At 40.6% G+C, this 144,179-nt stretch overlaps 1 protein-coding gene across 2 annotated transcripts; it reads right to left on the bottom strand.

The window, feature by feature from the left end:
- Window positions 1-748: 748 nt before the first annotated feature.
- Window positions 749-103,420, bottom strand: HTR1F (5-hydroxytryptamine receptor 1F). Of its 2 annotated transcripts, XM_066571916.1 has the most exons (3): window positions 103,278-103,420; window positions 55,158-55,258; window positions 749-4,748 (listed from the first exon to the last, which is right to left on the bottom strand). In XM_066571916.1, the coding sequence occupies exon 3, from the start codon at window positions 4,708-4,710 to the stop codon at window positions 3,607-3,609; it is 1,104 nt and encodes a 367-aa protein (XP_066428013.1). In that variant the 5' UTR covers window positions 4,711-4,748; window positions 55,158-55,258; window positions 103,278-103,420; the 3' UTR covers window positions 749-3,606. The 2 variants fall into 2 exon arrangements, with proteins under 2 accessions (XP_066428013.1, XP_066428014.1); XM_066571917.1 differs by lacking the exons at window positions 55,158-55,258; window positions 103,278-103,420 and adding an exon at window positions 8,872-9,062.
- Window positions 103,421-144,179: the final 40,759 nt, after the last annotated feature.

A 144,179-nucleotide genomic window follows, 5' to 3' on the forward strand; every position in this document is an offset into this window, starting at 1 on the left:
TTTTTGAGTCCCCAAGCTCTCTGTAGGGGTGTGCCATCCTCAGGAGAAAAGGACACCAATAAAGCATCTGGCAGGGAGGAGAGGTAAAGAAATGAGTACAGCACAACGAGGTGTATCTGACTCCTTGTTGTTCGTAAAAACCATCCACCTGAGCTGGATATCATGTTCACAGCTGCTTCAGGAACAATTCTTTGTGAAAGCTGAAGTGGGAGTGGGTCAGCTGCTCCAAATCCAGTTCTCTGGGTATTGGAAGAAATCTAAACTGATGGGTGGGCAGCAAACAGCAATGGGGAGGCAGCTGCAGGAGTGATAGGGACTCAGGAAGCTTTGTGCAAACTCTGGAGTACATGTTAAACCCTTTCCCTGAAATACACACACACAGTCTTCTGGTGGAGGTGGGAAACCAGACACTTTTTTTTTTTTCTCTTTGCTGAGACTGAACTCTCACAGGGCACAGAGCTACTTGCAAAAAATCTTAGCTCCAGTGCATAAAGTTGTGCTCCTTCAGCCTGGTGCTAAGGTCCAGTGGAAGCCTCTGTGCTTCAAGGGGAGGGAAAGCAGCATCCTGCAGACATCTTAATGTCTATCCATTTTGAAAGGGGAATTCATGTATTTTTTTCTGGATACATCACATGCATGGGTAAATGCTAGAGATGAAATGATACTGTGTGGTGCTGTGTGGGGAAGTGTTTGGCACAGTGGGCTCTGTAAGGGAACGAGTGATGAGTCGCAGTCAGACACCAAGAAATGATGGTCCACAAGCCGCAAGTGCTTTTAATGGAATAACTTCCCACTTGTTTGATCAGATTTCTTGTAGTTGCCTCTCCCACCACTGTGCTGAAGGGTGAGCAGATACAGCTCAGTGAAAACAATACAAAAGAAACCACCCTGCATCTTGAGAAATGTTTAGCAGCTTAATTAGTTTCAGAGTATAATACTGTTAACAGTGCATAAATGACAGATATTTTCTGTTTATCTACATATGGTTCCTTCTTTGAGCTTCACCCATTGTTATTTAAATGAGTATTTTAAGTATCTTTTCTCCTGAAAAGCAGCCCCTATTTTTCTGTCCAATTTGATTTCACAAGATATTGTCAAACATCTTACTAGTAAGAGGATAAACAATAAAGTCTGTACTCCAGCAGCCATAAAGGGAGAGGCAGGGGGAGAGGAATGGGTTCCCCCAGGACACCCAGGGTTACAACTCAGGAAATGTGGGAAACAGAGGTCTTCAAGAGTGAATGATTTTGTGGGGTTTTCTGTGCTGCCTCCTGCTAATCTGCTAATCCTTTTGGAAAGCTAAAATTCAAGGCTCTTTCTGGAGACAGCAGAGCACAGCTGATGCTGAGAGCAATTTTTTCTCTCAGCATAATGCAGCCAGTGCTGAGGTCATGCGGGCTGCAGAGGCTGTGCTCTGACTGCAATGGTAATAAAGCATGCTGGGTTGCACTGAGCATGAGCCAATTCCACTCTGTCGCATCCCAGTATCCTCAAAATTTAGCTGTGCCACTGCTGTGCTAGGGCTCCATGGTATGACAAGTGAGCTTTCCATTAGATTCCTGGCTGTGTTAAAATCAACAGCAAATGCACCGTTTCTGCTAATTCTGAATAGCATTTCATTTGGACCTCGATGTGAAAGCAGAATACAGTAAGTTGTAAGTGACAGAAACAAATTAGTTCAGTATCTCAAGTTTCAAACCTCGTCATCTTGCAGGAAATCCTTTTGACAGCTGTTGTGTCAGCTGGTAGCCAGCAGGGAAAATACAAAAATTATTACCAACTCCAGAATTTGTAATACAGAGGAGGGAGAGGGAGAGAGACAAATGGCAGTGTTGACTTTTTTGTGTAATACAAACCACTGAAAGTCTCTTGGAAGAACAATTGCAAGGCCAGTGACACCTTTCCCCAACTAAAGGTGACAATGGTGCTGTTATTTCTCAGTTCCTTTGTGGTGTTCCTAGGCTGGTGGCCCAAGTGCCAAACTGGAGAACCTTTGCAGGAGGTTGCTGCTGCTGCTGACAGTGTGTTTTGTGATCCCCGTAAGGAGCTTCAAGTCTCTGTTCCTGTGAGGCAGCACTGAATGTCTGACAAAGAATTTGAATCTGGGCTCTTAGTGACACAGCCTGAATCTGTTTGTCCTGAAAAGTGCAAGACCTGGGCTTTGGTGTGGCTCTAACAGCTTCATGGCTTGGCATCTAGAGCATGTTGGTCAGGATTGGCCAAGCTGCCATCTTTCAGGCCTTGGAAGGGATTTGTTCATAGAGGTCATCTTTGACTAAGTAAGTTAGGATGGGCTGGAGTTCATGTTTTTGTTAACTCTGCTGGGAATGGGGATATGGATGTATGCTCTGGGGGAAGGAGGGGTTTTAGAGGTGCGCTTCTCAGTGAGCATCCCACAGGATTCCCTGCCCAGGTGTGCAGTGCATACTGAGGTCACTCCCTCTTCCCCTGCTGCAGAAGGTGCTGCACAGCCTTTTCCAGAGACCCATGCTGCCAGCACTGTGGTGCTTTCTCACTTGCTTGGAAAGGCAGCACAACCCTGGTGCTTGGGGCAGTTGAGAAGAGGCTCAGGGGCATCAGGCTTCTGAGGATGGAGGGCTGAACATGCTGAGCTGGAGCTGTCAGCCCCAGTCCTTCAAACCTTACTGAGCCACCCTCTGTCAGCAGTGCTCAGCCCTGGTATGAGCTGTGGCTGGTTTGGTGCTGCAGGTCACAGGCTCTGTGCCTGGCCAGGTATGAGGACATGGAGAAAGGAGTGTCTCCTTGTCTCCAGCTTCTCTCTCTTCTAATATCTGCACAAGGAGAACCAGCTGCTCTTTGAACCTTCCCTTTCCCATGCAAGTGGAGCCTCAGAGCACCAGGCACTCTGTGTACCCTGCTCACTGGAGGCGCTCTAGATGTTTGGCTGTTTCTCCTGGGGTTATGCTTTCATCTGCTGTGGGTGTGCAATGGCAGAGAGCTCCCAACACTGGCTTCCTATGAAACTGGTAAGCCATCAGAGCCCCTTGCCTGCTGCTGGGATGCTGTGTAACACAGGGAAGTCCACCTATGGGGCAAAGCAGGGCTGCAGCTCGCTCTGCAGCTCACTGACTTAGCACGATGGTAGATATATTTAAAGCTACTACCCTTGGCTGTGAATGGCTTGGCTCTATGCTGTAGGCCTGTGCCAGACTGTTAAAATCATGTTGTCATTCCATGGTGTATTTTCTATCTTATATCAGTAGGGTTTAAAATGTGTGTGTTGTTTTACTTAACATTTCATCGATGACTGAGGGTTACTTTTAAAAAAGTTTTGTTTCTTCTACTTCAAGTGCATTTTTCCTTCATATTTAAGGTAATACCTTATGCTTCAAGCTAGGCAGCTGTGAAAATCCAACTGGATCAGAGCTACCTCTTTTTCTAGAGCAAAAACCAATCCCAGATAATCCATCTCTTTAAAACTTGGGCAATTAATGCTCCCAATATTACCTCTACAAAAAAAGTCATTATAATGTAAATGCAGAGTCCTGGTGCTTTGCCTTAAATACAACAAATGCCATCTCAGTTATATAAATTTATACAGGTTAAAAAACAATGAATGTGTTCTCCTTATATGAACAAAAACTCTTAAAGGTATTGCCCGCACCGTACAAGTTTCTGGAAGGCTTTCTTGAAATCCTCATTAAAGATTGTGTAGATTAAAGGGTTAATAAGGGAGTTTATATATCCCAGCCATGCTAGGAAATTAGACATGTCCTCTGAGATGTGACATGTTTCACAGGTATTAACAACTACTTCTTTTACAAAAAATGGGAGCCAGCAGATCACAAATGCCCCCAAGATCAAACCCAGTGTTGTTGCTGCCTTTCTCTCTCTTGTGCTGGAGATTCTCTGTTTTTTCCAGGACTTCTCGTGCTTGGATTCAGACCTGGGACTTCGTAGGGTGATGTTGATTTTATCAGAGCTCACCAGGGGATCTGAGGTCTTCTCTGTTGTGCTAGGCATTGAGGCTGACTTGGTGCTTCTTTCACCTGCGTCCAAAAGGACTTGTCCGTTCACCCCCTCCTCCCTCACGATCCGGCTGACGCTTCTCCTGTGAAATGTCTTTGCTGCTTTGTAGATCTTGTAGTAAAGGATCAGGATCAAGGCCAGTGGGATGTAGAAGGCGCCAAACGTGGAGTAAATGGTGAAAACAATGTGGTCGTGTTTGATGATGCATTCGTCCTCCCTGCTGGTTGTCTGGTGCCTCCAAAACAAAGGTGGCATGGAGATAAAAATGGATATGATCCATACAACTGCTATCATGATGCCAGCGTGCTTAGGTGTCCTTTTCCGGGCATACTCCACGGCATCTGTGATCGCTCGGTACCGGTCCAAAGCAATGGCGGAGAGGTGCAGGATGGAACAAGTGCAGCACGTGATGTCCACGCTCAGCCAAATGTCACACACCACCTGCCCCATGATCCAGGTCTCCTTCACGATGTAGACAATGCTGAAGGGCATCACCAGGACTGCCACAAGGAAGTCAGTCACTGCAAGAGAGCAGATTAGATAGTTGGCGGGGTGGTGGAGCTTTCTTGTCACAATTATTGCAGTCATCACGAGAGAATTGATGGCCGTTGTCATTAGAGCCAGCACAGACAGGGTAATGGAAATGAGAATCTTGGATGTCGCCCATTTGAAAGGTTCTTCTGATGTACTGTTTTGTTCAGTTGAGTTTATTAAATCCATGTTCCCTTTTAAAGATGATCTTTACCCGTAGCAGTTACCTGTTGGAAAAGTAAAAACATTCAGATGACGAACCCTTGATTTTTTGTTGTCTTAAAAGACTGTGGGCCCTAAGCTTACAAGAAGTTCAGACTTATCATTAGAAATTATTCTGACTCCAGCCTGGTTCCTCGAGTGGCTAAAAATACTTACTTCCCTTCCAGCTAGAAGCACTTATTCTGAATGCTTTGTAGAGGAGTCCTGAAACTGGTTTAATGTGAACAACCTCATCCAAAAGTAAGCACTAATACTACTTTTAGGCTTGTGCTGTCTGCTCCACTAAGCAATGTAATGACTGTTGAAAACATTAATGCAGCAGGCATAATGCTTATTTTACCCATATAAACTCATTTTCCCCATCAATAAGTGACTCATTCCTCATATATTAGCTAAACATGGGATTTCTTAACTGGGACATAGCTTTGAAAAGAAAATAGAAATGTGAAACATTGCCATATGCCCTGGGGTGACACCATACAAACAGGAGAAGGAAAAAATGGTGTGAGGAAAGTGTTGTATTATGTCTTCCTCTTATACATCTCTAAAATGAAGCATCTTAATAGGTTTTAAAGCTTCAAATGGTTCACTTATTGGCTAAGTGAAATATTAGATGTACATTAGAGCCCTGAGAACATCTTTACTTTTCCTCAAGTTTTGCTGTTCTCTGATTTCTGCCAAAGAAAACTTGGGTTCTACTTGTTCTGATAATAACTCTTTCTATGGAAATAGCCTAACTCCTATGGCTCTGCAGGAAGAAAAATGCAGAGAAATACTGATGAAATAAGTTCTGGGTTGTGTTCTGGGGATACGTTCTTATCAAGAAGAGTTTCTGAGTACCCTGAAGAGTGCAGCTGAATTGGAGATTCCAGCTTTTACTGTGAGTGACAAGCTCTGCTCTAAAGATCAGGTTTCATCCTCTAGTGAGTGCTGACCTGCAATTTCTTGTGTAAGATCTACTTGATGAACACCTAAGTGGGGTAATCTTTCACAGATTTTTGAGTGTAGTGAGTGAGTTGCACTTGTGTTACATTGGATGCCACAAGTAGGGAAATATGTGAAATTAGTGAATATTTTTTCTTCCAGAAATTTGGTTTCGTTAACATAACTAAAGCTTTTTGATATGATGCTGGAGTGGCTGAAAAAGAATCTTGTTTACTGTTTATAACCTTGGACCCAACTCACTCACTTGCTTTGAGATTTTAACCCAGGCAGTGCTTAATATGCTACTGACTGCTCAGGAATGTTTTTAGCACTGATTGACCAACATTTAATTGAATGGAAGCACAAGGAAAGGAAATATAATTTATGTGGTGATATTTGCACATGCCTAGCAGCTACTTGTCCTGTACATGAGCCGATCACAACATGTGTGTGCTTTCTGTGTTCCTTTCTCTGAACTTGAAATATACTTTACACATGTAAAAACAGATCTTTCATCATGTCAGTATCACCTTAAATCCTTCTGAATCCACGCTAATTTCTGTTTTGCAGATATTTTTGTCTACAGCTAGCTGCCTTCTAGGGAAAGAACAGATACATTTGCTGAATGCTCAACCTCTGCTAAATAAATCTTCCTTTTCAAGCTTGTGCAAATACATAGGGGAAAAAAGTTTATTGGGAAAAACTAAGATATGTGTGATATTCAGCAATTGATCATACTATGGTTAATCACTCATTATGGTTAATCACCTTATAAATTTCTAACTCTTTGGATATTAGTCCTTAATTGCAAGCAAGGAAAAAGCAATTTAGAGCTAATGAAAGCTGATTAATAATTTTTGAAAGATTCTTCAGTTTGAGACTGTGGAGTAAGGAAGACACTCTGGGTAGATGTGCAAAAGTAGCGTGTAGGAATAAGTACTTTCCTTAGTGTTGCTGTGATTTGGAGGCTCTTTATGAGAAGCACAGTGGCAGAAATGTGCCCATTTCTGTGCAGTGATTATGCCTCTCTGTGTGGAGGCAGAGCCATGAGGGCTGTGCTGCTCAGGGCTGCCAGTCACAAAATTTGGTGGCTTTCCTGGTGGAGTGAGGTGGGGATCCATTTCTAACTGGTGCAGCTTTACTGGGTGATCATTAACTAAAAAGATTGGTTTATAAATATGGGGAGTTGAAGTATTTGCAGTATTTAAGGACTGCTGCTTCTTTCTCTTTTGATAATGGCCAGAAGTGACCTAATTCTGGATTTTTTCTTAAGTGGAACTCAGTTCAGTCAGTTGCTATGGCTGGTTTCTGCCCTCAGCAAGCAACCAACCCACTCTCAGGAGTATGAAGGATGATCCTGTAGACAGTGCACTGGATTAGAATGCAGGAGAGCTGGCCTCTGCCCCTCTGCTTTAGCCTTTCCTTGTCAATTTTGAGCAAATTCATTACAGTGCTTCTGCTAATTCACTGTAAAACAAGAGGAATTCCCTGGAACCTTAGTTTGTTTATTTTTATTGCTTTCTCTTAGTAGCATGATTTATCTCTTGTGGAATAAGTTTGGCAGTGACTATTTCAAGCATGCAGCTATTTTCAGAAGAGTTGCTGCAGTCCAGATATTTGTAAGGCTACTTGTGTGGAGTTGGCAGCTCAGTGCCCCTCTTGTAGAGCTTATCACTGATATGTCTCTATCAGCTATCTCTGATATCACTCTATCAGTTTATCACTGATAACTTACATTCCATGGCACCTGCTCTTGCTGCAGATGGAAGTGTTGTTTTTTATTATTACCTTTTCAATACTCAGCTGTTGTTCCAAAACTCTGGAAAGACTTGAAATGTTGATTGCATTACATTGTCCTGAATTTAAGACTGGTGAAAATGGTGTCTTGTACTTTATTCATTATTTATTTATTATTATTTATGATTGTTGAATAAGAGCTCTGTAAACAAAGGAAGCTGCTGTTCACCTAAGATAGCATGCCTCTTATCTTGGACACAGGAATATTATTATTTTGGAGGAATTAGCCACTTCTACAAATCTTTTTTCCATCCCTTCCAGATCTGGCATATTACGGTGACCTGAATGTAAATACTTCCTTGTCTGTAAACACACACATTTATCATATTACTGATCATGTTTAGAAGGCATGGATGAAAATGTCTGTGCAGCCTTATCACAAATGCAAGCATTGAGTTTGTCTAGTGGCCACTCAAGAAAAACGGATGTTGCTGGTATTTCAGCTTTTCTTGAGCATGTGTGTGTGTTATTAAGCCCATAACCCACCATTTGTGGCTAAGATTTACAAAATAACAATGTAATTGATCTTGTTCAACAGCCTTAGTCTGCCCTTCCAGGTTTGGAAAACAGTACTACTCTGCCTTTGAAAGCATGAAAAATAAATAAAAATCCCTAATGCTGGAGAAACCTGACTGGGAATACCTTTGGGAAAGGCACCATCAGTCTGTTATTTGGGGTTCTGAATGTAGATTGAAGGGCTAGAAATGTACAGCCCTTGATTTTTGGGCCTCTTTTTTTCTTTTTTTAATATTACTTTAAGCAGTTGTGGAGAGAAAACTTGCTGATTTAGTGTTTACTGCTTTCGAATACAGGTTTTTTGAGAGTACTGGGAGGGGTGGGAGAAGGTGTTTATTTCTGGGGGGGTTCATTAGCAAAATGTGTCTTAATTAAAAACAGTAACAGTAATCAGACAGCAAAATAAGCCAGGGATTGAATTTAGGGCGTTTAAATTGCTACAGGCAGCAATAGCAGCCTTTGTGCTCTAAGTAAACACAAAGTTGTGCCAGGGCAGGGAAAGCTCCTAATTTTCCACCTTCCACCAGACTTCAGCTGGCTTTGAAACAAAACACTTCACTTGCCAGCAGCAGGTGTCCCTTGCTCTGTTGGCCATTCTGACCTGTAAGCCAATTGGATTTAAATTGTTTTTATGAAGCTTTATAAATTTGTACAAATCCCTCCTAATGTGATTCCTAATGAGTGCCTTTAGAAACTGACCAAGTGATGTACTAATGACAATTAGCTTCATCCATCATATTAAGTGTGAGTAGAGGGAAATATGGCTGCTTTGGATTAAAAAAATCCCATTTTAGAAAGAGGAGCTTGTACTTGGATCTGATAGGGGATGTGTACTTTGAGCTTGAACTCCCATGTCCCAACAGAGGAGGAAGGGCAGAGGGACACTTTCACCTGATTCTTGGTGTCCTTAAATTCTTTCCTGCCAATAACTCTTCCTAAGGCTCCCAAAGCCACAGTGCATCCCTGGGCCAAGGTTTGTAAGGGAAGTTCCTTGCCAGCTGAAGGCTGCTGCAGCAAGCCTGCCTTTCCTGGAATGCAAAGTAGATGTCTGTCAGCAGATTCAAGTGCGAAGCAGAAATTACAAGGTTGCCAACTCTCCTTACCCAGTCTGCATTTCTTCATGCTTAAAACCTTATTTTTTCTTTTTTTTTCCTCCCTATATCTGCCACTTAACTCAGAGGTAGAGTTATTTCCAGTTCTTAATCTGTCAGCAAATATTTGTATATGCATGCTCAAGTAATGCTTAAGATTCCCTGTTTGGGTGATGCTATCCAGTCCATGGGACTGAGAACAGTTTGGACCTCAAATGTATTGGCAACTGGAGCAATATCTTAAAAGCTGTTTAGTTTTTGCTGTATGAGTCTCCAAAAACTGGAGTTATTTATAATTTCCACTTGTAAAAGGTCACAACAGACCTAGAAACACAGACAACAAATCACAGCAAAATTACAGGTAAATCAATTGAACTAATATCAACTAAAGATAATGTGGAATTCTGTCTCCCACGCATGCCTCAGGAGAAGCAGGGGCAAATAAATAGGCTTTGCAGCATGCCCTGAATGCCAATATAACACAGGAAGGAAACAAATCTGAGTCCTGGAGAATAGGTATCTCCATGTCTGAGCACAGGTGCTCTGATTTCTTACAGAATGGCAAAGGAAAGTCCCTTTCTGTGCCTTGAACCTAGATTTGGTGCTTTTCCTAGCTGTGTAACACTTAAAAGTCCTTCTGTTGGCAAAATGATGTGTTGCAGTATGCTTTGTGTCAGGCACAGCAAAGATTGTGCTTGCTTTAGATTTTCTGGATGTCTCTTTAAATTCATTCTGCCAGCAGAAATAATTCCAAATGGCTAAAATGACAAAGTCTGACAGACTTAGCCCGGAAAATTAGCACCCCAAGTGTCTACTTTGTCATGTTATTGCAACAGAGATAGGCAGTGCTTCCACTGAAGCAGCTGAAACGCAAAGTCTGAAGCCTTCCTTGAGCTGCCAGGGAAAGGGAATTTGCCCTCTGCCATTGGATGCTGACAGGAGAGATGGAAGAACCAACTCCAGCAGGACAGGAATGAAGACAGTGCTCTCTGGTAAAAGGGAAGCACTGGAATAGCTCTGTCCCCATCTCCTTGGTGTGATTAACTCACCTTCACAATTCCCACTGTGATTCCTTTGCCAGGTTCTCTGCTTGTGTGTCCAGGACTGCGGTGTAGTCCCAGACTGCCTGTCAAGCCTGCCTGGAGGATCCCTCCCCTGCTTGTTGTTATCTTATCTGTAGCAACCGCTGCATCTGCTTATGTTGAGGAATGTGATGTTCAGAGGGTAATTATGCATTCCTTGCTGCTGCTAACGTTGAAGTTAAGGGTTTGGCTTTCTGTCTCCTTTTGGAAAATTAGTCACTTGCCTGTGTTTGGTCTTTATTTCATGTCCCTCTGCCATCTGTTTTAATCTAGCTGAGGGGTGTGGGGGGGAGGGAAGGAGGAGCAGCAAGAACACAGGATGATGGACTTGCTTATATAACACATGACTCCCAAATCCAGCTTCATTTACTTGGGTGGTCACAGAGTGAACCTGTTATGATTTGATCATTTTTGGCTGGAGAAAGAGAAGATTTCATTCTTCTATTCATAGTTCTCCAGAAGAGATGACAGTGATTTGTTTCTTTGTTAGATGAAGGGATTTGGTTTCCTCCCTTATTTGAGGCTGATCTGAACCCCTAGTCCAGATCTCTCAGGATAAAGGCCTGGCTAGTTGTCTGTTGTGTTGTATATGTTGTGGAAGAGTCCCAGAGGATCAGGTCCTGGACAATAGTTCCCATGGGAGCTTCCTGCCATCTTCTCTGCTGCTGATGCTCAAAGCTTGTTAAATAAATATATGTGAGAAATGGTGTTTGAGCACCCCATCCCCCAGTGTGAGCTCAACACTGAGCAGAATAGCACATCCATGATGATCCCATGTAACCCTGCGGCCACCACCCTGTCCTTAGAGGAGGTTGGGATCTGAACTTGATGCCTCCATAACATCAGTTAAGGGGCCACTCCCTTCCCATCCCTACTCTTTGGCATTCCTCCTTTGTTTAATTTGGATCTAACGTGCCTGAAATGCCCCATTCAACCAAAAAATTTCTGTATTAGAAAAAGTTTAAAATTTTTACTTTAGTCCTGGTGAAGAAAAAGCAAGGTTCCTGTTTGTTTTTACTTGAAGTTTTTTTGAAGTTTTTTTTTTCTTTTTTTGATTGGTAGTGAATCAAAGAAGTGACTAATCACCCATTTTTTATCTGATTTGTACAACTAGTTTCTTACTAGGCAGGAGTGGCTTGTTTTCATTATCAACTAAATTTGTACAGGGGGCTGAAAATGCAGAATGGCTTTGCTTGTGTTCCAAAAAAACTGCCTTTTCAGGTAAGGGCTTGAACCCTGTAGGAATCACAAGGCAGTGCTGGAGCAAGGAGGTTGAGAGGCAGTTTTAGTTTGCTTGAACAGTCATAAAATGCAGCCTTGTTTCTCCCACTTCCCACTCATCCTTATGCTTTGAGGCCATGTGTTCTTTGACAGCCCTCTGAAAACACTTGTGTGTGCAGCTGCAAGTCCCAAACCTCCTTCACTGACAGACCTCCCTCTGAAACTCTTTTACAAGAAGGAGGTTCAGTAACAAAACAATCAATATTTTCAAATGTGTTCCTAGAAAAGATCTTCATTTCAAGTTATAACATAAGAAAACATAATTTTCAGACTGTACCCTGGTCCAACAGTTGGGGAATTATTTTTCTGCTGTGTGATCACCAGGACAGCTTTGAGGGAGAATTGGTCTCAGAAGAGTTTGCTGGAAGAGGAGTGATGGCGACACATCCCTGTGCTCCTCATCTGCAGCAGGATTCTGTGTGACACAAGAACAGCACAAGTCTGTGGCTGATCACTTACAGTTAGGAGAGATGGCAAAATTCACTTAATCTTTTATCTCATCTCTGACCAGTTTTTGGAGACTGATGCTGTTTTAGATAGTATTTGTCTCACTGCGTATTTCCCAGTGTCTTTCTCTGTACTTCTTCTCACTGTGTCATTTGTCTTTGTTCTAGTCCTCATCTGATCATCTTGGAGACTGAAGGTCGTTTCCCCTTGATCTTATTATCCATATGGCATGGCATAATCCTATCAGATGCAAACTCTGCACTGGGTTTGCCCTAAACAGCACTTCTCTAACATTTCCTTTATCAGGACTAACTGAGACAATTCAGGCTATTTCCCCTAAATGACCTACTACCTGAAGTACTTCTTGGCCATGTAGTCCTGGCCAAGAAGTACTTCAAGCAAAACAAACAAAACAGTCCTTAAAGCCAATGATTTTGGAATAGGGAAGGATATTAAGAGAATCAACCTTTTATAGGAAGTAGAATTCAAGATTTTTATTTTTGTCCTGTCTCCATGGGAAAGACAGGGAGGAAAGCTGCCAGAAAAGCAGGAAGAATTTGTGGAAAGCTTTCTTAAAATGATGCATCCATGGCACAGGATTTTGTTGTGGAGGAATGTTTGGTTTTTTTTCTTTCAGACAATGCTTTTCTGCCAGAGGATGCCAGGCTGCCTTACCCCTTGATTACTTGCACAATTAGGTTGGGGCTGTCTTTCTAAAATTCAGATCCTGTGCCTTCAAACTTAGATATATACTAACCAGGACATGATTTTTGCTATACTCTGCATGGGGTGCCACAGTGGTGGTGATACAATACAGAGAACTGTTCTTGTACCTGCTTTCTCCTGCATGGACAGAGAGCATTAATGTGGGCAGGTAACTGATCAGACTTTCCACGAGCACCACAGGATAACCAGAAAGTCCTCATTTGCTTTTTCATGTGCTTTTCCTGTTGTGTGGAGTTTTTGTTGTTGTTTTTTTTTTTTCTGTTTGTTTGTTTGGTTTTAATTATATTTTTTTAGGGATTTAAATCCTAGCATTGACACAACTGAAAATTTTAGCCAGAAGAATTATGTTCACACAGTGAACTGGCATAAATGCTAATGGCAGAAACCCCATTAGTTCCAGGGCTATTTAAACCATCTGTGTCTTGAGATCTGGGATGCAGCTATGCTGGCAAAACTTCTCTAGTGCAGATTGGGCTTTAGCTTTCCTCCTTTTCACATTTACAACTACTCTGCAGCTCTTGAGCATGCCTTTCTCTTTACTGCAGTTTCTTACTGCACTGCAATGTGATTCTCTTTAAAAGCAGCAGCATTTAGGCAGAATAAGTGCCAGGACAGCCTGCATGAAATCAAGTGTGTGGTGAGGAGAGCTGTGGAGACAGGGGAGAGTACATCGCATGCAAGAGTTGTGAGGAGCACTTGAGGAAGTGGAACGGCTGGGAAGGAGGGTGCTGGAGAAACCAACCCCTGCTTAGTGTTTGCCTGTGGCTCTATCCCCCACTGGTGCTGAACTGCATGGAAATGATAAAATACAGCAACTTCCTTGCAGAGCTAAGATGTATCAAACAGCACTTCCACACGGTGCTGTGGAGGTCAGCGTTTGGGTTTTCTGAGATTTCTGGCGGGTTTCCTTGGCTCAGTGTGTGTCTGCAGCAGCAAGGATGAGAGGAAAGCAAACTGGAGCAGCTGCCACCAGCCCAGACTGGCAGCTGATCTGGAAATGACTTGTGTGTGGTCAGGACTGGGAGCCCAGCAAAATCTCCCAAGATCCTATTTTGGCAGAGAATGGCTCTCTCTGAGGTCAGCTGCCATCAAAGCTTGCTGAAGAATTCCTGGAAACATTCAGCCTTGGGTGTATTTTTAGGGGTACAACACTGTCCAGCAGGACAGTCTCAAACTGTCCAAACACAGAAACAAGGATTTATCTTCCTTAGGAAGCTCCCTGGATGTGCCAGGTCTCTTGTAGTAGATGTTGTGAATACTAAATCAGCGCTTAAGCTCTCTAATGCTTTGTGAACTCATTTTCATTTCTGATAGGAAAATAACAGACTGTCACACACAACTTTTTTCCTTTGCATAATTCAGATGTAGTTGTGACACTTGACACACAGCACAGATGACAGTGAATGGCTCCTTAAAATTTAAACAGATGATTCAGAATTAATTATGAAAACTAACCTTATAGTTGTCCCAGGAAATCAATACAGATGATCATTGTCTAAGAAGATCACACAGCTCCAGCTGACCCCCAAAATTTCTCATTGATAAAGCAGCTAAAGAATCTTGAATGATAGACTAAGGAAGTATTGAAAAGTTTTTAGTTTTCCTGTTGTTGATATTTTTTTTCCATTGAGAATATATCGGTGTTGACTTTCTAAGATCTTTTAAAACATAACTTTGTGACTATGCAAACCTTCAGCATTGTATAGAAGTTTAGGTACAACTTTGTCCTAGGGATTCTTGTAGGCAACACTTTAGCTCTTCGTTTCCTGAGTAAGAAAAACCTATGCAGTTTCAAAAGAGGGTTGTGCAAATCTAACTTTTAGATTTAGATTGTAATCATAACATGAAGAGGAAATAATTTTAGCACCTTATTTCTCCTTAAGTTGTATGCTGAGAAAATGAAATTTGTGTTTTTATATGATAAGAATGTTACTTTGAAAACCTGGTGCACTCTTGCAATGTATTTCAATATATTTCACAATGACTGTTAAAAAAAACCTGTTTGACTGTACTTGCACATGATAACATGAAATATTAGTTTGATTGTGAAAAGAAGCATTAAACAGACTGGGTCTAATTGCCCAAATACAGAAGACACATCAGTGCTCTGAACTGCTGCAGGAGAGCTCAGAAAACCTCCAGCTGATTCTCAGCAATTGCAGGGTTTCTGTGGCCCCTGTCGTTTCTGAGAGAGATCAAGATTGTAAGATGTGCTTTCACATAATAACATGGTAAAAAGCAAGAGTAAAGGACAGAGGCAAATGGTTAAAGTGCTGATCTTCAGAGACTGGAAGAGGCCTGGAAAAATCAAAGGTGAGCCCTTGCTTCAGCATGATCTGGCTTGTTTGTTACGTATGGGAACAGCAACATCATGCTTAGCACTGCTGGAAATGCTGAATTCCTTTCCCTGGGTTGCTTACAGCCCAGCTGTCACATTGGGAAGCTGGAGAATTTCTCTATGGACTAGAGCATGAAAAACTATTTTTCTACTAGGAGATTGGAAAAGATCAAATTATAACTTCAAAGCTGTCTGCTCAAAAAGGCTTCTTTCAGTTTTAACCTCTGAGGCTACAGAAATTTATGGAAAAAGGCTTTTAACATTTTAACATCAATGTACTGTTGATAAGCAATGAGACCTGTAGTATGAGTTCTGACATTGTTTGCCCTTGTGTAGGTACACATGTGTATATTGCATCATATTTTACCCCATCATTTCTGTGTTTTCTATTTTAAGAAGTCATCATTGAAAACTACATTTCCTTAGTGTTCAAAATGCCTCTTTGCTCTTTGAAGCTGAAGAACTTTATAATGTTAACTCTTCTGGAAAGGAGCAATGAACAGATTCAGGCAAGTGCCCACTTCTGTAAAATACCTTGGGGTTTTTTTCCTCATTCCAAGTTTTCCCATTTTCAGCCACTAAATGCTGACATTACATTCTGTGATTCTTTTTCCTCTTTGTTTCTTTATTCACGATCTTTAGGATGTGACTTGTTCATATATAGCAATTATTCCCCCTCCTATTTCCGAGGGTTAGAGGCTTTCAAAAAAAGACACAGGGGGGTTATATATGCATAAATCAGGGGGATGCTCTCTCTAATCAGTTGACCTGAGTATCTAAGGCTTCAAGTAAGACTGAAGAGAAATAGTTGGATCACCAGCATCTAGAACAGAGAAAATGGTTGTGGTTGCCAGCATCTGAAGAAATTTATATGCATTTTTACATGGAAGCTCCATCTGTTTGTACTTGCTTAGCTCTGGGATTAGAGGTTGAAAAGTTCCAACACCATTAACTGCAGTTCCTGGCTCTGCTCTTACTTGACCTCTACTGCAAGGTTATTATCCTTTCTGAAAATTCAAATGGATTGTTTTAGACCCAGGCAAGCAGTCACAGTATTTTCTACCTGCAAAGAGTTTGAGTTTCTTTGTTCTCTCTGTTTCTGTTAATGCCTCCTAATGAAAAAAAAAAAATCATTAGGCACTAATTTAGGCCATGCAGCAAACTTTATCTAAAATCTTAGAATCAGTTGTGTGGGAAATAACATTATATTATGTTACACATTTTCTTTTGATTACTGCAGTTTGACCTGGTTTGACCATAATATTGACTGTCAGTATTCTCTATTCACTAGATAATAGGCAGCACTGCATGAAAGAAAACTGCAAAGACATGACCATTAATTCATCAACTATTCTAAGTCCAAATTCAAATATTAATTTGGAAAAAACCCTATAACAAACAGAATAGGAACTTTCAGAAAATTTGTGATTTGAGGTAGTGTTGTTCAAGGTAAAAATGCAGTGCACTAAAGTCCTTGGTTCCCTATTATTTTCAGTTAGTAGTGGAAAAAATGCTGCAGACCTTTTAATACCATGAATGTTTCTCTTATCTCAGTTGGAGATAAGATATTTTGTGAGAAGTAGGTGCAGAAGAGCACTGTAGAAAGAAGCAAAACTGCCCCCCCACGTCTAAGAAAAAAATAATGAAAACAACAAAAACAACCCCCCAAAATAAAATTTGACTATGTCTTATAATCATCAAATATGGCAGAGGATCATTAGATTAACCTTTTGTTATGATGAAAAGCATTGCTCTAAGATGTTTTTCAGCTGTATTTAATGGGATCAGTAGGTTTATGCTCCTTATTACATTGAAATGGATAAAGATTTTAATTTAGATAAACGGGTACCTGACATGGTCTGTTGTTGTGGGTTTTCTTTTTTATATAACTGCTGCTTTTATGTTGGCTTCTGACTTCTGTGATGATTAACAGATAATTACTTTTCCTGTAGTGAGCAGTGCTGAATTTAGGTGGCAAGAAGGAATTATGTTTTTTGTGTGGATGTTGCAGCAGGAACGGTGTAGCCGGTGTCCATGTGGGCAATCCTGAATAAAAGCAGCTGCATCTGCCCAACTCAGAGAACTTGGCTGCCCTTTTTGGTTTGCCTCCGCCCGATTTAGAGAACTGTGTCAAAATGTGCCTCTTCAGGCCTGTGAAACAGATGAATCAGTTTAAATGCTAGAGGTTGCTATTCAGTTGGGAGAAGTTGATATCGGTGCCAAAACTGTTTTGGAAAGGTCCCTGTTGGATGTCAGAGCGGGACAATACAAATCAAGCAACTGTTCCTGCCCCTTCCTGCCTCCCTGAACTGATTTCTCTCTTCTGTACCAGGGCACCTCTTTGCCACCTTGGCCTCCACCCTGTGTGCCCAGGATCCCACAAGCCCTGCGGTGTCCAGCAGCTGGTGCCAAGCAGGGTGACGGGATCCCTGCTGTTGCTTTGTGACTGCTAGAAAATCATGCTTCAGGATGCTTCAGGGAGCTTGGTGAGTGAATGACTTCAGTGTGTAAAATGGACAATCCAGCACTTGTGCTTTGTAAATATATTGAACACTGTCAGCTCTGCAGAGAGTGCTGCGATGGAAAGATTGAATTAAGGTGTAAAATGCATTTAGGCTAGAAAGTATCCAGCTCAAATAATCTGTTACAGCTTCCAGTTGTTCTTCCTTCAGTCTGAGTGCAGGATACTTTAATCACATCTATTTAATTCCATCCAAGGTTGCTTGGATGTGTAGTTTTGCTGTGGTGTGTAGTGCCAGTGATGACCCCCAGAAAGTTATACTGCAGAACCACTTGAAAATAACAAAGCTCAGTATCTGCAGGTGTCAGCATGGTCAAATGGTTGCACATTGCTCAAGGTAACCTTTTCAAAGACAAGTGATGATGAGAAGTTTGGGTTTCTGAAAGAGTGAATGGCTGAAGCCTCAGGGAGCTGCTATCAGCAGCACTGTGTTCGGGGGCACAGCAGGTCCTCCTTTCTTCTTCTCTCATCCCCTCCTGTTTTCATAATGAAATGCAGCGAAAAGGGGGTTTGCTTATCAGATGCTTTGAACACAAGGCAATTATTTATCAGTCCTTTTCCCCCAGTAATTCCTTTACACCTGGAAAAAATAAATGCATTCCAGCCTGGGGTCCTTGCCCCATGCCACTGATGATCTCATACATGTTTTTCTATGTCTACCTGAACAATTGCCAGATCAAGGCTTAGGGCCTGTAAGTCTTAATAGGCTTTAAGATAAGAATTGTTTGATTGTTACTTAATTACTAAATAATGTATTTTTCCAGCCTAATATGATTAAAAATCTTTTACTGCCATGATAGTTGTTACAGAATATCCAGAAGGAGGATATTGAGATGTCTTCGAATTACAAGTTGGTGTCATTGTGGCTCTTCTTTTGCTCACATGTAAGAGTAGGTGCTTTTGAAGGGAAGAGGTGCTTTTGACCTTTTTTTCAACTGCTGGGAGTGTGCTTTCTAGAGTTTTTGTGTGGGTGAGAAGTATTCCTGAGAAGGAAGCTGGGCTGCGTCAGTGACAGCATTGTGCTAACAGAAGTCTGCAGAGTAATTGCTGAGACATCCGTTTAGGAAATTGGTGGCGGGGGGCTCTTCATTTACTTGACTCTGTGGCATGACAAAGTTATTTTCCAGTCTGGAATTGAAGGAAGTATTTGGATTTTTTACTGCTACTGTATGAGAGATTCATTAAGAACAATATTAATAACAACAGCAGTTACTTCAGGCTTCTTCATCTCCATGTGTTGGCTGCATTGTAGGTTGCTAATAAAAGTGGTGTTATAGATTGCAGTGGCTTATATGTGGGAATGGGTCTTTTTATATTCTCAGTTCACCATGGATGACGTTTACTGCATTTGCACTTTTAAAAGCAGTTATGTAACATCAGCAAAAGGTGTGTCAGAGGAAAGGCAATTGACTTTGAAAAGTTTTCATAAGCTGTGTTATTAAGTATTTATCTGTGTGGTCTCAGAGCAGGTAGTCTGAAAAGTAACTGCCTTTAAGAACATCACAAATGCTGCTTGGGAGTGCTGGGAGAGCACTATTTGGACCATTTATCTATCAAAACAAGAGACTGATGAGCACAGGAACTTTCTTCTGACAAGAGTAAAAATGTCAGTCTGAGCAGTTCTTGCCGTTTAAAGCCTTTGCTTTTCATTTAAAATTCTACTGCAGTTTGATCAGAACATTGAACTCTTGCTCAAGTTCTGTGTCCTGTTCAATCAGGAGATTTTTTTTTATTCCTATATGCATGCTACAGATTCTAGAGAACTAACAATTCATTTGGTAGGGAGTGAGGAGTCTACATTCCTCCTTCTAGAGGTTTTGTGTGGTTAGAAATTACATTATATTGCCTATAAAGAAGTTTTTAGTGCTAATGCTGTAGTCATATATAGGAGAGTTTTTGAAAAGACAACAACCATACTGCCTATGTTTATTGACTTTAGCCAAAAGACATAGATTCAGCTGCTTGCTTTTCCTGAAGCTCTGTTTATGACCAGAAAAAAGCTCATAAAGATCTCCTGTTTTCCATAAAACTGGATAAAAAACCTCATGCATCAATTTCTTGAGAAGCTCTTTTAACATCTAGGTGACTTCCTGCATATCTTTAAAGAACATTTCAACCTTCATTGATATTTAAATCAAATGTGTCACAACCCATAGGAAATACTACAGCTAAGTATCTAAAATTGAAGTGATTTAAAGGAATTAAATGTGGTTACATAGTGTTTTCCTATTGTCCTATATTGTAAACAGTATGTCAGGGACTGTATTTGTTTAATTGTATTTTTAATATTTAGGCTTAATGGTTCACCTGTTCCTCTAGGCCCTTCTGCAATTTTCCTACTTGTACATAAGGAGTTAATGAAATAAACCTTCTCTATCAAGGAGATGTAACCCTTCCTTCAGCAGATAGAATTATGACAGTAATAATGACTGGCAATAGAAAATTCACATACATATAAATTTAATTACCCATTTTTTGTCTTTGGACATCTGGATTGCCAACAACACATGGCACTAAAATTGGTTTTTGGATTTCTTTATTTTATTAATCATGTAGGTGTCTGATAATGTTAGAAGTAGAGTGTCTAGAAGTAGGGAGAGAAGTTGAATATTTCCTGGCCCCCTTTTCCTTCCTCATCTACTAGAAATACAGACACTAGCAAAGTTAAAGATAAGATTTTTACCTTTTTGTTTTAGCTGCAAAGAAATGTACAAAACTGGCAACTTAGTGCCCCAGGAGGGGTCGAATAAGTACTTTCCTTTTGCTCTAGTGGCAAAAATGTCTTGAAGTAAAGCTGAGCTCAGTCCCCTGTTTCATAGAGCTTTTAGAATATTTTTCCGTGCAATTTGACTGAATGCTCCCGTTTGGCTGCCTTTCCCATTCCATACCCCTTGGCAGCAGCGAGTTGGTCACATTTTCCCTGCCAATCTCTGCACATTCTGCAAGTAGTCTGAGCCATGAGCACTGTCCATTAGTTCTGCAGCAGAGAACCCAGCAGCAAATCCTTCCTGATGCATCTCCTGGGGAGCAGATTTGCTTCTCGGGTCCACTGCTTCTGATCCGTCGGGTAGAAATCCAGCCTAAGCACACTGAAAGGTTACAGAGGACTTTGTGAGCTCTTGCTTGAACTTCTCAGGGTGATTTATTAAGCTTGGAGAGCCATTTGGAAGTGTAATGGGTGTCTAGGATGCTGAAAAGCTGTCTGAGACCAGGAGCCTACCATTAAGGATGACATACTGGTTTCAGCAGCATTTGTATTTATAAGGTTTTTTACCTTGAAGCAATTATGGTTTCACCCAGGTGTGGTAGTGTGGGAGGGTTTTTGAAGGTGCAAGCTGGAGTTCCAGGATGCAAGCACTTTGCACCATCCTTGGGAGCCTTGATGGGTGCACAGGGTGAGCTGAAATCAAATGCTGATTGATCCTGTTAATTGATCCATCACAATAACCCTGCCAAAAGGTGCCTCCTTCCAGGAGAAGCCATCCAAGTGCCTTAAAGAATTAAAGCAGGGATTCAGACATGGCAAATCAACATGTTCACCATGACTTGCATAAGGATGCAGTCATTTTCTTAGTTGCTAGTGAGAGAGAGCTGAGTATAAATAACTTAAAGACAATTTAGCTGCTCAACAGCTGTAAACTTCTCTCCAAGTAAAGCCAAAATTCTTTGACAAAGTACTTTCTGGTGTGCTTGAGCATAACAAGACAGAAGGAGGCTCTTGGGCTTTCTTCTAGCCAAGGCAGAGCTACAGGTGGAAGATCTCTTACATAAAATGGTGTAGCTCAAGGATGTATCCATGAAAGACAATTTTTGTAGTATTTCTTTCCAAGTCTTATATTCTCTAGTAAGAAAATACTTTTTTCCCAAGAAAACAAGTGTGGCTGAAAATAACTCTGGCATAATAATAATAACAAGGGTGCTTCAAAGGGCAACAGTCTCCTCCTTTTCAAATTAACTTGTTACTTAACTTGAAAGTTGATCCCTTTTGCATTTCACATGGCTGGGGTTAAACTGTGGCACATATTTGATTCCACAGCTGTTGGCAAGAGCTATTGTTTGGAAGCAGTGGGACCAGAAAAGACACTTTTCTACCAATGATGGCAGATGACCCAGCTCCAGATGAGACATCACCAGTGTTCTGTCTAGGGTAGATTATCCTTGCCACAAAGGGATCTGGCATTATCCTTAGTGTACTTGGCACCTCAAGAAGCAAAGCAAGCAGCAAAGCTCAGGAAGGAAAGTTGGAGTAATCTCTGTAGTTGGTAAGCTTTCTTCAAGCACATTTTACATTGTCAGCTTCCTCTCTTAGGCTGAGCTTTTCCTCCATGCCTTACACTGAGTGATCTTGTGTTTCTTAGCAGAAGCTACATGAAGGATTAAAAGTAATAGCCTATTTTTTTCTGTTGGAGAAAGGTATCCGTAGGCCTAAGCTCCTCGTAGTGGAGAAAGATCCACAGCTGATTTTTATTCTGACACTGTGGTACCTTGCTTGAGTGTATGGACACAATGAAACCTGTCTGTGTCTTTGCATTGATGACACTGGACCTGGGGACTGGGAAAGTCAGATAGCTCCCAAAGTGACCTCTCTGTTCCTCTGGGAAGCTGCCATCTATAAGCTGGAGAGCAATGATCCTAGCAGCCACCCCTATTATAAATCCAAAAGGGACAAGCTTCAGGGAGCACCCTGTCTCCTTGTCAGGGCTGGTCAAAAGGATGAAATGCAGTCACTCAGGAATTGTGCGGGAGTGACAGCTGCCTCATGCACCTCTAGCATGGCTGGAGGTGGTGTTTGTCTTCCCATTGCTCCTTCATCTGTGAACTGCAGCTTGAAAACCCCACGAGGGAGCTCAGAGAAGCTTTTCTCCCAGGAGGGCCTTCTGCTGTGTTCAGAATTTAAAAAGTACCATGCTGGAGCATTAGAGAGCAAGGTGGAAGTAAATTATGACAAATCAATTAGCTACAAGTGCTATTTAGAGAGTGTTTTGGATTGAAATAGGCACCTAAGAGCGTGAAGTATTCTGTCAAATCATTGAACATGAGGGTGAAAAATGGAGGAAGTCCATTTTAGTACACATGTTCAGCCACATTAATTGGAGCAAACTGATGATTTTCTTCTGCTGGGAAATGTTGAGTCTGTACTCTCAAAAGAAAATCCCTCTTTAGAGGGAAAACTCTCCAGCAGGTTATTGTGTACAGGCTCCACTTATGACCGTGTGAGATTTCCCTACCCATGTGTCATGCTCCACACTGGGAACATTGGGGGAAAATAACATTTTAAACCATAAATGGAGGAATTTAAATGACTAAATGCAAACATCTAATCCTTAATTGTCACCCTACACAGGGAAGCAGTCATCTCCAGGGCAGAGTTGTTCTCGGCCTGAAGTAACTGTCTCAGTTGAGTCAGGTGAATTATGCCTGGAGGTGCTTATTTCTCCCCACTGATTGTAAAGGGAGCCTGGGAACACTGACTCACATACAGAAGTGTGCAGTGTGGCCCTCTAGAGCTAAGGGAGATGAACCCTGCCCAGGAGATCAATAGTAGAAAATCTAAAGATTAAGATTTCCAAGCAGAGCATTTGTCATGTCCATTGTGGTGTTACACAGTGGCCAGAGAACACATGGCATGAAAATTTCAGAGCTGCAGTGGTTCATCAGTGAAGATAACCAACAGAGCAGGGCATGCAAGGAGCATTTTTTAGGATGTTTGTAGTAATATCAACATTGAGATGACCTCTGTTGGGGAATTTATATCATTGGGGTTCACCAGCTGTCTTTGCACCCTTGTAAAAGAAAACTCAGAGGAAAAGCAAGAGAACTTAGAATTTCATCTCATTTCAGCCTGTTTGTATTACTCTTAGAAAATAGCTGCTTTCCTGTAATACTTCTGTTATTAAAATTCTCCTTTTCCCTTTCTCTTCTACCTGGAAAATTGTATATGGTGCCACTTGGATTTTATCTTGGCAATAATCAGTTTCTCATAAATGAGAATATGGGAATATGAGATGTGAGGTAATGGCGCAATTTATGGAACTAAAGAACTTTCAGTGAGTCTTCAACAATGTATTACGTCTAAATTCACGCATTTTAAAAATGTACCATCGACATAGGGATGTGTTGAGGGCCTGTGTCTAAAACAGCAAAAGTTGGCTATTTCCCTATATTAAACTATAAAAGCACTTCTAACTTCAAGGACGTGGAACTGCAAGCTGCTAAATATATATATATTTTTTTGAACCAATATGTGTCTCTATAAAGACAATGAATTGTGACTGCCTTCTCATCTTGTGCAAAGAACAATAAGTCTTAGAAGGCAGCAGCTTTAAAGATTGGTACTTAATTAGAAAGTGTCCTAAATGAAAAGTCAGCGTTTTAATAAATTTCCTCTAGGATGAAAGAAATGTCTCTCAAAGGAAATTGCAGCAGATGTGTGAGTATTTGGGATCACTGGGGAGACCTTGGCATTTGAAGAGAACTTGAACTGTGAAGAGTTTGCTCAGTAGTTTTGAAGAATGTGTCTGTGTGCAAACACTGTGTGTGCATAACATTGAAAAATGTCTATAAACACATAGATATATAGGGGTTTTATACACACTAAAAAATCCCAAAACAGCCCCCTCCAAATACAGGAATAGGCATCTTTCTGAGTAGCACTAGTGGGTGGGAGGAGAGGTGGTAGCAGAAGTTGTTGTAGGGGTTTGTGAGGAAGCAGCACAGCCTGAAAGGGATAAGTGGAGCCAAAGATGGGACCCCTGATTCCCAGGGCTGGGAATCCTGCATAAAATCACCCTTTCCTGCCTCCTTCATTGCTGTGGTGGGACTTTTGAGAGTTTAGCGCATGCCATAGGTCCTTGACAAAGCAAAAGCTGTCAGGGATGGAGGGGAGTGGGGAATCCCCTTCCAGCAGCTGTTCCGTGGTCCTCTTGGACACCATGGCTTGGTGTTGCCAGCCCCTGGATTCCAGCCTGCCCTGGGCCAGGTGAGGTACAGCCAGGAGGTGCCTGCTCCCTCTGCACTGCTGCCCTCACCTGCTGTGCCCACAGCATTTTGGGGAAGTCTAATGGGGCAGGCTCAGAGCCATCCTCCCCGTGTGGGTTTTGGTTACCTCACTCTTGCCACACCAATACCACGGGGAGTAATTTCCAGTAACTCTCACGTCCTTCCTCCTAAGTGATCCATGAATAACTTGGAAAAGCTCCTTTGGGCCATTATTTTAAACTGGCAGCTGTGAGTGATGTTGCTGTGGGAGGCTGGTACACAGTGTCTTGCACTCTCTTTATGACCCAGCTCATCCAATATGCTGGTGCTTGCAATGGGCTTCAAGGGACTTTGATGCTTAATCTGTGTTTGAAGTCATGTTTGTCCCTAGCATTTTTTGTAGTTGAACAATTAAGGAAAGATACTTTTGGTAATGTAGGCCGCTAGACTGTCTTCCTGGTAGTTTCAGACCGCTTAATACTGATTTTCTTAAATCAATGTAAAATTTGTTAAGTCAAGCAATGTCCTGTATGCGTTTTTTCTTCAGTTCAGACAGAAGTATTTTATAAACTCCTCTGCAGGAAATGTCCAATTGAGTTGTTAAAACTTCTTGCCAGGTTCAAAATTACATTAACTGTTTTACCAGCAGAACAGGGGATTGTTGAAGAAACATCTGTTCTGAAAGGCTTATCAAATTTTTACTCCCTCATCATCAGATTACTTTTTTGTCTTGTTCATTCAGTTGTGTTGCCTGACAATTTACTGCAATTTTCTGCTCATTTTTTTGACCTAGAGTTTGGGATTTAAAGGTTATAAGTACTAGGCTAGTAGGAAGCATTGGTTTAGTAGGAGAGATAGAAATATTTCCTGCATCATAGCACTTTTGATAATATTGATAGGCTTTTCTTCATTATCAAATAATGCAATGAATGTTTCTATCTGATAAGAGTCCTCAAATTGCTGCTCCATACCTACTCAAGTTGCTGCATTGCAATGACAACTTTGTATTATGGAGAAGGAGAACTTTGGGAGTTACTGTGCAGTTATTTTGTGTTTAGAATGGGTGGCTGGCAGGGATTTCTAAGACCTGTGCACCCAGAAACAGAAGAAGTTTCACATTTCACAGTATCACTGCCCACCTTGCTGTACCTGAGCAGCAGCCTCTGCTTGGCCTTCCTCAAACTGGTTAGTTCCTCCAAAACTCCCCCAGAATTGTCTGCCCTCAGGAGCCAACAATTAAGTGTGTGCTCTCAACCAACACTGGACTACTGATGTTAATTTTCCAACTATAGGAATATATATATGTATGAAATATTGTCAGATGAACTTTCTGTGAATTCCCTGCTGATCTTGAGAATTATGGCATGATGAAGGCCCTCTCCAGACATTCTTTTCCATAGAGAATAGTCCAGTTCTCTAGAATCCCATCTGGGATACTACAGTGCAGCGCAGATGAACAACAGTTTCTGCAATAATCATGTTAGTTCTGCAATAATGGAATTGGTTCATTAATAGAATATCAATTCTCTAATTATCTTATTCTCTCTATTTCAAATCCCATAAAACTCATTTGTACAAGAAAGCTGATTAGCACAATGCTGCAGCATAAAGCTGTAACAGCACAACAATAAATGTGTTATGCATTTTCTTAGTAATGCCCTTTTTTTGGTGATAAATACCTAGCTATTTTTAAAGCAACAATTGCAAGACTTATTGCTTTAATTTTTGTGGGAATTACTAAAGGATGAACGATTTCATTGATATAATGAATATAACCTTGCATACAGATAATGCTAAATGATTGGGGAAAAAGAGGTTATTTGAAAGATTTTGTGTGCTTCTATACAAAGTAAGTGATCCTTAAGGACAAATAAGGAGAGAAATTTGCTAAGGAAGCATGTTTTGCTGGCTTGATGATTTTTTTTAATTGGCTGGACTAATGGTTTAGGCGATTCATTAGTTATCTAATGGAAATGTTTAAACCAACTATTTTAAATGACGTTTTCAGTAGTAAGCCAAATAAGTCAAGTACAAATACAGTATGCAAAGAGAGTATGTTAATAGAGTTCATGTGGTACACAGCAAGTTTGGAAACCCAAACTCCATCCCATGCATGTCTATGTTTAGAGCAGGTCAGTGCAGTGATTCTAAATCTGAGCACATTGATACTATTCAGAACTAGAACAAAAGAGTGAAATAAGACAGAACTCACTCATTCTTTGAAAAAATTTGCAGAAGTTCCTTAACAGAAGAAATCACATATCTTGTGCTTTGAACAGAGCACAAAGAAGTGTGGGGGTTGTGACTGACAGGTCTCAGTCTTGAAAATGGTAAAAGTTTGAACATCTTTCAAAAAAGACTTTCAAAGTAAGGATGGTTGAATCATGCTGTTTGCCTGTCTTTTCCATGATAGGCAGCTTGAGCTGCAGAACGAGATGTAGCTGTTTATAGTCCTTTTCAAAGGGGAATGGAGTATATGCACGTAATGATTTAACTATCTCTCTCTCTCTCTGGGGATACTGAAGTGGCCATTTTGGGAAGAAACAGAAAAAAAATAGAAGTCTAGGTCTCCTCCGACTTCAGAGAAGCACTTGTTAAAAATAACCATTACATTTTTTCCTCAGAAACTCTAAAATCTGAACAGCTTTGCCTTGCATTCAGATCACTGCAGTCTCAGCAAGCACAGGTGCAAATATGCAGCACAAAGGCCAGTCTCCCTGGGGATGCTGCTGTCCTCTATTTCCTCCCCAGCCCCTCCTGCTTGTCAGCCTGCACTTCTCACACAGCAATTTCTTCAGTGTTACACAAGCTGCATTTCAGAGGAGTGTTTAGAAAAGCAGAACAAACACAAGTGATGCCTTTCTGGAGGCCTCTGGGGGAAAAAAGCTGATGAACCACAGCCTTCCTCCCTCCATGCACCTGGTGGTAGCAGCCAGCCCAGGGTGCACTAGCTGTGTTTACCTCTGGCAGAGATAAACTGGTCGTCCTTGGCAGCCTCATATCCTAGGACAATAGGAATATTTAAAGTTCTAGCTGGCTGTGCCTTGCTGTGGGTCAGTAGGACAGGCAGGAATAATAACACAGATCTCTTGGAACCATCAGCTCAGAGCTTTAATGACCAGGTGTCCAAGCAGCCAGAAACTCCTATAGAGCTTGACTGAAGAGTGCTCTCTTCCTATCTTGGCCCTGAGGAATTGTGAGAATGGAAAGACAAGGTGCTGCTGAGAAAATGGGAAATGTAGAAGGTGATGAATACTTCTTGTGCGTCCTTTTTTTGAAATGTGATGAGACAGTTGCCATAGAAATGCTGTTCTCTGCTCAATACAATGGGTGCCAGTTCCAGGAAGCCATTGACAGCTGTCACAAACAGCTTTCCATGAATTTAAATATCTAGAGTAATGTAAAGGGAAATAAGTCCTTGTGTTTCCTTATAGATCAGATGCTGTAAGTTTTGATTTTACTTAGGGGAATATGACTGAGCAGAGCATCAGCTGTTACACATGGTCTGCAAAGTGAATGTAACTGCAGTTTGGTTTTGCTGTAAACAAAGAACAGCATATGTTTTCCAGAAAGAAATTAACTTGCATCCTTTAAGATTGTTTTGATAGACCAGAACTTGCAACTATCTTGACTTACACTACCAGACTACAAAGCTACACAAATTAATTTGTTTCAGAAGACAATTTTGGCAGTTTGAAACAATATCCTCCATAAGAATAAAGTGCTCAGTAAGGAACAGTTTTCAGCTGTAAATAGCTTAGGATATCCAAACTATTATGAATACAACTAGTAAGTCTATTATGAAAGGTCATTTAGCAAGGAAGAGGCTTCTTAGTTGTTTTTGTGGCCAAGGTTCCTTATCCCAGTTGTGTGCTCAGATACTGCAGGAGGTAACAGCAGCTTGGGCAGAGCACTGAGCATGCAGAATGAGCTTCTGGTCTACTTTTTTGGGTTATCACCTTGTTCTGCAGGCCTCAGTTGAAAGCAAACTCCTTTGGGCAGAAGTTACTCATCAGAGCAGTCAAAGTTGAGCTGCCTCAGGGGAGGAAGAATGAGCTGTACCAAACAGCCAATGGTAACAATGAGTAAGAAAATGAAGGCTCTAAAAGTGGTTTGCAGATGAAAGAGGCAATTCATGGATACATTTAGTAGCTCATGCTATTTACAAAATTTTGGTGGTCAGGCGTTATGCTTGTAAGAACTTGTTTCTTTTATTATGAGATGAGAAAGATGAAAATTATATTATTTTATGTAAGCAAATCCCTTTATGGAAGACTAGACTGTTACAAATGAAGAAAGGGCCTGTTCATTTTCTTTTCCCCAGAACTTGCTGGACTGGAACAGCGTCCTTAAACAGCCCTATAGTCATTTAAAAACTGAGACTGACTTAACTTTTTTCAAGAGACTTGCTGCTTTCCTTTTCTGATAGTTAAATTTGGGTATGCAAAAAGACATGCCTGTAGTAATTACCTGTAAAATTTATCTGTCCAGGTGAATGTGTTATGTAACCTACAGACAGAGTGCTTACTGAAAACTGCAGCTGGAGGATTGCTACTTTGCTTCTCCTGCACTGCCCTTCCAGTCTAAAGAGACCTCTCTGGTCCATCACGTCCTAAAATTTGAGAGTAGGATAGCTGCAGGCTAATTTATTAATTAATGGGAAGACTTGAGTCTATGTGAGAGTGTAGGTCAGAGATTAAATGCTCCCTTTTCCTTTCCATGGAATCTGTCCAACACTGTAAATTGACAAAATATTCACAGCTACTCTGGTGGGGAAGAAAGAGCTTAGCAGCAAGGCAGCACCCAATCCCCCTTAGGGCACAGTGATCTGGCACCTGTCTTGCTCCAAGGCCTCTGTGAATCCAGCAGGTGAGCATCACAACCTTCATCTCAGACTCAGTGCCTCCCCAGGTCCTGCTGGCAGGGTTTCTGGCTCTGCTCTGCTTGTTATTAATTCTCTCTGTCCAGCAAAGGTGCAAGGAGAGCCTGCTCAAGTCTTAAGGGGGCAAGGAGAATAGTTAATGATCCTCTGTGCTAGAACTGACTGAACATCACTCTGTGGGCTACTGGGAACCTGGGGAACAAAGGGGTCCCAAAATGACTGGGATCCAAGGGGATTCAAGGTGCAGATCTCTGATTGAGAGCTGTGGTCATCCCTGCTGGAGGGACATGATTGCTCAGCATTTTGTGTCTTGGGGAACTTGCCAAGTTCTTGTTCATTATAGGGCAAACTTAATTTGGCACTACTGACTGCGAGAAGCCTGAAGTCACACTGAGGTTTAGTACTCTGTTTCCTACAGCTACTGTAAACAAACATGTGCTGTCTGCTAAGAGACCATTATGTACTTGTTCAGCATTAGACTTACAGACAGCTTTGTTCTTGGAGCAGTTCTTTTATTCGTCGTTGTATAAGAATTTGCAAACCTATTTTCTCAACATTGGTACTGATCCTTGCTTTTCCATCTCTGATTTGTTGAATATCGTTCATCTTGGCAGGATTCAATTGCTTGAAATAACCATATTGTGTATCCTGAAATGGCCTACTGTGAGGCTTCAAATTTGAGGGCTCTTAGAGCTGCAGCTTAATTTACATGATGCTGCTAGCATTTTGAAAGTATTTATTTCAGTTTGTAAACATTTGTGTTTTGATGAATGGCAATGTATTGTCAACAATCCTGCACCTTCTTTCTATTTCTCTGCTTTCACAACCAGAGACAGGACTGACTTTAGCCACACTGTGTGTGACTTTTTTCCCCTTTAAAAACACATGTTTTCTTCCATTCTGTTGAAATGGAGAAAACTTCTGCCACTGGGTGTGTGGATGTGGCAGCAGTACTGTCCACTTGTGGACAAAATAAATGCAGCCTCTCTTGAAAGTGCACCACAGCACGAGGCTGTCTAATTTATACCACTGCCTGTGGGAACCAAACCACTAGAAACAACAAGGATTTCTGCTGCAAGCATGTCCTTCCTGCAATCCACAGCCTGTGCTACGAGATGGAGCTCCAGAGGGACCCCTCCCTTCCCATGCTGTCCTGAATATTGAAACTTGAACATGCTTGGACAAATTTCCTTCTTTATGTGCTTGAACCTTTTCTTCTTGTGGTGATTTCTCCCCTCCCTGGAGGGAGAGGCAGTAAATCTACAGAAGATTTATGGCTTTCTGGCAGCTGAGGACAGCCTGATACACTGGAACCACTGTGATCTCCTAGAAAACATGGCAGGCTAATCTATTGAGTCTTGTAGAGCACCCAGCTGTCTTTTCTTAGAGAGGAGAAGGTCTTTTGGCTTGTAAAACCTTTGGAAATGAAGAGTAAAGAGGGGAAAAAGTCGCCCAATTTCTGTGTTCTGTGTTCTAGAAAGTCTGGTAGATTTTTAAACTTTTTTAAGTAAATCAGTTACCTTTATATCTCTAACTCTAAGTCACTGGAATGAAAAATATCCTAAACAATACTTACATAATGTTGCAAGATTTCTTACTCCCAACTCATTAAATGTTGTTTTGTTCTGACAGCCTATGCCTCCAGTAAGAAATTCCTCCTTTGGGAATGCCACAGACTGTGCAGAGTGCAGGGCACAGTCCCTGAAGTGGATGTGTCTAGGTCTGAATTTAGAGAGACTGATATTCCAGCTGGAGTGGGTGGTGTCTCAAAAACCTCAGGTGGGAAGCAGATGCATTATCACTCTAATGTCTTGGTGATGGGTTTGGAAGGCTCTGCTACCAGCCTGGCTACAGCAAGAGCATCAGCATTCTGAATTAAATTGCTTGAGTCATAGCAGAATGCATCAAGAAAGATTAATTCCTGTCCAAGAATACCTGATAGGTGATGAGGTTTGAAATTTTTATTTATTAAAAAAACAAACCCCAGCAAACCCAACCAAATCAAACATCTCCCCTTTCCCTCTCAGCCAGTCCTCTGTCTGCTTTTTATTTTGCTGTAGCTCAAGACCCAACACCATGCATGCTGTGGTGAAAAATGTCACTGATATTACGTGAAGATAATTACTGTTTTCAGTGCTGCTTGGAGCATTTAATTTCATGTTCAATACAAATGAAACAAACTGCTTTCGCAAAATAACTTCACAGTTTCTTCCCTTTGTGTTTCCATGGAGGAAATCTCCATCTCATTCTGGATTACCTATTCTCTTCAAAGAATACTTTTGCTCTGGCTAAAAGTTCCTATGAGGATTGACCCTGACTTAAGGGAATACTGAGTGGGAGACTCTAACAGAATTGAGTTAGAGATCCTTTACTCTTAAATACCAGAAAGTAACAGAAGAGGAGGTTGCTTGAAATCTCTGTTAATCTGTTAGTCCACAGATAAAGGGTTTAATGTTATTAATGAAATTCATGAAACTTGTGATAATGAGTGATTATTTGTCCTTTACCATAAGAGGCATAGTGTAGCTACTTGCTGCATGGATTTACAATCTGCCTTGCAAAGGGCAAGTCCCAAGGGGCTACATTTCAATGAACTGGAAGAAAAGGAAAAGCACAGGTAGATGTGCAGCTCTCGGAGTAAAAGGCCATCTGACCACTCAGCCCCAGTTTACCATCTCCTTAAACTGAGTCAGTGGTGATTGCAGGCGTCTAAAAACGAACTATAGGGTGCAGTGTCTTGCTCTAGAATATTGCTTCAATCTTGAATACTCTTTTAAAGCAGCAACTTTTGACTTTTTTTGTGGCAATTCTAGAAAGTTGTAGAGAGTAATGGCAAAGTTGTGACAAAGCCTGAAAGGCTACAAAACTGAAATGATAAGCAGGCATATAACTTGGAAAATTGTCTTCTTTCTCCTTTGGTGTCAAAACAACTCTTTCTTGTAGTTTTGGTAGAAAAGGGATTATGAGAGGCTTCCAGCACGGAAAGTGTTTCTAGCTTCATCTAGGTAGGGGTTCATCTATCTGTTGCAAGTTCTGGAGCCCAGACTGTCTATGGTTTATCCTAATTTTACAGGTAGAAAAGTCAAAATAAGGGAAAAGAGAGCTGACCTGAGTTTGTGAGCAGGGCAAGGTGAATGCTGAATTCTGCCTTAGGGTATAACCAAAAGAAAACAGAACTTTTTGTGATTTTTAAGATTGTTAGTTTGGCTTCTTGGGCAGTAGATGGCCTGGTAGCTCAGTGGTTTATCTATCCTGCACTGGTTTCGTGCTGTGCGTGCTTTGCTAAACTATTGCTGAGCTTCTGCTCTTGTGCAGAGGCCAGATTTCTTCAAAATTATCATCAAACAACATCTGTCTGCTGCTTGGGGATCCTGTGTGCTCACTAAATCAGTAGGCAGACTGTAGAACTTTATTAAGACTTAGGTCTTTGCAATGCCCTTGGTAGCTCATCACTGCTAAGCAGAAATGCAGCCTTGTAATTTCATAAAGGCCAGTTAGGCCTTTCAGAAATAACCCCAGTAGTTATGCTGATAGATCTAGTGTGGGATCTCTGGATATAAAGCATTGCTGTTCATCACAGGATATAAAAATTTATATGGAGGGATCCTGTTGTGGGAGACTTTCTGTCTGTGTGGAAGTGGGTTGGTCGTAGCTAGAATTTGATTATCTGTACCAGCACATTTTTGAAGTGAGAAAAGCTATTTGCATAAAATACAATAATGCCTCCCACCTGACATTTACAGAGGGAAGAAAAGAGTATTTTCCCAATTTTTACTACCCTTTGTTCATGGTGATATCTTTAGCTACAGGCTTGTCTCGTTAATTGATTGAATTATTTGAGGTGCTGATTTATTTAGTGAAGGCAAAATTAGTATTTTTGTCTCTGACAGCCATAGGACTTGGAAGCACAGTCAAGTTATTTTTCCTGATCTTTCAGTGCATTACCCAAGAACATGTTTCCTGTGTACTAGGTAAAACAGATGGAGAAATCTGATTTCTTTCTTTTGAAAAGCTTACTTCATAGTCCCTAGAAACTTCTCTGCACAGGCCTTTTGGTTCTTTCTCCCTACAGTGGCCTTCCCATAAAAGATCAGGATTTTGCTACAGCTCTGGATCGGCCTCATGAAATTATTTAGAAAGGTGTATGTTGTCCTGTATGTTATTGTATGTAAGCCAGAACTGCAGTGTATGTATTTTGTGGGCATTTCTTCACTGTTTATAGTGCTTGTCTGCACTGATAGTGTGACAAACTCTGATGTTGGCTCAGCAGAAAGTCCTTCTGGGTTTGTGTGCTGCTTCCTGTGCCTCTGGCTGAACAGCCCCCTCACTTCCCTCTCCCAGCCTGTCCTGTAAAAATGTGTGAGCTGCCTTTGTCACCCTGGAGCCCTTTCCTCTCCAGAGCATGCACAACCACAGCAGCGTCTTGCAGAGGCACCTCGTCACTTGCAATTTATCCTTTCTTCCACAAGGAGCAAGGCTGCTAAGTCCTTTAACTGGGGATTAATCTTTCTGTCTTTTACTCTTTGAGTTGCTGCCAATCAACTATTATTTATAAAACAAGCTCTTGGGTGATGATGGCAGATCTCATAAGTCACTGCTCAGTTTCTGCCATACCTTACTGAGACTACTGGCATAAATTCGAGTAGGTTCAGCTACTCATTTCTAATTTGGTCAGTACAGAGCAATTTTATCCCCATATCACTGCCCATGCTGGCACATCCAAGAAGCAACCAATTGCCACTTCATTTACTCCTTACAGTTGTACAGATCAGAAACAGAGGGCAGGAATTACCCTGCTGTGATGTCCTGAGAGGTTATTCAGAAATGCTATTCTACCTTGCAGTGATTAAAAACCAGGAGCTCTACTACTGAGATCCACCCTAGGAGAAATGGGTGAATTTTGGGGGAGAAGGGGGCTCTGGATTTCAGAAATGAGGGCTGATCATTTTGGAGATGCTAACAAGGAGCTTCAGCAGTGTTTGTATGGAATGGCCTTTATAGCTCATTCCTTTCTTTGCCTCTGAAGCTATTGCAGTATTGCTGATAAAACCTTCATACCACACTAGTCCCAAGAGACGTAGAACCAAGGAGACAGATATGTGTTATTTAATCTCTGGTTTGCACCATGCTTCAGTCAGTCTCTGGGTATGACATGGGTGCTCAGTGTTGTGTTAGTCACAAAGCCTTGTGCCAAGGTGAGCCTTGGCAGTTTTGGATGCTTACACAATGAATACTGGGTAAATCGCTTGAACTTCTGAAACTTTCTGAGCTTTCAAAGCTCTCTTTGGGATGTCAAATCTTGTAGTTCATACTTTAAGCTAAGTCTAATAGCCTGAAATACCTTCTCCTACTGTTTTGCAACATTCCTGCATCTGGTATTATCCAAGCAATGCAAAAATACAAAAAACCCACCACAAATATGGGAGAGGACTGTAAGGATTCTACCAAATAAACCTCAGACTGTATTCAAAAAACCCTCAAACAATTCCCCCCCTACCCTTTTTTTTTTTTTTTTTAGATTCTGGGCATATATTCAGATTATTTTCCTACTAAATATGAATTTTCCACCTCCCATAGTGGACATGCAGAGCTGGTTAAAATCCAATCTAATTTAAATTTGGTACTCCACTATAAAAAAAAATTAAAAAATACTGCCAAAGATTTGAGACCTACAGTTACCAGCCACATGATGTCTAGGTCTATTTTGCTAACCATCCCCCATGCTTAGTTTGTTCCCCAGCCTGCAATAACCAACTTGAGATTTACTGCTGCCATTAACTTGCTTATTATCTAGAGACTCCTAATGTAGCAGATGAATACCTGTGTTCTGTGCCACATTGTTTTCAAAGGCTTTCTTTTTCTTCTTGCAAGGTGTGAGGCTGATCCCACAGATTCTCACTTTGAAGCACTGTTTGTAATATTAATTTGGTGAAACAGGAAAGACAGCAGCAAGCTTTTCTTTCTAACTTACACAATCCATAGAAAGGCTGAAGAAATCTGAAGCTTTGTTTGCCCTTGCAAATTCAGAGAGGTTCATTCACACTGCTTGATTCTGAGTGAGGACACTTGTCTTCCTAAACCCATTAGAAGTGAGGCTTTGTGAGTCACAGAATCACAGGGGTCTTGGTTGGATGGGGCAGGTGCAAGTTGCCTCACCCAGCCTCCTCTTTGTAGCTGGGGACTTGCTGACATTAGAGACCAGGTCAGTCATGGCTTTGTATGGAGGAGTTTTGAAAATCCTCAATAATTGAGACCTTACAAGCTCTTTGGGCAACTGCCCTGTCCTGCCAGTGAGGAAGTTTTTCCTAGTGTCCAACCTGAACCTATCAAGACAATGTTTGTGAATCTTGTCATTTCTCATTATCTTGCCTGCCACTCTCAAAACCAGTTTGGTTTCATGGTCTTTAGCCTCCCTAACAGTATTTGCACTAGATCATCCTCTTTTTAGACTGATAGATCACCCCTTCTTTGAGGAGGGAACAACTCCTGTTCTTCACTGTCTCTCACAAGCCATGTTCCCTGAGCCCTGATCATGTCATAGACTGGGCTTTCTCCATTTTCTCCACATCCATCTTGATCTCCCCCTTCTTTGCAGAAGAGGCTGAAGTACTGCAAGTCTGGCCTGATCAGTGCTGACTGGATTGGGATAGTGACCTCTTGACCTGCTGGATATGCTTATTTTAATGAGGTCATTTGCTTTGTTTCTGACACGAGTGCAGTGTTGGTTTATATTAATCTGGCACCCATGGTAACCTCAGGACCTTTTTGGCAGGGCTAATTTCAGCCCACTTGATTTCCTGCCCTTGCAGGTGCCTGGGGTTTTTCTTCCCTGAGTGCATAGCTTTGCACTTTGGCTGTGTTGAACTTCATGATGTTTGTTTGCTCAGTCCTCAAATTTATGGCCAGCTCCCTTTGTGTCTGTCTTTTGTCATGTCAGAAACTTCTAATCTATTACCCTAGAGGATACAAAAAATCACAGGCAAGTTTCTGCTCTGATTTATTCTTTTGGGGGAGATTTCTGTATCCATTAACTATAGAGGGAACCACGGAAGACTTATTGCCTGAGCTATGGTTGGCTTTTGAGAGTCTTCAGCTTTAGTCTCCAGAAGTGAGAACAGTGAAACAACAGAGAAACTGGTATTGTGTTTTCTTTTCATCCTGCTGTGCCGTGCCAAGTCTGAATGGAATGGAGCAAGAGCTTTTTTATTTTGTTTGCTGTGATGTTCTGCTTTGTATCTATTCTGCCTTCCAAGTATTGTGTTTCATCTTTAATGGTTATGGCACCCATTAAGCTGAGAACAGTCTTATGACTGAACCATCTTCACAGACTGTTAGCCTCATTATAGAACCTTAACTTAATGTTCAGACTGTCAGTGCATTAATAATTGTTTGGTATAAAATGTTGGCTTGCCTTCCTGCCTAGTCTCTTCTCTTGAGGTTCTATTATTTACAAATAATAGAGCCTTAAGAAACCTTACAAATAAACTAGCCTGTGGCCAGTTAACCCATGGTGGGGTTTCCTTGTTACTCTTCCTGTTCACATCTGATACACCCCAATTTTTCTTGGGTTTTCATCAGATTTCTTTTTATTTTATTTTAGACACTTTGTTTTAGACAATAAGACCCCAATGGATATGTTTCTGTGCATATTCTTCTCTTTTCATTTTTGTAGTCCCTCTCAAGGGTTATCTGCCTTCTGCTATTGACCATGCAGGCATTATTTAGGCGTATTTAGCTTCTGCAGTAGTTGTAAGCTTTAAGCCAATGTGTAGATGACTAAAAATCTTTCAGTAGAAATGCAGGTCCCCATGTGATAACTGATGTCATGCACTAGTAGAGTTGTGGGTTTGTTTTTGCCTAATTGTTTTGAGTGGATCTCTTAGAAGCTGTTCATATAAAGGTTTACAGACCCCAAGATGAAAACAAACATTTTGTTTTATCTGATGGAAAAACAGAAAAAAAGGAATAATCCTTGGCTGTAGCCTACAGTAGGGAAAGCCACGTGGGATGAGGACATGTAATAAATATCTGATATTGCCTAGAGGATTCACAGCAAAACACACATTTGACTCCCTTTGTTCACTGAAGGATAAAGGGCTAATAAGCAAAACCTGGTTTTGAGAAACCACAAGGATCTTTCACTTTGATAGATGTTTTCAACAAAAACTTACAACATGAAATCAGCATGCCTCATTCTGTTCTGTCTCATCTTGGACCTGGACTAGGTGAGAGGGTCAGTATTTTAACAGGGCAAGAGGTGTGCTGTTGTTAAGGACAGCAGAAAAAGGCACTGGGCTGATGAGTGACTGACTTGCTCTCTCTCAGCAGTAGCAATTTCTCTTTTCAGCCACCAGCCATCCTGGATGCAGCCATATGAAAAGCCCACTGCTGAGGGGGAGTGAGTGTGACATTCTCTTCTGTGGAACTCAGAGCTAAATTAGCACAGTCCTCCTCCCCCATTTCTTCCTTCATGTATTGCAGTGCTGTGGCTGTATTAATGAGGCACCAGCCCTGTGGAGTATGCCATTCTGGTGCCAAAGTTCAAGATTGGTAAAAATGTCTGAAAATGTTCAGTTTTCTGCAGGTTATAATTTTTTACAAAAAGATTCTTTCATTTGTTTTTTCCTTTCTTGGTCATAGCTTTAAGAAATTACCTATTTTATATAAAGAGATGTTTAGTGCTTGCAATTTCATTGTCTTCCACCCCGTTTTAGCTGTGGATGTGTTTACCCACATCAGAGGACATCTCTGGTGGTGTTAATAATATCTAGTTTTTATGAATTTGGTGGTTTGCTGTATTCCCAGAAAGAGAACTTACATATAATAACCCTAAAAGTTTCTTACATTATTTCCCACTGTGAAATGTGGGGTTTGTAGGATAAATTACCTGAATCAATTCACAAAGTGGTCTCTGGACTGGTGGTGGTTGAAGGGCTGGGCAGCACTCTGCTCCTCAGCTAAAATAGGTGCCTCTTTCACACTGCTTTGTAAGGGAAGCCACCCTTGATTTCATCAGTGTCTTCTCTTTCAACTCCAAGGTCCTGATTTTGTTTGGCACTAGGGCTAAACAATAAGCAGGAAAGTGCCCGAAATGAATGCATGGAAAAATCATGCCTGGAGAAAGTGCTTCTTCCTAACTGCCATGAGCTGCAGGTTGGCTGCTGGTTGAAAAATGAATAATTGCATTCCTTTTTAAATGACACACTTTAGAAGTGGTGTGGATATTCCCTTTTTTTAGTCAGTCACATGTCCTGATCCAGCAATGTGTTTTAGTTCTTTTTAAACTCGGGTGATACTTTGAAATAAATAAAGCTAGCATGTGCTCCAACACTGTTCTCAGGCATGAGTTCTTTCCAATGTCCAGGCCCTAACTTTTAAAAAAGTGCTAATTTCTAGGATAATTTCATGCATTCAGAATTCCTGTGGGCATTTAGCTGACGTGCCTCATGATAGACACCCAAAACCCAGAGTGTGTGTGATATGGGCCAGGCAGGAACTGAGAGCTGACCCCCAGCCCAGTGTTTTAGCCACAATCCCACCCCCAGCCACTGGAAGCGGATAGTGCACAGGGCAGGAAGCAGAAATCAGGGCTGGTTAACCAGGCTGGTGATTTCAGGAAGAGGCTGATAGAAGAGCAGAAGCAGAGAAGTGCACAGAGGGGAGCAATTTAAAATACTTAATTATAGAGTGCCTGAAGAAGGCTGGGCGCTTGCTGGAGCACAGATCAAGTGCTTTCTCCTCTGATGGGATTAGGCCACTTTGGCTACTTGTGTCAAGTCCCTTTCAGACATGACACTGCTTTGATTCCTCCCACTCCCCAGAGGACTGTAATTAAGAAGCTACTGCCTCCCAAGTGTGCAATTATGTTCTCTGAAACCCAATACCCAGGCCTGAGTGTAAACCATCCCCTGCCTCCTGCATGAGCATCCTTCTGACATGTAGGTACCTCAGCTTTGATAAACTGCAGAGGATGTTTTGTCCCCAGACAATGTGTTGAATGTCAAGTGTTAGAGAGGGGATCAAAAGGAAGACATGAAGTAAGTAAAACACAAATAAGGGTTGTAAGTATGCTTGGTAAGTATTTTTGACATAAAAGCTAGAATAAAAGCTTGTATGAAAGTCTGAGTAGTTGTTGAGTTTGCCAGAAATGAGGAATGAAAGACTTCCAAGGACTGCAAGTTTGGGTTTTGATGTTTTGCCAGAGTTTCTGTGCTGTTGACAAAAATAAAATTCAAGGAGTTATTACCCCTTAAAGACTTTTATTTACACTAGCCCAACACCCAGTTATGCCAGTCCCAATTTTAATCTTCTGCGAAGGCAAAACTCACTTTGTGAAAATAGTATATACAAGACAGAAATATAATCTGCAGGAAAACTGGTTTTGAACAGTAATCTTGAGTGTTTCACCATGCCAGTGTTACTGTCACATCTGACAAATATTTACGTTTCTCTTGTTTAAGGCACTCCAGCAACAGAAATAAACAATTCCCCGGCACCATTTCCCAACACAGTCAGAATTTGGCACTAAATCTCCCTTGTTGCCAGGCTTGCTGGGCTCTAGGTGGGCATGAAGCCTGTTTTTGTCCCTCCCTCACTGCAACAGCCTTTAGGCTTCCAAATGTGCTTCCCTTGTTTAGACTAAAGAACTTGATTTCTTTGATATTTCTTCTTGGTCCACAGTTTCTACTTATTTGAATTTTTTCCTTGTTCTTTCCTGTGTGCTTTCCAGTATGACCCTGACCCTCCTAAAGTCGTCAAAAATGAACAGAGCAGTCTGGGGTGATGTTTTATGTATTACACTATAATATTTTGTGGGTTTTACCCCCCCCTTTCCAATACTATGGCATTGTTTGTGATCCCTCAAATCCTTCTCTGCAGAGAGCCCCTCACGGCCCTGCTTTGTACAGGTGATTATTCCTAACTCAGTGTAGTGCTTTGAAATTCACTATGGACAATGAATGAGACAAATGTTTGTTTTTAAACAGGCTGTTTCCTCCAGTTTGCCCACAGAGGTGCTTGATTTAGGGCAGAGTTGTCAGAGCTGTGCCACAATCGAGGGCACATATTACCAGAAAAAGGTAATTGTGCTTGAACTGTTGTTCTAGAAGAGGACTTGCAGCTCAGGAAATAGTAATACCATAGGCCTTCAGGGAAGGTTAAAAATGGGAAAAAAAAAGAAAAAAAGGAGTATTCTAGGGCAAAAAATGAGTATATAATTTTAAAAGTCAGGTTCATTGCCTAGTGTCTTTAAGTAGTATCTTTTCTCAGTTCTACAAGTCATGGCAACTTCAAATAAATGAAGTATAAACAGTTAGGCTACTTCCACACCAAAGTTTAATGGCAACACATTGAGGAAAAAACCAAAAAGTAAACTATGCAAAAAGTAAAGGAAGCACTTAACTTTGTTTGGTAGATGATTTTACTAAATTCTGACTTAGCTAATGAGCATAGTTAACAAATATACAATAGAATCTTCAATTCCTTCACTTCCAAAATTACTTTTGGAATCATTCCGGCTCTCTACCAGCTGTTTTCATGCCTGAGCTATGAAGTCACTTGTAAGAACTAACCTGGAAATATGATAGAAGTACTGCAGTTATTCCAGCTGCTTTGAGCAGGGAAAAGTGATGCATGCATAATATTCTAGATTAGTATTTCTACAAAATGTGTCCTGAGCATTGTTAAAAGCACTGGAAGCAAGACATGAAAAGAACAGTATTATCTGGCTTGCAGACTACTGCCTTCCAAATATAGATAATTTTTACATGAGCCTATACACCCTTTTTTATTGGGGAGGGGGGTATTCCTTCAGCTCTCTTACCTGTACCACTAGTTAATTCTTGTGTTCAAAAGGAAGGGATGAACAGAGTATTTTAGTTCTGAATGTGCACATTTCTGAACAGAACAGGGAGCACTACAATATTTGTAGTAGTCTGGCTATTTCTTACTTAATTATAAAGATCTGGTCAAACTGGCATCCCTATTACTGTGCATGCTACAGAATATACTATCTTCCTTCTGCATCCTGTTGGTTTTCATAGGGATTTCTACTTCCTACAAAATATTTCTGTTGGTGTTGACAACAGCTCCTTTTAGCTTGAATGTTCCTGAATGGATTAAAAGAATCAAGATTTGCACAACAGAAGGTAAAAAATCTAATTTAGGCAAATATTTTAAAGTGTTGTTGAATATATTGAAAAACCATCCCACACCTAAAATGACAAATGCCTGTATAGGACATATCAGCACTCTGCTGTCACATTGCAATATATTGTATGACATTATTGGATCTCCAGGTTTGCTGGAGAAGAGTGAAAAGGGAAATAGAATTGCTGTTTCATACCTTCGAGGGGAACGTAATCATCATGAAATTCATTCAGGTGCCAATGCCTAAATCCATCCACGTATTTTCCACTCTTAATGTGATTTTTGACTTCCTGCAGCTTTGCAAAAAACCAAAAAAACCTCAAACCAAACAAAAAAGAGTTGTCATGCTGATTTTGTGCCTTAGGATGAATTGGTAATGAAAGGGAAAAGAAACTAAAGGCTTCAGGATTAGACACTTGCCTCTGGATCTTAAAATCAGCTTTAGTCCTCTTTCTGTTCTAATATCAGTTACCAACTCTAAAGTCACTTAAGTAAGGCTCTTGTCCCTCTGTATAATCTCAAATGCTTGACTTGAGAGCCCATCTCTGATTTGCAGGAGTGATAAGGTGATGTGAAAAGCTGATATCCAGGAGGTGTAGAGTAAAACCAGAGGGCTGTGCAATACTAAAACCTAAGGCCACTGCCCTTGGGGGTTGGGGCAGAGGCCCTCACTGGATTTTGGAAAAATCTGTAGTGATGAACACCACTGGAAAGCACCATGGACATTTCTAACTCTTTGTGGGGTAAAAGTATTGCCTTCCCAAATATATCTGAAAATATTGCTTATGTAACTTTTGTGTTTTTACAATGTGATTGTTTTTTCCTTTAGAATTTTCACCATGGGTGTTTGCAGTTATTTATTTTACATTTCTGGGCAAGAGAAACCTGCTTTACTCAATGTCAGAGAATAAATTAAGTCATCCTTCAGTGTGTCACTTTTAATCTGGAGATCACTGAAGATATTTTTAATGATTTTGCATCTAGAAATATCAGTCTGATAATTTGTCTAAACTCCTTGAATACCATCTCTTACAGATACACTTATTTAAGGAAACTTATGGTTTAAATTTGACTGCACTGTATGGAAAATGTGTTTCTTAAAATTCTTCTTATAGTTTACACAGATAAATATTAACATATCATTTTATGAGCTTTACTGTTATGTTATTTAGAATCCTGGAAAAATCTGAAAAAGTAATTAGATTCTAGAATAATATATATTATTTTTATTTAACTAGCTGGGTACCGTTTTTAAATTATAGAAATTTAGCTGAGATGCACAATTTTCCTGGTTAATTCTGTCTTACCCACAGACCAGATAGATGGCTGCTTGGCTTCCTAAATTTTGATCCCAACATGTAAAAGCAACCTCCATCTCTCCCCTAGGAGGGCTGAGGAAAGCTGTGGGATATTGTTATGCCTCATAAATCCTATCTTGTCATGGTTTCACTCCAGCTCTCTTCCCTCTTTCTCTCATTTTCCTGAGGAGATGCTGCCCTTGCACCCTGGCTGTGTTGCCTTTTTGCCTCCTGTTTTATCATCCACAATGTTCATGCACTAAAATTGGCTCTCTTAGAGAACAAGCCAGTTTCTAACAGGACAAACCTGAAAGTTTGAATTCATAAAGCCTACAGGTTTTATGCCTGAGCCTGCTGCGGAGCAGCAGTAATGACACAGGCCAGCTGTGTCACACACACCTGTCCCCCTCCCAGAACATCCTTTGTATCCAAATTCTGACTCCCTCATGCCACAGCACAGCCATGTAATTCAAGTGTCATGGTGTGAAAATGTTACTCTGCCAGGTTAGGATGTGGGTTTCCATCTTTTTAGATTTACCTGAAAAAAACCCCAAGCATGTGATACGAATTATATATAATAATTATGTTTTGGTGCTACAAGAGCTACCAGCCTGAGGGAGGATGTCTGAGAGATGATTACAGGCTCCAATCAAACATTGCTTTGGCCCTGAGTCATGGCTGCAGCCACCATAAAAAACTGGCAAATGGGCTGGCCCAGCAGGTGCTAAGTCTGGCTCTGGAAGCACACTGGAGATTGCTCTGGGGCTCAAACTTGGGGTCAGCTTCCTGTGCTGACCATGCAACTCAGTAAAATCAGTTGCTGTGATGAATCGTGCCTTCCTAGAGAATCATCTCATTCCAGCTGCTGTCCTCTAAGCACACTCACACCTGACAGTCTTTATCTCTGTTCTTGGCTCTTGCAAATAGGGGTGATAAGAAGGGCAGAAAATTGTCCCAATACCTATGGATAAATGTACAAATGCAGTGCAGGCAGCACTTCCCCCAGGAACTTTTCTGGCCCACCTCATTTTCTCCTGGCATTTCAGGAACATCCTGGCCATGCAGAAATTTTCCATGACTTTATTTCCAAAAAATTAATTATTGTCAAATTATGTTTGCTCCAGAGGATGCCAGGTCTGGGCAGCCTGAGACCATCTATACCAGCTGGTTTGGTGGCTCTGTTTCTTTTTGCTGGTGTGTTGCACAGAGACAATTTCCATGTGGCTTCAGGTGCCTTTTCTACAATTTCAGTGTTTTCATTTTCTAAATGAAGACTAAATTCTAGATATCTACTTCTCCTGTGTAGAAAACGACATATACCTCTGTAGGAATATATTAAACTGGAATGGGAATTCCTGGTTTCCCTTTGGTCTTCCATGTTAATTTGCACCTCGGCCTCTGGTGACAATTTTTAACTGAGGTATTACACTTCCAACCCTTTTGGCTTCTTACATGCTGCTGAACATTGGCTTGACTGGTGCATTTGTATTTGTAAAGGAGTCACTACAGAGCAAGCAAGGTCAAAACTGTCACTGTTTCAAATGAAAAGTAGGATTTCAAATAAATGGGGAGATTAACTTTGTCCTTTGAAAAGCAACTCTGTTTTTCAGGAATAAAATTCACCTCTAACTGAAAGAAGAAAATAATTATCACTAAGTTACTAATAAGAGCACTTCTGAAATGTGCATGCATTTGGACTGAGATGTTTTAAGTGTGCTTGAAATTTATCTTAATTATGGCTCTAAGCATGTAAGATGGTGAAAAATAGTATTTCTATTTTGTAGGAGTGGGTGGTGTTACCTAATAACGTAAGTTTGAATTCACACAGTAACATTTAAAGTCTATTTATAAGTGAAAGACTAATAAACAGATGAGTGAATATAGGTCAGAGAGGGGAGTTAGAGAGAATGGGAATAATAACACCTCTGGCTACATGGGGCTGATGAGGCACCACTGCTGCCAAGGAAAACGGATCAGAAAAATAGCTTGGTGTCTAAGTAAACCGTGGCTGCTTGCAGCAGTACAAAATACCAAACATTCTGACTGAGATTTACAGCCCTGCAGACTGCCTGAGGAGCTTTGCATTTCATCCCAGAGGCAGACATAGAGTGCTTATTATTCAAATACCCACCACTTATCCCTGATAATGCTTTCAAGGCATACCTGACTGAACTGTAAAAATCCCAATCTGGTCAAGTGCTGGTTTAATATGCACAGACACTGGCTTGCAAACCACCATGGATTGTTTTCATGAACTACAATTTCACTGTCAAGATTTAATTAAGAAATATATCAGAGCCTTTGGAATAAGTGGGGTTGTCTGGGGTGTTGGACAAGTGCAACGTGTGACATAAAAATCTGTGCACTGACCAAGCTGCCTTCCCAAAAGTGAAAAGGGACAGGATTGCTTAAAAAAGCCACCAAACCCTTACCTATAATGGACACAGTGCTTTTACATCATTCTCATCACTGTGAACCACATTATGTAGTTGGGATTTGATTGTATTAACCTACATATTGCAGTCTTAAAATCCTGGGAAAAGGACACATTTTATGGCACTATAAAGTCATCATTTTTCTGCTACTGTAAGAAGATTATTACATTCCCTGAAAATACATAACAGATTTAACCCAAAATAGGATGTATTATTTCTTTCTGTACAAGCAGGCTGTCTGGCAGGCAGCAGGAAATAAAGAGAATGTTTATTATTAAGTTTTAGTGACTTAAAGTAATATTTGTATAAATGCACATACACAGGAGCACTAAAAACTACCCCACAACAAAAAAAAATAATTAAAGCTGACATGTTGATTTTAAATGAAGTTTTGAAATAGTGAAGCCTAATGGGCAGCCAGACATCATTCACAAATACAAATTAATATAAATTAAGAAATGTTTCTGCTCTAAACATCATGTGTTAAACCTAATCAGTATTTACTGTATTATCTCTGAATAGAATAAGGACAGCACATTATCTGTTTCAGTAATGCAAAGTTAATTTTAGCTGTCAGAAGGTTGGAGTCAAAGACCTATAAAAGAATATATTTCCTGAGTGAAATCTAAAGGGACATTTTCATTTGTTTCTGTTCCATTGCTTCTGAATAAATTGTTTTGAAGGAGATAATGAATTCATGTAACTGCTAGTCTTCTGTTCTGGTCCTAAAATTTCTAAGAGATTTCTAAGAAAGCTCTTTTTTCCTACTTTTTAAGTATAACCAAATACATTGGGGGTTATTTTCAGTGTTAAAATGCCTTTGTGAGGGTAGTTCAAGCAAGAGTTTTCAAAGTTCAAATTACCTTAAGTAAAATTTATACAGTTGTGTCAGACTTGTTTAAAATGTTAAATATGCATTTATGTATAATTTTCAGGGCTGTATAACTATGTTGGCTGTTCTTGGATGCTCACCACTGGGGAGGAGAATCCTAAACTTCCACTAGCAAAGTTATTATTTGAAGGTAAGTCATTTGAAGGTAAGTGATTTAGAGCTGTTGAGAGATGAAGTGTGCAAGCAAAAGTCTCTCCTGTATGTTTTCAACTCACTATAATGCATATTCAGCTTCTGAGGCTCACAGCTGCAAATTTGTCTTTTAGCTGTGGAAGACAAATTACAGAGAAATTTCAGTGGAAGCAGGGAAGGTACTTGCAAGCATGGTTTTAATAATAGCACACACACACACACCCTACTACTGAATTCATGAGACCCTGGCTATGAAATTATTAAAACTGCAGCACTGATCACCACAGGATGCTGAAACAGCCAACAATAAAAACAGATTGAAAACAAATCACAGCAAATTCATGGGTTATTTGAACTTTACAGATAACCTCAATTTCAGGAACTCCTGAGATGTTTTGAGCAGGACTATTACAGTGTGGCTGTATTTAGAAAAGACACAAAGTGAATGTTTTTTGGGTCTTAGTGAAAAATACCTGTGTAGTGACATGGAAGATCTTATTGGTTCATAGCAGTGAATTATAAAGAACTTAACAGGGACAATGCTCTGTTTAATGCCTTGGGGTTCTTGCATGCAAGCTGGAAAGTTTTTTACCAGATTGTTAATTGACTGAAGGGATTCCTCTAGCCCTGGAGAACCAGGCTGAAAAGATTTCTGTGGCAAAGTAGCAGCTTCCTCTTTAGTGATGGATTCTGGGCCCTGATGAGCCAGAGGGCTCAGTCACTCCCCTCCATTGGCACAGTGACTCGTTCCCTTGGCTGCTGCTGTAAACTCTGCCTTTCTTCGGCTGAGAATAAGTGAGGGCTGTGCTGTACCAGAGTTTGTAGCACACTGAGCTGTCAAAGCTGTTGCTAAACACAAGTCATTTTGTGTCTGAGGCTCATGAGGGAATGGGAGGGAGATACAAGAGTTGGCAAGTTAGCCCAGCACTTCAAAGTACAAAAGGCCTCTAGTTAGTTTGACTTCCTTAGGTTTTCTTCTATTTGCCTTATTTTTTCCTAGCTGGATCCTCAGATGAGCTCAGGAAAGTGGATACTTCCCTATTTTCCACAAAATTATGACTTTCCTTTCTGTAGCATAACCTGTTAAATTTTGCCACTACCTCTTTCTACCCCTAGAATATCTAAAATACCAAGAAATGTTCTTTCAATATCTTTAGATTACAAGGCTGATTTGTTTGAAACAGGCATGAGGATTCCCTGTGCTTCTGCTGTGCTGCACCCTCTGTGTTTGCAACACCAGTGACCTTAGCCCAGCCACCCAAAACTGGCAGCAGCAGCAGCAAGGAACCAAACCCTCAAACTCTCCCTTGCTCCTTTCTTCCAGAGCTTGCAAAAAAAAAAAATTGGAGAGCACAAGGTTCCTTCAAACCCATGCAACGTTTGGTTGGTTTGTTCGTTTGTTTTCCTCTCTGCTTTCCAATAAGGACAGCAGCTGGTGAAAGCACAAAGCTGCCATGCTTGATGGAAAGTTATTGAATCTGGAACCACAGCTTGCAGTCCCAGAGAGGGCTCTGCTGGCCTGCCTGCTTTTTATACCACAGAGAAGTTTTTCATAGTTGTGTTGTTTCTGAAGGGTTGTGAGCCCAAAACACAGTTTAAACTGCTTTGAGTCAATACCTGAGGACAGCTGGGTAGGGGAACATACATGTGTTGGGTATAGAATAAAACAGCGGCCTGTGGAAACATTCTTAGGGCTGCAAGTTTACAACTCAAGGTGTATTTGATGGGCAGCAAATGTAAACTATTACATTCCAACCTATGTGGCCTTCAATTTTCTGGCATAAATTCAGCTTCTGAAGGGCTTTAGTTAAATTGTTACAATTCATCTGGTTAAGAAAGACCACAAGTGTTTTCACAACCACTTTTCCCCAAGCCTTCACTTTGCCTATTCATACTGAAAGCTCTCTAGCAAATGGACCACTTATTATGGTATTTTTGTTCAGTATGAGTGCCTGGGTTTTGAGGCACTACTGCAGTAACACAATTATAAGCAAATAACCACTCCAGGGTAATTCCACATAGACCTGCATATTCACATTTTTGTACCTCAGATACATTCACAGCTTACTCAGTGCATCAATTAATTAAGCTAATCTGAGCCTACTTATGACAAATGTCTCTAGCTTCCAAGATCCAATGGAACTGTTTTATTATCTTTGTGAAACATAAATTGCAAGTTTTGAAGGTTGGGTCTTATGTGTATCGGTCTTAAAGCAGTAAAAGAGATGGGAAAGAAAAGACCAAACCAAGAAATATCCTTGTCCTGGTGAGCAAGAGCAGCAAAACTGTCAATTTCTGCCCTTTATTCTTATGGGTCAGTTCAAAATCCATCTCTCTGAGTAACAGCTCAGCATCTGGCAATCAGATTTGTTGGCAAATAGTCCATTTCTATTATTTTAAGTACCAGCCTGAATCCACAGCAGGTTTCTCAGCTGCTTCCTTATTTTACGTAATTAATGAGTGCAATAACTGCTAAACTTTAGAAATCATTTTATGGAGGCAATGACCAAGATATCTGAAGACACGAAGTTCAAACACAGGTTTAATGTGTCCTCCTGGTCAAACACAGCATTTTTTTGTTTTAGGATTGCCTTTTTGTCAGCTGCAATAACAAAATGTAAACTACTTACTGATGGAATTTGCCTTAATAATGATCATATTTAAGCAGGTGATCTTCTGTTTTTTTGGTGTTTTTTTTTTGCTATCCTATCTACTCTTTCAGATACAGCTGAAGGCATAATGTGTGTGTTTGTCCAGCTTAGCAGTATACATATTATATACGTTAGAATATTTTCCAGCAGTTATGTTTTTCAGAGACAGGCAGAGAAAAGTTAAGTTGTTCTTGTCAATGTAAAATTTCTGTGAATATTTTTCTTGGCTGAGAAATTCTAGCTGTCTTTTATGACCCTGACATCTGACATAGGATGACCTTGCTGGTGGCCTTGACATCTTTGTGGAAGGTCAATTAAATCTGAGTAACAGAAAAATAAAATCTCACAAAGTGTACAGGCTTAGTACAGACTTCACAGACTTTTGAGAAATAAATTCTGCAAAAAATGCCACTGTTAAGGTCTGTTACCTCAAAGGAAAACCACAATGCATTGTATTTCCATTCCATGTCCAAGCTATCATCAGTTTCTTAGGTGCTCCATCATCTCCAGCTGATTCCAAAGGATCCTTTTTTGTCAAACAGCTCTTTGTTATCAGTTCAATCTTTGAAAGCTGCTCTGGGTCAGAGGCACATCAAGAAATCCTGTATTTAGAATAAGTTATATTTTCATTTGGCTGCCTTGTATTTTTCTCTACAGAAATATTGATCTTTCTTTCCAAGAAAGGACCTGAAAAACCCCAGGGAAAAAGTTTCTAATGACAGGCTCAGATAAAACCCAACACACTCTTTCAGGACAACATTTACATGCAAGCTTTGATTTTTATGGATTATAGCCCTTAGCTGTCATGGGAGACAGGGCTCAAAACAGCACAGACCTTGTCAAAGACTCTGCAGCAAGGACACTAAAAGCACACAACAGCTATCACCCAGAGGAACCCCTGGAATTTGCTGCTCACTAAAGATTTGCCAGTGTTTCTTCAACAGACCATGCTACCTGTTCCCCTGCACTGGGGATGTTGCAAAAGGTATTTGCTTATGTTAATCTAGCCTGTGAATTAAATCTTTTTTTCCCCACTTTTTCTTTCCCATGTTTCTGATAAACTCCTCTTCCTGAAGTCACCAACTCCTACTGAGTGAGAAAGTTTCATGCACCTGTTTATATAAAGGGAAATGAAACTGTCATTTCTTAAGTTTTTCAGCTTCTTTTAGTAGAATTCCTCTCACCTCCTTTTATGTCTCTGCCTAAGCTAAAAGCAATCTGTGCTAGACAGGTACTCTTTGGCACTTTAGGCACCGTTTTTGGGAAAGGAGTGAAGGAAATACTGGGGTGAGATTGTGCTGACCTATTTACACCAGATGCCTTGCACCTCACCAGTGTCTGCTTCTCTCTATTACTGCATAGAGAAAGTTGGAGTGATTGGTTCAAGATGTCTATCTTTGGTCAGTTGAATTCTAACCTTTATTTGCAGGTACTAAGTGTTCAAGGCTTGACTGAGAATAAGGAATAATTGGCAATTTTCTGGTGGGAAAGGTGTGATAGTCAGCAGGAATGGATTCTAATAGGTTTTAATTGATCCTACTACAGCAGAGTCCTGGTGTTTAGTGTCCTGAGAATCTCACATTTTTGAAAGGGAAAAAGATGTCTCTTCCCTGAAGTAGATTAAAGTGCAGGAGAAAACGACCTTTAGTACTGTATCTTAGGTCCTGACTAAAATCCCAAATTTGAGCATTCATCTGCTGAGCTTTTAGAAAGTGAATCTGCTGAGCTTTGCTGTACCCACCCTATCTGCACTAACTGAGCTTTGTTTAATTCAGCTAAACATGTTTAGGTGATAACACTGTGCTCAAAACAAGACACAAACTTATCAAATATATTGTAGCTACCATCATTTTTAAAAACACATTTTCAAAGTCTGAACATTTCTTCCCCCTATTATTATAAGTGTATGCATTTTACTGAAGTAGCAGTAACTTGCTTTCCCTTATCTTAACTGTAAATGACCCTATTCATTTGTAGCTAAAATTGTCCTCCCCAGAGTGCACTGGCTTCAGCAGAATTACAGCTTGCATGATTTTAGCTGATAGACTCTGCTGCAGATACATAACCTAAAGAAGTAACATATTTCTGGCAATACATGATAAAAGAAGCACTCGGCCAAGGTCAGCTTTTCAGATGTCTCATGGAAATCTCTTAAAGTACAGTCTTCTGATAGGTCCTCTTCTTCTGCCTTGGTGTCTGTACCAATTGTCCTGAATTTCTGATTGAAGTTGGGCATTTCTGTGACTTTTCTAACAAGTTAGAAGGTTCCAGTATAATTAAAATAACCTCAAAGTCAAATTTAACAGGTGAGAATTTTGATAAAACTCTTTGAATTAACTCTATTGTATGCAAGTAAAACAATCTTTAAATTATCAGTCCTTCTGAATGTAGCTAAGCCTGCTAAGATTTGAGTAAATGTCAGGCAAATTCCTAAATATTTGAACAAAAAAGCTTTGCTGAAGCAATTATTCTCTATTAATAGGAACTATGCCAAAATGAAACCCTTGTGCAAGCAGGGCCTATCTTCTTTTCAGTTTTCCATTTTCAGTCCAAACTTTCCCTTCATTTCAGCTTTCCATTTGAAATCCTAACTTTTGTCTGCGATGATGACTTCTTGTGAAGCTGCTGTTAAAAGTCTAGGTTGGTGCATATGTTAAAAGAGTGCAGGTAATGGAGAGCAGAAATAAGAGTAGATGATCCAAAAGTTGTGATGAACTCTAGCTCAGTGCTGAGGCAAAACTCACCACTAGGCATTGTTTCTGCCTACAAACTCCAGAAATTGTTTAAGCTCAGCCACTATAAACAGAGAAACATTAATATTTATGTGGTGACGTTTTGTTTGACCATCAAGCCAGTTTTCAGCTGACAGACTGCTATAAAATAAAAAGATGGACAGCAACTAAAAAAGAATAAAATTAAGCTGTGTATTAGATATGAATCAATTACAGAATGAGATGACAAGCTCATTCTCTTTCCTGTTGGAGGTGGGGAAGCAAAGTACTTCATGACCTTGAGGTTTCTTTCAGAGCACGTTTGCTTTCCTTACATGCACAGCAATATGTGAGCTTAAGGGCTGGCTCTTAAAATCTGCATTACATTCCCCTTTGGGAAGGAGTAAGTTACAGAGAGTCTTCATTCATGTTTTAGAAGAGACTGTGTGCCTATTTTCTGCTCTTGTACTTGTCCCAGATCCCAGCATTACAGAGATCCCTGCAACCTCTGCTGCATTGCAAAGGTCTTGGATTGAGGCGGCGGCCAGGAGGCTGAGCAGTAAGGAACATATCAGCTCCAAAGAGCTAAGGCTGAGTTCCATGGGGCACTGCAGGGGTTAAATTCACTGGCATCCTCCCTGCTCATGTACAGAAGGACTTGTGTCATGTGAGCTTTTGGTCAGCATGAGCCTGCAGGATGCCCTTGCCCTCTTCAATAAACTTCAGTCACTTGTGTTGCACTGAACTGAGAAGGAAAGCCCTGCAAATTTGAAACCTAAAAATAACTCCCATGAGACATTCAGTTGTCCCAAATATAGCTGGGACAGCTCAATGTCTGGTGAGTAGCCCAGTGGAGGCATCACTCCATTGGGGATGTGCATTCCTGTGGAGCACCCTCAGCCTAAGTCACAGAGAGTATCTCCTGAGACACCAAAGAAAAAAATTATGGAGTCCATTCAAAGGCAAGCAGGTGGTAAATGTTTACACGGATTACAAAAGATGAAGTAGCCTACCAGATGTTGGAAGATGCAAGTACTTGATCCATGGGAGAAAGAAAATGCATGGATATCTCATGCTTCTGGAAAACTGCAGAAGTACAGAGACTTCACTAGCCAACTTCTGTCCACTGACCCAGCTTCAGTCTCAGCCTTATTGAAGGGTATGAGATATAGGAACAGTCTACCAATATGCTGGTAATTTAAATGATAGATGCTGATAAGTACTTTTTTTCCTTCCTGCCTGAGCTTTACTCAAATTCTTCCATTAAAATATATAATTGAGTACCTAGACAGTTGCATTTTGATTTGCACCTCTTGCCAACCCAATATATCTTTCAGATAAGCCTTTCATGCATCACTTTTAATAATAATGTCTTAAATTAAAAGGCTGCTTCCATCAGCATAATGAAGCAAGATAGCCAAGGAAAATAGCTATGTGCCTGAGAAATTCATTAAAGTAAGGAAAAAAATCCATGAAAAGGGATGATAATGAGAAAAATATTGAGCCTCAAAGATGACAATACTGAAAGGAGAGACTGCATTTAGGGCTTACTTACTGCATGGGAGGGGCTGTTTTCTCTTTCCAGAGATCTTGCCTTTTTTTTTTTTTTAATTCTGACAAATCACATAAAATTTTGGCAACTCAGTTACTTTTAAATTGCCGTAGGCATATGGGAGTTTACTAGCCCAAAACCTGTGCCTGATAGTGCTATCAGGGATAATCCTTTATGCTACTTCTGTAAGTGTTAGTTTTAATGATGTCCCTTCTTCTAACACTGAGAAACCTACAACTTAATAATGACAAACACCAAAGCTGCTCAAAGAAGGCAATTTATTGTAATCAAGATATGATTTCTAATTACCCTCCTGGTCTCTATTTAAGCTGCAGATTGTATATTATATTTATCTTAGAAATGCATTGTCCTTATAAAATCCTTTTTTAAAAAGAAATATTTGAAAAGGTACTGAAAAATATTATAGAGATTAAAAGGAACTTGCGTAGTGAGCACTAATGAGGCACATGCTTGCCTTTGAATTGCATTCCCTCTTCCTCTCCCTCCCCTCTTTATCTTCAGGCAGCCAAGGCAGCGTTTAACAAGAAAACCAGTTCCCATCTGACTCCTCTCTGCCTGTCTACTGAGCTGTGCTGCTGCTCCTGGCAGGCTGTGGGCACTCAGGAACACACAGGGGCTTTGCAGGAGGAGCTGACACACATCCAGCTTCAGACAGGTGCTGTAAACCTGCTCTCTGCTTGCCGTGACTATGCAGAGACAAAAGGCTCTGCCTGGGACAGAACAACCCTTGGCTGCTGGAGCACAGATGGTATGGAAGTGCTTTGTGTGACATGAGGTGTTAGAAAATGCTCAGCTCACTAACATGTGCTGTCAAGACCTGTTTTCTCCAAGCTGCCAGCCTGTCATTGTCTTTTGGAAACCAGCATGCAGCCAGGAAAACCATTTCCATCAGAAACAGAAGCCCTGTTTATACTTCACTTTCATTTTCTCCTACCAGGTAATTTCTCTCTCTAATGTCACCACAGGTATTATAGTAGAATTAAGGAACAGCCAAAATTTCTCTTTCATTACATAAAAAACCCTAGTACCTACATAAGTAACTAGAAGAGAGAAAACAGGTTTTAAAAATGACAAGAGTAAAGGAAAAAGAAGCTTTCAAACCAAGCATTCCCCACACCTGAATCTGCTGAACTTCCCAGATACAGTATAAAAGTCTTTTCTCTATGAAGTGTCCTTTCTGAAATGTTATCAATGTTAAGCTGTTGTATTTGAAAGATGAAGCAAGGATTTTGGGATTTCATCTTTGTTGTAAAAAAATCTACAATTAGGCTATGGAAAAAGTCACTTGGTAAAACTGCACAAGGCAAAACCAGAAATAAAATCAAGCATACGGTGGCTAATGCAAAAATTGAGAAAAGTCTTCTCACAAAATATCTTTGTGCTGCTGGGCTTTCCATCTTCAAAATGTCTTGCAAAGGTTAAGTCTTTAAAATATATCTGTGCAATGAAGCATTATATTGGCACCATTGTTTCTTTCCCCTCAGTTAAAGTAGATGTTGAGTGTTTAAATGTCCAAGGCTGTGGAGAAGGTCGCTCAGATCTAGGACTGCAGACTAAGCTGCTTCTGCAGTGCCTGAATTTCTCAGACTGGGCTGGACATTCTTCATTTATTCAGTCATCCTTCTGTCAGCCACTGCTCTCCTTTTCTCAACTGATTGTCCTCTTTGACATCTTTTCCTGGCTGGTCTGCAGCTTTCCACTGCACTGAGTGTGCTCAGATTGCCCCATTAAGCCTTCAATAACCCCACAGGTCAACCCTCACTTGGCTGGGTTTCCCTGCTCCCACTTGAGGCTTTTTGCAGTCCAGACTTTTCTCTCCTCCTGTATTACTTTAAGGAAAGGTCAGTCTGGCAGAGGTCAGCAAAACTCTGTATTCAACCTGCTTTGCAGAATCCCTACGGAAGACCCAGCCAAATGAATTTGATCTCTGAAGCAGGTACATCACAAACACACGTATAAAGTCTCTGTGTGTCAGGGTAAAAAGCAACTCACCATCTCCTGTGTCAGGAATCACCTTGGAAAAGCTGCCTTTGGGAATAGGACTGGTAGTAGGAATTCAATCAGCCTTAGCAACACTGGATACTGCCAAAAACCTGCAAGAAAGCAAAAGACCATAATATAGGCTCTGTAAATGACAATGAATGATGTCTGCTTCAGGGGAAGGAAAAGATTCTTCAGGCCTAACTGTAGTTTTCAGGATCTCCAAATAGCTGGGAAGGATTGTTTAAAAGCTTAGAGACCAGTGCCAGGAGCTCCCCCTGCTCAGAGTTCACACAAGAGCATAGTTGGTGATGACAGAAATACTTTGGAATGAGCTAATGACCAGCAAGGGCCTTGCAGGATTAGACACGCCAGGAATCGACTCCACTCGAGGAACTGGAGAAATCGAAAGGTCTGACTTGTACTTTCCTGAAGATAAATGACCTGTTAAAGCAAAGGGGAAGGAAGTTTAGCCAAACCAGCAGTTTTAGTGTGTCTCAAGCTTTTAGCACCCGGGTACATCTGTCAGGTGCTAATTGTCAACTCCCACTGACTGCAGCAGGAGCCCAGGGCACTTGGCTTTGTGCAGTATTAACCTGCTGTTATTAAGCTGAAGAGATAAACATGCCAGAGTATGTGATGTTTGAACTCCAAGGCATTGTTTCTTGCATTCTCCCAACTTTAATATATTTTTTTTCCCATTTAGCAGTGTCTCACGGCAAGCAACTGCCTAAATTGGAAACATAATGCAAAAGAATATGCACTGTGAAAAGTCTGCACTGTGAAGTGCAGAAATATATCATTCTACCAAGAGTAGGCTGATTTAATTTTAAATATAAAATCTTTATATAGCTAATGTGCTTAAAATGTAGATATGAGATAACAAAAGCAGTTCTTGTTTCAAAGGAGAATAGCAGTCAGTGAGAAAAATGAATAAAAAGAAGACAAAGTGACAAAAGAAAGAAGGAAATATCATTGATTTCCTGGGGAAAAAAGGATAAAACCTAATAATTTTTCACACATTATCAAATAACATGGTAATTTATCCAGAATATAATTATGCTAACATTTGGCTGTTACTTGGTATCAGATGACTTCTTTCAGCTCAGAGTGTTCTGGGGCAGGTTTTGAGGGTGGCTTCAGACATGTTTGTTGGCATTATGGCTAATATCCCTGGAGGTGTTGAAGAAATGACTGGATGTGGCACTTAGTGCTGTGGTTTAGTTGAAAAGGTGATGTTTGGTCAAGGGTTGGATTTGATGATCTTGAATTCTTTTCCAGCCTTACTGATTCTATGGTTGTGTGGGCTAGGCTAGGATAGTAGGTGATGTGGCTTCTTGAGGTTGTGAGGGCAACTTTGGGAAGTTCTGGTTTCATTATTGCTAAAGGAAGGGTGAGAGCACCCAGCAAATCCTGAGTTACAACATCAGTGCTGCGTGTTTTGCAAAAACTTGGAAAAGTAAAGGCTTTTATACTTTTGTACCCATTCCACTGGTAGACGTAAGACATTTTTCAAAAATTAAGTCTCCTGCTTAGTACAGAACATTAACCTTCAAAATATAACTTATTGGCAGTAATAACAGAGTTTAAAAAGTAAAATGAGTGCCTGTGCTCTGTTTTTCCCTGCTCTCCTTTGTAATTCAGATATCTCTCTCTCTAGGCAAGGTCAGAAAGGACAGAAGGCAGAGGGGCCAGCATGATCTGCTGTGGGAATATGCAGCACTCAGGACATAATGATCCACTTGGCTGTATCTCGTTGAGCATCCACCAGATGACCATCAGTAACTGATAGATGTAGAGGCAGAGTGGCCCTTTGGTCTGGTTTTGTTTGGAAGTTGGTGTAACCATTGCCTCCATCCTTTTCTCTCAACACTCTCCTTCAGATGTAGCAAAACTCTTTTCTGAATAAGACTGCAGGAGTGCACAAGAGCTGGGATAATTTTAGGGTTATCTTAAAATGCTCAGAAGGATTTCCATCTTAAGGGGTGGATGGAGAGCCACTTTAGATGGAAGCTGGCTTTAGTTCTTGTTTGACATCTTGCACCTTTGTTCCCAGGTAAGAAATTTTAAGTATCAGAACATCTAGGCAGCACCAGAACACCTCAGAGGTTTTATTTGGCTTTTTTAACAAAAAAGAAGTCTCTGTTTCTTCACAAGCTCAAGGTCTTTTTCATGCATGCCTTACCCCTGCAGTCTATCCTTTTCCTATTCTGTTATTTTTCAGCTTCTGCATCAACATTTTCATCTTCATCTCAACACAGCTCTTTACATTCAGGCCATCTCCAATTGCATTCTTTATTTCTCCCCTGGTCCTCTAAAACAAAAGGGAATATTTCTGACATGCATGTGCTTACACAGTCAAGAATTTAATTGTTGGCACTGCCATTCAATGACTTCATTCTTGTCTGAATGGGGAAAGTGACCTCTGAAGGGGATCTGGAGGCCTCCTGGCTGCTTAGATCACTATTTGCTCCCTGTTATTTGGAGTTGTTTGGAGTGCTGCCAGCCACTCCTGTGCAGGGAGATTTGCAAGCTGCCTACAAGCTCTTGTGAAGACCTTGTCTGAATGGGAAGGATGTGGGGGTCCTTGTTGATGGTACAGCTGTATGGATGGATGTTTTACCTCTTCATTTATCATTATCATTATAATTTCATTATCATTACCTTATCATTTTCAGCTTAATTAAAATGTAAGCACCCTGGACCTAGAGGATCAGCACAGGAACTGAACAGACATCTCCAAGATTAATTTTACATAGCTGGAAAGCAATGTTGATATGGATTTATGCTTTCTTTTATGCATCAGAAAAAATCCAGGTAATGTTCAGTGAGTTAAGCAAGGCTGGGTTTAGAGCAGTGCTAAATGGAGCTGAAGACAGAGAAGAAGACATTACAAAACTGCAGAAATAAGAATTATTGGAACTATTGATAGGTAATTTACAATTAGAGTAATTTTTGTTATGGTAGAACATCCCCACATAAGCAAAAAAAAAAAAGGGGAATTACCCCAAGTCCTATGAACTCTCTGTTTTGTTTATTAAACAGAAGCCAAGCTTTTAAAAGATTTGCAGTTGTTTTGTACATATGAGGATTTAATATTTCTGAACAAAATCCAAACCTCTTTTTACCCAATATAAAATCATTTCACATCTGCTCAAAATCCCAGCAGTCTCAGTTTGTGTGTGGCAGCGACTTCCTCTAGGAAGGTAGTCCAGCAGAAGAAATTCTGGACCTGCTTCCATCTCTGAAACACATTTATTGTTTCCATTGCTTCTCATACTTCAGGATACTCCTGCTTCAAGTCTGAATATTTATTATGGAGGTTGAAGTCTGCCAGTAACCAAAACCCAGTACTATCAATTCCAGCCCTCCTTCTTATGAGGCCTTTAGTCTTGTGAAACACAATGGGAAAAATCTTGCGAAATGTGTGGAAGGAAAGCTTTTCTTGTGGTTAAAAACAGCATCTGCAATAATTCCATGAGAAGAATAAAAGTGAGTTTCTTACTGTGTGGAGGATGCTGAATACGACTTTTTAAAATGGTACCTTTTTCTAGGACAATTATGGAAGAAAAACAGCTTTCCGTGAATCTAACAGCTGTTTTAAAGGCTCAGCTGGCAGCATCATTTCCTATCATGCAGAAGATCTAAGTTCAAGATCACACACAAGTTTTTGTCTTCTCAAAAGGCAGCAGGAAGTGAAGGTGGCATAAAGAAAATTACAATCTTACTGCAACGGCAAACAGCAATCTCTCTGTGATCATCAGCTGAGTTTGTGTTTCCTGTACAAAAGTGGCAAGAAGTTACAAGCAGATAATACTCCCTAGAATGGCTTGACATCCACAGCTGGGTGAGAATTCTCTTTTTCTTTAAATTTACAGTGGCTGCATCTGATGTTCCAGAAAATGATGGATCAGTACAGTCCTATAAATCCCAAACACATATGTAGTATATCTTTTCAGAAATAACTTACAAAACAGCCTTCCAGAGGAGGAGAAGTCTGCAATAATGACAGCACACTGACAGTGCAATAAAGAGGAATTCATTATTCAGACTGCAGGGGTTGACAATGGCCAGAGGGCAAATGCATAAAATAAGAAGAAAGAGTCGATGCTCAAATGTCAAAAACTCCCTGCCACAAGTGGGAAAAAAGAGAAATGTGTTCAAAATGTATTTCCTCTGTATAGGAATGATGGTGGTGATGCTAATAATAACATTTATCTGAGTATGATAAATATTGCTGAGGGTGAAGCATTATATGACATCATCTGTGTATAAACTGTCCCTTTCCAGTTTCCATTGCCATAAAATTAAAAAGAACTTTGCAATCTAGAAAGTGGCAGCAAACCAAACAGTTAAATATGTAGGATGGTTGGTTTTGTGAGTAATCCTTGTTGACAGTTTTTAAGCTACTGTTCAATTCTAGAAACAAATCTGATTGTTATAATTATTTCTTTTATTACCTAAAGAGGATAATATCTACTCACAAGTGCAACTACTTCAGTATGAAATTTTGCCGGCATAAACTGCACCCTCAAACAAGATCTCAATCCCACAAAGGAACAGCAATAAGCTGGGCAAAAGCCCAGTTGTTTTTCTGGAGTTATTTAGTTCTAAACAAACTTCCCTTGCAGTCTGTCTGTTTTTTATTTTTAGTTCCTCCTTCTTTGCTATTGAATGCTTTTGTAAGAAGGAAGGATTCTTGTTCTTCCCCTGATATTTTTCTTCCCCTGATATTTCCCATATGAAGTTACAATCCTCTGATGGCTTGTATGAAGAGGATTAGAAACATGTCATCACTAATTGCAGATGAGGATTTAAAGGAGGGCTGGGCAGGAGAAGCACAAAGATGAGATTGGCTGACCTGTCGTGATTAGGCTGTGGATGTTCTGTGCCTGCCTCTGCTGCTCCAGGAATTTAGCCTGCCTCCCACATCTGCCCTCGTCTTATGGAAAAGGAAAATTGTTGGTTGTTGAACAGGATGAAAGACTGATTTCTTTACTGCTCCTAAAGACCCATTTCTGCCATGAGGAGTACATATAGTTGGCTTAAAATGCACAAGGGAATGTGAAGTTGCAAAGAGGAAGCGCTTTTAACTCAAAAAAAAGGGGAAAAAAAGCCAGATTACACTTGTGGAATTGTTTCTTTCTCCTCAACAGATTTTTTTGTTGTTTGTATTAAACTGTAAACTGAGTCACTGTATCCTCACACACACCACACAAGTGTGGAAGTAGCAGTGGCTAAGCAAGCCCTCACCATCTGTGAGCATTCCCACTGCTTAATGTCAAACCAGTACCAGTTTGGCTAATAAGGTTAAGGAATTACATAACTTAAGTGGAATTACAACAGAATTATGCCAGCATGTGTTCCCCTCTATTTTGCTTGGGGATGAATCAATTATGAAACATAAATCCAAGTAATGGATACAATATTTATAACCATTTAGGCTCCCAGGCATTGATTAACCATGACTGAGAGAACTTTTTCTTGTGGAAATGGATCATAAAGAACCTGTAAGTTCCCATCTAGGGCTGTGAACTACTTGGAAGGACATTTTACTCTAGGACTAGGATTCTTTGAAAGGTTGAAGTCTGAGGAGATAAGACACAAGAAGGAAGGCCAAGTAGTCAGAGTTGCTTCACACCCTTCAGTATGGATCATTCCTCAATGAGTCAATAGAGGAAATTTAATGAAAATACCCCTTCTTCTACTTTAAAAAACAATGCTACATTCTTCAGGCCTTGCAACAAGGTCAAAAGTGACTCAAGAGTTCCAAAAAGTGGTAAAGATGAGCCAGAGTGATATGAATTATCTTCAGACTTGTAATAGAAACCACAGAGTTTTGTCACAATTTTCAGGACTTGTCTGTCAAGCTTTGACAGATTAGGAATCTGAAAAGGATGATTTCTGGATTAAGACTGAAAATAAAGCCTGAACTTCACTTTCAAGGAGAAAGTGTTTATTTTGATTAATAAAGAAATATGCAGTAAAACTACCTCCTTCTCTGCCAACATAGTTATAACCACAATTCCACATCTCTGTCTCTCCCATGACAAATTTTGGGCTCTCATTTTGGCAATAAAAATGTCTTTTACAAAGTGTTTTGGAGAACTATCTGTGATTTACTTAAGGAAATAATGAAATATCTCAGTCTTCTCAGAATTAAAGGCAAATAACATTTTTATCTGCATTAATAGACTTGTTGATGTAACCTGCTGGTTCTTGATCATCTAAGTTTATGACGCTCACCAGTATCTTTTTGCAAAATCTCTGTTGCTAAAATGGGCTCATTTTCTTGTCACTTAATCACTCAATCAGAGCACTTCTAGTGAGGAAAAACAGGGATTAACAGACAGAGGACTAAGTATGGGATTAAAAAAATGTGTACGTTGTTTCTGGACTGGTACAACAGGCTGTGTGCTGTCTGTTTCACAGACAAATGTCTTACATCCCAAAAGGTCACGTCTCTAGAGCAGGCAGCCCCTCAGTCCTGTCTAACATTCTTTTAGCAAAGTTATCATATGGCTCAAACTTTCCTGAAACAGTCACTCTCTTTTAAAGTATAACTATTGGTGATACAAGGCCTAAGGGAGACAAAGTTCTTGGAAAATGAAAGGAAATCTTGCCATAAGCTTTATCAGTGGCTTGGCAACCCTTTGGAGACAGACAACTTTGGTGTTGCTTCATCTTTACTCAGAGTTTGGGGTTCTCGATATCATGATGGCTTACAGAAACTTGTTGAGACTAACTCCTTTCTTCCTGATGCAGGTGCTGCTGCTGGAAGAGTTTTTGGAGAAGAGCTGTGAAACACAGAAATGGTGATGGATACAGCAGGGGGCCGCTAAAGGTACTTGTTTATATTTTTCTTCCAGAGAAGGTCTGTAGAGCTAACATAAATGTTTATATTATCCTTCACTGCTGCTTTCAATTAAATTCAATTTAAGAATCTCAACTTTTACACAATATTTGTTTGTGAGGCCCTGATGAATGCAGCTCCTGGTACTGCTGCTGCCAGAGGTACCTTTTGAAACAGATGTGTTTAATGGTAATGTGCAGTCAAAGTATTGCTCTCCATTCTGCTAAATTACATTTTGTTTCAGCACTCCAATCTTTAAGCCATATCCAAAAGCTGGATCTGTTTAGGAAAATTCACTGGCAGCCTGGCTGAGATTACATCTCAAGCAATCATTTTAATATGTAGTTATAAATCACTTCTAACTTTCTGCACGTAGAGTGTTTTCTGTTGATGTATTTGAGAACATTGTAGAGAGGTTTGTAATTAAATGAGAAAAAAGTAGGACTTCTTTCATGAAGAAATAAATTTTTAATGCCATAGAAATAAGGGAATTCTGAAAATGCTGTGCACTCTTTATTTTGGCTTTGTACCTGAAAGTTGCTCAAAAGTAATTGCATTTCTCTTTAAAAGACAGTGGAGGGAGAAACAGCCAGCTTTCTTTTACATTTGGAATAAAAAAAATTATCAAGTAGAGAGACCACAGATTTACGTAAAGATTTCTATATTTTTCTACAACATTTTCAGGGACAAGTTCTCCAAAATCTTTTGCCAAATTGTGTACTAAACTGTATCTCTCTATGCATTAAAAATGCCCATGCTTCACAGCAGGGTTTAGCTTTAAAATGATATGTAGGGCTCAAAACCCAAGAGTTCAGTTTCTAGTACCAAATGTAGAAAATGCCCTTCTCTTCCTTGTCCTTTTCCAGCCCAGGGTGGCCAGTTTAGTGTTCCACCTGTTTTTGATTAAAGGTGAGGTACCCTATGATCCAGCATGGTAATTACTGTATTCCAGTGTAAGTCACAGACCATTGCTGCTATTATTTATTCTGAGACAAAAACATTCATTCACCCCTTTCCAGCTACAGGCTGCAGATTCTTAATGGCTCGACTTTTGCTGTGAGTGAAACCACTTTATTTTTCATTTGCTCCAGTTGCTGAGATAGCTGCACTATCTGTTGTCCATTCTCTGTGGAAAGATTTGAAATTTGCCAGTGCTCTCTTTCACTATGGATCACAAACCAGATAAGTTTTCAATGTTAAGGATGGTCACTTGTACCTCATCCAGTTTCTGCAGGCTTAAATAATTGCACACATTTGTCAGATCACTCTCTCTACAGAAATTTTCTTTTTTCCTCCGTGGAGTTGGTGGGGGTATCTTGCACACTTGAGCCTATATTGGCAAATTCCAAGTAAATATGGATGACAGACTAAGGAGTTTATTAGATATGATTTTTTGTGAAAAAGGTCTACTAGGTTTACTTCATTTTGTACAAAAACAGAGGCAAAAATGGAGCAGAAGTCTACACATAAGCAAAACACCCAAAATAGCCTCCAGCCCCCCAACTTTTTCTCCTAGAACCGTTTAATGTGGGAAAAAGCTGAGTGCACAAAGCCACTCCATCGTGAGCTAGTGAGTCACTGCCTTCAATCTGCGCCTCTTCGGTTCAGGCTGATGTACTTGCAGCTAAACTTTTTAGGCTTGCCAGTTCTCTGGAGAAGATGTATATTACAGAAAACTTGGGAATTTTCAAGATACAGCTCATCCATTCACCATGTATAGCACTTCTGAGAAACCAAGCATCTAACAATAGGGAAAGGGAAGGGAGCGGGGGAGATACGGATCTGAGTACAAGACCTGCAGAAGTGCTTTCAGCTTGTTAGAAACTTTAAGGTCCTAAAACTTAGTATTTAAGTACCTGCCTTGAAGAAGCTGTAGGTAGCAACAATAGGTGAAAGCGCTTTTTTAAAGAAGTGAGTAAATCTATTCCTTTCTTAATGGAAAAATCCACACAATCTGTCAAGGAGTGGTAGATGTTCTTCAAAGCAGACAAATACCAATGGCATGACATTTCCTGCCTGTCCTACTAATGAATAGGACATTCAGTAGAATCCTAGAATGGCTTGGGTTCCCTCAAAGACCATTGAGTTCCAACCCCCCTGCCAGGGGCAAGGACAGAGAGTAAGCAAGAAGAGGTCAGAGAAGGACAAGAGGCTGGAATGAGGTGTGCAGTGGAGTGGATAAAGGTAGGCAGAGCTACTGTAACTAACCATTCTTGAAACTGGATCTTTCACTCCATGCCAGCAAACAGAAAACAAATTTTTCCTTGTCCTCAGCATCCCTTTGCATTGCAAATGACAGGAATGTACAGGTAGAAGAAAGATCAGTCTTCAAAATCTGAATGTTTTAAATGGAAAAGTGCTATTGATTTTAAGTGCACAGTGTTTATACAGAAGATTAGATAATCAGTTTTATATGAAAATATTGAAGTGCACACAGAACATATTTTTGGGGAGTAATAGAATATTTTCTTTTATATTCTTATGAGAATTCTATTGTGCTTGCTCCACCATAAATTTTCCACTATTGTTCATGGACACTTCAAGAGTTTGAAGCCAAAATTTGATGCTGCAAAAATTCAGATAGAAGCCGTGAGGTAAAGGAGGAAATGTGCAGAACATCTCAGAGTTTCCTATTCAGATTCCCTCAGAGAAAAAAACATCTTTAAGAAAGCTGGATGTATAATGAAAAGGCAGATAAGTGTCTCATCTCATTATTTTCCTGTCCTAAACCTCAGGCTCATATCCTCCCCCTTGGCTTCTGAAGACAGAACTGCTTACTTTTCAATCATGAGTAATGCTTCCCTTTCCTAAAAATCCTTCTCCCACCACTTAAAATAGTTGGAATTCCAATGTTGGAATCAAGGTACAACCTCAGCCAGAAGTGGTGAGGTCTAACCAAATGTCTCATTATCCTGACTGGAGAGTTAAGGCAGAGCTGCAAGCTCAGCTAGCTGGGAGGAAAATAGTCTTAAAATATCAAATCTTCTAAGTGAGGAGACTGAAACAGGAAAGATCCCAGGGTTGTTTGAAGCCTCTCTTAGCCAATGTGGCACCTGTCAAGACTCAAGAGAACACCTGGCTGTGTGTTTACAGAGATGTGTCAGCTGATAGTCGCTGTTGTATCTCACTTCATGTGATGCAGAGGAGGTCTGGCACTTGCCCCAGGGTGGCTCCTGTGGAGACTGTGACTGCCTCAAAACTGCTCCTAGCAACTGCTGCCATCTCCATCTCTGGCAGTATTTGATCTGCTTGTTGGGGCTGCAACACAAAGTAGGCTTGGAAAAATGCACCCATGGCTGCTCTTCTTTGCCTGGGAAGGAGTGACTCGAGCCAAGATTCTCTTCTGCCTTACTGGGCTTGTTCTCAACTACTTTGCCAGGGCAAGAGACACAGGAAAGAGGGCACAGCAATGGAACAGTGCTGGGCAAGAAAGGGGGGTTTTGCTAGCCCTCAGCTTAACCATAACCTTCAGGGTCTGGAGGATCCACAGAAGAAAAGTCTGGATGAGCAATGCTGGAGATGAGGCAAATGGCTCATAACTAGCCATGGTCTGCATGGATGTGGTTAATGCTGGTATTAGGTTTATTATTTGTGCTCAAAGAGCCTAAGCAATTGGATTTACTCCTAAATACCACAGGACCCAGGTGGCTAGTTGAGCAGATAGGGAAAGGTCTCTGCAGTGACTAATACCTGGTTTATAGTGGGGATCGTAACAGCTGCGACAGAACGTGGTCAAGGTGTGCCAGTGGTGGAGCCACAGCTGAAATCTTTGATCCCAAGGATGAGGGTCTGGTCTGGCCAAGGTTTGGGAAGGGGAGTCAGAGGGAAGGATAGTGGTAGAATGGGGAGAAAGGTCACATTTGCTGCTCTGGCTGTTTTAGGGGAAATAGGAAGGAGGAGAGTGACTCCTTGCACATGGAGACTCTGCACTTCTGGGGCAGCCAAATGGAATATGTGGGGTTCCAGCCCAGGAGCATACAATTTGTAATGCCTACATAGTGAATGCCTACAGCTGATGATGATCTGAAGACTAAGATTTACTGCTGGTTAGTGCAGGACCTTGACGACTTCTGCTGACAAAACCCACTAGCATATAGATGCTTTTGAAAGAGGAAGGTGTTACTGAACTCTGGTGAAGGCTGCATTTCAGGCAAAGATTATATTTAAGGAGCTTGGCAATGAGAATTCAAAATTATGTTTATTTTTCCTTCCTAACATATTTGCTTGGCAGGTTAAGGGAAGGATAATATGGAGCAGGTGGCTCCAGATGTGCCAGAAAGATTGAGAGGAGAGTAGGTCCAAGGAGGGTGAATGCTGGATGCTGACAGCAGGAGTGGAGTTTGAAGGGAGGCTGCTCAGAGTGAGAACAAACGTAAGTGGAAGAAGGAAAGGGGAGGGAAGAGGCAAAAGCCAAAGGCAATTTCCAAAGGCTTCTCTCTTCATCCCTGTCCTCCTCCTCATCTTCTGGGTACACTCTGACTTAACCCATGCCCTCTCAAAAACTGAAGGAAAAACTGAAAGCTACAGCTCTCCTTTATGTTCACACTAAATTATTTGATGCCTGATTAAGTGACCTGGCCCATTTCAGCATCCAGAGGTCAGTGCACCTTTTTCACCTCTTTTTCTCCTGCTTGTTAGCAGAAAACAGGATACAGCTGATTTTTTTTTTAAGAGAGTACTTTTGTTCTGAGCATTTAAAGTAAATATTTTTATATTGTGTGTCTTAAAATTTCTGGATATTGGTCTTCATCATTCTCAAGCACAGGAATAGCATGTTAAAAAAGTATCAGCTACTGTAGATCATGAAGAAAATGCCTAACAGGGTATTAGATGTATCTATATCTATGTACATATTTGTATATGAGTGAAGGACTGAGACACCAAGAGTCTCCAGATCTCAATAAAAGGGTTGAATAAAGGGAGAATCAGGATACTGACTGTGAGGGTGACATGATATTGTAACCTGAAAACTAATTAAGGAAAGAACAGAATTTAAATAACATTTGGATACAACAGCAGGAAATGCAAGGAACAGATGTTTAACAAGATTTCTTTTGACTGTTTAACCTCTTTGCTAATGCCGAAAAGCCCAAACTCTGTCAGACTTCAGCTTTACCTCATATCAGTAGTTGTCCTTTTGGCTATTTCATGACTCAGAGCATTTATTCTGTTGTTAGTTTGTCTCTAGGGATCTGGGTCTCTGCCATTAAGTGTTTTTGATCTCCATTGCATGTGTTGTTTTCTCTTCAGGGAGCAGTGAGATTACATGGCTGCAAATAAAGGTCAGAATTTGTGACTCTGCTCTGTGGGTTCACAACAGCATCTGCAGGAGAGATCGCCTCACAAAACTGGGTAGGATTTGTTTCCTAACACTTAGAAACCAGGGAAGGCTTTCCTTTGTGATCACTATAAAATACAAAAGCATAAATAAGTGTTTTGCAGTGTTTCAGGTATTGGTAGAGTCTGGAGGGACAGCTGTTAAGAGAGTAGGTCTCTGACACCCTGCTGAGTGACTGATATTACATAATACACTTTGTGCACACATCTCTTAAGAAGCTCCTTGTTTAAATGACCTTCTAGCAACAAGCTCTTTCTCTCTTTTATATTCTGACTTCACACTGTTTCTTGGATTTAGAAAACAAAAATAAGCTCAGGTGATACCTGCTTTTAACAGTCACCTTTAATTGTGTGTTTTCTTCCATCATGATTTTTAAAAGTTTCTTCTGAATTTCTTTTGTTCAGTGTTTGAAGTGAAGAAATTGTTAGAACAGTAAAAGCATGTTTTCTTTAGGAGGGGGTTTCAACAACTTTAGACAATAGACAGAGTCAGTACTGAATGTCAGATTCTGCCTGCATGAACTCCCACCCCCCACTCTCCTCCTACACACATTTAGACCTCTGCATGGCAGGGACATGCATCTCTAACTCTTTAGGCTCATTTTCAGAAATTGATTCCATTAGCTGCTGCTTCTTTTTGTTATTTTTCCCCTTTCATCTTCCTCCTTGCTTTCTGCCCAGCATGCAGTCCAACCTGCTGGCTAATGTTCTCCATCCAAATTAGAGGGTTTGACACTAGAATCTTCTACAAATAAACTGATCTATCTTTTCACCCCATTCCTCCAGCAGATGTATATATGAGAAGTGCCTTTCTCCTGAACCCTGCTCTCCTGTCCCTGACCTCTCTCTCCACAGTGAGGGCATCAGCACCCTCTGTCACCTCTCCCTTCGAGGGGCTTGGCTGCCCTGGTTCAGGGCTGTGACATTTGTTGTCAGCTCTTTGTTGCTTACTGGATGTTATCTCCAGGGCTGATGGTGGCCCAAATTCCCCTACCAGAGATCCTGTTTAATCTCCTTCCCTATTGTTATCATCAGTTATGGTCTGTAGGTTTTCTGATTTCTTTTTCCAGTTTCCCTCCGTTTTTTTGTTTTTCCCTGATAACAAGTGCACCAAGGACACACTTGCAGCGTTCAGGGACCACCCTGATCTCCAGGCTGGGGCTGCTGGAAGGGGAAAGAACATTTCTGACCTGAAGAACCTATCAATAGATGTACCTAGCTCACAACTTCCCTCAGATTCCCTAGCTTGAACATATTTTTCAATCTTTAATTTAAAAGTAAACTGCAACACTTGGAAATAGGAGATCCATTGTGCAACATGGTCCAAATTCTTGCAGTGTCATGTCTGAAATGAGTGTTTCAGTCTCCATTTCTAAACTCCTGGGAAGCAGGAAAAGAATCAGGTTGAGTGCAGGATGCAAGATAGAAGGGTGGGTTTGAGTGTTCAGACAGGATTCAACCCATTAAGTAGACAGATGCTTTAATGTTTCTCACCCTAGAGAGTTGCTTCCTATACAATACTTCATCTTTTATGATCTTAATTAATACTAATTGGTAGATGATTGCCTCTAAAAGTACTATTCTATGGAGAAAACTAATCTCTGATATTACAGTGAATGATATTTGGGAGAAATCATAAGGTACTGCAGCCCTATGTAAATGATTAAATAGATTGCCTTTCTCTGTTTTGATTGGTATCTGTTTATATATTGTTTTCCTTGACAGTCTACATTGTAACTCCCACACCTGGGGAGTTTCATCACGTTTTTTAAACCATAATGTGTGGCTAGAGGAGATCACACTTTTGGAAGCTGTAATGAACACCCATTATTAAAAAAGGGATTTAGCTGTTTTCTTTTTTTTTCTTTGTTTGCCTTCAATCAACAAACTAATTCTGCTTTTATGTAGAATTTGCTCTTCCATTTATATGGTAGAGCAATTTAATTTTTGATCTATTCCTATTTTGAGAAGGAATCCTGCATACATCCCCAAGATCCTCTTTTAGTGAAGACTGTGATTACAGAAAAGTAAAGCAGAGATCTTAGATCTTAGTAAACAAAATCAGAGGATGAATTAATGTTTAAAGCTGGCTGTGACACTGAACTTGCAATTCACTTATTATTTTTGGCAGCAGCGTGTCCAAACTGCCAAGACCATTCTTGGAAATCACAGCTGTGGTGTCTATAATAGCTGAACTACAGGAAAGCTGCAGTTAGGTCATACTGCCTTGTCACTGCACATGAATAGTGCAAGTGATAATAGTTACCATTACTGCCTACTCATTTTGCAGCATGTTTTGTTCAGTTAAAACAATTCCAATTATTAGCAGCATGATAAAATAGTCTGCTGAGTGCATTCCCTCCTGCTCTACATGGTTGACTCAGGTAAGGAGGGTGGTGGGGGCAGATCAGCCCCAGCTGAACCCAAACAGGCCCTGTGGGTAAGGGCAGAGAAAGGTCATGGAGTGGGCTGGGAGGGGAGGTCACAGGACTGGCTGGGGCCAGGTGGTTTTTGGAGGCCACCTGGGGAAGATGAAGTTTCAAAATGAAGCTGGGGAGAGGAGAAGGCCAGTCAGAGCCATCGATGAGGGGAAGAAGTTTGCTGAGCTCTCTGTGCAGTGAGTACTTGAATGCATTTTCATAAGTAGGAAAAGGTCTCAGGAATTTATTGGCAGCCAGAGCTGCTGGTCAAGGGGGAGGTGTTAAAATTAGATGCTGAGCTGGAAGAGTATTAGGAAATTGATGCTTATTACTGTGTTTTAGCAACCTAATTCTCAGAGTAAGTTATATAGGGCGTGCTGCCAATTAGTTTCAAACAGAGCTTGAAAAGTGCTCCTGGCCTGATGTAAATACTATCAACTTCAGAAGAGCTCAGCTGTTGTTTCAGAGCACTTACATAAACATACATTCCGCATCTACAATTATTTGTTTTACAGGATTAAGTTTCTTTCAGATGCTATTAATGGTTTGGAAACCTGTGCCAGCCTCCTGCATGCGCAGGCTGTTTGACCACAGGTGTCTGATTTAGAAGGTCTGTAAAACATCTACTTTGCATGTTTGCAAACAGTCCAGGAGCAAATTGCTTGATAATGCTGTTAGCAAGACAGGTCATATGTGGTAAAATGGCAGCAGCCATGGACAAACAAAATATTGTAAAAACCTAAGTACTTGCAATAGTGGGTGATATGATGCAAGAATTGTCCAGAGCTCCAAAAGATTCTCTCTCTTGTTAAAGGTAGTGAACTGTTTTTTTTAATTTTTTTTTAAATTTTTTTTTTTGGCTCAGTTTTTTCCTTTTCTCAGCTGGTGCTGAAATGATTTGGCTTAGCCTGAGGGAAGTGCAGGGGAGTTGCTGCCCGTAGACCTGGGAAATGAATTTTGGCAGGGAAGCTGGCACGTGCTCCTCACAGCCTGTTTTGAGCTGCAGCCAGTCAATGGGGACAACCTTGGGGCAGTTAAGCTGAATGCTGAAAGACACCCTAGACTTAATCTCAGAGGATTTGGTGCAGGAAGAAAGAAAACTTGGAAAACAAATAATGTGTCAAAGATGGAAAGAATTTTCTTGCTCTTGGCAGGTAAACAAAAGAAATTCTGATGCAGAGGCCTAATACAATATAGGTGTAATTTTTTTTTTTTTTTAATAGTAATTGTTTTGGCTGTACTGCTGCAACAATAACTCAAGAGCCTGTAGTACAGACTTGTTTTTCAGTCTGCAGTTCTTAGGTTTATAAATCCCTGCATAATGTGATTGAACCATGTTTTAAAAGAGAGTTCCTCATCCCAACTGCTTTGTCTGGAAGATTGATCCAGAGTTTCATGCTGATAAGCATGAAAGCCATTTTTATTTTCCTGCCCAGCTTTCAGTCCTATCTGATGCTTTATGAGTTCATATTTACTTGAATTTTTACTGATGTCTTTGAAACAGATTTTATTTTCCTGTTTGCCCCCTCTCAACTTTGACATGACAAAACTGTCCAAGCTCTTGTAACTTTTCCATTCCTTTAATAATCTTTCTGTTCTTCCTCTGTACCCATTCTAACATTACTTTGTACAGAATGTAAATTACCAGAAAAGTAGTCCAAATAGTATTTCAGTGAAGTCTTTTAAAACAGTCTTTTTCTCTTCCAAAATTAGCTTGCCTAAAGTGTTTTCCGATGTCATTAACTTCCACAACTGTATCACACCAACTCCATTGACCAGTGCAACCTGATTTTCCTCCTTTTAGCCATCTCTTTGACATAATCTCTATGGAAATTCAAACAGTGATTAGGGATCAAACAACAATTCTGTCTCCTAAGCTGTAAAATACCTTTTTTTTTTTTTTTTTTTTTTTTTAATGAGAATAAGTTATTGCCTCTTGGCATAGAAACCCGAGAGCTCCAGTCATGTTGGGCAGCATTCTGTAAGGTCATATTTAAGGATAAAAGCATAAATCTCACTCATTGATCGACTAAAACCTCCAAACTTTCCTGAGGCTCATATAAAGCCTAAAATGTGCCCCATGCAGGTTGGTGATCATGGTTACAACAGCAAGACAAACCCTGAAAAGGGTTTGGTTGCCAAATCCACTCTTTTGGATTAAAGTCATAAATAAAAAGGCAGAACAAACATAATTAAGTTGGACACAATACTCAGACTTACGAAGCTTTTATGCATTTAATATGTGCAAGAGCCAAAGCAAACAAGAATTTGAATATAATAGAAATACTGTAAAGTGAAGAGATTCTGATAGTGTAAACAATTTTATCCCTGATTTTTCTTTAGAGTAGGTGTTTTCAAAAAAAGTCAGAGTTAAAAACACCACTCCAAGCTGCCATACTAGAGGATGATCTGGAAGTTTTCCCTACAGCTTTGTAGTGAAACATTGCAGACCTTGCTCTCATCTCCTGCCTATAACCAGACTATTTATCAGGTAATGTTTCGTTATGGAGAAGAAGCAGGTAAACGTACAAATGGCACAATCAAACAAAGCACATTTAATTGCAAAAGTCTGAAGTTATTCACTATGTGAAAAGTGGACTATAAAAATCAAAAAGCCACTGTTCTATTCCCTAATAGTGACAGATTGCAAAAAATTTTATTCCATGACTCCCACAAGTCTACATCTGATGTGCTTGTAGGGACTAAACACAAGTCACTCCTCAGAGAATATTGAGCTGTGAGGGATGCTGAAAAGAATGTGGGATGGAGGAGGCATGGGAAGATGGAGGGAAGAGCAGATTATGTTCTTCTCTCCCTGATGAGACACATAAAAGCTGAACAGCCCCATTCTACACCAACGTGTTTTCAGTACCTACATATTTCCAAAATGCATTAGAAAAGGATTGTTACTACGTCTGATGTGTGTCACCAAAGCACAGCTTGTCAGGGAAAGAAGAGATTCAAACAGCCTGAAGACAGAGAGAAGTGTGTTCTAATCACAACCTTGTGCTCCTTCAGAAAATTTGTGCCATCTATTCTCCTCAGTATTTCTTGTAGTTAAAGGCACTAATGATACTCCAAAATCTGATCCTTGTAGTGTCCAAAGACAACGTTTGCAACGTATTTTGATGGCTGAAAATAGCACCAACTAAACATTTTTTGCCACTGGAGCATGTGCACTCAGATACATTGATAATAGAAGGAGGTGGGCAGCTCTCTGTACTAGACAAGGAGTAGGAAACTTTCCTTCCTTGTGAAGGAAAGTTTACCTGAAAATGTAAGAGTTTTACCAGAGCTTTACAAATTCCAATGCATGAAAAGCTAGAGAATAAATAGCTGCATAGAAAATTAATAACTAAGTGCTGAAATAAAATGCTTATAGTGAGCAGAAATACTGTGCAAGGATGGTTTGGTGTCCAGAATGTTTTGTAGGAGTTATTGAAGGGGTAATGTAAGTAAAGACAATTTGGGCTATAACAAGGAAGTTAAGCAATTAAGAGATGAGATCCAACAAATATCAAATGTCAGAAATTTATTTAAAAGCCACAATAGTGGCAATATAATCTTGAAGGGTGTCGTATATCCATCTCAGTTGATGAACAACTAATTAATCTTGTAATGCTAGAAGCTAAAACAATCCCAGACAGTGGCATGGGTGAGGTATCATTACATCTGGAAGAGAATATGTGGTGAAATTAAAAGTTTTTCAGATCAGCCAGACATCCTTTATGCTCAGTGTAGTGTTCTTCTCTCATATTATGCTTCCTTGAAATGAACTTTTTGGCTTGATTATTTTTATAATAATTTTATTTAGGAGGAGTAAATGTTCATAAAATCCTGATTCTACTTTAAGTATACTGAACTAGCTCAGCCTGTGACTGAGAATATTTTTACTGTAAGAGAGTCCCTTTACTTGAGGAAATTAACACAGCATTCCAGTGACACAATTCTGAGAGGAGCATTTATGATTTTTATATAACCTTAATCCATCCATTTAAATGAAGCAATTCGGTTTCCTCTTTTAATTTAGGAAATTCAGTTCTCCAGCAGACTTAAAACTTTCAGGGAAGACAGAAATTTCCTTAAATGTAGACACATAGAAGTATTTACACTTGAAAAGACCCTTGAGTCCAAGCATTAACCCAGCGTTGCCCAGTTCCCCACTAGACTATGTCCCTAAGCACCACATCTGCACATCTTTTAAACACCTTCAGGAATGGTGACTCCACCACTTCTGTGGGCAGCCTGTTCCAGGGCTTGACAATTTTTTCCATTAAGAAATTTTTTCCTGATATCCAATCTAAGCCTCCCCTGGCACAACTTGAGGCTGCTTCCTCTTGTCCTGTCACTTGTTACCTGGGAGAAAAGACCAACCCACACCTGGCTGCACCCTCCTTTCAGGGAGTTGCAGAGGGTGATAAGGCTCCCCCTGAGCCTCCTTTTCTCCAGGATAAACACCCCCAGCTCCCTCAGCTGCTCCTCAAAACCCTTGTGCCCTAAAGCCTTCTCCAGCTCTGTTGTTCTTCTTTGGATGCATGCAATGCAAAGATCTATAAATTATGAGGGTTTTGGGTTTTTTTTTGCATTTTCTTAATGTTCAATAGTGTTTCTAGGGGGCAGTGCTTTACATCTGAAAGTAAAATGTCTGAAACAGAGGAGAGGGTTTTGTCTTTTTCACTTTATTAGGAGAGTGTGGGATGACCTGCCTGGATAGGTTTCTAAATTGCATACGAAAATCTTGTCTCAATGGCACCAATTGATGTAACTTCATTAAAAAAATAGGTTTATAGAAAAATATATGGTTGCTGCATGACTATCTTTTGTATGAATATCTGGCTGGACTGAAAATTGGCTGTGATAAATCCAGTGTGCTTTAAAGTGCATCAGCAATACCACTTGGCAAATCTCTCCTACTAAGCTAGGATTTTTTTTCTACTGAGGAAATGGGGGCAAGGGAGTTCTTTTCTACTTAAACATGTAGTCCAGAGTCCACCTGCCTGAGGAGTTGCTAGGTAGCTCATATTTTTTGCAAGTCTCTACTCTGAAACCTCCTGCAGCAGTCAAATACCTGAGGTTCTTTCTACTTTTGGGTCAGTTCAGAGCTCTGAGCAGAGCCTACAGCCCTGTGCTCAGCAGCAGCTCCTCACCACAGGCAGGAGCCACCATGAGTGAAGTTTTCTGGGGGGGCTGTAACTGTCCCAGATCCCTGCCCTGGCTGTTACTGGCTGCAATTCCCAGAGTCCTGGAAAAGATCTGTTCCCTAATAGTACATCTCTTTTGAGGGTGTGTGCTAAACTACAATAGAGAGTCTATGTTATTTAGTTAATGTCTCAAGTGAGAATTTTGGAAACTGGATATAGACCTTTCCTGATCTGTGAACAGTACACAAAGGACTGTGCCAAATCTGAAATTGCCATGACTAAACAGCTCTGCATTAATCATCTTGCAAATTTAATTTTAAAATGAGAACAAGAGAACTTAAGCTCGTCTTTTAGGTCTCTGAGGGGTTATTTTTTAAACTTTTTGTTCCCTATTCTTCCTTTTCCCTGTTCATCTACTGAAGAGTGAAAAAAGGACCAGAACAGTAGATTTCATTTGGCTATTGATTCAATAGCCGAATGAATTCAACCACTGCCATTAGAGCTACTGTAGCTGGAAAATAAAGAAATATTCTTAAATTTCTCCAGCTGGTCTACTGGGTTTTGTGATCCCACATTCTTCCTGAGTGATAGAGGCTACTTTAATTTGCACAATATTAAGACAAAGAAGCAAAAACCCCCACCCTGAAAGGCAAACCCACCAGAACCACTTTTGGTAGCCATAAGTGTGTAACTGTGCCACCCCCATTGACCCCTGTGGTAAACCAAAAGGGAATAAATATTAGTTTACCCTTACAAGAATCTTGTAATTTGTGTTTCAAGTACATAATAGCAGAAACAATGCACTGGCTAAATGATTTAACAGTTAATAAAATAGTGACTGTCCAAACCGCTTGTACAAATAAAAGGTTAGATCAAGTTCACGCTGGGTTTTCTCAGACATGCATCCAAAATGCAATAAGAATTCTGAAGGGAACACATAGTGCTTAAAATACCAATGCAAATTCAAAGATTCTATTCGGCACCTGTGCTAAAATTCATGCTTGAGGCAATGCCATGAGAGAAACATGAGCTACTGGCGTGCATCAAAATGAAAACTTTAGGCTTCTATTTATGCACATTGATGCACGGTACTGAAACGTTATGTGCATCTAGAAACAAAAACCATTTTCTCTCCTCCTTGACTCTTTGAGGCCAGGAGGAGCAAAGAAAACCCTGCCACAGGGAAGAGAGTTGTCTTGTGGTTTTGTGGGGTTAGAAAGGATGGGGTTGGATCTGGGTCTGGCCCCTGTGCTTGAGGCAGTCCAGGCACCACCCCAGAAATCCTTTGTCCTTGTTCCACCCCTCAGCATGATATCCCAAACCCCCTCTTGACATGATTTTGGCATTCTGAACTGCAAAAAAATGATGCCTTGGAGTACCAGAGGGAAGGCAAGCTGATTTCCTGTATTATCTCCTTTATCTGTGCCTTTTTTTCTTCTTCTTCTTTTTCCCTGGGCTGTTAGGGAATTGTTAAAGCTGCTTCTTCAGGCTGATGCTCCAAATCCAGCCCAAGCTAACAATGGCTGTTTCAGTGTATGTAAAATTAACTTCTCCTGGGTTTCAGTGGATCCTGGGCTGCATCTCTTGAAATAATTGATAGTGCTGCCAGAAGTCTTAGCAGACAGGCCAAAGTCTGAAGTTGTGATGTCCCCAGAGATCTTACTGGAGATCTGAGATGCATCATTTCCAGGGAGCAATGGGAGGTAATTGTGGAGTTCAGGTGCTTTAGCCTACATACATATTTTGGAGGGAAAAAAAAAAAAAAAGGCGGCTCACACTGATATATTCCAGGTATATTCAGCAGGTACATGTCCTGTACACAAACACTGTTAGCAAAATTTCTAAAAGCTTGTAAAACAGTATAGCTTGCTGCTCAGACATGAACTGGCTGTGTAATGCCTCACTGGAGGTCTGATGAGAATGCTACCACTGTATTTTACTGATTACTTCTGGCTTTATAGAAAAGCTAACACTTCCTTTAGTTTCAAGCCACAAAGCTGTGTCCAGCACTGTAGGCCATAGTTTCTGCCCCGTCACTCCAGCCCCTCTGCTAAAATCTTTTGGTAAAGCAATTTTACATTCCTCAGAGGATATTGCAAAAGGTTGGAAGAGCAGAAAGAGGTAGGGTCTCAAAAATATGAAAATAACACTGAATCAAAACAGCACCACCTCAGTGGTCCTTCCCTAATGGTTTAGTTATTAACCATTTATCTGTGAGCTAGATACACAGATGGCACTAATTCCCCACCAATGCAAAGTGCAGGATAAATGTCATGTTAAAATAATGTATTACTGTAAATTAACATGTAAGTTTCCCACAAAGTTCACTCATTTTGTATGAAATTGATGTATTTATTAATATTTAGTGCTTCTACTCTGTGAGCTCCAGTAAGAGTTTTCTGTAGACAGTTTGTCTGTTATTTACAGGGACATATAATTGTAGTTGACAGCAGGAATGTAAAAATATTTGCAGGTAAATTTTACTCAAATAAAAATCTCGGCAACTTAAAATTATTTGAGGATGTTGAGGAATATATTTTAAATGTTAACTAAAGAACAGTTAAATATATTTCAAACTGTCCCATTTGGCACAGCTGTAAATAACAATCTGTCCATTTTAAACAGTCCTCTGTTGACTGTGTCAGCAAATGTTAGGATTATTTGCTCCTAACTGACAATTTCATCTTTGAGTGTATTTATAAAGTTCTGCAGCGCTGACACCAGTACATATATCACTTCTTGCAGATCAGTATAATGCTGAAAGAATCTTTGTGTAAACATACTTAAAGCTCTTCATCTTTATGTCTGAAGATGTTGATATGGATGGAATTAGAGAGATTTATCATCATCTTCACTTTGATCCCCTTTACTCCAAAAAAAGCAATAAGCTGAAAAATTCATGCATCTGGAGAAGTAGGGAAGGCAGTTTCATCTGCCACTGAAATCACTTAGGCGTGAGGGACTGGCTGACTTCTGGATGTGAGTGGGTACAGCATAAATGTCTCACAGATACTGTGTGTGGCACAGTGGTCTTTTGTCAGAGCAGACTTTATGGGTGTTTCCTAGCTACTAGAGGAGTGGTGTGTAATGTGATTCCATAAATTACTGTGAAAAGCAGATAGCAATAAAAGTAAATACTGTTAGCAGGAACCAGTGTATGTTACCCTGTATGAACAAGGGAAAAGCATAGAGAGATCACCTCACTCCTGCTCATGAGGGCTTTAATAGTGACCTCACACTGGCAGGGATTCCTGACCTTTGTTCCCAATGAAAATCAACATCTGGCCTGCTGGGTTGGATATAAGACAAATATTGTGTGGTAAAGTGTGTTTTATGAAACACGGTTTTCATTCTTTAAGTAACAATTATCAGTTTCTTGCTTCTAGTTTAAAATAACTGCTTATTGTGTCAGATAAAGAACACTACCTGCGCTCAGGCCATGCTGTTAGCTCTGCACAATGCATATAGAACTTTCAAACCTTCTAAGGCCAAGAGCGGATGAAAGCAAAAGTGAGAAGTTTAAGCACTAAAATTTACACTGTTTCTCAAAGAAGAAAGCTAAATTAATTGTCTGTCTTTTTCCAACTCTGATAACTTACTTGTCCTAGAAATTTCTTCCACGGGGTTGGGTAAAGAGGAGGTGCTACAAGTGTTCAGCAAAGGACAGAGCAAGATGAATGTGAAAGTAGCATTCAGTCCCAGGTATTTCAAAAGCTGCTCTGAGAAGAGACTTTATCTAACATCTCCCACTTCGATGTAAAATTTCCACCCACTCAGTATGTTATTTATGTGTATTCAAAGGCACAGCTACTTGCTTGCCTTTCAAACTGATGTTTTAACTATTTTCTTTGGTGTGCAAGCCCAGCACAGGAGATGTGCTGACAGTAAACCAGGTTCAACATTTTCTTGTATGTCACTGGCATTGTTTGGGAGTTCTGGTCTGTGCTGCCTGTGCAAAAAAATACTGGCAAGAAACAATGCTCAAGTGTCAGTGAAACAACTGGGCCAGAGGATTCCTCATTAAAGCTAATTATGCATGAGAAGGACTTTGCTTGATTGTCAGCTTGAGTTGGTAGCACGGACAGATTGGGGAAACCAAACCAAATTTAACTTGCAGATAATGTATATTTTACAGGGAAATAACTGACAGACAACAACTTATAAAGTTCCTGCCTGCTGCTTGTGTGACCACTTTTCAGACAGAACCATCATTTAAATGGAAGTAGAAAGCACCACCACCCTCTCCTGAAGGTTTCATTGTGATCAAGTTAAATCTGTTTAGAATGGAAAAGCTGGGTATAGAACACCTTTAAATGCATCATGAAAAACATGTTGATAAACAGCCTGTCCCTTCTGTGAAACAAAATTGGAGAAAAAAACAGCTTTAATGGAAGGGTCTGTGAAATGTAGTGTCTGTGAGGTAGCCAGATTTAAGACAGACTGGGGTATTTTTGTTGTTGTTAGCTTTATTTAAAAGCAGAATTTTCTTCCTAAAGTTGAAACTTTTCAAAGAAGTGGTCTTGCATAAGCAGGGGGAACTTCATATGAGGATTGCAAAACTAAAAACACACCCTTGCCTAAAATCCTGCACCCTCCTCCATGTGGATGCAACGGTAACAATGTCCCAGCATCCCCCCAGACCCCTTCATGCTTCAGGGCTAGAAGGAGAGCAGATTCTCTGGACCTTCCCACAGCACCCTGTTCTCTTGTTTCATTCTCTGGTTTGTTGCAGTGTTTCAACTACATCAAATTGACGCTCTGAGGATGAGAAAAGAGATGCTGGCAAATTTCATTTCCAGCTTTGAAAAAAAATGTGTGATCCAATTGAATTCTGTAACTGCGTATCAATTGTTATAAAGGCAAAAAAACCCCAACCCACATTAAGAAGATTCAATAGAAAATGGAATTGGTTTTAGGGATAAATAAATACAAGTTAGCTATGAAATGTCTTTGTGCAGTGAGTCTGAAGAACAATTGAAGTGCCTACTTATCCAACAGATTTTTTTTTAAGCTTTCAGAAATGACAAACATTAGAGTTGACTGAAAGGAGAAATTACAGAATTGAAATTTGTGGTGTGTATATGTATATATATTTGCAATTATTACTTAATAAGATGCATTCAGAAGTAGTAAAGATGTAATATGCACTGAAAATAGTAGACATGGTAGAAAATTGCATCAAGAAAATTAATTAAATTGGATTTCAAGCCATCCATTACACAGTGGAAATGAACTTAGAAGAGGAAGATACGGCTTGACATGCAAAATAATTATTTTAAATGCGTATATGCATTAAAAGGTTGTGCCAACATGCAGGCACAACTCCAGTGACCTTGCCTGGTAGGGCATGGGGAATTTCACCATCAGACTGCCGCAGGCTAATTAGCACTGCTCCCGTTTTCCAAAAATTGAATAGTCAACTTTATTTGCAGAACCCTTTTTCTCTTGGACTATTGCAAATCTTTTTAATAAGAAACCTTAAAGTGCATTTGTGAAATGAGTCAGATATTTTAACTGGGTGTGTCGAAGCAAATAAAAAGGGACTTATCAAAGTGATGTGTCAGTGGCAGAGAGAGCTGGCTGAAGAGTTCACAAACAAAACACACCCAAGTTTGGTTAAGCCCTTGGAGGGAATATCCCGTTTACTTGAAACTTGAAAAGCATAACAGTAATTATATAAAGATACTTGTGCCTTCCATTCTATTCTCATATTTCAACACAGTCAATAATTTGGTTTAGGATTTACAAACTACATAAACTCTGTTAAAGTTAAGAAGTAATTGATTGAGGGAAAATAGTTGGTTGCTTTTCCCTAAGTGTGTCTCTCATCTGGGCAGTGTGGGTAGAGTGAATTCTATGAGTGGAGGGTGAGCCATGTAGGGATTTCAACTCCTGCTACAGCAGGCAGGGCTTTATTTTTCCATTTCCTCCCTCCTCTCCAAGAAAAAGTGGAAGAACTCAGTCTTTGCCATGCCAGCACATTCAACAGAAACTTTGCCCTCTGAGAGAACAGAAAGAAAAGACCTGTTTGTTTCTGGTCTAGGAATGGTCTGTCTTCTACCCACCTCAGGCAAATTCATCTCTAAATTACCCAAACTCATCAATCTCCATTTTGAAATACTTCTGTGCCAATTACCCTTAGAAAACCGTTCCCCAAACCCAACCTAATTGCACTCAAGGTGGGATATGTTCTTCTAACTTCATGTTGTGTTTGCTTTCTTGGCAACATTACCCTTCAGCTAAAATATTATTTTCCATTTTCTGGTTTTTACTTCAACTATGTGTTTGTTGATAGAATGCTTATCTGCCAAGGCTGTTACTTTGGCAAACTCAGCAACCTCTTTGCAGTTGTATGGTCACTTAAGAATGGATTGACACAGCAGAATTATTCAAAGTATTTGCTCTACCTGCTATTTTGCATCCTGTTCTTTCAGAATTCTGCTGTGATGATTATTTGGTCTCAGAAGACCAAATAAGCTCCTTAGCGATTTTTTCCTAACCTGATTCCTATTAGCCATTCTGCCTCTTGTTCCATGTCCAGCATCATTTCCTCTGATTGAAACGAGGCACAGAGTATTTACCCAGTTTTTGGGTTGTACCCAGATTATCCTTAATCTCTGTCCTTCCTGCATAGTAACTCCATTCCCCCCAGTTTATTTTAGTATCCTTTGCAAAGTCTAATTTTCACTGTAAGTCTGCATTTGTTAATTTCTAACACACAGCTTAATTTGATGCTCAGTACTTTCTTGTTGGTTCTTCATACCCAACATCCGTTTTTGTTGCCACTGTTCATCCTACTGGGCAAGCCTATTTACACATTTAAAAGAGCAATCAAAGATTCCAACAATGGAAAAATACATTTCCTAAATGTGGTACTGCACTGTGCCTCACAGCTTCCAGGTCAGGTTATTCTAGCAGCTTGTTTTTGCTGTCCTAAAGGAAACTCTCGTTAGACAGATGCAACATTCCCTTTGCTTACTGAGCATTGCTTAGTATGTACCATTTTCTGTTTATATGTGGCTTTCAAGCTATATTCTGGGTGAAATACTCATTTGTGTTCTATAAAGATTTACATGGCTTTATGCAGCTTCTATATTCACTCCTAAATGGTGACAAAATGAAACTTTTCTATTTACTCCATGGATGACATTTATGGACTGAGCAAAAATGAATATGAAGTACTCTGGTTATTCAGAAGAAAAATACAACAGTAGTATTGGTTTCCTCAAGAAAGACATATTTTTTGATATGGTGGTGTAAAATGAACACTAGCCAGAATTTCAGCAATAAATCAACTTTTATAACAAAGACAGTGCATTAGGCTTAGATATATTTATGCTAACGCAGAAGTTTTCAACTCTGTTTTGTACGTGTGTTTAGCTAATTTCATTCCTCATATTCTCCACCTGCTCCCACACATCTAATAACTCCTTATTAAGGTTGCCTTTTGTTGTCTCCCATCATGTTTCTCTTGAATTTCCTTGAATTGCCTCTTTTTTCCTACTGCAGTTTGTTTTCAGCTCCTACTTTTGGAGTAATTTCTTGCTTCAACTGACTGCCTTCATAAAACTAAGCAGATTTTGCCTTGAATATTTTGTGATAGGCAACTTGGAGCACTGTAGGGTCTCTTGCCACCTCGGTGTGAGGGGAGGGGAAGCTGTCCTTTCCAGCATCTGTTGCCTAGCAATGTTTCTCAGGTGCCTTCAGCTGTGCTGCATTGTGATCAAAGCTGGAAAGGCTGAGCGTAAGGGAAAGCGAAAATGGGCTTGAAAAACACCGCAATCAAAGCACAGCTCGGTGCAACATTCATGATTTGTACATGGCAGTGGAGAGGCCCCAGCAACATGTGCCATTATGTGAAAAAGGCTTAGGTCTGCTTCCCCCAAGTGCACTGCACTCCTTGGAGGAGAGAGAGCAGCATCACCATCCAGCAGCTCTCTGCTGGACCATGTGGCACGACTGTGCCCATTCAGGAGTCAAACTGCTAGAGCTCAGCCTGGATTTCTGTTCTGAAATCAGCTGAGACGTTTTCAGACACCATCAGGTGGCATTAGAACCAGAGCCCAGGGAGGCAGTATGTGTCTCCTGTGGGATGCACTGGTAGAGGTGGGATGGAAACACCCTGAGAAGCTCTACTGCTTTTCATCCAGGCATTTCTTCTGTGGGATTCACATTCTCTGAACCTGCGAGAAGCAGTGATAGAAGCAGAGAAAAGAATGATCAAAACAATTCTTATCTCATTTGCTGCTCCTGTGTTGTGCCAAAGTAGAATGCAATATGGAGATTGTTTACCCAAAGCGGTGGGGTTTTGTTTCCTTGGCCTATCAGGCCAGTAATTAATTAGCCTTTTGATATCAATGGAGTCCTCCTCATCATTCTTCCCAGATGTTGGGCAAAGATATCACTGATATTGTTCAAAGATCCAGGCATGGCTTTGCATGTACCAGACCATCACTGTGACCCATCTGAGCTATTTCATGACATTCCAACTCATCCAATCCAGCCCCTCGCTAAAGGTGGGAAAGTTCCCCATACCTTAACACTGACCATCTTGTTTTCAAGGCTTCAAAAATAGAAATTGTAGAATAAATCTCGTGTAAGAAGGATTTGTTAATATGGATGATGCAGAAGTCACGGATATGTCAGGCTAAGTTCTATTTGTGAGATGATGCTAATAACAACACTGCACAAACTTAGATAAACTGGCTAGTAGCATTCTTGATGTTATAGGGAAAACAAGATTAATCATCCTTGCAAAACCAGTCCTCTCGCAGTGACATCATCAGGATGGGAATATCTAGATTAAGACCGTATGGCCCCAGCCTAAGATAGCATTTTCCAAAACTGTGTTTATAGTTTGGGTGTTTGGGTTATTTCAGTGTGACTTATAATTAATTTAGGCATTCATACAAGTATTTTATCTATGAAGTGACACCTGAATAGAAATATGAGCATGTACTCTGTTAAAAAATTGCATTCTCTGTGTGGTAGATAAAATTCCAGGGATAAAGATAAGTAAATCATTCTAAAGACAAACCTTCTTGGAAAACCAGGAAGATTAGGGTACAGAAGCTAAAAAAAAATCTCTTGGTAATCTCTTGTCTTTCTTTAAAGTTCACAAAATAGAGGATTTCATCACCCTGTCTTGCAAAAGTGTGAGAGGGAAACGTGGTAGAAAGATGATTTTGAATTGCACTTAAAACTTTCAGCACTGCTAGAGAGTTAAGCAGATAAATATTTCCCCCAACTAGCCAGCTGCCAAGCAAGACTCTTCACAATGACATTTCATATACCATGCTTTTGGCATGTGAACAAAATCCATACCCTGCTGCTTCTCCCTCTCCTGATACTTCCTCAATTAGGAAGATCTTAGTTATTTGTCACAGTTTTATGTATTATATTCACAAAAAGAAAATGAAATTACTTTCAGGGAAAGGGGTAATTAGTAGCATACTCACCCAGCTCCACAATTCCTCCAGTATTTTCAGACTTCAGCCATTCTATACTATATGTGAGTTTCAAGTTTAAACTGATCTTTTGTTATATAAGATAATCTTTCAAGAAGAAGTCTGATGTTTTGTTGACTGGAGAAACTTTAATTGAAAGTCTCGATTTACAACAGCTTTTTCCTTAACTTTCTGAGCTTGAAAGAGTGTTTTTTCTGTCTCTGTTTGGTGTCTGGTTTGAAGTTTTCTCAGAAAGGCATTTCTACAGCTCTTCACAAGAAAGCAAGGGAACGAGCCTTCAGAAGTAACAGATCTAGGACTTTTAGTCTGAAGCTATTTCCTTTGCAAAGCTGGAGGAGGGAAAGAAGATAGAAATGAGATGGTGACAGTAGAATTATAGTTGGACTGAGAGTCTCACTGATCCCTATTCTGGTTTTGGACTTGGTCGAGCTTCCAAAATATACCTTATAAATCAATAGATTAGTGAAGGTTTTTCCTCCTCTTTAAACTCTGGAAGGGAAAACATTCATCTCCCTGCTTTTGAAGGCAAGAAATTATGGTTTTATTTGAAAATTTTTGCACAGCAACTAATGGCCAAGGTTGGTCATTCCTCACTACCCTTTTAAATCTGTGCTGCAGTGCATCTTTGACACCACAGCACCCCAAAAAAGTTAGTCCTATGATTGGTTAGTCTCTCTCATATTGAAGGGCTGGGAAAAATTTATTGTGGGTGTTTTTTCCCCCTCAAAAGGTGGTGAGAAACCACATAAGAAGATCTGGGAATGCTGGGACTGGAGACCAACATAAACTCAAAAATCTTCTGTATCATTCATGTGTCTTTTGCAAACCCTGCCCATTTTCCAGTTGTGTGCCAGCAGGGAAGGAAGGTGGTGCAGTGAGATCCCTGTGCTGTCTCTGGGTGTGCCACGGCACAGATGGGTGGCCACAACAATCAGTGGCTTTGTCAGTCTGGACAGAGGAGGATAAAGTCTAAGGGGTAGCTTTTGTAAGCTCTGCCTGCACCAAATGGACTGAGTCCAGCTCAGTTTCTGGGCTTAGTATTCATTTTTAGGAATGGATGTGATGTGGGATGAGGGTATATAACAATGGTATGAGTGTGAATATCTATCAGCCACGTTTTGGACCCTTTTTGCAACCCCCTTGGTTGGCAAGGACCAGGTATGCTGCTGTTCTCCTGGGAGACACATTCTATCCTCTGCTCATCCACTGGTTTGTGGTGTCTCTTGGTGGTTGTGCAGAATTTCCAGCTGTACCCTCAGTCGCTGCAAAGGAATGAGATTTTGCAAGGCTGGAAGTACAAAGGCAGTGCTTGCTGCAGAGCCAGAGGTAACAGAGCTAGGCTTGTTCACTGGGTTTTGCACAAGGGCTGTGGCAGGAAGAAGACATTTTCCGTGGGTGAAAGGTGTGTTCAGAGACACTTTACGCGGCTGGTGATGCTGCCTCTAGTGCCCTCGTTGGTAGTTGTGAAGCCTAGTTGATCATAAGTGCCTCATCTTCCTAATTTTCATCTACAAGCTCCACTGAATCTTTATTACCCTACCTGAATGCTTTTCCAGGGTTTCTAAAGAAGGGCAGGGCATTACTTTTACAGCTCAAATGATTTTATGGAAAGGATTGAACTCAGGTCAACAATAACTCATCCAAAAGAAGTGCAAGCTTTAGGGAACTGAAACATAAACCCTATCAGAAATGGCACAACCACCTCATTCAGTGCAACCATGTGGATGTGGAAAACTTTCAAATTTTCAAATTAATTCCAGCTTTTGCTCTTCCTCTGAGAAGAAAGCATGATGTTATATTTCCTTCCTAGAAGCTTTGGTTTTCCTCTCAGTGCTGAAGAAAAATGAGAGGCTGTTGCATCCTGAAAGGAAGAGATCCCAGTATTCACTGCTGAGTGTGCACAGCCTGTGCATTGCTCTCTGTGAGGGGCAGGACTTCATTATGGAATGGTAGAGGGTTACCATATGGTACCAAAGTATTTTCCAATTCTGTTTCTGCACTACCTTCAAAAGCAATTTTTCCATATCCCTGCCTCTTACATTTTTTTTCCCTTTCTTATTTGTTTTCTCTTTTCCTTGATTTTATTTTATTCTCTCTCCTTCTACAAGGCCTTCTCTCACTTTTTTCTCCTTCTTTTCTGGTCTCAGCCCAGACTTCAGGTTCTTATGTGTTCTGCCATTCCCTTTCCAGTTCCTGGCCCAGAAATCTGTCAGGTGTGCTGGAATGTTGCTGGGACAGAACTGAAACAGTGGTACAGTAGGGGAAGGAGTTAAAACTGAAGACTGGGAAGCTTTGAAACAGAACACAATAGTTATTGTGCTAATTTTCATCTCCATAGCAACACTAATGCAATGTTTTTCCCTCACTCCTGGAATTCCCCTCCAATGTCTCCTCCTGGGCTCAGCCTGGAGACCAGCACTGCACAGGGACTGGGAGGGTGCCTGTATGGCTTTGACTTGTTGGAAAATGGATGAGATTTGAAGAAATCAGTAGTAACCTCCTGGTGCAACTCTATGGGCTGCCCCTGAGGTGTGGGACAGATCTGATCAGGAGGTTTGTCACCAAGGAACAGAAAGGGTCTTGTTGAGATGGCGATGGCAGCTGGTGCAGTAGACAGCAATAATTCTGTGGGGAGCTTCTCACTGAGGTTCTGTGAGGATGAGAGGTCAATGTCACTGTAATAGGTGACCCCTCAGAGAGACACTCTTGCATTGGAATGTATTATCCTTGAAAGTTGGGTTTAGGTCGTCTGAAGGTCTGAGCAAATTGCATAGCAAAAAATTAGAATTTTGCACTATTTTTTTCTGAATTCAAATTATTAATAGTGTGAGACTGTGATTAATGCAAACTGAGTATCTTAAAATCTGTAGGCATCTTTACATATCTTAGTTTGGGTAATGTATCTTGTAGAAGTTAAAGGCAGCTGAAGGCTCAGAGCATCATTCAAGCTGTAAAGCAAATTACAATCTCAACTGAATTTTCTCCTATTCCTAATATCTTGGTAACCATGCTTGCATTATTATAAGCTTTGGGGTTTTTTTTAACCCTCGTGGTACCATCATACTGAGCAAGAAAAATCTGGCAGGGAGGAGCCTTTTTGATACTCCACAAATGCAAATGTCCCAACACTGCTGAATGCTGCTGTGCCATTTGGAGAATGCCAGAGGGCAAACTCTGAAGAGGCATAAGAAGCACCAAGAGGGAGAAGAAAATGTTAGAAAGTGCTGTTGCGACAGATGGTGAGATGGTAGGCTGTTCTCAGATGGAAACGTTGAAGAGTTTTGCTTCTCCAGTCTGGACAGCTTCTTGAGAACAGGCTGGGGGCAAAAACATCCAGAAAGCCTCAGAACAGCTTTAATGTGTGAGCTGTAAGTGCTGGTGGAAAAGAGTCAGTGAGCAGCTCTCTCAGTAGCTGTAGTGGTTGAACGTGTCCTGGTAGCAGTGCTGGATGTCCATGAAGATCCATCAGGAGTCCTGACTGGAATTCCTTGGGCCTTGGCTGAGGAACATTAATGCTGTCCACAAAACATGGGAATGCAGTGGTGATCTTCCTAATCATCCATCAGTGCCATTTGGAGCCAAACCAGCCCCTACTGGGAGCCTTTTTTGTCAAGGGACCTTGACTTCTCTTGCAGTGGGGAGTATCCAAGTGTTCTCTTCTTGGCACTGCTGGATGTTACCATCGGCGCTGGCACTGCTCTGGCAGGTAGGAATGAGCACAGAGCTGTTCCTTTTGAGAAGGTCTTTACTAGGATTCCTCAGGTTTGGACTAAGAGGAGATCTCTAGGAAGGTGTGTAGTTCTGCAGCTGGAACGCTGCAGTGTTTAAAGTGGGAGTGTCACAGGGGCACCCCATGGAAACAGGGAGCTTGCAGCTAAACTGAGGGCTCAGTGAAGGAAAGCTGCAGGAAAGTTAACTCAAAACACAGAACTGCTTTCCCTGTCAGCTGACTCTGAAGTTAAAGTGATGTCATTTTCAAGCAAGTGTTCCATTTTACCAAAAGTTTATACTTACTACTCTTACATACCCTTCTTAGCCTGCAGACATGAGGCATTTCTATTTTAAAAAAAAAAAAATGAAAAGAGGAATAAACCTGGGCATCTTTTACTTCTTCCACTACCTTCTGTCCATCCCTTCTCCCATCTTTAAATCCCATAGCCTTAACACCCAAATCAGAGACCTTCCTCTCCCCACATATTCAGAGCCTAGAGCGTACATGTAGTTTGCAGAGCACTGAGTGGGCTCAATGTACCATCAGGCTGGAACGTGTTAGGAGCTAATTCTGGGATGCATGTCAGGAATTGTCATGGGAACACAGCCTATAATCAAGAAGGATAAAAATTCCAGTAGGAAACCAGGCTATGGGAGACTTCCATCATGTTGCTCAAAACAACCTTAAAGAGAGAATTATTTTGCAATTATTTCAAAGGAGACACCATGCCATGGAAACCCCTGATACAGCAAATTGCCTGTAATTAATAAAAGAGGGAACTTAAAAAGAGTAATTTTTTCTACTTATGTCCAAAACCATAAATCTGCCCTTCTTCTAAACCCACTTATGAGAAAAAAAACCCAAACATTTGGGGAGTTAAGTTTCCCTCTGACTGAAACTCAGCTAGTAAACATTGTGTAAAAATATGTTTTCTCACTTTTTTTTTTTTAAATGACAGAAAGGAAAGTTTGACTTAGCCTACCACTTAGTCAGATGCTTCCTTTTAATCCAGTTTCCTTGGGAAATAACAGTTACAAGATGGTGCCATTGTCAGTCCCCATGAGCTCCTTTTGAACTCATTGCCCAGTTTCAACTAAACTTGCAGAGAGATCAAGAGTCCCTTTGCCTTTGATGAAAACAAGCAGATACAAGGCAAGCCCCAGTTAATGGAAAGGCCACAGCATGTGTTCAATATATTATTAGACATTAGAGAGTCTGTGTGAGGGAACAGAAGGACTGAAAACTTTTGTGAGAACAAAAACTTACGGCAAGCAAGCTTTAAAAGAGTCACTGCTCAGATAACTTTTTGGGAGTTGCTGTACTAAGCTCCATGTATAAGTACTTGTAATTGTTTTCTAATTCCAACCTGTGCAGGGCCTCCTGATAATTAAAGTGTCAGCATTTCAGTGATGAAAAGCCCCATTGAAAATCAATGTTCAGTTGCCATTGCTGCTTGCAGAGAAGACAGAAAGGTCTTGTGAAGGTCTGCAGAACCAGCTGTGAAAGCCTTCTGTCAGCTTGGTGGGAGGTGAGAGCTGTAAGACCAAACCACCATTTGCAAATTCTCATCCTTTAAACTTAGGGCTGGCTATAGAAAATATCAGAGGCATGTCTTTCATGTGGAGGCCTCCAGAACTGCATGTCCTGCTTAAAACTTATTTGCAGGTATTCTGCCTGTTCCCATACCAAGAGAACAGACTGAGTAAGCCTGACTGGAAGCTGCAGGGAAGCTCCTCACAGGAGGATCTGTCAGTGTAAGCAATAGCACATCCTCACAGAGCTCAAACGCCTTTTACTGTTCAATGTAGACTTTATTCCCAGTTCTTTGGTAATCAGGGGAATGCTCCTCACCTTGCTTTATGAGTCAGGACAGTGAGATGCAGGGAGACTAAATGGTGACACCAAGGTCACGCATTTTGGCAGAGGATGAAGTTAAACCCAAACCCTCTGAGCTGTGGGCTGGCAGTGACTCTGAGAGCTGTGGGAAGGGGCAGCCTCGGGCTCTCTGCAGGGTGGAAAGCTCTTCCATGTGCTCTCTGCCCTTCTTCCCTTCTCAAACCAGCTCTCTGATTCTTGCTTGCACTTTTCTGACTGTGCTTTGGCCTATCAGGCTTCCCAGAACTGACCATTATGCCATCACTTTTGAAATGACTTTTGAGTATAACCCAGTGCAAGACTTGGTTTTACAAACCTGCTTACAAAAATGGCTTGCTGCCTTCCCTTAGAGCATTCATAAACTATGTCCAAAAATACTCCAAAGTAGGTGCTAATAGCCTAGATTGATTCTGACTGCATAAAAGACAAGTAATTTCAAATTATGAAAATTAACTACTTACATAATTTGATTTATTCAGTTACAGTCTCTGTGAGGATTTAATGATGGTGCCTTATTCCCAGCTCTGCTGCTGCTGCTGAACTGACAATATATCACAAGTGTGATTCAGAAAGGTCTAGCAAGAATGTTGGGGTGGTATGAGGGAAAAACAGGTAGATGATATAGCAGAACTTAAATTTCAGTCTCTGAGTTATAATTATTCCATCTTTTTCTCATCATCTGTGTTTATCCTATTGCATTTTGATTTAGCAGCTTCTTTAGGATCATATTTATTATGTATATTAATATGTATATTTGCAATCAGATTACATCTTGTACTGGAATTCCTGGCTCAGACTTGCTGGACTTTTGCAATCCAGGAATAATTCCTCTGCCTCAGAAATGACTTTCCTGTATCCCTACTCCATACAAGCAGGAAGAGACTCTGAGTCCAGCAGAGCTCCTGCCTCTTGCTAAGGAAGATGAACCCTGCAGCCACTTGCAGATGCTGGCATGGAGCACATTCATAAGTCCCTTTATGACAAAGAGCATAAAGGGATGGTGGTGATGTACCTGTGTCTGAGAGGCAGCAAGCTGACAGCAGAAAAACCTGTTTAAATAAGGATTTACTTCTGTAATCAGACACAGAGTCCCATGGCACGGTCTGTGGTACAGCCTCCTCCCTGACACAGAGAATCTAAATCTGAAAAGCAGAGACTGCACTAGGAATATTTCTATCTTCACAATTTATTTGTGAAGTTGTTACCTTTGCTCTGATAGGGACCCTTCTACTTGCCACCGGCCTCTGCAATAACTCAGCTAAAAAGGGGTAAAAAAATAGACAAGCACTTACACACACAAAAAACATTGTGACTTGAGCAAGGGGCACTTAGAAGTAACTTGGAACCTAAATTTGCAAACAAACCTAAGGGATAAGAGTAGCTAGCTGGATAAACTTCCAGAAAGCAGAAACATCTTTCCAATCTCCTCTTTAGCTCCTTTAAGGCGTTATCATCATTTTGATCTAAATTGAATTGACTCCAAGCCAGTTTATTGCAATGTATGAGCTGCTCCCCTGGAGATGCTGGAGATGAGGCTCTTGCCTGAGAGCTCAGAGTGACACAGTTCTTTCTCAAAGGCACCAAATGAGAGGTGAGAACTGATTCCTGTAGTTCCCTCCACCACAGAGACAGAAGAAAGGGTGATTCTCACTTTCGGCATAGGTTTTAGAGGTAGATGAGGATGCAAAGAAAGAAAGGTATTGTTTACCCTTTCTTTTCCCTTGTCTACTCTCAACCAATACTCCTTTCTCTTTCCTGGCTGGGAGGTGGCTGTGTCTGAGAAGGAGAACAGTTCTGCCCACAAGGACCTTTCTACCCCTCCTGGATATCTCCTTGTTCCAATTCAGCTCTTTCTGAGCTGGCAGCAATTGCAGGCGGGAAGAGTCTGAAGAAAGGAGTGACGAAGTCTTCTTTACTGAAAGCAAGAGCAATACTCCTTGATCATTGATTGCTACAGCTCTTTAAAGGGTAGAACATCCAGCAATTGCCTTTGACAGGTGTTGGGCCAGAAGATTTGTAACAGGAAACATGAGGGGTATGATTTGTTCTCATTACCACAAAAAGATTTTTGTTTCAGTTGGAACAAACAAGTCTTTTATTTCCTGTCTTCTTTTATTACTTCACCAACTTATTGAATTCTTTATTTTTATTTTCTTAATATCTCTGCAATGCCTTAGCTTTTTAGGTCAGTGACTCATATCTACAGCTGCATAAGAGCAAACATCTTCATATAAATGGCTTAATTTTCAGGCTGACCATGTAATTTTATCATTCTTCAAATGATCTATGCTTCTCTAGATTAAATGGATGAGTTTCCAGAAAGTAAATGTGTTTGGGCTGCACAGACAGAGCTTTATGTCAGGTTCCTGCCAAAGAAGTCTGCACAATATTGTCTCAATAAAAAATGAGAAAGTAAAAATCATTTAGTCACAGGTGTACTACACATTAAGATGCAGAAAAGGCATCACTAAATTATGTCATTGCATAAGTAGTTCCCTCAGTAACAGTTAAGGGAAGAAACTAGTTGGTCACAACTAAAGAAAGTGCAGCTTTTATGAAAAGAACTGGCAATAAAAAAGTCAGAATTATACTTCTATGTGAAGTAAGTTCTGATGAATTCAAGCAGCTCCTGCAGTTTCCAGTGCTCTTTCCTATGTAAATGGTGCTTCATCCCATATGTATTTTCAGCACATCTCTCCGTCTGAGACTTTAACTTTGGTTCTATGCTGTTGCATTGAATTTCAATCCAGATTTCTGTGCCACTTCCTCCAAGGTACCTCCCGGATTTATGAGAGAAGTGAAGATATATGTACTGTTCCCTTCTTTCTTGGTTACATACTTCTTTGATATATGGAAGTCAGATTTCAGCAGACTGGTGCCTTCAGGTCAGAAAAATGGTTGCTTTGTCATCTTTCTGCATTTAAGTCCATTTTAATTCTATATCTTCCCAGATAAATTCAGGCCAAATCTATCTTTCCAGTATTTCATACAGAGCTTTGTCATGTAACTTTTCTGATGGCGCAGAGATGAGCAATTTCTAAAAAAGGTTTTGACTGTTCTGAGCTGATTGGGTGTGTTGCAATGGCCCTGGTAACTGCAGAGGGTCACCAGTTTATCCTCACCACACACCCAAGAAGTCAGTCAGCATCTCTGCTGTGTTATCTGGGGAGATGAGAGGCCAACTCCCTGATGCCCTATATCATCCTTGGGCAGGGGTCTGCCTCTCCCTCTGAATCAGTGAAATGGAAGGAACTGTCACATTTCCAACCTCCCAGAGTGCAGTGGGATGGACATTCAGTAAAACCCAGGTGATACTGCAGTAGTGCAGACCACACAATGCTTTAAAGAAGCACCTCTGAGGGTCTGCAATAGAAAGCATTTTCCAAAGAGAATCAGGACCCATCCTCCTCCTTCTCCATCCTTGCCTCAGGATATGTCCAAATCAAGCAGACCCAGCCCATTCTTGCAAGTGGATGCAACACAGACCCCGTGCTTCTGGGGTGTTGTTTTCCCATTTATCATGAGCTGCACCCACCAGCCTTCACAATCAGCCCTTGACAAAGAAGAATTTCATGGGATTTTCTGCAAAAGCATATTGAAAAGGAATGAAGATTTTGCCAAAAATGTGTTTCTCTCTTCATGTGGATATAAATCAAATCCTTGATTTCCTTTCTATACTCTTTGATTCCAGCAGAGGTCAGCTCTGCCTGTGCTGGGGATGGACAAAGCAGTTCAAAGTATGGGCACCTGCACACCTTGGAACACAAAGCTCTGCTTGCTTCCCACTGCCCCTCACAGCACTAACTTCAGCCCATTTCAGGCCCTCCTCTTAAATGGAGATAAAAGGGCTTTGAACCAGAGCATCTGTGTCTCCAGGACTGCCATAAAAGCTGGTTAAAGAGCTCTTCTTGCTGCTGCTCTGTCGCTCCAAGCCTGTTTGAGAACAGCCTGTAATGAGCACAAGGAGCAGGAGACTGTGACAGTGGTCCTTGGTGAGGTTAAAAGTGTTGCAAGATGAAAAACCCCCAAAGAGCAAGAAGTTATGTCTGGACTGTGCTTTCCAATTACTGAACTATTAGGGAGACAGAAACACTGCCATCCTGTTGCAACTATCTTCCTTTGCTGCTGGTATCAGGATTGTTAAAAAAACCCTAAAGCTGTGCTCAACAATGTTTGGTTAAGGTTTGTTCTGGCAAAAAAAAATAAAATTGAGTGTATCTACAAAAAAATTTACTTCTTTAAATGACATTATCTTGGTGGATATATGGTCCACTAAAATTCTTATTTCCTCTACCAGTTACAGTGGTTCTTTAGCTCTTCAGAGCACAAGACAAAAAACATTTTGAAGCTGAAGGCAAAATGTGTTGACAAAAACTCTCTAGTTTAACCAAGTAAATCTGCAACTGTCCAAGACATGTTTTATCCTCCCTTCTTTTTTAGAGATTAAGTTATTGCTACATTGAGCTTTTTTGTTAATTGTCATTAGTGATTGACACACTTTACAGACTTTTGAAGCTAGAAATTAATGACTGCTTTTCTGAAATTAGATGTCATGCTTTCGACAGAAATCTTTCATGTAACCAGTGATGTGTGCCATTGAGACAGCAGCTGCTTCTGAAGGATAATATCTAAAAAACCCCAAAGAATCTCACTGTAAATCTAATGCCTGGTTTTCCTAAATAATACTTTTCACACTTTTCTGGTACCTTTTTTGAATTTAGCTTGTTAATACTAAAACCCAGATGACGTTTCAGTGCATCTAAGCATCTCTTTTCTTTGTTCTGTTTGGGAGATTTTGTAGATTGAAATGACAAAACGTGGTTTGCTGATTTCTTACGTGTAGCTGTATATAACAAGAAATCAGTGCCATTAGTCTAACAAACTACCAGGGGAGCCAATAAATAATTTCAGCACAAGATCAAGGATAGGACTAATGAGCAGCAGACTTGACTGCTTACCTGAGGATTGAGAGAAGAAACATAAGCCCACTAGAAAGAGGTGATTAAGGTGCACCTTCACAGTGAACTTGCACTCTTGTGTGCAGTTGTGCTGCCCAGCTCCAGCCCTTAGGAGTGTCAGATGAATGTCAGGCAAAGTAAGGAAAGCTATTTTTCATTTTAGTGCTTGTTCCTCCTGATGGCATTATCTGTTATAGGTCAAGCAGCTACAGCTGACAGCTTCATAGGTCATCTTAAAAACAAGATATACACTCAGTGCTGTTGTTGCTGATTAAAGATCACATATCTAAGTGCAGATGACACTCCTGGCTTTTGGGTGACTACAGGGCATTTGGAATTCCAGTGTGAACAGCACATTGTGTCCCAATACCTTGTACACACACAGCCCAGGCTGTTGTTCAAGAGAGACTGTGTAACTGCCTCACCAAAGAGCAAATTGTGTTCTGGAAAAGTGATAGCATTTGTAAGGCTCCTATTCTTTGCTGTTACAAGGAGATCTGGAGGGTCCAACACTTACAGGGGCTGGCTGCCACTACAGACAGTCACAGGCAGGCTTCTCACTTAATGCCCTCTTTACCTGTCTTTCTTTGGCAGCTGCATCCAAATACAGGTATTTTTTAGGTCAGATTTGTCTTTACAGAGAGTTCAAAGCACCACTAACTTTTGTGCCAAAAGCTAATGGATGCATCCTGGGCTCCTCATCTTGCTGTTTCATTTTGTCATCTGTCCAGTGGAAACTGCCTTGCCCTGGGCTGAGGAGAGCCTGATCTGCTTTTCCCAAGGAGAAATCTTAGGATGTCTCTAGGCCATTTACAAAATCTGAAATGCAAACAAAAAACCTAATCCTGAATCACAAATCTCTGAAACGAACAGAAAAAGATGTCTCTCTTGCTGAGAGTTGCCTGCTCCCTAGCTGAAGTGGGGCTGGTGCCCACAATATTCCTGTTAACTCCCTCTAGAGCAGTGTGAGCAAACAGCTGTGCCCACACTCTGTGGCCTCTAACACAGGGCCATGTGGCTGAAAGACATCATTACAGTTTTTCAGAGATTTCATGGTTCAAAAAACCTAAAGTGACATGAGGGCTCAATCAGTGGATTGGTAGTTTGATAGCCTAATATCAAAAGGGGGATAAATTGCACACCCTTGGACATGGCACGAAGGTTTGTGAGCCCTTGAGAGTAGAACTGCTGGAAGTGTGCTGGAAAACACTGTGCAGCACAGAAAGATCCCAATCTGGTTATGGTCTTGGCTATTGTGCTTATTTGAAATGGTCTTCTCAACAAATCACCTCTAAATCCACATCTGGCTTTTGTCTTGAAAGGAACCGATTGGTTTTCTGCATAACAGGGTCCAAACAAACTCAAACTGATACAGCTTTGATGATCAGGAGATAGGGACTTAACAGCAAATCAGAGAAGTGACAGTGTAGACACAGATCCTTATTATTTATAGTAAATGGTTGTTTATTCTAGATGTAAACATCCTAAAATATTAATTAAAAAAAAAAAAGTCAAAACCCCGTAATCACACGAGGCTTTGGTCTAGATGCAAAGAAACACATTTTGCCTTTTACAAAACAGCAGGGGCCCTTTTTGCCACTGGCAACTGTCAGTCTTCAGGTAATTTCATAATAAGACCTGCAGTACAGTCTTTGAGAAGAGTAAGACTAGAATGGATGAAAAAAATTAAAAGCCTTCAGTAAAAGGCAGAGTGAGAAGCAGCTTGATTTATGACCCTAATGTAAAAATTCTTTGTGTGGAAGAGATGGTAATGATGCCATTATGTTGGGCAAGCCCAATACAGAAGATTGTTTATGTAGATACAAGTGTTAGGACAGAATGGAAGTCATTTCCCTAGGAAGGAAATCAACAGCCTTAAATGCATCTTTTACAGAGACCAAAATGCTATTAGACTACTAAAGTTTGACTTTCCTCTTGAGAGGATAATTTTATTATTTGCTTGTTTTCTCTGGTACATTTGAATTTTTTTCTGTGTCACTAAATAATGTCTGTCATTTTTTGCTCCTGGCTGCTCCCCTGGTTTATTCCCCCACTGATCTGGGGTTGTCACTGGCCCCATTATGGGCACCTGGCTCTGCCTGCCTGTGCTTGGCTGTGTCCCCTCAGTGAGGAGTGCCTGTGCTGGGGTCACCTGAGCTCCCAGCCCATGTCCCCCTTGCAGAGCAGCCCTGCTCTCCCTGTTCTCCAAATGCCCAGGTTCAGGATGTGGATAGCCATGTAGCAGTTTTTCTAAAAGGAGTCACCAGTGACATCATCAGGACATGAATCAGCTCTGTGATATTGCAGGGGTGTCAGCTCTGCCCAGCCTGTCATTTCCCCTGTTAAATTTGCACTCTTGATTGTTCCTGCCCAAGAGCATCCCTGATACTGGTTCTATTCAGCTGCATTTTTAAGACAGCCTTTAATTCTAACTCAGTTGTTCCATCCATTTGTGCTCCTCCCCAACCTTTCATCACCTGCACGCTTACCAACCTTACAGGTTATTCCCTCAGCTCAACTGTTAATGAATAATTAAACACTATTTTTTATTAAACTATTAATTAACACACTTCAGGGTACCCAGGAGAGTCTCCTGAACAATCACATGTGGTTGTAAGGTTTATAACTTGACAATAGTTATTATAATGAGCTATTTTTGATTAAAGCTTTCCAGACAATGGTACATACTCCTAGTATTTTCACCCAACACACACTTATTGCTTTGTGTCTGTGGCACTGTTAAAAGCTTGTGCTGTATTTACCAGGATTAATTATAACACAAATTAGAGGAAGAGACTCTGATAACTGACTGGGCTGCATCTCTAAGTGATACTGATGAGGTCCAAGTTAGCCTACATCCTTTAGTGGTTGAGTTACCAATAAACCATGGCCTAAAATCTCTCTCAAGGATGATATTTTGATCACAGACCTCCCTGTTTCAGTTGTTTCTGCTGGTTTCAGAGCACCCCCTTCTCATCAGTGACTCAGTGAGCCACAGTCATTGCAGTGAGGTGACAAACTTGTACTCCGTGGGCTCCACCACTGCCTACTGCAGTAGTTTCTCCAAGCCAGGCTGATCTTTTATAATCTAGCACAAAGCTAAGGATAGGAAAATGAGTATTGATAGCGACTTCACCCCACCCTCCCTATTAAATTTAGAGGTAATCTTAGGCTTAATACAAATAAACTGGATGGATTTAATGCTATCAAATCAACAGTGCCAGGTTAAAAAAAAAAAAAAAGAATGTGTTTCTTTCCTCCTAGAGGAAGGATCACTCTTATACAGTGAAAGATCCAATTATGGCCCAAATTATGGCCATCTAGAGACTCGCTAATGTGGTTATATTACAAATAAATCATCTGCACTTAAAACTGGAAAATGCTTGTTTTGATGTATTACAGCCACCCTCCAGAAAGTGTCATGCACAGCGGGGTCTGGATTCAGGCAAAAACAACAACCCAAAGAGTTATTGCTGCCCACACAGAAGTTTTCCAGGCAGGGCAGTGCTTCCACGTGAGTGCAATCAGCAGCACTCCAGCAAGTCAAAACCCAGGAAACTCAACAGTGGAGGATGAGGATGGATGGGCTGCCTGACACCTAATTGCTGTGAGGCAAGGCAAAACAGCAGGAATGGGAGGACAGAAGATGCAAGGTGATGCTGAAGTCATGTTCTGCTGCTGGCCATAAGAGTGATTCACTGAACAGCGTGTCCCCTGTCACAGGGAGGGAACAATAAGCAGGAACATTTGGCATTCCAGTCCATGAGAAGACCCAAGCCAACTGTCCTGCTCTGATCACTCAGAGCTGCTGTAGGAACCAACTAGAGACAGTTCTAGGAAGAAAGGAAAAGGAATATAACTTGACTCAAATGAACTTTTATTTCCACTACTGTGAAGAAGGGGGAAGGGGATGCTGACTCTTGTCGTTTTGCCTGTAATTGTTATTGCAGACATGACTATGTTACAGGTACCGTAATTGAATACTCTCAAATTCTATTTTGAAGGTCAAAGTGTTCTAACATCGTCATATTTTTGACTGTGACTTACAGCAGCGGAGTTTGGAAGTTCTCCCCAAGTCAGGAGAAGCTGCCAAATGAAACCACACTTCAATAGGTACAAAGTACCCTTTGGCAGAATTCCATCAAATTATAATCTCCTCTCATTACTGCATAAACATTTCTGGGTGAGGTAGCCAGTTCCAACCCTTCTCACCCATGTCTAAAATCTATGCAGTGGATCAGATATTTCTGTGATTCCTAGTTTTCATTTCTGCTTTCCTTTCCCATTTCTCCAGCAGGTCAACATCCCAATGTTGCTTCACATTTCACCACAACCTTTTGTTCATTTACATGGGTTTTGTATTGGCCTCCATGGAACTGTTCTGTGTGTTTGTGTACATATGTAAGCACAGACACCTACTTATTTATGCAAGTAGGCAGCTAAATCACCTTGGCTCCTCTTTGCACCTCAAAGCCCATCTTGCATTTTGGCATGAAGAAACCATACTTAAACATAGTCAACAAGGCTACTTTTCTCATATACTGATAGAGCTTTTCCAATCCTCCCATTTTGCAGAGGAGCCAGTGATGTGGGAGTCCTTAGGTTGGACTTTTTGTAGTGCTGAGCAGCTGATGCTTCATGGCAGAGCAAGGCAGTTTAAAATTAGCCATCCTGCTTTTAATTTTGGGCTTTTGCCCTCTCCCCTATGGCAAATGCACACACGGGGATGTGCACCTGTAGGAGGCAAACCCAGTTTCATAACTCTTCCATTTCCAAGCTTCCCAAATTACCATGTGACACACTCCTACTGCAGGCAAGGCAAACTCAAAAGTGTTTAGTCAATTCTTAGGACATCTAGGTCTATATATTTCCCCGTACTCCCATGTGCTTTTCTTTCTCCAGTAAGTGCAGAACCGAGGTCCTAAAGAGAATGTGGAGGAAATGACCTCCAATTCCATTCTCTTACTCCAGCATTAATTTATAACATGAATCCTCAAGAAAATAACACTTTAAATTCAATATATATAATATACATTCCCAATATTTTCTAAAATGTGCCCTGGTTTTAATTAAAATATGAATTGTACAGGCAGAAGGACTTGTTCCTCTGCCAGGAGCAGATCTTCAGCCATGGACATCAAATGCCCATGGAAAAAATATTTGTTTTTTTCATGCATTGAAACTTCTCCAACTTTATTACATTTGGAAACAGAATGTAATAGCAGAGGGCAACATTATGTCTGAAATATATAATTAGTTTACAAAAAAAAAAAATACAACCAGGGGACACAATTTTGATAGAACCACTTTTTTTCACGCAATAGTTGCAGGATAATGGAGCACATTGATCCTTTTTGCTAAATGGTATGACAAAGAAAATGAGCATTTGTATAAAAATGCCATAACAGTTGAAGCTTGAATTAGGGAGTCTGTAACCTTTGCTTGTGCTTATAAATTACCCTGCAGATGAGAATGTGACATCAAAAAAAAAAAAAAAAAGAGAAAGGCATCCAAAGCCAAGAGATGCAACACATCAAATACTGAAATGCTTTATGTGTATGGGTACCCAATGTTAATCACTTCAGATCCTATAGTACAAATTGCCTCCAGCAGTTTCTAAAGTTGTATCACAGGTTAAATGGACACCCACAGATAGAGATTAGTCATTTAAAAGACAAAGGTATAAAAACTGATTTCAACTGCTAAAGCTGTCTTAAAGTCAGTTTTTCATGCATTTTGAAGCTGTGCCTTTTTTACCCCGTTTCTGGGAGAGGGGTTAATAGCAGGGCCAAACACTGAAACTGGCAGCATATAAGGCTTTTCCCCAGCAAATACCTTAGAGAAAACTGGGGCAAAAAGGTGTTATTCTTTCAGATCAAGTAAATTCATTTGTTGCTTTTAACAGCTGTGCATCAGTAAGTCATTAAAAATATCTGAATTTTAATCACTTATGCTCTCTCAAACACTAGAATAGTGGTTTGTCACTCTCAAATGTGGAATTAGTACAAAATGACATGAGAGCTGTCCTGTACCCCCAGCTCAAGAGGAATCTCAGTACTGAGGAGTCAGATTCTGCATGCAGTGGGTGCCTCCTGCCTGACTGAATTCTGTCAGCTCTTTCATTTGCTGCCTGGATGAAGAAACAGGCAATTTGGAGCTCTCAGGGAAGGAAGGAGGAAGTATACAAGGAAACTTGCTTATTTGCAGGTTTCACTGAGGTCACTGAGGACCATGACAGCTGTAGAGTCCAAAACTTCTGGGAATAATAATAATAATAATAATAATAATAATAATAATAATAATAATAATAATAATAATAATAATAATAATATTGAAACTCCAAAACAAAGTCTTGATTAATCTCCTCTTCAAAAAGCAGACTTTTAGCTAAGTCAGAAATCCTGTTTTAGATATTGTATTAACTTTTCACAATAACTTGGAGCTGATTACCTTTTTCTCTCCTTTAACATTTCAGGTGCTTCAGTCTCCACAATCAAAAAGAAGAAACTCACGGCTATATATGAGAGGATTGGTGGAAATCTGAACTTTGCAGAAATTCCACCAAAGAGAGAAGGTGTGAATGGTAACTGTGAGGAGGCTGAGGTACCAAGAGCAGTTTACTTACTGTACCTTAAGGCAGCCTGTACCTTTCCAAGTGTTCAGAAAGTAATAATCCTTGGAGTTCCTAATGCTCTGAGCACTGTTGCTGACCAATCACTTAACCCCTTGAAGTCCTATATCTGAGAAAAAAATGACTCCTAATTCCATATTCCTGTTTCATGCAACACTGCAAGAAGTGAGCATGCAGCGTCAGCACACAGCAAGTTGTATGATCACAAACAAAAATAATTTTTTCAGCCCCTAAGCAAAGTACTTGTCTCTTGGGTCAACAGATCTTAGAATTTAGCAGACCAAATTAACAGCAAATGCATGTTTTATCCCATTTTTAACTCTAACAAGATAAATGATGGATGAACACAAGTTTTTAGAAGATTAATTTAAATACAGATGTAATCACAGCAGGCAGCAGTTCAGAGCACAATCTGTGCCAAGTCCATGTGAGGTCCTGCCTCTCTTCTTTGACTACTGAGACTCATTTCCAAGGCAAGGTCCCTAAAATATGTGCCCAACAGCAAATATTGTGAATCCCTCCTTCCTTTTTCCTTTCCCCTGCATTGTTTGTAGTCCTCTGTGGCTCAAAACCTCAACTCTCAAGTCCTGCACTTGGACGGTATCAGGTGTTTGCCTGTGCAGGTGAATATGCTCATGCATGTATGGGTAGGCAGATTAATATGTGATTGACTTCTCAGAAAGGAAAGAAACAAAATCAATAAAGAGCAACAGAGTCTACCCTAAGCTAAGTTTTTCCCAAGTCAGACTTAGAAGTTTAGCCCAAATTTTACAGCAAAGTTCAGGTCAGTATTTATCAACTATGCAACTGATGCTCTCATTTTCTCTTGTTTGATTAGAGTAAGACAGTCTTTTCTCCATTTATACATTGATTTTTTTAAACTAACCTCTCAATTTTAATTTTCCTCAGGTAAATATCTGCTGGATTAATAGTCCAAAAAGAAGAATAGCTTATAGTAGCAAACATAAGCATCTATGGAATTATAATATCTAACAAAGACATTTAATTTCCTAAAGTTGGTTTTCATAATGTGCAGAAAGCCTGGGGTTGCCCAGTCTCATAAAGCATCCAACCAACACAGGGACTGTATAAAATGAATATCCTCTCAAACAAAAGCCCTGTGGATTATGAAGCTGTACAAATTGTGTGACCTGTACAAACGAGAGCATGCTTCTATCTCTGAAAAGGCAACTAAATAATTAAAAGCTAAGAAACACAACTTGATTCGGTTCAGATGATCTCTTGGCAGAATCCACAAGTTGAATTAGGATGAAAACAGAAGACAGTTCACTTGTTAACATCATAAACTAAAGACATTCAAAGCCTAGCTGGAATCTCAGCTGTGAATGCCAGCATACAAAATCTATCAGCCTACAGGACTGCATGTGTGCAACATACACACATCTTTGCTGTATTATTGGCAAAAATTAAAGGAAAAGCAAACTCAAGAGGATGCTGCCACAGGAAATCTCATCTATGTTCAGGCTGGTAAAGCAAGTAAACATACTCACAAGGCTAGTATGAACTAGGAACGTTTTCATTCCTCAGTACAACTTTAGGAAAAAGCATTAACAGAGTCCTCCTCTGTTCTGAACCCCAATATTTCAAGTTCTCCAGCAGCACAAGATCAGATAATTAACAAAAACCAAAGGATGACGAAATGAAGCCAGATAAATAACAAATATCTACATATATAAGCACACAGCAAGCAAGATAATGAAAAGTTAGCTAGATTTACCGTTTTAATTATCCAAGTGGGTGGTTTGTTTGGGTTTGGGTTTTTTTGGGGGGGGAGGGAAACGTCGGGCGCTGTTTTCACGAGGATTCCTCCATACGCATCCGCACCGCGGCAGGCGCCGGTCCCGGAGCGCGGAGAGCGAATCCTTTCCCTCCGCAGCCGGCGCTGCCCCCGCCAAAAATGAAACGAGAGAAGGCGGGGAGGGGCGGGGAAGCGGCGACCGGCAGGAAAAGCTCCAGCGCCGCCCCGAGCGCTCCCTGCCCGGCGCTGCGGCCGCGGCGGCTCCGCGCTGCCCGCAACTTGCGGGAGCCGCGGGGCGGGCGGTGCCGGGGCTGAACCGGCGGGATGATGCCGGGCGGGATGATGCCGGGCGGGATGATGCCGGGCGGGATGATGCCCGGGCGGGATGATGCCCGGGCGGGATGATGCCCGGGCGGGATGATGCCCGGCGGGATGATGCCCGGGCGGGATTGATGCCGGGCGGGATGATGCCGGGCGGGATTGATGCCGGGCGGGATGATGCCCGGCGGGATTGATGCCCGGCGTGCTCCGCCCGCGGCTCCCGGGATGCGCCCACCTGCATCCCTGGTGCGATGTTGACCGCGCACCCCGCGCTTGTGCCGCCTCCGCGGCTCCAGGGCTGGGAGGGGCCACACGAGTCCTCCCGAGTGGGGGGGCCGTGGTGTAGCCTAAATTGGGTGGAAAGGGTGCTGTCTGGAGCGGGGATGTAGGGGAGGTCTGTTTCAAGCACCCGGCTTGTTTAGGATTTGGGGTCTTCGCAAGTGCGGGTTCGTGGGTGAGGCTGTTCGTCCGCTCCGAGATGTTACGGCCGGGCTGTGAGGAAGGGGTGCCAGGGTGAGTGTGAAGTGGTGCAGAGGTGGACGAGCGTGTGCTCAGCTCTTCTGCAGAGAAACAGCGCAGCTGTCAGAGTTGTGTACTTGGACCAGCAGGACCTGGATTGGGCGATAGCTTGCCGAGGAGCTCAGACACGCCTGGGAGTTGTGACCTGAGCCCCAGCTCTTCAGCACCCACCAGCGCTCGCACACCCACTCGGTGCCTTCTGTCCCCCTCTGCTCGGCGCTCAGCGCTCAGACTCAGCACCTCTCAGTGGCTGTTTCCAGCCCTATGTCGGCAAGGGCTGAGTGCCACACACACAACCTGTTGGCAGGCAGTGCTTTGAGCTCCCCTTTGCATGCTGTTCGCAGTTCCCTTCCATGGTGCACGTTTTACCCTGGTGACAAGTAATCCAGAGTGCTACCCAGTGCCCTTTCCTTCAGCTCAGGATGTTTATTGTTTGCTTGGACCTCTATTTATAGGAGGTTTTGTTTCTGAAGCAAACCCAACATGTATTTCAGTGAAACCAGCCCCTACATCCCATTGCAAATATTTATTCCATAAAAGCTTAAAAGATTTTTAAGTACTAGAGGGTAATTTCTAATGCTGTTTACTAAGAAAAGCAAAGCCTTTAAAGACAGTAATTCTATAAACTACCTGCATCACACAGCCACATTGTAACTTCATCAGTCTAATTAAATGCAGTTTCCCTGGGTCATTTGGTGCCTGCCAGGTGCTGAACTTGCTGCTTAGGACCTGTCTTCTGCAGGCTATTAAAGTTCCAGTTTTGTATGAGCTGAACACTGTTTTTCCTTTTGCAGGTTTTGGCAATAGCGACTACAATCTCTTCTCTCAGCTGCATGCATCACTGGCTACTGTTTGAATTAATGTATTATACCACAAGTGACCTTGGAAATGGCAGAAATAATAGCAAAACATTTCTGCTCTGTCTATTGGTGCTGACCAGTAAGAGTCAACCGTTTATGATTAATCTCTGCACTGTAGCCTGCATCTGGTGTTAGACTGATGCCATTACACTCAGTCCAGCAGGAATGTGAAAGTGCCTCTCTGGAACTGACAATTTAGTGTATTAAATTTTTTTTTTTTTTTGCTGTGTCTGTAAACCTTTAAAATACATTTCTCCTAGGGAAAACTGCCTGAGTGACATTGATGGTGGCAGAAACTCTCTAGTAATTCCCAAAACAGTATGCAAGGGCATTGGACGTCACAGTGAGAGCAAGTAGTCTCTCCATCTCCTTCAAATATCTCCTTAGGACCTCTTGCTTCCTGTGGTGTTTGCTGAGAGTTTGCTCATTGTTATTTTGTGTGTTGTTTTGGTTTCAAACTGTGGCTCATCCTCAGATTGAGTCCTGCTCAATGTGGTGACATCTTGTTCAGCTGCTGTGCCTCACAGAAATAGATTTGATGGTAGCAAGGGGCTTTTCTGTTCTGATCATATCAGGTAGCAATTTAAAGCTTATTTTTCTGAGCCTTTTTTTTTGTCATTGTCTTTTACACAGGAATGGTCATTCTGGGGCAGGCAGAAATTCTTTCTGAGTCTGTTGTTTTCTCCCTAAGGAGGGCTGGCAGTGGGTACTTAGGAAAAGAGTACAAGACCTGGGCAAATAGAGGGAGATCCTTGTCTGGGAACACCCTCTCATCTGGCTGAGACTTAGGCAATGCAGGTTTGAAATACTTCCTATGCCTTTGTAACTAACCACCTTGAGGGATCTTTTTTAAAAGAGTGTCTACAGGTGGTTTTTGAGCACATTTCTGCTTTTGGTATCTGCTCCATCACTCCAGCAAGGCACTCTACTGCACACGTAGCCATGGGACTTAGGGAAAAGTATTTCTTGATTATTTTAAACTTCTTTCAAAAAATTCGTCAAACTGAAAGTCAAGAAGTGGTGGGAAAGTTTTACTTAGCTTAAGTGATATTTGGGTTAGTTTAGATAAAGTTATTTACTCCCCTGCATGAAATTAAAAAGAAAAAAAACCAAAAACCAAAAAACAAACAAAGAAATGGGTAATTGAACTGAAAATGGCTGCATTCAGGGTTTATAAGAATGTCCACACATCCTTAATTTTATGAGGCAGTCTTTTTGCCCTTTTTGCCTTTTTGCTGCCTTAAAGTCTTGATCCTGGACTCAGGCTCTAAGACACAATGACACTAAAATGGTAATAGTGGATTGTTTGAATGATAGATACAAATAAAATTTAAAAATTATATGGTGGTTGGTCTCTAAGCTGCTATTGGAGAAGACCAGGGCAGGAAACCCTCAGTTTAACACCTTGTTTGAAATTCCAGTATCCAGCTGTAAAGTCCAGGTTGCTTTCTTCTTTCTCAAACCCTGCCTCACATGGTTATGTAGTAAAAGAAGGACTAGAGCTTTTTTGTAAGCCACCATCATTTGTAAACTCTCCTCCCTTCTTGACAGTGTAGACTTGATACATCTGAAACTTTTGGGGGTTTCCATCACATTTAAATTCCTTTTGTGCAATAAATCAGGTGGATAATTTGTATTTCCTGTATGGCATCCCTTTGCAGGCTCTTTTCCTTCCTGAGATGTTTCTTTCCAGGAATGTTAAGAAGCTTTGATTGTCTCCTGCTTCTTCATCCTTTCCCATTCACTGACATGGATCAGGTTGCTGAAGTTTGCTTGCAGACACCTTTCCTCTCTTCTTGGGTTGTAACTGCAGCTCTGGAGGTTAATCTGATTGGGATGCTGGAGTTTTTTCCCTCCTGTTCTTCCTCTTTACTTCTAATATTACCTCCTTACCTCTGCCAATACCAGCTGTGACAGAGGGACAAAGGAAAGTTTTAGTGAGGTTTTTGCAGTTGTGACACCATCAGATGCCCCCTGGATGCATTTGCTTTCTGGGGAGTGGAGAAGAGGCTCTGAACACATTTGTGTGGATATAACCAAAGACACCAAATAGAAGATAAAACAGCTTGAACTGATGTAAGAAATTAATGTGGCAGATACTGCTGTCAGAAAAATTTCCTCCCACTGGGTTTATGAAAGGCAAGTATAAAAGTGGCTGTTTAGTCTCTGGGGCCACACTGTCTTGTGCAAGAAGCTCCTCCTTGGCAGCGGCATTTATGAGGGCAATAACTCAGCACTGCAGGGGATGCACATCCTTTTTTGATTTTTACTGCTGTGCTCTTAGAAGAGATCTAGCTGACCATTTCCCCCTGCTTTTAAATCCCTCTACACTTTTGCTTTCCTTTCAGAGCATATCTGCCTGTTGTGCATATCCTGAGTAGCTCATGTTGGGGTGAAGGGAGGCCAAATCAGTGTGACACAGAGATTTGGGGCAGCCTCAGCCCTAGGACAAACCCCCCTCAGAGCAGTGTGAGGGGTCTCAATGGCTTCATGGACAGGATAGATGAAAAGGAGCTGCCTGAACAGTTTTGCATCAGAGCCATCTTTTGTAGCTATTGCCGAGTCCCAGGATGACCTGGAGCCTGATCCCTCACAGTTCTTGCCTTTTCTACTTTACCATAAATACCTACACATTTGGGATAAACTGTGCCATGCAGATGCCAGGTTAGCTTCAGTTAGATGACAGGGGTTATGATGTTGTTATTTACAGTATGATGTCTAGAGAGGTGAGAGTTGACTCTGCACAGCCATCATGTGCTGTGGTGTGCCCTTAACGAGGGTCAGAGGGGCAGGTCAGGGGAGCAGGGACAAACCATCTGCAGTTTGCAATACCAGGTGCTCAGCATCTCTCAAAGTCAGACCATTTGTTTGCATCCTTTAATTAAAACACTCTTAGTTCACTTAAAGGCCGATTATGAAGCGAGAATGAAGATTGCTGCTTAGGAAAACAGATGATCATTTCTGCTTAATGAAATGTGTGTGTGTGTGTCTCATTGCTATCCACCTAAGGAGGGAAAAACGTGAAGATGTTTGTTCCCTGTAAATAACATTTACACTCCATGTATTCAAACCTGCTCTCATCACAGGGGCCAAGGCATTAAGCTCAAGGGAGCCCTCCAGAACATTTAGCAGGGGCTATGGGGCAGGGCATGGTGTGTTACTCTTCTTGAAGAAAACTGGAGAAGCTTAGGTTGCCTCTTGGAATAAAAAAAAGGAAATGCCACACCTGTTATGTCAGATGGTGGGAAAGGAGATGCCCAGCACCTGGAGACTGAAGAAAAAGACTGGAATTTTAAAAAGCATGGATGTTGCCTCACAATGGGCAGGAAAAGCAGAATGCAGTGAGAAATCACTCAGAACAAAAGCATGGGTCTTAATGTCACCAGAAAAATTCATTTGAGTTTTCAGAATGTGGAAACTGGTTTTGACACTCAGCTGAGAGGGAGGACAAGAATGCTTCTATCCTAATTTATTATGTCAGCAAGGACTTTATTACCTCTTTCTTAGATTTAGTATCTTCCGTTCCAGTTCTCCACTGGGACTTCAGTGGCTTTCTTCATGCCAGCATATACCAGAGTGTATATTCATGTACAGAACTACAGAAGCTGCCATAATCCCTGTACTTTCCTCAGTCTTTCAAAAATGAGGATGTTGTCCATATTTCATATATTTCTAAACTTCAGATTCTATGAAAAACAATTTATATCCAAAGTGATAACTGCTTAAGAGGTAGGTGGATATGACAGCCCTGAGTTGACATGGTGGTGTTTGGTCCAAGGTTGCACTCAATGACCTTAGAGGTCTTTTCTATCCTTAATGATTCTATAATTTTATGAAATCTGTTTTTAATTATAACAAAGAACATAGAAGAACTTTAGATGGGAGCCAGTAGAAACCTTGATCATTTTCACTGCTCCATTACTGGCTAACTATATTTAACAGATGACTTATTTAGACAGATTGCTGTCTCTGGGAATGCATGTTTTTTGTCTCCTGAAAATTGTATTTTCCACTTGGCTGGGTACTGCTGTTCTGTAGCTGCTGTGATCATGTTTGCACACATGCGCGCACACACACACACACACACACACACACACAAACACACAGAGACTGGTATCATGGCAACATCCCACTGGAAAAGGAGGAGTTTGACCAGCAACAGGGAAAATTGCTAATTACAGAGAAAAATGGTGTACAATATCCTGACAGCTACAGTAATAGTGCCCTTCCAGCACATCATTAGGCCCATTAAAATTCTATGATTTGATGAAGAGGTAAAAAAACCCCTAACACATTCTGATGTTACTCCACGCCTTCCCTTTGGATAGTTTAGAAGCATTTTGTTCAGACTCCTGTGTAGAAAACCAAACTTCATTCCCTCCAATGAGTTACCAGAATCATTTTGATAAGAAACACTCTGGTCTCTGCCCCAGGGTGCTGACCAGTTACTGGGCTGATTTTGTTCTGATTCAGATTTGTTGAAGATGTACTGAAGTCTGTGGGGCTCAGTCACTTTCACTGAGAATGAGAATCTTTGTCATATTCAAGACAGTTTTAAAACTAATAAAAACTTGCTGAAGGGAATACCTGCCTCCACCTGATGTAAAAAAAGCAGGTCTAACAATGCAAATGTTAAGAGTACTTAGATCTGTTTTTTTCAGTAAAGAAAAAGTCATCCATATCAGTCATCAGGAATGACAAAGGAGGTTTCTACATAACCTTATTCAAAATGAACTTAGGATCTATGCTGGAGAAGAATCAGAAAAAGACAGCCAAACAGCAGAGGAGTAATAAAGCAAGCCTTCCAAGGTTAATGGCTAAATGGTGTGCATGCATTTATTTCTGTGCTTTCAAGTCTAGCATCTCTTGCTCTAACCTTTTTTTACACTTTTCATGGACATTTGTCATGATTTTGACTGAATGACACCAACATGACTTTTTGCACAGCTAGATCAGTATTTGCCACTGTTTGCTTCAACCAAGTGCTGACTGCCACAAAGACTTCAGGACTTCTTATTTTAAAAAATTCTTCTCCCCTTCCCTTCCCCTTCTTGATTCAGTATATTGCGTTTGCATGACCAGGTTTTGCTGGTGGGGGTCTGCAGGGGTGGCATGTGTGTGAAGCTGCCTCTGTGTCCAGCAGATCTCATGCCAGGTGGCTCCAAGACAGACTCACTGCTGGCCAAGGCCAAGCCCTTCAGGGATGGTGGAACAGCCTCTGGGATTTGAGGAGGAGGAGGAAAACCTGCACAACAACCTGTGGCTGGAGAGAGAGGTGAGAAGGGAAGAAACAGTCCTGCAGACACCCAGGTCAGTGGAAAACGAGGGCCCCTGAGGTTCCCCTGCAGCCCATGGAGGATACCACAGTGGAGCCTGATATTTAAATGTGACTTTTTTAGTGGATGCCTGAGATAAGGCTGTGGGGAACTGAGCACAGCCACCATTCCCTCTACCCCTGTGCTGCTGGTGGGGAGGAGGGAGAGAAAATTGTGAGTGAAGTTGAGCCTGAGAAAAAAGACTTTGGTGGGTAATAAAGCCATTTCCCCAAGTCAAATCAGTTTTGCTGGTGAGTGATCTCTCCCTTTTCTTATATTGACCTCTCTCTGTTTTCCAGCTGAGAAAGGAATGATAGACCAGCTTCCATGGGCACCTGGTGTCACCCCACCACACCTAGAAAGATATTAAAAAATTTCCAACCCAGTTTGGCATTAAATAGCTTCTACTTCTTCTCTTAAAGAGGATATATATATATATATATATATATATATATATATATATAAGTGTGTGTGTGTGTGTGTATTTATATGTATATAATGAACATGGGGGCACCATCCTTGTGTATGGTTGGTTCTGATTGACTAAAAATAAATAGCTCACTGAGAGAGAAAACATTTAATATAAGTTAAAATTATTAGATTTGCTCAGATATCTCTGAGTCTTTTTGTTTTCTGCTGCTTTGATTAATATTTTGAAAATTGCATTGAAAAATAAATAGCCTAGGGACATATTTATTGCAAAGGTTTTGAATTTTCCATTATGAAACAGCTTGACTGTGTTGCTCTTGAACAGACTGAGCTCAGGTGAGAAAATGGAAGAATTGATGAGACAAATATTCTAATGACTTCTAAATAAATGCATCTTTCCATGACAGTGTTTGCTTTTAAAGATCCCACTCTCTGAAATAGCTTCTTGCATCATTAGTGAATAGTGTATAGCTGGCTGATTGTTCATCTTCTTTTGTGCAAAAGCTTGGTGCATTTGCTTTGAGTGAAGACTATTGAATGAATGTGTTTGAGATTTTAAAAGTCTCTGTTTTCTAAAAAGCAGCTTTGCCACCAAGCTACATCTCTTGAAATCTGTAAGATCAGGGTTTTTTCCCCTCAGTTTCTTGACTTGTAAAAATGTAAATCGTATTTTAGGACCCTCCCGCACTCATCTATATATATGTTGTCCTCCATCTCTGAAAAACATATTATTTTGAAGTTCAGATGAGTTTCAATCTGTAAAAAGTCCTGCTGGAAGAATATAGGTAAAGCTTTGTGGTGTTTTTTTGTTTTTTTTTTTTTTTTAAATAAATCACTAAATTATGCCTTAAAAAAAAAAAAAGGAGGAAACATAGATTTATGAGATTTATATTGATTGGCTGCATGTTGGATGAGACCACCCCAAGATCTGAGGCGGTAAAGTTCATGGTCATTCACTACATCCAGCATTCCAGTTATTTAAAATGGAGGGAAAACTTCTAGGGATAGTTGCCTTTCACCAAACACAAGAAGATTGAGGAAGTTACTGGCAGTTGTGCTTTTGCCATGAAAAACCTCAGCTAAATGTCCCATTGTTTCCCCATAGAAAACCACCTCTGTTAAGTTTTCTGCCTGGCATTACTCATCCCTGTGCCTCCCTTCTTTTTTTTTTCTGAGATGCTGGGCTCTCTCTGTCACCATGGAGCTTTGAACATTTTTCTTTCATACATTTCCTGGGAGAATCCACTTTCTACATATGTTTTCTATCCTTCCATTTGTATTTCTCTGTCTCTTCTACCTTGCACCTGGTCCCTCACCGAGAAAGATGCCTTCTGAGCATGTTCTTTCCTCTGATTCCTGTGTTGTGCATGCTTTTTGCTTTTTCAGTCTTTAATCTGATCCTCCACCTCTAACAAAACCTTTGGTCTTAACATTTAGTAGGGACAACCTTTCAAAATTGTTTTCATACCCTTAGGGTAGGTCTTGCTTCTTACTCCTGTTTTGTTTTAGAATAGCCTAGAATCTTGACGAGAAATAGTAAAATATCATTAAGACATCTGTAACATCCATAATCTTGAGATTTATTTGATATAGGAGTGACCAGTGTCTCATTAGTTTGCTCCTGACATCATCTGTGGGGAGCTCAGCTACTGCTTTCCTTGAACTTTAATCCTTCTTGTTTGCATTACTTTTATGAAGCTGCCTTTGCAAGGAAAAAAGAAGTCTAACATGAAAACTGAGATTATTACTATGTATTTTTTCCTGAACTTTTATGCACACTCACACACACATATATGTGTGTGTGTATATATATATATGTGTGTGTGTGTGTGTGTGTACGTATATAATGAACATGGGGACATCATTCACCAGTCTTTTGGAAGGTGATTATGAGGGAAAACACTTGAAGTTAATAATAAAACATATTTAAAACTATAAACACATTACTTTGAGTTCACAAATGTAACTGTTGATCTGCTTTGCAGGCTAGGTGGACCTTGAGATGGGATCCAGCTGACTTTGTTTGCCATTGGCTGACTTTGTTATCAGATCCAGGTGGGAAACAGGTGATTTCCATAAAGCAACAGAAAGGAGGAGCTAGGTTTGCTTGTTTGGAGGAGTTGTTGGGGGGTCTGAACTGCTTTCAGCCTGGGCTGGGTAGGCTCTCTGCTTCAGCAGTAGAAGGTATCCTGAAAAAAAAAATATATATATATACACCTTAATGGCAACTCTAGTTCCTCTGGGTAAGCTGTCAGCTTGTTTTGGTGCTCTGCAACAGAAAGTTTAGTTATTGGAGGAGAAGAAGATGGGAGTTTGGAGCTGGCACCTGAAGTGGCAGCGTTCAGGCTGTGGACAAAGGATGAGACCTGGTGGGTGCCGGGGAGCAGGTGAGTGCTGCTGACTCCACAGAGTGTCTCTAATGGATCTCAGTGAAGCCCAGGTAAGGAGGTTTATGGCTGATACATTTCCATTTTGCTCAGGTTAAGTGCAGATAGCACCTGGCTCCCATATCTGGAGGGCGTCACCTGCAGGGGTGGGCTCCAGCCTCACCGTGTGCTGCCCCAGGGGCCTCTTGGGTGAACAGTCTTCTCTTTGCTGCTCATTTCCATGTCACTGTTGCCTGACTTTTGAGGTTGTTTTGAGAAGCAAATCTTTGATGCTTGTTGTGACCCTTGTATTTGAAGGGGAGGAAGTATCTGGTTTGGAAGACCTTGCTGTTGGTGGGTTCTGTGGCCTTGAATGGAAATGTTTGTGCCAATAACTGAGGGGTGAGCAGTCATATTATTCTTAAGCTTAGCTGAGCATGCTTTTGAGAAAGTAAAATTATATTTTGCCATTAACCTCGAGATAAACATTTGGAATTAAGGCAGTTAAATGCTTTAATGCTCTGAAAAGACATATTCCTATTTTAACTCCTAGTGTATGCATTTTTGTTCTCTTGTTATAATGCACTACTATTAGCCTAAATCAGAGCCCATGGAGATGATTGGCATAGGAATTAATTGGACTTTAACTTTTTTTTTTTTAATGCAATAGTGAAATGATCTGTAATGGGCTTTGGTGTGGCATGATAGAGGTTGGGCAAGAGTACTTGGTTCCTTTTCTGTGTAGTTGTTTGTAATTAATGATAGCTTACAGAAAGGTTTTGAATACTGCTGGAAATGCAAACCCTGCAGCACTAGCATTTTCCCACACTTATTTTCCCAAGCAAAACTGTCCCTTTGTGATAACTCTTTCTAATATAAGCTTGGAAAGAAACAAAAGATTCAGCAGAATAGCACCTGTGGTATTACTGAGAAATTGTTCCTGAAAGGATGCTGTACTCTAATGAAATATTTTTAGTATTTTTCTGACTCTTTCTGCTCTCCCACTGTTTAAAGCTGAATTTCCTCTATGCTTTCTTGGAGAACTTGTATATAGTGACCTTTAGAATGTGCTGCTTATTGAAGATGATCCAACATGTATTTAAGAACATTTATTTTGCTGAGTACTAAGCTGAAACGCTACAAGTTTTGCAGAGACGACCACAAAACATGTTGTGCATTAATTATGTGATGTAAAACTCACCCAGTACAAAACTGTTGGATGACCAATTCCTATCTAAAAAAAGAGGTGAATTAATTTCCTTTGTTTCCATCTATGGCTTTTTCTTTCCCTGTTTAAGTGTCTTCATCTGAACGCATGAGTTTTCTCACTTTTAGCTTTCTGATTCTCTCCCCCATCCCACTCTGGGGGAGTGAGTGAGTGGCTGTGTGGGGCTGGGCTGAGCTCATTAAACCACTATTCCTCTGAGAAGCACAATTAGAAACAAAAATTGGTTGGGACAGAAACCTGTGATTGCTCTAAGCAGAGGTCATAAGAGAATGTCCACGGAATGTTCATACTTGTGTACAAGTTTATTACTATCATGCTGCTGTTGTGGTAAACTCCTTTTCTTGAAAGGGGAGAACGGAAGAAGAACAGAGTGTTCTCTTCTGTCTGGATTTAAGTGAGTCACCTGGTTGATGCCTTTACAGCAATAAGTTAACTGCCTGATAATGGTTTGTAGTTTTTTTTTTTTCCCCTTCTCCTTGACTCACTTAGAATGAAAACTGCTCTGTAGGATTAAAACATGCAAGAATGATGGTGGAAATTCTAATCTTCAAGACTGGCTTAATTTCAGAATAGATGTAGGTAAATGGAATGTTGCGTGCAGTTATTGTACTTAAAATTCAATATCTATTTCTGATGCATTAGGGAATGTTGGGGTTTCTTTTCCAAGGCTTGCTCTGAAGTCTGGAGATAGAAAAGCAACTTTTTAATACAACATGAGGCTGAACATACTAACTGTACCTCTATGAAACTTTGGCAATGACTTATTTTTATAACCCAATAAAATAGAATGCGTTTTTTTCAATTTGTTCTGCTTGCATTGTTGCAAAGTACTCCCACTTTTTACCCCCTCAAGAGTGAAAAACAATTCCTTGTAAATGCTTTTCACTGAAAAAACAGTTAGAGATAAGTTACACTTGCTTTAAGCACCTGTCCAAGGATATGCACTGCTAATAGCTTTTTCCTAACAAAACTTAATCAATAAACATTAACTGGGGAATTGGACAATCCAGGTTATTTGTTTTATTGTGTATTGCTAAATAACATTTTTGAGTTTGATGATCAGCCTACCTTCTGAATTTCAATTTCTGCCAAGCTTGAGTTATTGTTGTTTTTCTTCCTCAAAATGGTTCATATCAAAATCAGGGTGGATTTTTCTACTGTACTGATATAGCAGTTAATAAATTTTATCAAAACTTACAGAACTTGGTCAAATATATGCAAATGTCTTATTTGTATGCAGCAGAAATTGCACACTCAATTTTGTGAATGTAAAACCCAAACAATGCTCTTAGAGTTTTGCTCAAGGCTGCAACACTATAAAAGAAACTTGGGGGACTTAGAGTTTTTGCCAAGTTTTTTTTTATCCTACTATCTGCAAGTCTTGATGTAGCATGTATACATCCACGTCTCTGTGTGCAATATTCAACATATTGTTGCACTGCGCCTTCATACCAACATCTGTCTGTGCATAAATTGGTCAATGGTTCTTGTGTTTTGCTGCAAATCCAGCACTGTCACTCCTCCAAGCTGAGAGTTAGGAACTGCACTGGGAGTGTTTTGGGATTGATGTGCTATCAGTAACTGCAGGGAAAGTGTAAAGGCTGTTTTGTAGCTGCTCTGGCCTTTCTGGGGAGCCTCTCTGCAGTGCCTGACTCTGAACAGCTCCTCCCTCCACCACATGTGTTCAGGAATCTCTCCTCATCCTAGTGAGTTATTGAAGTGTTTCTTACATTAATCTCTGAAATATTTATCATCTCTGTCAGTAGACAACTTGCTTTTGTTTTTTTCCCTTCTCTGGAAAGATGTGCTCCAGTCAGGACCCCTGAATCCTCCCCAGCTGGAGGGGATCTTACTGGGCTCTGGTGCCAGTGAGATGAGTGTCTGCCTAGCCCCTGGAAAAGCAGCCCAGCTCTTCAGAGATGTTCTCTCCTAGGACTGCTTCAATAGCCAGACATCACTCAGTGATTATTAATACCTACATGAAGGTTAACTGTCCTAATTTCTCTTTTCCTATGGAAAAGTTGGAAATAACTTGATTTCTGAGGAGGAGCCACACAATCACCAAGTATCTGTTCAGGTGGAGGAATTCATTGTGTGGTATGACCTGGAGTAAATGCGAAATGATCAGCTGAACTTGCTTGATACACAGAGGAAAGGAATTTTGCTTCAGAAAGGCCTAAAGATGTAGAGGTGCTGATGGTTTGGGTAGGGAATTATGGGTTGCAGATCTGATCTTTACCCTAAAGTTCTCCTGGTGTCCTTGTGCAGGGTAATAGCCAGTAACTAAACACAACACGTGGGTATTTTTTTCCTTTCCTCTGTGGTATGTATAATTTTACTTTGAGTTTAGTGACTTGGTCAGTAACTTCAGACTTACAGGTAATTAACAGACAGCTTTAAGGCAAGGTAAATAAAGCACTAGGCATAATGCAACTTTTGGATAATAGCAATGATAGTTTTGAAGCACCACGGAAGTCTCTTGATGCTTCAAACTGTTTGTTTTTTTTTTTTTTAATTACAGCAGAAACATAATTTTTCTGGATGGTTGCTATCTTAAGTATTTGAAATGCTTAATAGCTAGCACTGTAAATAAAAGCTGATGTCTGGCTAGAAAAGTATATATATAACAAAAATGAAGCAACTTTATACAAAACTTATGCCCACAGACTGGAGACATGTCTTCATTTCATACTTCATACTTTCATGCTTCCTTTCAGGTTTATCCCTTGTGTTGCCTACTATTGTTACCTTTCATCTCACTGACCTGTGCCATGCTGGATATGACTTAAAATTATCTAAATGGCCTTTAAGAAACATGCAACAACTATGTGGCCATTACTTGATAGTAAATAGTGACAACTGCAAGATGCAGGTTAGGTTTCCATTTTTAATATCTGAAATACTATTTTGGGAATTAATTCTTGACTTCTGATTTTTGGTCTTGGAAGAGTTGACCAGAAACAGCAAAAAATAATCCTTCAAACCATGTTGACAGCTGCTACATATAATATTTCCATTTTCTAATCAGTAGTCTAAATGGAAATTATTGGTTGCTTTTCTTCTTCCAATAAGAGTAAGACATTAATAAGTGAGAAATGTTCTCCTAGTTTTGCAGATAATCTGTTTAATGCAGTTATTTACCACAGAAATAGGAGGAACCATCACCTCAGATCTCAAGTATCCTTCCTACAGCAGCATAAATGAGACAAAACAAATCTTTGGATGACAGGTTCAAGAGAATTTCCCTTCAGAAAAAAAACACTTTGATGAAATTCCAGGCTAATTCCTGAGTAAAAAGCAGTTTGAGATATTTGAGGGGTAGAATTGTTATCAGAAGCTTTGCACAGTGAAGGGACAAGCTATATTCTGGATGCTGCAATATTTGGGCCTGCCCAGGAGTGTGGCTGGGATCAGTGAAGATGGGTTATCAACCTGATGCTGCATTTCTCTGTTCAATTAAATATGTAAACCATGAGCAATTCTTCATTTATGGTGGTTTTGGTTGTTTTGTTCGTTTGTTTTTGTCTTTTATGTTTTGTTCTTTTTTCTCCTGTCTTCACATTCGATTGGGAGGTTTGGCTTTAATAATAACAATGTTCTTTTTGTGGTGCATGTGAGTGTGTGTGTGTGCAGGATTTGGTTTTACAGCACAAGGTACAAAGCCAGGGTTTGGCTGGTATTGTGGTGCAGGGGCAGTTAAACCAGAGATGAGGTTACTTTTATTTCAGTGGCTGAGTGCTTTAAGAGTCAAGCAAAAGGCAGTTAGGAGGTAGTGTGCCATTTTTCCTGGGATGGTAATTGAGCTGTTTCCTGGGACAACAGCCTCTGAATCTCAAGCTGTGGTTTAGCTTGTTGCCAGCTGCTGTAGCACAGCCCCGAGGAGAGGGATTAGAGGATGCTTTGGATAAGGCACGGCAGGGGCTATGCCTTGAGGAGGACTCTGAGTGTGAAAGATCCCCTGGCTTTAGTGTTCTGGCAAAAAACAAGGAGTCTTGGCTGTCTTGTAACTGTCATTTAAGAGATTTTTCTTCTTTTTATCCCCCATGTGCTTGTATGTGAGAGCTCATAGTTTTTGGGCAATAAAATGTTAGTTTAATCTTTGCTCCTTAAGCATGTGTGTGGTTCTTCTGGAACCGTGCAGCCCTGGAACATCAGGGATGGTGTTGGCAGAAGCAGCACGTGATTAAGATACAGTCAACCTCTCCTGCAACCAAAATCTTCTTTTGTAAATGCACACATTTAGCCTGTGAACAATTCTGCTTGCTGACCGAGCACTTGTGCTTTCTCCTCTGCTTCTCTCTGAATTACAGTTGGCTGTAATCTGACAGGCACCTGGGGAAAGGGAATAAACGTTGGGATATTTCTTCTTTTGTGTACTAACCACAAAATACAGCTTGCAGCGCACTCCATATTTGACTGCTTTGGAAGGAAGGAAAACTTGCTTCTTCAGGGAGACAGATGTATACAGGATGTTTGTGATAAAGTAAAGAAATACTGCACTCATGGGGCCTTGACTTTCTTTTCTATTTTAGAATATGGATATTTCTAGCACAAAGAAACTCTGCCTACAATATGGGAACAGAAATGATGGCAAGAATTAAGGATTTAACTCTCTTGACTTTAACCAAAGAAGACTATTGAATAAAGAGAATCAAAACTGTAGGGGGAAAAAGTAAAATAGAGGCTTGCAAGATGGTGACTTGGAGATTTAAGAGGGAGGAGTTTGCACTATAAGCTGTTAACAGCAATGTTGTTGTGTGACTACCACAGAGGTTGATTTCAAGAAAACATATTTTCTGCTATGGATGGGAACCATTTATTGTTTTGGGTTTGGTTTTTGGTGGTTTTTTTTTAAATGAAATGCATCTTAGCTCAGCTGTTATCTGCAGTATCCATTTACAGCAAATAGTTTTCACTCCTGTTCTTCACTCAGTATAATTTTTTTTTCAGTAAAATAGTCTCTGCCCTCAGTTTCACAGCACCATAGGTGAGGATATCACAAAAATATCTCAGCAATGTGCACTTTCTGTCTAATATTGAAAAGATGTCATATTTGGGTTAGCAGTAAAAGGAAAACAATTGAAAAGAGCAAGAGGCGATGGGGAGGCTCATAGTAGTTGAGGATAGATTTTTCATTTTAATGACATTTTATGGTGTGCTCCTGAATATGCATCAACAAGTTGTAAATAATCCAAAGAGAGCATTTGCACATGCTCTGAAATGCTCTCAGTATCCCAGTTCAATTTCAAGCTGTGATAAATAAGCATAAATACTGCAGGCAGCATTTTGCTCATCTCTCTAGCATTCAATCACTTACAAAACAGACTTAAAAGAAACAATGCTGTGAAACCTGGCTTAACTGACCACTGGGGAGAATGACAAAAAGTGGGAAATCTCTTTTTAATGGATATTTTATAATTCTTTGGAATGCTTCATGGAGAAGCATTTTCAAAATATCAAAAATACTTTTTTGATATAAGGGTGATTTCTTGCATAATTCTAAATGTATGGAAAATTTGACTTATGGAAATAATGGCCCGGTTTTCAACCCACGAAAGAACTTTGTAAGCAGCAGTAATTTCACAGTGACCTCTTTCTCTCACTGAGGTTTGCTGGCTGTGTGAGGATGTTTCAAAATAGTGGTGATCATGAATTTGCAGTAGAAGTTTCTCTTAGGTGCTGGGTCAGACAGGACTTAATTAGGAAATAATCTTCTTGGGTCCTGGGATAAAATTTCTGGTCATAATTGGGAATGGAGAACCACCTGCAATAGGCAATAGTCAGTCCTTCTTGTGGTAAGGCTTTGTTAGGGATAAGTTAGGACTGAGCACAAATATTCTGACTGCATCATATAACAAGGATTTGTTTGAGTAACCAGTGGAAAAGCTTTGGGTTCTACTCAGGATGGACAGGTGTTTGTTTTAATGCTTTCCAGAGGGTTTCATCATGTGGGGTTTGCTGAAGTGACACTTGTACATCTTTTTAAAATACCCCAAATCAGCTGGGTTTATTTATTATTATTCTACTAATAGTAGAAGGCAGAGGGTCTTCTGTAGTCAGACAACTGAGGAAGCCGTGGAAGCTGGAATATTTTCAGATTCATGTTCCAAATGAAAAATGCTTATTTAAACAAATGGGTTGATACTATTAGAGACACAATGTAAATACACTAATGCATATACAATTCCTGAACACTTTGCATTATGGTTTTGAAAGCTGCACTTCCAGAATGGCACAGAAGATTGGTGAGCATCCTTCTTTCTGATGACTATATTGATCAGCTTTGTGCTTCAAACCTTCTGTTCCTGCTTTGGGATAATTAATTACTGGTCAGTCACTGAGAGTGCTGTTTCTGGAGACAGCAGGTTTTTCCTCTGCTCTGCAGTGGAGGGAACACTGCCCACTCTGGTGGGCTGTGGGAATGTTTGTGTCTGTCAGCAAGGGACTGAGGTGATGGAGGAGTGACAGCCACCTTCCCCAGTGCCCTGTGAGGAAACAGGGAGTGGGGAGAGAGGGAACAGTGTGAGGGCCAAGGCAATCAGTGCTTAAGGAAAGGGTACTCTATACAGGGATTTATAAATGGAGTTTTAAACAAGTCCATGTGCTGGCAGACAGAGAACTTCACCATGAAACACATAAATCATACAAACCTTTCTCATCATCAACTGGCTGGATTCACCATGTTGATTTTGCTGCTGAACCCTATTGTGAGATGATGTAGGAACCACCTAATTCTTCAGTGTGCTCTTCATTTGCATGTTCCTGACCACCTCCAGGGTGCCAGCCTAGTTCTGAAGTGTCCATGGAAACCTGAATGGACCAGAGGAGGCTTTCACTTTGTTTCCCATAGAGTGGGCTCCACACACAGGAATGTACTTCCTGTGAGCTTCCTAAAGTCCTTGCAAAGTGTGAGTGTGCATGAATACACACATAGCTGTCAACTTAATAAGAAGCTGGCATTGTAGTTATGAAAAAACTGATCTGTCCAGCATCTTGGATGTCTAGATGTGAAATTCATCATGCAGGAAAGTATCTGCTTCTATGCCAGGAATTAAATCACACTGCCTTCATAAAATCACATCACAGAGAAGTTTGATGAAGTGCAATCCATTTTACAAGACAAGGCACGGTCACTTGGCTGCAGTCAGTGTCTGAAAGAGCAGCTGCTGCTGCTTCATGTGTCATCTGTGAGATGGGCTGGCACTATTAATTCTGTAACCAAATAAATGCAGATATTTGCAAGAGCTTTTGTTTTTCTCCTTAGAATATCCAAAGGTCACACAGTTTCTTGAGGGTTGACTTCAGACAATGTTTTTTATTGGTTTAAGGACAAAATTTCGTTCTTTGTAGGAAGTGCCCATACTGAAGATGGGTAAAATCCTGACATGAAGTTCATTCTTGTTGTGGTATGAAATTCTGATGCTTGTGCTGGGTGATTCAAGGTGTGCTGGCATGTCTTACCATTGTATAACACCCCTTTCAGCTATGGTATGTTGATTTTTCCTGTGGACACAGGCAGGTTTTTAGGAGGACAAATGGCGACAGATGCTTTTCTAAGTTTGCCTGAGCTCCACACTTTTAGTGAAATATGAATTTGTAAACTCATGGAAATACAGGTAGGAGAATAAACAGCTGTGTAACATGGAGGAAGATGGGAATTAATTGTGCTTGAAGGTGTTGATTGAAAAATAAAACAAGTCAAAGCAGTTCAAGGTCAACCAACAACTCTTTGCTTCCTTTTTTTTCTTCACTGAAGAATTATTTCTTTCTGACCTGAAATCTTGAGCTCTCAGCTTCCTCTAAGTTCAGATTGTGACTTAAGCTGTTGAACAGTATGGTTGATATTTATTTCTTGTGCTGATATGAAATCAGGCTCCCTGTTACTCCTTATGAGAAGGATTGAACAGCAATGTAGTAAATGTTAGATTAGACCAATATTTTGAAACTGTCATTTACAGCAGGAGGCTGCTGTGAAACCACAGGGTAAACCCAGATCTGTTATGTTTGTTGTAATTCTCATTTAGTTACAGGATTTATAGTTAGCTGAGACTTACATTGCTTTATGCCACATGTTATACCCTGCTGAGCCTTCCTGTAAAAATCAAACAGATGTTTCCAAATATATGGGTGATTAGGTTTGCTCAAAATTTTGCTGTTCATCAATTTTTATGCACCATATAATAGCTCTAATGGATTTTAGGTTGAATTACAATGGCAGACGTATTCTTGGTGGAAATTGAAAAAGATGCCCACAGAACACTAATGCTGCTGCATGGATATAGCACATGCTGAAATATCAGCCATGAATAAATGAGGCTGGACCTTTACAACTTTATTGATACTGCAAGATCCTAAACATAGGAAATTCAATGGCTCCACTTCTTACTTCCAATTACAATATAAATATAGAAATTTTTATTTGCCTTCTGATTTGATAGGGTCTTTTTTGAATGTCAAAGCAGTTCTCTCTGCTGGCCCCATGTGTGTGTAAGACATGGTGACACTGACATGTCCTCTCTAATGAGAACCTCTTTCATGTTGGTAGAGCTGATTTTCTGATGCTTGGTGACTACTTTCTTCTCTCATTTGCATCAATACAAATGTTGTTTCCACCCCTATGTACAAGTGCAGTGAGCTGCAGCCTTGGCCCTCAGCAAAAATCATCGCTGTGGAGATGTGGAGGCCTATTTTGTCTTTGCTATAGAGGAATTTAGATTTTTGAGGACTTGTATGAATGTGCACATGATCACACATCTTTATGTTGGATCTTTTCTTCCTAGAGAAGTTTGTCACCTGTTTCTGGTATTCACTAATGTAGGTTCACCGATAAAGTTCATTTTATGTAACTGAAATGTTTTAGTCCTCTTCCACTAGCAGTAACATATTCTACCACTTAAGTTTAACAACAATTAGAAGAAGTAATTCTCTCTTTATTTATACTAATATAATTTTATATGAATTAAAATGTACTTGGATAATGGAAAGGGCTCATTGCCACTGATATTCTTCCACTGCAAGTGACATATCCATTCAGGTCTTATCAGAGGTATTTATTTTAAAGCCATGCTTAGTGCTGCTGTTATTGGCTGTGTTATGAACCTTTTTTCTGTCATTTTTAATGCAATGAATTACTTGTCAGTAAACCTACTACTGAGTTCTCCCTCCATGTACCCAGAAGGATAAAGTAGTGGGAAAGCTTTGGGGGGCTTCCTGTGCTGTGTTAGTAAAGGGAGAATTCAAGTCTGGTTCATACCCTGAATTGGCTGTACTAGCTCAGATTTAAATGTTTTCTCTACTTAGAAAAGGTTTCTCCATGAGCAGAAATGAGCCAAGCACAACAGCTAAAATTGCTTTTGGTTTAGCTTTACAATAAGCAGCAACTTGTATATATATTGCTGTGGATGTGTGGAATAATGGCAATAGCTTCTGACTTTGAATACAAATTAACTTTCACAAAAGGATGAAATGTTCAGTTTTCTTGTTTTGCTTGCTTTCTTATACCAGTTCTTTTCTCCTTCTCATTCCCCAAATCCCTTATTTGTTAGTTTTCCCTTTTGATTCTTCCCTTTTACTCGCTTCACCTAAAGAAAATTAAATCCTTTCTTACAAGATTGGTGAGACAGGCAGATTTGCAATCACAGGAATGAGAATATGACAATTTATTATGAGTGATAGTATAGTTTATTACAGAAAGCTAACTAGATACCAAGGCTGTTGGCACAAAGTCTCCTCCTCTTCACAAGAAGGACCAAAATACAAACTTGCTGTAAGTCAGCAGTTCCTTCCCTATTTTGACTTGGCATTTGCAACAAAATGGTTTGTTCTCTATCTAATCCAGCTCTGGAACTAGCAAAAGCCAAGTCCTTTGAGAAATTTTAGTAATGCTTGGGAGCAAGAGGAAATTATGCCAAAATTTTCATCTATATATAAACCTTCATAAAGGGTTTTAAAGTTGCTGTACTCACAACTTTGTAATTTTTCATGTTTGGCATGCACTAGGCATGCATTGATCTCTGTACAAAACACTTCTGCCTCAATAAGAAACATAAGACATTCTTCTACTTTGGTTTATTAGCGCCACACTCGAGTTATAAATTATCCAGATTCTGCATTTTGTGAAAATTTAGCTCCTTTTGTCTGGAGAGGAACCTTTTTTTTTTTTTACTTATGAGAGATCTTGCCAAGAACTTTTGCTCTTTCAGTATTTGCCAAATGTTTTCAGTCTCACCTTGATATATTGGCTACAGTTCTGAGATACTCCAAAAGCCTCAGCCTGTAAGTAATTAGTGAGGCCATGATTACCTTGCTGTTTTCCATCTGTTGACTGCTCTCCAGGAGTCACTTTCACAATATTCACCAACTCTGACATGTTTAATTTGCTCTATGAATTATGTGTGACAAGAAATAATCTTGTTCACTGCACAGTAAAGAGCTCGTGGTGCTTGTCTGCTGTGTGTGGCATTAACCTCAGCCAGTTACCCCTAGAAATGTGTTCAGGATTAAAATGGAAAAAAAAAATATGAATCAAGGGGAAAAATATGCTGGAACAATGAAATGGTTTTGAAGAAGCTTTCATAAGACAGAAAGCAAGATAAAATGGTATTTTGTTTTGGTGTATTCAGTCATTAAACTTCACACCTGAAAGCCCCTGTCTGATACCTCTGCTGCCTGTGAGGCATTGATAAATTATGAGCAAAAATCCATTAATTCTGGATGCAGTGAAGAAACCTTTGGAGCATTGTCATGAGATGAATATATGGCTCAGCCATCAGAGATCATCATTGTGTCTTCAAACCTCTTTTGTGAGTTTTTTGTGTCTCTAGAATAGGTGAGAGCCCTACTGTTTCTGCCCTCACCTGTTTTTGGGCTTTTGAAGGGAGTGAAGTTCTGATTTTGGTGATGCTAATGTGAATGGATAGGTAGTAAAATGTGTCAGAGTGATATTTGGACCTAGTGGTCCCTTTCCTGTCTGCTATGGCTTGTATGGCTGTGAACCTAAGGAGATTTGTGTGAAAACCATCTATCTCTTCAAATTATTTCTTTTTTCCTGGTTGAGCATCAGTGTGTGCCAACCCTCACTGTGAATATTGGTAAACACAATTTTGTCATACTTGAGTGTGGATCTAAGGGGGACCTAAATCTTCTATAACAGGAATTCATTGATCTTTTCCACATAAGTACACCCACTTTTTCTTGGAAGACGTACAGATGTTTGTTCAATGTTTTCAGTTTAATATCACAGAAGTTCATAAGCATCCTTTTCTAAGAGGGTTAAAGAGATTCTGTGTTGATTTAGTACAATCATTTCACAGGTTTTTGTTGATAGTGATTAATCACATTCCAAGAATAGAAAGACTAGCCATTTTTACTTCCCAAAATATATTTATGAACACTTAATAACAACATGAATTATAAAATGAAAGATCAATTTTTACCTCTATGTTATGTTCTGATCTCTGGAAATTCTGAAAGAATTATGTGGAGCATGGAGGGAGGATGGAGTTGATGAGTGAATTGATTTGAGTTGGAGAACCAGAAATTTCCATTACCAGTAGAAGACTTAAAGCCCTTTCTCTTAACTGAGAAGCTGTATAATTTAAATGAAAATTAATGTGTTTGGACATTGGTTGCAAAAATAACTTGATCTTGGTGGCCTTTTCTTCACAAATGTGTTTTAGAGTTACATTTTTCTTTTTGAGAAGGAATGATGTTTTAAAGCATTTTTAGGGAGATGTTGCAATTGGCATTTCTTCATCTTAAGCTCTTAAGAAAATGAAAACTGCTGTGTAAGTGTTATGTGTGCTGCTCAGTACTGTCAAAAGGTTTGGATACTAGAGATGTAGCTTTGGACTGGAATTGACTGCCAATTTGAGGTAGTTGGCAATAAAATAATTTGCAAAATATTTCCTCCAGTGAATTTTACTTCAACAGGATTGCCTGGTTTGGTGATTTTTTCCAAGATAAGTTAGTGCATGCCTGAAACAAAAAGTGCTTTTCTTGCCATCAGTTAATTGTTACATTTTGAGCTTTTTTTTTAACTTGTAGGAGTCTTCTAGTGCAGTGTTCATTGGCTTACTTGTATGTAAATTAATTCAGTTCCATCTCTGTGAAGAAAAAAAAAATTACTTTCTCTCCAATTAACAATTTGAAAATTTTTCTAGTTGCTGCTTTTCAAAATAATAAAAAATATGGTGCTTCTAATTAAACTTCCCTTTTTGACATTGCATTCTGCATGCAATATTTTGCTTGAATCTGTCATGTTTTCCTACTTTTGTTACAGCACATGCCTCAATTTGTACCTTTCAATCTCAAGTTGTCAAATTAATTAGCTTGATTACACTGTATGTCATCAGACTAATAATGCACATCCTTGTCTATATCTGGATCTGAAAAGAGTGGTAGTTCAGCAATCAATATCTGTGGAAATAGTTTCATATTTTACATCAGGGAAAATATTTTGCTTGGAGATCTTATGCTAGTGATTTGGAAAAATCTGAAGGTTGAACTGGTGGGTAAAGAATCCAAGAGCTGATATGCTCATGCCAACATCTGCAATCTGGAAAGCTGTCTGAAAATACCATTTGCTGAATTTGTAGATGTCTCAGTTGGGGAGCAATAAAAAGCCTCTTCACTTATACCTTTTTTGGCACTGTTTTCTAGATTCACTTGTAAAACAAGAGGTCAGAGTCTTGTGGAGTGTCCCCAGTACCAGTTTTCTGTGCTGAGGAAGGCTGAGGCTGTGATGTTTCTGAGCCCACCTGGCTTTCAAACACTCCTGGCAAGGCTGAGAGCTCCAGACCCTGGCTGTGACTGGATAATCTTGCTAAGAGACATGGGATAGAAGCCCTGGGTAGAGGATGTGTTGTCCAGTGTCTTTCTGAAAATTATTTTTGAGCAGAGAAAATGGTATCAAAATAGAGTAGATTCTGCTTTAATCCTTGCTGTTAGTGACTGACTTCTCCCTGATGGGGAAGAGGTTTGCTCTTGCATCTCAAGATGCTCTTACCTCTCTTCCCTGAGTATGTGAGAGCCTTCAGCAAAGTTCTCATTGCTTCTGTGTGGACCTTCTGAGATGTCCTGACAAGCCTTGCAGTCAGACTGGAAAGAGAAGAATGAAAAAGCTCATAAGAAAATAAAAATCAGAGGGCTATGAGCAGAAGCAAAGATACTGAAAAAGGCTTTGAAAGTCTATTTTTCTGCTACAGCAGCATTTTAACCATGTCTAACTGGTTATGTTGATTCTGAGGTCTGGGTTTGTGCAGGTGCCCTTTTTATTAAAGAAATCTATATAACTTCACTGAATCTTTAGGATTCTACTACAGTCACTGAGCAAGATCCTCATGGAGAATCCCAATGGTTTTTTGGAAGTCAACAGGGAAGAGTGTCAGTTTGCTTTGTCCCACTGCTGGTGTCATGGCATGGGAGAGGTGACTGTACCCCAAGATACCCAACAGAGCTGTTTGCTAGCACAAGAAGCTGTTGTTCAGTTTCTTTTGTACAGCTCACAAACACAGGGAACATTGCAAAAGAAGCTGTTGCTAAACAGCTGAAAAACTTCCACTGCATTTCAAATATTTGAAGCAGCTGTGAGACTTAAAGGATGAGAAGAGGTAGATGTGGCTTATCCACAGCAACAGTACAAAACAAGTGTCTATTGTAATTCAAGTGAAGGAGTATCCATTTGTGAACAGCTGGCACACATTTATGAACTATCAATTTATCAGGAGGGATATGGAACTGAACAGACACTTACATGCCCCTTGCTCCTATTTCTAATGATGTGCTCTCTGCATGGACTTTGTCATCCCTTCAGGAAAGGGGAAAAACAAAATCTGAAGATGGTACTGGCCAGAAATTCTGTGTGATCACAGAAATGTGGTGTTAGCTGCTGCAAGCTGTTGCTCTGACGCAAATGTTGATAGAGGAGATGGTATCATCTTCCCTTTTGCTTAAGCAGACACAGGAACTGTTTTGCAGAAGAGAAGGGTGAATTTTTGTAATATTTTAGTCACTTTCAAATCCTGCACTAAGACTCTGTATGCAGTGTCATGGGCACCATTCCTGTAGGATGATTTTGGTAAATGAAGCCATGTCTTTGGTGGCTGACTCAGCCATGCCTGTAGAGTAGACCATGGTTTCCTAGGGCAGGCTCTACCCCAGTGTGATCCACTGGTGTGTGGTAACCTATTTCTGGCCATAATAGATCCTAAATGCTGGCCGGCTGCTCCTGCCAGCTGTGTCTACCAGCATGGGAAGTATAATGCTGTAGTGGCAATTCTGCCAGTATGGAGAATATGGCCTGATGGTGTTTTAAGCTCTGGTTAGCCCCAGCTGCTGGAGGAGCATTAGTCTAAACATTTCTTGATGCTAATAATGTGCAGATGGCTGGTCATTTTCTGTAAAAAATTCATTCACACTGTCCTGAGAGAAGTGAGATGGGAAATGCCTGTGGGAGTGAGACCTGTCTTCCCTCAGTAAAGCATGGGGGATCCTCTGGCCAGGTCCTGCCCTACAGACCTGGCTCAGGGATTGTCTTGGGACCCTGCCTTACCTTGCCTGGTGGTTTGCCTGAGAACTTTGTATTGATTTAATGGTGTTTGGTTTGTGTTTGCAACTCTAAAGCCAGAGGTTTATGCAGTACATCTCAGGCTCTTCTCCTCCTCTTTGACACTGGGCATAGTGGCTGCTTGTGTGAATGATCCAGAACGTGGGAGGAGATTTATCAAAGTAGCAGGCTTGAAAACATTGCAAAGTACATCTTGTTCCTAGTGATAGTTAGATTTCTAGGAGAAAAGAGTTAAAGGCATTTGAGTTGATCAAGGGAGAGATGCTTGTTTTCATATCTTAACACCTTTATCTTAATGCTGTCTTATCATAGTTCTCACATCTAAACACCATCCTTCCCTTCCCACCAAAACCACAACTTTGGGATTTACTAATCCTGCAAATAAATCTATGATTAATATGTTTAAGCTTTGTATCCTGCCCAAAAGTCAAAACCAGCCCTTTGCTGGAGGAAATACTTCGTGGAAAGCCAATGTGCTCTGGAAAACAATTCACTGAGGGGAGGCAAAGCCTCAACACAGCTTGTGGAGAATTTATGTTCAGAGAGCAAGCAGAGAAAAAGAGGTTTTTTTGAGCCAGGAGAGCACAGGCTGAGAAGCATGCTGCCTTAGGCAGAAAGGCTCAGATTGCCAGCAGGAATGTGTGCTGTGCACCGTGAGGAGCTGTGCGTGCAGGAGCGGGGTTTAGCAGCTGATCTGTGAGGCCCTTGGGGGTGTTTCACTCTCCCCACACACACTGGGTCTGTGTCCCCAGGCTGCCTGTCTAAATCCTGCCTGAAACCAGAAGTAAGCTTGTGTGGCACTCCTGTGAGCTGGGGGATATTTTTTCTTACTGAGTATTTCGATGCAATCAGCTCTTAACTGGAAAGACATGTTCCAAACACTTCTGCTCAAGGAGAGCATGTAGGAGTTGGACCAAACCCCAATGCTGTGATAGCTCAGGGGGGGCTGTATGTGCCCTGAGTTCCTGTTCTTTAAAGACTGGATTGTGCTGTAATTAAATCTACTCTAAAGCCCAGCTTGGGTGCTTGTGTTGGGGTCAGCTGGAAGATGGTTTATCCAAGGAGCCTGTGCAGGGGGGAGAATGAATGGGATACCCAACCCCAATTCTAGTTCAGAGGGTGCAGTTGTCAGCCATATCTGTATGGGAGGAGTTGGTTTTCACAGGATCACAGAATAATGAGGTTGGAAGAGACCTTCAAGATCATCAAGTCCAACCCATGCCCTAAACACCTTAACTAAACCATGGCACCAAGTGCCATATCCAGTTTATTTTTAACACATCCAGGGATGGTGACTCCACCACCTTCCCAGGCAGGCCATACCAATATTTTATCACTCTTTCTGTGAAAAACTTCTTCCTAATATCCAACATATTGCAGCTTGAGACTGTGTCCTCTCTTTTGACTTGCTCGTCACTGAATTATGTTTCCTGTTGGTGGCCTATGCTTTTTTTTCCTCACCATATACTTTTTTATTTTACTGCTCCCCCTCAAATCCACAAATTCTTGATGTAATGGAGCAGTTGAGGAAGTAGTAAAGTAAGCAAGCTTTGATAATGTAGAGTAACCGCTGGAAAAACAACCATTTTGATTTATGATGGCTTTATGAACCACAACTATTGTGCTTTTTAAGAAAGTAGAAAGATTTGCTCTTTGAAGATGGAACAGGGCTTGTGGATTTTAGCCTATCCTCACAAAGAGAACTTTCTGTGAGTTCATCTGCTGTTTTTAGCACTTGTCACTTTTAGTAACTGTTGCCCTCGTATAGGTTGCCATGGACAAATGCTGTATTGTCACTTTATGTGATTTTTTTCTGAGGTGTAGCAATGTATTGCTAGGCCTGTGTATAATCTTGTGCTATAAGAGTCATTAGAGAAAGACACAGCTAGAAATAAGGGTTTCTGACTTCTTTTTTTTCTTTTCTCACCTGTGAAACTGGTGATGAGGCCATTATATAAAGATTTCTCCTGGAATGAACCTCCAGTCATCAGAGGGACTGCAAACTGCTTGGAAGACGTGCTTTTAAGCTGTGCATTTGGAAAGATTGCAAGGATTAATATAACTGAACTTGAGAATAATGACACATCAATGCTGTTGGGATAAGTTATTTTAAAAGTCTGAATCTGTCTGCAAGGCTTACGTGTTCATTTATTTTTTCATTAACATAAGAGACTAAATATCAATCTTTCCATGATAGCTGTGTTTTGTAGTGCTTTGTCAGACAGTTAATTTAAAGCCAGTCATCTTTTTATCCCTATTTGATGGATGTATAAGGGACTGGAGAACTGCAGGCATTTTGATTTGTGCTTTTGCAGCACTAGCAGTGTCTTGAAACATAACTATTTTTTGCAATTTCTATAAAGATGTATGTTTGTGAAATTTAGATAAATATTGGGTCATTATAAAGAGAGGGGCTATTATAAAATATTTAATTCTAGCAACAGTCTCTGCACCTTCATTTCACTGTGATATCATTGAGTCAAGTTCATTTTTAGTGTCCTTGTAGCAAAAAATTCTTCTGCTCAGGAGGCTGGTCAGTTTGTATTCTCCTAAAAGAAAGGGTGAGAGAGCTTCCTTCTCCCTGCTGCCCCCTCCCCATAATAATTATGACGATAATATTAAAAAGTAAAGATTATAATAACAAAAGAGCTTGGCTGTAGTACCTAATACGTTATACTAAGAAAGACAAAAACTACCGAAATGGATGGTGTGAGATATCTACCCTCAAGTTTGAAAAGATTTTGTTTTAATTTAAAAAGGCATGAGGAGACTGGAACAATATTTTATGAACAGGTGTGATTTTGCTCACATTCTTATGTTCTAGTTGCAGTTTCATTATATGAAGTAAAGTAAGAAGGCAAAGAGCTACATTGTGTCATCTGAGAAGTACTATGGAAGAAATACGTTTATTTATGGTGCAACAAAGATGATAGAGTTGAAATGATACTGGTCAGAGAAATTATCTTTCAAGATGAAAGTTAATAAACTAAGTTCTACTTTTTGAAGTAGTAAGACTGAGTCATATGCAAGTATCTACATCTTTTCAGTGATTAAAGATAACCATTTTAGCTTGCTCTGCTTTTGAACTGAGAATAGCAAGACAGTGGTACAGCAGCATAATGATAAGATGGGCATAACATAAAAAAAGATGAGTAGGAAGGGGAGAGGTGAGCATGAAGCAATTAAAGTTTTAGTTGATCCTTACGGTGAAAAGCTGTTACCACTGACATGATGATTCTTCAGCTGCCAGAGCACACATGCTGTTATTTTTACTCTGCTACAGTGGATGTTGTTATCATGCAGGAAAATATTTGACTCATCATGTCTTTGGGGAAGTTAATGATTTGGGCTATAATAGGACTTGTTTCCAGAAACAGGGACTGTATTTCTTCAGTGTTGTAGTGTTTCCAATTCAGTGAATAAACATCCAGAACACCCAGTAGTTGATACAGTACTTACAGGTTACTGCTGCCTGGCCTTGCAAAACTCCTGCTGCAAAACAAGGCTTTGCTTTTATTAAAGGGACCCGAGGGGAGCAGGTTGAAGTGGATAATAATTTTGCTGGCTTGAAGTACCAAGAGGACTTGTTCAGTATTTCTAGTGACCTTACTGTGTCTTCCTGACACCTGAGATGCAGATTCCTGAAAGCCATACAAGTGGGTGTGAAGTCACTGATTGCAACCCTGCCCTGTCTCTGTCCCTGAAATAGGTACTCAGAAAGGTGAAAGGACTTCCCAAAAGTGAATGACTACAAAATGAGCCCAACAACTGTCACTTGCCTATGCAACTCACCACTGATGTATTTTTTTTTAAATGTGTTGGAGCTGACTTAAATTCTGGTTTAATTTAATCCAGCCTTCAAAAAAGAGCTCAGGATGGGTGCAGTTGGCAGTCAGTGGTCATGCAGCAGATCTGGGAGTGGCCCTGCTTGTAGGAATTAGTATGGTATTGTCTTTGAAAGGGAAGGGGAGAAAACACTTTGCCTAATCCAGGCTGGGTCAAAAATGAGGTGTCACACTCATGCCTTTGCTCCTTCCTATTCCTAGTGAAAAAGATCTGAACTTGGAAATGGCTGTTCTTACCATTGCCACAGTGGGATTTCTATGATAGGATCAAGTAGCTTGATAAGGCTGAGAAAGGTGAGTTCATAGTAGGTTTGGATTTGTGTGCAAACACAGAAGTAATTCCCAGGAATATCCTGTGCTGTGCTTGGAGTCAATGCCATTGAGCTATTGCAAACACAGATACAAAGCAGGAGAAGACCTGGGGTTTCCACTTTATGAATAGACCACATTCCCATGCTGTAAATAATTTATTTTCAGGTAAATGTTAGCTAATTATCTTTAATATGGCCATGACTTGAGTTCTTGCTGGCTGAGAGGCATCCTGTGAAGTCTTTAGGAGGCAATAAATTCACCAATAGCAACCTGAAATGATGGACTAAGTTCAAGCTGTCAGCTCTGATACTCAAAGCAACAAGAGGTAGTTGCCTTGTCTGCATTTATCTTTTGCTGCATCAGTGCAAATCATTCAGCATCTTGACTTTGAGTTGAGGGTTTGTGCATAAAAAAGTATTAATTGTGAGAGCAGTCATTAGGTATAAACCCCAACTCACCTTAGAAATATGAAGTACCATCAGGGAGAGTGTTCTAGTGGTGTTTAAATTTTGCAAATATTTAGAGCAGGTCAACAAACAATGCACCTGAAAGTTGGTATTACTTTCTCATAATGGCTGCTTTAACTGGTAATGGTTCAAATGAATTAATCTTTCAAAGAGGCTTGCTATTAATTCTATTCTTCTCTTCCTCATCCTAGAAAAGAGACAAACCTCATCTCAGTCTGCAACTTCCTCGTGAGGGGAAGAGGAGGGGCAGGCACTGATCTCTTCTCTGTGGTGCCCAGTGACAGGACCAAGGGAATGGCCTGAAGTTGTCAGGGCAGGTTTAGGCTGGATATTAATAATGCTGCTATGATGCAGTCTTAGTTCTAATCTTAGATTTTAGAGTAGTCTTAGCTGTTAGCAATTCTTGAGTGACACAAGCCAGAGTTAAACATCATAAGTGGTTCAATTTATTGTTTTCCTTCTAGTTTGACACCAGCTCTAGAACAACTGAGATGGCAAGCAAGCTAATAAATGATTTCCAAGTGATTTGATTTGATCAAGCATAAAAAGAAAGACAAATACTGATGTTAATGCATTGAACTGATCACTATCTTGTGGATGAACTATGGCTTAGTTTCTGCATGCTACAGCGAGTCCATATTAAACTGAAATCTCTGCTAACAGTTCAATAAGCCAGCACTTTCCAAGGTAAACAGCTCACTCATTTACTTCAAGAGATGTGCCCAGAGTGCTGTTTCTTGTGCTTTCCCTGTAGCTGTAGAGCTTAATACACTCTCAGGTAAAGCAGGAGGAGAGCTGTGCTTCTGTAGGCAGATAGAAACAGCTCTGATGCAGAAATCCATCAGAGAAGCAAGTGTCCAGTATTTTACCAGCTGATGCATGCTGAGCGCTCCCAAGACAAGAAAATTTTTTCTGATGTAGCCAAGCAGGTTTAATTTTGTTTGATTGCTTTCCAGAAGTTTGGTTTGCTGTCATTCTCTCACTTTCTTCTGGAGTTTGTGTTTTTAGTTTGTGTGACCAGACTGCTCAGACTGCAGCTTTCTCAAGAACCTGGTTCTATGTGTGCTGCTGAAGATGTTTCTTTCACTCCAGCAGTCTTGTGTTGCTTATCTCTCAGTATATAATGTTTGTCATGGCATCAGTTCTGATGTTTCCTCACAGCTGGGTAATATTTCAGCCTATAATGTGGCTTTATGGTTTGTTTTTCTTTGTACTCTCTGAATTCCAAACTGAAGCTGTTTGGAGAGAGTGGCGAGGGTTTTAGGTGTCCCTGGTGCATTTTCTGCAATGCTCTTGGAGGGCTTCTATCATGCAGAAAGAAGAAAGGATGGGTTTTCAGTGAATCAGCTTCCTTGTAAGAGTGCAGACCACGTATTTCCCTCCTCATGTCTCTAAGCTACTTGTTGTCCTTGAAAAAAAGAAAAAAAACACAGCCTGACACTGAAAATTAATGGCCAGGATATCATGGTGTACCGTGACTCGTGCAGCAGGCATCTCTAAGCCTCTCTTCTTTCTGTGCTGCCTCATATAAATAAATATTCCTTAGGCCAATTCCCTCATGGATCTGTCTGGAGTGTTCATGGATCTGTCCCTGCTGATTTGAACCCTAATTCTTAAAGAGCAAACGTATATGCCCAAGTGCCCAAGGCACCAGTTTTATCATCATCTGGGACTTACACAGACACTCTCTCCTTGTTTTTCAGCTTCTCCTCTGGAATAAGAGTAGCTGTAGGAAAAACAACTGAATCTATCCTGCCTCCTTGCTTTTAACAAGCAACTGCATTTCGATGAAGCCCTAGGGAGAGATTCCACAGCTATAGAACAGATGCTCTCTTTGCTCAGAATCTGGGGTTTTATTTCTTCCTTTAGACATTTGAGCTGGCTGCTAATCCTGAGGTGTCTGCTTGTTGCTTCTGTTATAGGAGCAAAGAGCAAAGATTCTTCCTTGAATTGAGAGAAAATGTCCTTCAGCACAAACATCAGTTTGAGATATTGTGGATGCAGAAAACTAGGTGGAAGTGTCAGTACAGATGCTAAACTGGATTAAGTGATGACTGAAAATATGTGAAATTCTCTTTTCATGTGAGTGATAGTTGTTGCCTTGGGTAATATTACTTTGCAAAAACATTTCTCTTGATGTAGTCCAAAGAGATGAAGTAACTGCAAGCTGTGCTTGTAGAATATTATTATTTTTTTCCTATATTTCAACATAAAATAGCAGGGGACATAAAAGAAACCTTTTTTTTTTCTAAGACATAATCAACTATCTATAAAACAAATGAACCATGGGTTGTATCCTTCCTCTGAAATACAAATAGCATGCTTTTATAAGAAGGCTTGGAAGCTGCTGGAGAAGGAAATCAATGCTGTATTTGAAATCCCCACGTAAGTGGTAGTCTGGTGGAGTTTGCAATGGTGTGGGGTGAATTCTGAACGTGGTGCTGTCTATAGAGTCTCTCAGAGCTGCCTGAGGATTTATTGACTGTAGATGCACTGGGCAGATTGATGGCAAGCTTCTTGCAAGGTAACTCCAGCCTTGCCTCCTGCTCTTGCTAACCCAGATGGAGCAGCCAACTCTCTCTGCAGCGCATGTGAAATCCAAGTAAGGGTTTGCTTTGGTGGGGTCTTGCAATTACAACAAGGCTTTTGTGTGCTTCCTGATAGTTCTAGTTCTAAACTTCTCCCAATCCTAGACTTCCCCAGATCATGACAGTCATGTTCAAAGGATGCCTGGTAGTCTTTTTCAATATTAAGATGTTGAGAAAGCTTTTCAAGCATTTTATGGATCTTTCTATTTCTGAAGCATTTTAAACCTCAACTATTTTAAGAAATTGTCCTGGATTTTTTCATTGCCTTTAGGGGCTTTTTTTCCTTTTAGAAGAAGCTTCCTCCCCATGTTCCCCTCACCCCTCACCTTGTGTTTTCAAATGACCTTCAGTAGGGTTGGAAATATATTTGGCTTCTGCAACCTCCTAGTTGTGCAACCAAGGCAAATGCAAAATGCCTGTAGAATAAAATTGATTTCTACGTCTGCTTGTTTTCTACTGGCCATTACTTCTGGTTGTTTCTTTTTTGATAACTACGATATTGTACAACTCCTCCACCTTTTGCCTTTTTTATATTCCTTTTCAAGTATTTTCATGCAAATGTTTAAATTCCTGAGTCATCTTGTGGAAGTGTTTCTTTGCCTTAGTTCTCATTTTTCTTCTTGCAACACCCTCACTGTGTTGCTCTTTTACATAAATTTGTGCAGTTATGTGCTCACACAGTGCTTTTGCTGGATAGGTGAAACACACTAGTCTGAGAAATGAGTTTTCTTGGAGAGATCCATCTCAGATTTAGCCAGGTGAACTTCTCAGTGTTGTTTCTGAGCATGCTGCCAAGTGGTGGAACATTGAGATTGCTATAAAGAGCAACAAATGCCCAATTATGGGCCACCTTTACTCATGTTGAATAACAACCAGAGAACTCCCAGTGGTGTAGCCATCTACTGCCTACCTGTTTGTGCAGCTGGATGCCATTTAGAGATAAGCTAATGGATGTATTGGAAGTTAGGTCTGTGAGGAGCATTTCTGGACAGAACCACATCCAGACATTGATACTGCAGTAGTAAATATCAGGAAAGGGACTTGGAGCTTTGTGGAGAGGCATAAATATCCTTGGATCTGCAGAAATGATGCTTCTGCCTTCAAACTGAGCTGAGGAGCTTTGGATGCTCTGGGCTGAAGGTGCCTCTGCATATGCCTGGACTGGTGTCAGCAGCCTCCAGTCCTGCAGTTCAGTTCTTCTTTGTGCCTCCCTTCTCCTCCCCATCCTCTGAAAAGTGCCAAAGTGTACCAAATGTACCGGGGAAACTGATGGAGGATGGGGTCCTAAAGGAAGGTGGTAAGCTATGGGAGTGAAAATTAGTATTTCAGTCACATCACAGAAAATAGCAGGTCCAATTTCAGATAGTTCATGTTCAAGTCAGGTTTCTTGAACCCTGAGGCATCCTGTTTGCTGCCTAATAGGTATGTGCTACACTAAGGAGCTTTGCAAGGACCTGGCAAAATAAAACAACTGTATAGCACATGGAAGATCAAACTGATCCTCAGTGTGTGAAAGTTAATGTACAACAGAAGGAAAAATATGTGCTGTTTACATTCTTTTTTACTGGCTTCAGTCCACAAATAACAAATGGTTTGCCACCATAAAGGAACATAATTGCCAGCGGGTTGTGGGAAGAACAAGGGAAATAATGACAGTCACCCTCAGTGTGGTGTGCAGCCACCTGGAAAGCAGTGTGTGCTTTCTTAGCCTGCTGCTGACAAGAGTGTAGAGGTGGAGGTGGAAGAAGCAAAAATAATTAGTGGTATGGAAAGATTCTGCTAAGAGGAGGTGTGCAGAGTCTGGGAGCATTCTACTGGAGAGAAAATGCCTAAAAGAATCAGTGAAGAAAGCTCCAAAATGGATTGTGTATTGTCGGATTGCTGGGCAACGGAAGTATTAACGCTCTTCTCTCCCCCACCCTCTCATGACTGCAAAATAACCCTTTCAGTTACATGGACAGTCCCTTTGTTTATTCAAGAAATGTGACAGGAAGCCCTCAGGATCCTGGGCAGCAGGTGAGGATAGTTGGAGGAAAAAGCATGGTCACAGAAGTGAAATTTGAACTGGTGATGTGAGAGTGCTCCTGCAAGCAAGAGCTGCAGCAGCACTGTGGGTTGGCACAGCTCTAGGGATTCTCTGAGATGTCTGAGGTGTACCTGGTGTCTGGTTCTGTTGGTTAAACCCCACAACCTCTGTGATCTGCAGCTTCTGTGGAAGTGGCACCTCCAGGTGCCACCTCGCTGGATGCTGCCTCCTGCTCCTTGGCTCTTCTGACCTGGAGGGCTCAAACCAGGCTGAAAGCTGCTTGCATTTTGTGACTTTATTTGAATTGCATGTTAAACAGGGGAAAAGTTCCTTATTTGGCTAAGGCTATAATCAGATTAGGCTTTTTTTCTTTAAATTGCCTTTTAATAAAGTAATTTCCAATTTAGAAATGTGAGGGTAAGTGGTTCCAAAGGTTGTGCCTGTGGGAATTGCTGTTCAGCATGGTCCATGTCACTACAAGATGATGAAGGGATGTTCCTACAGACATGTGAGAAGTTATAGGAAACGTTAGCCCCAAGATACTTCAAGAATTGCTGACTTGGTTCATTGACTTTAGCTTGGTTCAAAGCCAAAGAATATATGTAACTTTTTTTGACTGTTTATAATTTTTTTGAGTGATGTGATTTTTTTGGTAGGTGCAGTTTATTGGCTTCAAACAAAAAAGTCAATATTTTATAGAAGAGAATAAAAGGCCTCCCAAAAATCTCTGAATATTTCAATGGCAATTACAGGACTTTTTTGGTTGTTGTTTTGCTTTTGTATTCTGTGTAGGTAAGAATCATGTTTGTTTACACACTCTTGCAAAACAAAAGACATTTTCCTTGTTTCTGATACTGCTTAACAGGATGGTAATGGCATTTGTCTTTGGATTTCCATCAGCTTTGTTCCTGGTATACAAAAGAGTTAATCAGCCAAATTACTTAATGGCACCTGAACACTTCTGTGACATAACAGCCAAATGAAGTATCTAATTCTACTAAAGCTTCTCTTCATGTCCACACAAAAGATATCACTTTCAATGTTTTATTTCATGATCCATACTTGCTTAGGAAGCAGTGTTCTTGGTGGTGCAGTGCCTTTAATAACACAGCTGTCTGCTGCTCTGATGTGTATGTAATATGTGCATCCTATTGTGGACTTTGCTCTGGAGTACTGAGAAAATGAGATAAGAATGCATTGTTTGGTGATAAACTTAACTACTCCTATATTAATAACAGCTATATTGTCAGGGCTGCTGTATAAATCCATTTGACCTACTTCTACCCATAAAGCCACAATAACAATCTGTAATGCTGCTACAGAAACACACTGGCTTCTCATGACTAGCTGCTGTTAACAAAATTCACTCAAGACATTTCTTTAGCATAAGTTGTACTTATATACTCTAGCTGAAAGCTGCTTCAAGACTGAACATCTGTTTACAATTGCTTGTGCTTTATTACTGCTGTGTGGAGAGCATTGTGAAAGATATTTCAGCACTGCCTGCCTTGCACCATCTTCACGAGGTTTGTTTTTGGAAGCCGAGAACAGCCTGACCCCATGATAACAAGGCTTGCCTAAGAGGCTTTAGCCACAGGGCTAAATTTGCTCATCAGTTCACTTGTTTGCTCTGAGAGAGGCTGGCTCTCCATTAAATGGGAGTTTTGGAGTGGTGGAGGAGCCCTCCTTAAGCATCCTGGTGCTGCTCCCATGGGTGGTAGGGGGGTCATTGGCTGTGGGGATGGGCAGGGGCTCTGGGCCATGGTACCCCTTGGAAAAAAGGGCAGGGATTGTTGGGAGCCATCCCTCAGAAGGTGTTCAGGCATGGTTAGAGAGCAGTGGTGGGCATGAGGATGGGATGAGCTGCCTGGGGTGCTGGTGTTCACTCTCCTCAGGAGGAGTGATTGCCATGGCACAGCCTAAGGCAGTTCTGGGGGCTGAGCCAGCTGTTCTGGGCAAGCACTCCTCTTCTCTTCTCTGCAGAGCTCCTGCTATTCTACCTCACACCCTCCTCCAGTGGAAGCAGGATCACTATAAAACATGTGGCTTCTGCATCTTCAAATTTACAGAATCCTTTTTAAGCTGTTTAAAAGTAGGCTTTCACTAGAGTAGTACTTTCAGCTTTTTCTGAGTTATAGTAGAGGTGGATCAGAGGAGCATGGAAAGTATTTACTTATGTAATTTATTCCATAAAATGGAAAAGGGGTAATATAACTCTCAGAGCTAATGAGCACACTGTGCATGTTCTGGCTGTACTGAATTGAAATATTTCAGTTATGTTGCCTGTAGTAGATGGTTCACAGAATTTTTAAAATCTGTGGATGTTTTATGCCTGTAAAGTGCTCCAGTGCTTGACTAAGATGCTAAGACTTCTCACAGGAATGCAAATATCACCTAATATTTGTTTTCTTATTTTAGCACCCCATCTCTCTCAATAAACACAGAAAAACCTTTTTTTAATTTTTTTTATTTTTTTTATGGTGAGTACTTAATATTTCAGGAAGAAAATAGCAACATCACAAACCCAAGGAAGTTAATTCATACCTGACTGATATGGTGTTTCCTCTGGATCTAGAGGAGAAGAGCTCCAGCTACAGAAATCTTTTCCCTGGTATTGCTGAGTGGCAAGTGTTGCTATGTGTGATGTGGCTCCTGCCTAAGTAATGTCATTACTTGCTGTGCCACATGGATCTGCACTTGCCTGAGGTGAAAAGATTTGGGCTGAGATTGTTGGGGAGGGTATGCTCACAAGATCAAGGCTGAAAGTCAGAAAGGAGACACAATGAAATTTGTGCCTTGAAGGTTTTTGTGAGACCCATTGCTGTAGCAGCAGAGTGCCTGTGCCTTTAAGAACTGTGAAACAGATATTGCTCTTGCTGTGTGAATTCACTGTAGCATCAGTATGAAAGAGAACTTTAGAAAAAGTCTTTCATCTGAAAGCATGGTCTGACTCTTGAGAAGCATTGAAAACACTCAAGTCCTCCTCAGAATCGTGCAGACAGAGAAGGTGCTTGAGTGGCACTGTGATGGTGCCCACTGAGCTGTGTGACTCCTGCCATGGGAAGCTATGGAAACTAAAAGCTGAAGGAATTCATGGTGGTGAGGGAGAGACTGTCAAGGATTATACAATGCAAAAATCCAACACTGCTTTTTCAGAAGGTTTTTGTGCCAAACAGCAGCAGTACTTGCTTGTAGGAAAATGGGCACAGCCGTGTCCTGTCTTGGTGCTCTTTAATCATTAATAATGGCTAGTAGTGGCAACAGGCAGTGAGGGCAGGGGCCCCTTATACTTGACCTGATTTAGCGTCAATTCTCCTCTGTTTAAGTTAAAACAAGCCTAAAGTGTGCTATTTCAGAATATCTTTTTTAGCTGAGCTGATAGCAGTCAGTTCCCCAGATCTTTGAGTGACTGCTTCATGATTACAAAAAATTGGTATCGAGATGCCATCATTGCATTGATCTGTTGAGAGAAGCCCTGTTAATCTTTTAACTTCTCTGGAATTGCCAGGTTGCTGCCTCTTCTAACTCATTGTATTACAAAAATTGAATTTCATGTGTAAGTGCTAAGTACCTTTCAGAGTACCAAGCACAAATTTAATACTCTCAAACAAAATATTTGTAATAAGTTTGCAAATAGTTTCTGTTGCTTCAATTACTTGTCATACTGGCAGATTTGCAGGTTCTTAAGGCATTGCTTCTGATTTTCCTGACTCCAGTGGCTGAGGTCTTGTGGTTTTTTTTCATAACAGCAATAAAAGCATCTCTAATTTAACTAAACCAAGGTGTGCAACAAATCATTGTACCTGAAATACTGGTGGGCAAAATAGTGATGATGCACTCTGAACACTTTCTTCCAAGCTCTCTATAGGAATTTGGGGAGCTGCAGAGCTGACTGACAAATGAGTTTGTGTTAGGACAGCTTTTTGGAGATGGTGAATTCTGTGTAATATGGCAATGCATATGAAGAGGGTTGTCTCCAGCAACTTTGGAGACAGCACACAAAATCTGTGTTTTGAAATGATTCAGCACTGGGCCTATGAGACTTTGGGAAAGTCTTGGTACAATAGGAACAATATAGAGGACTATTTTTCTTCTCCTTTTCTCAAGTCTCACATTCCAGGACAGACTGTGCTGAACTGCTGCATTTCTACATGGCTGAGCTTGAATCTCTCCACTTCAAACACAAGACATGGTTTTCATCTGAATTGTGACAACCAGAACTGAGCAAGGCTCAATTAGGGGAGGCCAGAGTTGGATGTGTGTATAACTGCTTTAGGTAGCTTAAAAAAAAAAAAGGCAGAAGAAGGAAAGAGAGGAAAGTGGAAAATGGGAGAGAGCAAGGAAGAGACAGTGCCCACTTCTTCCCCTCTTGCACAGGATTCTGTGCATCCTGCCTAACTCACCCTATAGCAGTGCTTTTTTCCCTGGTTTCACTTCCAATTCTAGCACATCCCATTTCTGATCCATACTGTCCCCTGTTTCCTGACAAGGGATCCTTCAGCCTTTGCCTGCCAGCTGAGTTTTGATCCTGTTTTCTTGCTTGTCCCTTCCCCAGGTGGTCATTTTGCTACTCTATTGTTTTCTTCTGCAGAAATCTTCCCCATCCTTCTCCTTCAGTCTTATTCCAGATCTGTATTTTCATTTTCTTTTCCAAGTGGCTTTTTCTATTCTTTGTCCTCACTGCCACTGTTTTTCTCTTGGATATAAGACTGAGTCTGTACCTGCTCCTAAGCAAATGTTTGTGTGTTTGTGCACTGAAATGTGCCTGAGGATGCTTGAAAGAATGGTCATGGAGATATTTTGGAAACATCAGTTTCAGTATCTGACCTAGAAACTACCTCAGTCTGCCAGAGCAAGATAGAATAGCAAGTTGAATTTTATCTGCTTGGTGAAAGCTGGGAAAAGGGGAAAAAATATGCTGTTCCTTTTCTGATGCTTAAAAAGTTTTGGTTTGCTTTTTGTGCTATAGCATTTGAACAGACTGTTCATTGAACCCTTCAGCATCCTGTCACCTTAATTTATCTAAAGCATTGTGCAGCTCTTTCTTGCCTTTGTGCACTTGCAATGGCATCTAATTACTTCTATCCCTGGTGTGATAGTGTGGGTTTTTGCAAGTGAGACTTCTTTACTAGGTAATACATGTGACAGGGCAATTCAGGAGAGAAGAGAAACTGTCAAAATTCATCGTGTGATCCCATCACTAGTGTCTTTTGGGGTATGTAACCACTGCACTATGCTCACTCACACAGTCCCTCTGCTGAACACCCAAATAACAGTTGTGTTTATGACTCTGCTCTTTTTAGGTCTTTAGAGATCATCATTTTAGGAGCAGATATGGGGAACCCCCAAGCTTTTCTTTTTTTCCAAGTTCCAGGAAAAGTTGCTTCCCTTTTGTACAAAATGCCTCTTGTCAGGGTTCTGTGCTGGTTTTGTATCATTATAGATCCTATAAGTGAAGGTGAAGCTGTCATTCTGTGGTAGCTGTACCTTCAAGGTATTGAATATTCTGAAAAACGTGATTTAATGTTATTTTGTGGCACAGAATCTCTAATAAAACTGTGTACTGTGCAAAAAAAAAGTACAAATAGGAGGGTTTCTCTATATTGGAAGTGCATTGTTCTCGTGAAGGGGTTGGAAGCTTTCCTGCAATATCTTTGTTGCAGAAAAAACAGGGGATCTAAGAAGTCCTCTTGAAAGTTAACATTCCAGATGCTTGGAAATGTGCCTGGCATGGCTGCAAACAATTCTAGTTATACTTATGACTCCCACCAGCAGAAGAAAAGCCTGCCCTGAGGGAAAGGAAGTCACTTGTGAAAGCTCCTGGACCACAGGAAGATGGAAAAATTTTCCATTTCCAAAGCAAAAACAAGTCACTAACTTGCCTGTAACTTATGGGGCTTTGACAGAGGGTGCATCAGTTTCTGCACCATGAAGCTCAGCAAGTTCTCAGCCCTGCTCCTACAGGTCACCCTGACCACACATAAGTAGTTGATGTATCTTCAATCTCTCCTCCTTCACATCAAGTGTGTCCTTGATGTG

This window comes from Molothrus aeneus, chromosome 2, assembly GCF_037042795.1.
Source record: "Molothrus aeneus isolate 106 chromosome 2, BPBGC_Maene_1.0, whole genome shotgun sequence".
Lineage (NCBI taxonomy): Eukaryota > Metazoa > Chordata > Aves > Passeriformes > Icteridae > Molothrus > Molothrus aeneus.

Excerpts from the sequence above, each read along its gene's own strand:
- HTR1F (XM_066571916.1), bottom strand. The coding sequence starts at position 4,710 with ATGGATTTAATAAACTCAACTGAACAAAACAGTACATCAGAAGAACCT.